We start from the raw sequence: 121,896 nt of genomic DNA on the forward strand, positions 1-121,896 counted from the left end.
CAAAAAAGAAGCAGGTCAGAAGAAGAATTCAGCCTTCATGCATTAAATACTGCTGTAGGGAAGGTGGGCACCAGTGGGGTAAAAAATTAGCAAATGCAATATCAACAAAGGGAAATGAACGTTGAACAATGCTGTGTGCGGGTACAGGTGTGACGGCAGTACATCCTCTGCAGTAAGCCCTGTACAACCCTATTTTTATCATTCTTCTCTGACCCAAATACAGCAAACAACACCCTGGAGCTGTCTCCAGACAGCAGGGCTGGTTCTTGAAACAATGCCGCTGTTAAAGCACCTGCACCCCTCACACCTACCAGCTTATGTTAAGCACCTCCGGAGGAAGCAGGCAGTTTTCCATCCTCCTGGGAAGGAGAGACAGGATTTACTTCCCTCAGTGCCCTGGGCACCAGTAGCTGTGTGCAGCCAGGTCGGTGTCCCAGAGGGCTGAGGCAAGGCTCGGGCTCTCCGTGGGGATGCAGTGGAGAGCCGGGACACCTCGGTGTGAATTTTGACTAATGTGCCTCTGTTGGTTGGCGTAACGTGGCCTGAACTCACAGAGACAGACCAGAGATCGTAGTAGGCAAAGCAACCAGGAATGAGCTGATGCACAGATAAAACACTTGCTGAGGAAATGTGAGAGACACTTGGAGAAACAGTGAGAAAGTTGTTTATTGAGGAACAGCCTTGGCACGTCCAGACTGGCAAAATGTGCCCACGTGCCTGAAGACAGAGACTCCAAGGAAACCCTGCGCAAACCATTCTGGGGAGGGCTGCTGTGTAAACACAAACCTAACCGGGGAGAACGTGGTTTTGAAGCTAAAGGACAAAGCTGACACAAGGGCAGATGGTTATAAACCGGTTGCCGGCAATCTTAGGTGGGACACTGCGAGGCCACAGCTAGCTGGGAGGTTTGAGAACGGGGTGGGGGGTAGCAAAAATAATCCATTTCAGGAGGAGGCTTGATGAGTTTAAGGAGGGGATTTCTATGACATGGTGTTTGCAACAGCCAGGGTCAGCAGGCATGACCCACAAAGCACCAGCCGGTGTGGCACTGATGGGTGTTCACTTTGGTCCCTGCAAGGGCACAAGTCGGTGCCTACCTTGTGGCTACCCTGTGTGCCTGGGCACAAGCCCACGGCTCCGCTCTGGATGATTCCGCGCGCAGGAGCTGTGCTCGCGTCTGGCAGCCATGGGGCTGTTTGCCGGTGATAGAGCGGCCAAGGAGCTGGAAGGGTGCCCTGGGTGTGTCCCAGCGCCTATCACAGGGACCGAGGGCCTGAAGTTGCCTTCGTTTGCTTAACCTGCTATAAAAACAAGATGGAAAGCAATTCTTGGAAGTGCTGCCCTCCTCCATATGCTAAGCCAGCAGGAGCGGGAGGGCGAAAGCCCTGGGTCAGCACATTGGACTTCACAAGTGCACATCAAGCAGAAATTCAAGATCAAATTTTTCACTGAGAACTCCTAGGGGCCATTGCTGTTCTGGCTGTGGTTGTATTTTGTTTTGTTTTGTTTTTGAAAGGTAAATCTTCTATTGTTTTGTCATCAGTATGGTATGTTCTCAGCCACTAAGAGCTGGCTTAGGTTGGGTCTTCAGGTCATATCGACCCTGAGGTAAAAGCTCACAGTCCCAGGCAGTGTTTGTTCTTCTAAGCAAGCTGTAATGCAGTTAGCATCTTGCCTTTCATGCTGTCTCCTGTGCATGGGTTTGCACATACAAATGGCTTTGCTGGCTGAAGTCACAGAGTTTGCATTTCTGCAGCCAGAAACAACTGAGAGACGAAAAAAAAAAAAGCTGGCTAAGCATCAGTCTTATATTTTTTGAAAGGAACTCTATTAACCTAAACCTCCTCCTGCTCCCTGAGCTGCTTAGTGCTTCTCCTACCACTTAAGTTTGTGAAGGGCTTTTAAAAAACACCTTACATACCAGCATTTAAGTTGATGAGTTGTATTTAAAAAATCTACTCAGTCTGAATCATAGAATCATAGAATCTTCATGGTTAGAAAGGACCTTTGAGATCATCGAGTCCAACCAAACACCCTACAATCTCTGCCACTAGAGCATGCCCTGAAGTGCCACATCTAGACGTTTCTTAAATACCTCTAGGGATGGTAACTCAACCACCTCCCTGGGCAGGCTGTTCCAGTGCCTGACCACTCTTTCAGTAAAGTAATTCTTCCTAATATCTAATTCTAAACCTCCGCTGCCACAACTTCAGACCATTTCCTCTGGTCCTGTCATTCTTCACCTGGGAGAAGAGGCCAACACCCACCTCTCTACAACCTCCTTTCAGGTAGTTGTAGAGGGCAATGAGGTCTCCCCTCAGCCTCCTCTTCTCCAAGCTAAACATGCCCAGCTCCCTCAGCCTCTCCTCATATGACCTGGTCTCCAGACCCCTCCCCAGCCTGGTAGCTCTCCTCTGGACACGCTCCAGCACTTCAATGTCCCTCTTGTACAGAAGGGCCCAGAACTGAACACAGCACTCGAGGTGAGGCCTCACCAGTGCCGAGTACAGAGGCACGATCACTTCCCTGCTCCTGCTGGCCGCGCTATTCCTGATACAAGCCAGAATGCTGTTGGCCTTCTTGGACACCTGGGAACACTGCTGGCTCATGTTAAGCTGGCCGTCCACCAGCACCCCCAGGTCCTTTTCGGCTGGGCAGCTTTCCAGCCACTCTTCCCCAAGCCTGTAGCATTGCTTGGGGTTGTTGTGACCAAAATGCAGGACCCGGCACTTGGCCTTATTAAACCTCATACAGTTGGCCTTGGCAACTGAAAAATGCAGACACATTCCTCTACTTCCATTTTATGGTTTTATTTTTGCAAAATCACAATCTTTTCTTCACTGGGCACTCAATGAGAGCAGCTGCAGTGTCCTGTCCAGTTTATCAGACAGCTCACAGCCTCACGTCTTCAGGAATTTAACACCAGTGGCTGAAGATGTATCAGCACCCTATAAACATCTGCCAGTGCTTTCTTGGTACTGTGAGCAGACAGGTCGTCCTCTCCCTCCGCACAGGCCAGGCCACTTGAAGTGAGGAGGGGCTGAAGATTTTGCGAGATGCATCCCTAATGGCTCTGGAGAACCGAGTGTTGTGAGATGGAAGTCAGAGCTGAGTTCTCCAGCTAAACGATAGAGCTGAATCCTGCTCCCTACAAATCCACAGGCAGTAATCCCTCTGACTTCCTCATCTGAAAGCAGCACTGCCAAAATGCCATTAAACTATGTTTATTTTATTTGTTCTACTAGCTGTTTTTGTAAAAATATGAATCCAATAAAGATGTAAAAGCCCTGCTTCTTTCAGTTAGAAAAGTTAGGTTAGTCAGGTTAGTGATAAAAGCCCTCATGAAGGCTGAGGAACTGTGTTTCCTATTCTGCACCCCATGACAATACAGCAGCTGCTAAGTACTGCACCTTATTTTGGGAAGTGTGTCATGCACTCCAGTTATATATAGAAAACAGCAGATTAGGTGGTGCCCTGTTTCTTTCAAGACCCTCGTGAGATTTAGGGAACCAGGTAAAATTCTGGTGCCCAAGCACAGGAGCATGCCAGACAAAATGGGTAAGTAGAGAAGAAGAAATGGAATTTCTTACACCCTGCAAGGCCACAGCCGTGCACAGCGGAGAGTGAGGATCTGGAGAGACACGCGGAAACAGAAAGCTGGTACCGTCCCTCCCCCTTCCTTCCCAAATGAAACCTGCCTTCATTAAACTACAATAACACCACAACTAAGGGAGCACGTGGCTTCATCCTTCAAAGCAGAATCATCCAGGTGAGATAAAAAAGCCACAGCAAGTATCAAATCAGAAAGAAAATCAAGGAGCGGCACAAGACACTGCTGGGTGTTGCCAAAGGTGTTTTTTCCACCCACAGGGAGGAGGAGAAATGAGATAATTTGCAGCAGGGAGTGATCTGCTGCCTTGAAGGAAAGAACAATGGTCCAGGAAAACACTGGAAGACACTCCCAACACACCCGGCAGCTCATACAATGGCTGGAAGTATCTGAGTGCCTGGCGCAAAGAAATGAAGTGTTTAACCCTTTGACATGAGGAAAGGGGTAGCTTTCATCCATCCCAGTTGCACAAAAGGCTGGGGTTGCCTTGCACTCATGCATTAGCTGGTTTCTCCAGGTGGGCTGATGGCCTCACATCCCCATGGGAGGTGGGGACCCAGTGGGGAAGGAGCTTCTCCCTATAGGGTGAATTCATCTGAGGGAGAGGCTGAGTTTGAGTTAAGGTTGGCAATCACAAGTAGGGATTGTGGCGCAGGTATTTGTACAGGAGGGTGTGTATCTCACAGAAAGGCCTTGGAGAGAGCAAAGATGACATCTCAATATTTACATTTAAAAATCATATTAAAAACAGAGTTAGTGATCTTTGAACTGCTTTATTCCTGGGGAAGGTTGCTCTGCTGTTGGCTGTAGTGGCTTATCTGTATTTAAACAGAGAGTAATGGAAATTAGCTGTCAGTTGCTGAGGGGAGCTGCTCCTGGAGCCGGCTCCACCTGCAGCCAGGCTGAAGGCAGTAGCTCAAAGGACAGACATGAATGGAGGCAAGTCCATGCTCGGGGCAGCAGGTGAACCCCCTCCTTGCCCATCCCACCTTCCCAGGTGCTTCTGTATAACAGGTACAAGGCTCTGGTTGTCTGTCTTCACCAGAGGTACTGCCAAGGTCAGAAAGGCCTACCCCCCCCATATCATGATCATGTCCGTGTGGAAGAAAAGACAGGTTATAGTTGTAGGTAACTCCCTTCTGAATGGAACAGAGGGTCCAATATGCCGGCCAGACCCTCCTCTTAGGGAAGTCTGCTGCCTCCCTGGGGCCCGACTTAAACACCTCAGCAGGAAACTTCTCTGGTGGTGAAACTCCCCCCAACTTAGGCCACTCGGTGCTTGGTGCGATTTCCCCCCACTTGGACCACATAATAACCCAACATAAAACAGAAAAGAATGCGAAGGACAATGGACCAGAATATTATGGCAACCTCTTAGCACCTGAACCACATGGCAACCTGGGCCACATAACAACCCAACACAAAATAGGAAAGAATGCAAAGGGCAATGGACCAGAACGTTATGGCAATCCCTTAGCACACCCAGTTTCCGCATCCCCTATTGCCTGGAAACAGTCAATAATTGATCATCCCCTGACACTACCTGGATCATGGCCCAAAGAGGGGAGTGATACCAGAATTTCAAGATCGAGCAAGTTCTGGGTTTGCACAACTGGTGGAATGTACCACAATATCCCGTAGTCTGAGTTGGGCCTGAGTGAAGAAGTATCTGGTGAAAGTCAGTTATCTCAGACCCTATAAATAGCAACTCTAGTGAAGCCCTTTGAGCTCTCCTGGATCACAGCAGGCTGTGACCAGTATCTCCCCTGAGTTGGGACACCTCAGGTAAACACCTTGAGGGTTAAAGAGCCAGGGTGATTCAATTACGGCCTGTTGAGGAATACCAATGCATTGTGAGTATTTACTCTAAACCAAACTGGGAAGAGGGAAATTTTAACTCTTTCATTCACCTCTCTATCTATCTATGTGTTTCTGACATGCACATTAGCTTTTATGAGTGTGGATGCTCTTATCTTTTACTGACACATGTTTTACTGGATCCAAATATTTTCTGTCTCCTTGTCAGCGTATTTATACATTTATGTGTTCATACACATATATATTGATTTAGAAAAGGGGCACCCATCCACTAATTCGAGTCACCCGCTGCAAAGGGACCTTAGTCCTAGCAGTTAAAGACTGGGGTGACGTGTGCATGTGCCACTCTTCGAGTGGTGCGTGTTTGTATGTTTGTGCTCATATGCATATGTATTGATTTAGGATACCCTATAGTAAATTACTGTGAATTGTGTCATTTACTAATCTGTAATTAAGTCGCTGTTCAATTATTTTGTTAAATCACTTTGCAAATCCTTAGATCGGTTAATGATTAAGTGTCATCCAGACAAGCTCGAGAAATGGGCCCATGTGAACCTCATGAGGTTCAACAAGGCCACATGCAGGGTCCTGCACCTGAGTTGGGGAAACCCCCAGAATCAATACAGGCTGGGGGATGAAGGGATTGAGAGCAGCCCTGCCGAGAAGGACTTGGGGGTACTGGTGGATGAAAAGCTGGACATGAGCCAGCAATGTGCGTTCGCAGCCCAGAAGGCCAGCTGTATCCTGGGCTGTATCAAAAGAAGTGTGGCCAGCAGGTCGAGGGAGGTGATTCTGCCCCTCTACTCTACTCTGCTCTGGTGAGACCCCACCTGGAGTACTGCGTCCAGCTCTGGAGCTGTCAGCACAGAAAAGCCATGGACCTGTTGGAGGGGGTCCAGAGGAGGGGCCACAAAGATGATGAGAGGGCTGGAGCACCTCTTCTGTGAGGACAGGCTGAGAGAGTTGGGGTTGTTCAGCCTGGAGAAGAGAAGGCTCTGGGGAGACCTTATAGCGGCCTTTCAGTACTTAAAGGGGGTTTATAAAAAAGATGGGGACAAACTTTTTATCAGGGCCTGTTGTGATAGGACAAGGGGTAGTGGCTTTAAACTAAAAGGGGGTAGATTTAGACTAGATATAAGGAAGAAATTGTTTACCATGAGGGTGGTGAAACACTGGAAGAGGTTGCCCAGAGAGGTGGTAGACGTGCCATCCCTGGAACCATTCAAGGTCAGGTTGGAGGGGACTCTGAGCAGCCTGATCTAGTTGAAGATGTCCCTGTTTATTGCAGGGGGGTTGAACTAGAGGACCTTCAAAGGTCCTTTCCAACCCAAATTATTCTATGATTCTCCACCCAGATGCCCCCAGGGTTTGAGCTGAGGTGGGCCACTGAAGTCAGGCTGGAAAATCCTTTTCAGCCCATGGGTTCAGACTGAGACAGGTATTCAAATCACTGACAGCTATCTACCCTGATCCCCAGTGTCACCAGTCAAACTCCTCACTGTGCTGAGTATTAAACCAATACACAGAAAGATCTATCACTAGTCTAAGATCTAATCACTAACCCAGGAAGCAGCAACTCAAGGACCAGATATCAAAACAAGATTTTTCAACCATGTGGTAATGATTGCCACCCACGTCTTTCTTCCTACTTTGAAATATTATTCCCTTCCAACTAGAACACAGATCAGAAATATAGAGTACACAGAGAAAGCTTCACTTTAAAACACAGCCTGGCAATCACTAATACAGGTGATGCAATGCACCGGCTACCTTCATCCACATTATGTGGCAGAGAACGTGTTCGTTGTCAATGAGCTACACAAGCCTATAAAATTCCCAGAGAAAGAGTGCTCCTTTTTGCATGAGATTAGCATGCCATAAAACAGAAGGCAGCTGAACATGTAAAACTAAGGAAGGGTGTGATAATCAGGAAAAGGCTCATCAACATGAAAAGAAACAAGATTTTCATGGGTTTCTAGTGAGTATGGAGATCTTTTTAAGTGCTCTGCTAGAGCTCTCTGAGCAGTACTTTGTCTTCAGAAAATGTTTGGAAACTATCTCTGAATAAAACCTTCTGGAGTTTTCAGATCAAGTACCTGAAGTATTCCTCCTCCTCCAGTTAAAGACTTTCTCTCCAGTTGCCAAGCTTGATAATTTGTCCTGGTCTGAGGTAAAACCTGGTCTGAGGTAAAACAGAACCCATTTTCTGTTTTGTAATTTTACGTTTTAGCTGGGCCTTTTCTAACTGACTAAATTCTGAAATTAACAGCGTATTTTTCAGAAACTGTTCACTCTCAGAGTGATAAAACCCAATTATACCAAGGGATGGTATAATCTGGCCAAAACCATGACATAATTCCAGGAGGAAGTGTTTCCTTCTGAGTCCTTTCTGCCTGTTGAACTTTCAGAAGACCAGAGAATCAGAAGGAGAACAGGAAAGGATCTGGGGGGTTGCAGGCTTTTTAAGCATCCACAGAAGTTAATGACACATCAGGATGGTTGGCTGGACAGGAGCCATCTAGCACCTCCATTCATATGATGGGGCAGTGGGCACAGCTCCAAACAGGAGTGGTCATCTTCTTGGGGGATTGGTTGGCAGTTGGCACAGCCTTGGTCAGTGAATCACAGATGGTGGCAACCAGCCGTGGCTGGCATGTGGAGCCACGGCGCAGGCAGGAGGCTCTGCCCGGCACAGCAAATCCGTGCTCTTGCCCTTGCTGCAGGCAGGCCAGAGGCAGAAGCCAGGGGCATGAGTCCTGCACTTGATGCGTGAGATCAGACAGGTCCAGGCTAATGCAGGATCATATGCTCAACATGAGTCAACTGTGCAATGCTCTTGCAAGGAAGGTGTTCTTGGCTGTATTTATAGGACTGTAATAGCTAAAATATGAAAGGCAATTATGCCATGCTACTAATTGGGAACGACTCCCCAGCTGTAGTCCTGTGTCCATTTTTGGGAATAGTACTTCAAGAAATAGGCGAGTGTCTATGGGAGGGAGCCACATAAACAACAGAGATTGAAATAACATGTGATGTTACTCTGTGACAGAAGACTGAAGCTGTTTGGGTGCTGAATCTATAAAAGTGCTAAAAGCAGAGCTGAGGAAACAGCTATTTTCTGTGAATAATAAGGGTTAGTTAGTTATTACCAATTATTACTTAATTGCTTTCCAGATTCATGGGGATAGAGTAAGATGGAAAAAAAAATCAGTATTATTCAAAGCTTCAGATGAAAAAAAAAAGAGTCAAACTGTTAGTAAAAGTTTGCCATCTATAGAATTAGTAAAGACCTAGAACAGGCTACCTACAGAGGATGTGGTTTCTCTGAGAAGGTTGCACAAATATTGGCCACTCATGATCTGTTGATATTAATCCTCTCTTAATGCAAAGGTTTTCATGAGATGATCTCCTTAGGTCCCTTCCAAGCTGATTCTCTGAGTTAGTGCCTGCCAGACATTTGCTTTCCATACTTCCTATTAAAAAATATTTGCATTTGGTGGCTGTGGGCTCCTGAAAAGTGTGCTCCCACACAGTTTGTGAAGACATGTTAGAGGTGCCCATCTGAATTTTCACATCCTGTGTACTAAATAAAGCGCAGCCTCTCACACCGACTGGTCTCCAAAGCCAGTTAGGAACAAGGAAAAATAACACAATCTGAGCTCTCAGGGGTGCTCTGAAATCAGACTCATCAATGTCAGTGAAATCTGTTGAGGCTGTGATTAAATTAGTAATGTTATAGTTAGAGTAGGATTTGTATTATTTGCAGGAAATAATATAAATGTGAACACAGGTATTGAATAAAGAACGTCAAAAGAAATATTGAATAATTTGTCATGCATTGTTAAAAAAGGGTAATCACAACCTGCATGCATTGGGCAGCTGAATTTAAGTGCATTTCCTAAGTTAAAGTACACTTCGTAATTTTTGAGGGCACTTTGAGGGCTTTACTTAGCCACATTACCATCACAACATGGCTTCTTGTCTGTAAGAATTTAACAGAACCTTATAGCTACTCTAGGGTGTACAGTGCATTAATTTCCAAAGAAGAGTAAGGTAAATAGAAATATGTGACATGTACTAGCACATCCACAGAAGACTTAAGAATGAAGATACTCAAGGATTGAAAGGAATTTTTGGGGTAATCAAGTCAAGGCAACATCTCATATAGCTTGCTTCAGAATTTGTCTCCTCTTCTCACTTCCAGCCTGGCTAATTTACGTCCATTTGTATTTCTGCCCACACCATCCATTAGCTAAAGTAATTGCGTTTTCATCTTTGGTACTTACGCTACTATTTAGAGAGAGCAACCTTATGGTTTTTTTCTCAGCTTTCATTTTGCTGGGCTACAAAACCCAGCTCTCTTCATGCCTTCCACTAAAGTAGATCCTTCATTCTCCTGGTCTGTTTTGCACCTCTCATAGTCATTAAGCTTTCCTGAGTGGGAGTGATGAGAAGTGCGTATGATATTTCAAAGGGGGCTTCCCTATTGCCCTGTGCAATGACAGTAATGCTTCCCTTTCTGTATTGGAAATATCATGTCTGGTGCGTTGTAGGAACATCGTCATATTCTTTGTGGCCACACCATAGGGACAGCTGTGTAGAAATATTCCAGAAAGCTCTCCATGAGGTAGTGACAAAACTGAAAGCGATACTGCAGTAACCACTCAAATTTCCACGGGAAGTTCTGTGCAGCTTCTGTGAGTCAAGATCAATTGACCCAGCATTAAATATAAATATTGCATCTGCTAGTCTTCAGTCATATAGCATCATCCAATATAGCATCATCCCATAGTAAGCAAGTGGGAATGCAATTGCATCATGAACTGGTAGGTGTGCTGGTATGTGGCTGTTGTTGTATCATATGGTCAGAAATTGTGTAGCTACTGAAAGTCCAGACCTTTTCCATGCTCAGGTCCTTGAGATGTTCAACAGCTGACCTTGCTGAACAGCTCTCTGAATTTATAGGAATGCAGACTTTTGAGCTGAGATCATAAATAGATTTCATAGAATCATAGAATGGTTCGGGTTGGAAGGGACCTTAAAGATCATCTAGTTCCAACCCCCTGCCATGGGCAGGGACACCTCCTACTAGACCAGGTTGCTCAAAGCCCCATCCAGCCTGGCCTTGAACACTTCCAGGGAAGGAGCATCCACAGCTTCTCTGGACAACCTGTTCCCGTGTCTCACCATCCTCACAGTAAAGAATTTCTTCCTAATATCTAATCTAAATCTATCTCCCCTCTTTCAGTTTAAAACTGTTACCCTCATCCTATCACTTCACTCCTTCATAAACAGTCCTTCTCTATCTCTCCTGTAGGCCCTCTTTAGGTACTGGAAGGCAGTTATAAGGTCTCACTGGAGCCTTCTATTCTCCAGGCTGATAAACCCAAGGTTTATCCTTGTGCTGACTCAATCCCTTATTGTTTTCTATCACCAACTCTTCAGCGATCCCCTAACTGCTTAGCAAAACCTATCTAAAACATTGTCATCTTTGACTATTATCATCCTTGATTATTTGGACTCACTGATCGGAGCCCTGACCCCAACCCACTGGCTGATTTCCTTTCCTTCTGCTTAACCGCAGACCTGCCTTATCACCAGATTTGTTTGGCAATCTGGGCTCCTGGTAGAGCCTGAATATTGTCACTGGACCTGCCCTGCCCTGCTGTGATGCTGGCTTCTGGCACCTCATCCCGTTCTCCATCCTGTCCCCCAATTCCTTCTATCAGTTGAGTATATCAGCGCTAGCATTTTTTAGCCACTTTGTCGGCTGTTCTCCTACCCTCTCATGTTTACTTATATCTTGTTTCAACCTCCTAATTTCTTCTTTTTTAGTAGTAGGTATGAAGCTCATACAAGCCTTCCCCTCATATCATAATTTAAACAGTTTCTTCACAATCACCAGAGCCTTGGTCCCAGAGATCCATGACACAGGAGCTCATGTGGCATGCATGAATATTTTCAGGGTCTCCAGATCTGACCACATGAGTAAAATTGATCTTTGCCAGAGATATCAACTAACAAATGCATCCTGAACATAGGCTGTAAGGTTTTCACCAGGACAGAGAAAGAATTCAGCCATTGGTGAAACGATGCCCACAGAAGAATTAGTAACTTGGGAAGTAACTTGTGCTTGGGAAGAACAAGACGGACCAGAAACAGAAATTAAGACATTTGCCGCAAAACTGAATTAAACGTTTATAACAAAAGACAGAGGCAAAACACATCAGAAACACAATAGCTCTGTAGAAATAAAAGAGACAATAAATTGACTTCTGCTCTGAAAACAGGTTTGCTGAGAAATGTTCCAAAACACTGAGTTGGAATGAGGCTGTTTTGAGGCTTCCCAAAGCAGCTGCTGGGTTTACTGCATTTCAGTAATATTTTTTTTTTTTTAAAAAAAAAGATTATTTGCCCTCGTTGCTGTAAACTTACTTAATCCTTGCAGGGAGCCACCTTACAACTTGTATTCTGCAGACTTCCGAGGATGCTTGTTGTACTTTTAGAAGTTCCCAAAAGGCAACCGCTGTCAGTAAATTTTAATTTACCATACATGGTTTTTTGAGTTTAGAATTTGAAGAAGGTTGGAAGCCACAGCACATACACCATGTGAATTTTCACTTGTGTATACATGTTCAGCGAGATCTTTTGTAGGTCAGTTGATATTTTTTCTAAAGTGTAGAACTCCTAATAACTCAAATTTGAAAGCACATACGTACATCCTATCAATGTAAATCGCCCTTCTACACGCAAACTGCAGAAAAAATGATGCAAAAAAGCCTAGCAGAGGTTGAAAATGTTTCCACTCCCTTTTCTGCAGGTCACTCAAAATTATTAATTGCTAGAATATCTGAATGGCAAAGCAGCCTGGGCATGAAGACAATACCATGAAGAAAATACTAAAAATACATAGTTCATTTTTTTACAATTGCACTGCTACAGATGTGATATTCATTTTTTTAGACTTCCTTTGAAACAGCACGTCAAACAATGTTTCTGGACTGACTCCTACTTCAGGTTGGAAGTTTTAGCCTTAGAGACATTCAGAACTGGAAAAACTCCTGGAAAAAAAATGAAAAAGACTATTAAGAATTTGCTTTGGATTCAGAGAGCAGAGATTTTCAAAGGAGCTCAGCCTGTTTGGGTGTATTTGCATGTTAGCCAAGCAAAACAGGAGCTGAGCGGCAATTCAGCTCTGGCCTATAAATATATTCTAGACTATACGCTAGCGGAGAAGAAAAGCTTCTCATGAATGTGTTTATGCTGGAAATTAGAAGCTTACTCTCCTCACAGCAATGATGCTTTGGAACAACCTTTCACTGAAGGAATGAGGCAAAGCCATTTTAAGTTGCGGCTTGATTAGCTGCAAGGATGACCCCGGGGTTGTCTGTGACAAGAAATGACAGAGTTCGTGGGTCTATGGATCGGCTCCTGTGCAAAACATGGCCTTGCTTCTCACAGTGGGAACTTTGGGATGCCGAGTACTCCAGAAAACCTGGCTTTTACTAGGTGTCTGAAAGTGAGCAGAGGCCGTTCATTAATATCCATAGTCGGCGGAGCACTTCAAACCTCCTTTTCATGTGGTATTAACATGAGGCAGCCGGAAGGTAAGAAGTAGGCATTTGATCACAGGTTACAGATTGATTTGATTAAAACAATGGTACGAAGAATTCTCTTTAAAAAAACCCTAAGAAATTCAGCATAAACAATTACACAAATGATATCTTACTCAGACTTTCTACCAGTTATTACACTATCCCTTCCAATTACCAGTTTATTACAGGATATATCCTTCATGTTGCACACTGTCTTCTGCAAGCCACGCTGATATTTCAAGTGCACGCTAAGAGTTGCCATGACCAGGTATTTCAGGGATAATGGTGGTAATTATGGCATCGCTAGAGATGGGTGGCACTGTCTTGCCCAAGGGCACGCCAAGGCTAAACCCCATCAGCTGGAGGCTGGATTGTGCCTGGGAGGAGCATTTGGGGTGACTTAGGGTGAAAACCAATGTTGAACGGCAGGGTATAGACAAAGTGTAACTGCAACAAGGCAAAATGGAGCTGAGCTTTGCTTTGCTCTGCTCGCTTTTCTTGTCACAAAACTAAAAGAAGTTGGTTAAACAATAGCCTGGCAACGTCCTTTCCTCCAGCCTTTCTGGTCTCTCTGCTTCTTTGGGTTTTTTTATTTGATTTATAGGCATCTCAGTGGTCATGATCACCAATTTGGTTGTGGGTATCTGTTCAGGAGATGATACAATTGGGGAGCTAAATAAGACGGGACCTTACTAAGGACATTGCACTGCATCATTGTGTTTCTTCCCTCACGAGATGCTTTTGATTAGCTGCCCGAAATACAGGTTTCACAAGGAACTCCTGTGGTGCAGAAGTTTGTCTGGCAAAACATATTGAGGAGAAATGGCCCCATTAAGAAACTCATTGTACTTTTCGATTTCTAATGGCAAACTCTGCTACAATCTATGTCCTGTAGGAAGAGTTTGCAAACTTAGAAAGGGTCCTCATTATTTTTTGAACTGACAAGTACTGCAACTCACGCATTCATCTCTGTTTGGCAGTCTCCAGAACGAAATGCTCCAGAAAGGATAAGCGTTGTGCAAAGCCTTCAACAAAAGCACACCTCATCCTCAGCTTCTTCAGTTAAAGACCAGCTTTCAGCTGACACAGACATGCCTGCTAATATAACTGAAAGCATTATTATTGTTTCACATAGCAAAACAGAACGATATCCAGACCAGTCAACAACTAGTACATGCCCCACTGTGGCTCAGCAAAAGCTTTAAACATAATTTCTCAGTTTGATCTAAAACAAAAAGGCTGACGGTATTCCAGGGAATATTCCCCCGAGAATCCACTTTCTCAATCAAAGCTCAGAAGCAATAGGGGAGCAGGTACAGAGCTCGCTCAAAATGTCAGCTCTGAATATTTGGTCATGTCTCTGCGAGCAGTTTCCTTCAGCAGGAACGTTTTCCAGAATCCTGCCATTTAAATGTCTCCTGCTGGCAGGAGGCACCTTAAACCCCCAGGCCTTTGATCCATGAGATCAATACTGAAGTCCTTCTACTCCTTCAAGTTCTCGGCTGAGAATTCTCCAAAGGAGAGGATATGCCTATGTGGCAATAAAAGATCGAGTTTTTCCAGTTAAACCATTTCAGGTACCAAAATCTGCCTGTCCCAAACACACACACAAAAATTCTCAGCAAGTCAAATTCTCTCCTTTAACAAGTAAACAGGTGATCAAGACAAACAGGTCTGCAGCTAGCTGAGCAACACCCAGGGCCAGTGCCCAGATGATTTACTGGTCTTTGAAGAATATATTTCCTTCAAATAAACCATATTTTTAAAAGGGAGAGAAAGAAGTTCCAGTGAACTTCTTACCTATAGGAACATTCAACCTTCATAAACATTCTTATCCCATGTTTTCTGGGCAAGACTTTTCCAGATTGCATATAGTACTTCAACATGACCACCTGTGCTTTTTATTGCGTGAACACGTACTACGGAATACAAAAGAGCAATTGAAAGCGACTTGTTTATTTTCTGTACACGATTCATTTGTATTGCCTTCATCGTATCCCATTACTAAAGCGGCAGATTCCTACTTGTCTGTAGGAGTCGATAGTGCCACCTTCTCTTCTTCTTTCTCCACCCGAAATTTAACTGTGCAGAAGGTTGATCTAATGACTTACCGCTACTGAAAATCTTAAAATGTGCTCCCTAGCCCGTGATGGCGTGACCCACCCATTCATTTTGCAGCAGCTCTGGCCCCCATGAAGCTTTTCTACAAGCCAGTTTGACTCACTAAACCCACAGAAAAATCCCTCCTCCATTTTAAAGTTTGTTTACTCCCATTTTATTGGATTAAATCAGCTCATAGGAGTTGGGCAAGCAGCAGAAACTGCACAAAGCCAGCAGCTTTCTGGGCAGAAATAGAATTTCTGATTTCCATCAGCAGTGAGCTGATAACTTGTCTCACTGCACCTCGAGAAAACATACTGAGCCATCAGAACAATCATGTGAACCTGCCTCATCTACACAGTTTAAAACCAGATTAGCTTAACTCCTACTGAAGGTTCTTTAATTCACATTGACTTTGCACACGAAGAGACTTCATACCATCAGTTTTGCAAGCTCATCTGTTACGGCAGCGTCCTTCAACAGAAGAGTGGCAAGATCATAAAACAGCCCCAGGAATTTTTGCAGCCATCACCCAGCTGAAAGAATGCAAGCAAGGACCGATGTAACGATTGTAACCCAAGGCTGAATGCAGAGAAACCAAAAGGCACCAGATTCAGCAAGCAGAGGTAGGAATGCTTTCCACGCAAAGAACTTTATTGTCATAAATACAGCAGTGAAAAAGCAAACTTTTAAAGAAGGAGGGAGAAAAAAGAGCTTTATGTCTATCTGTTTAATAAAAACACTTTCTCTAAGACAAAAATCATTTACATTCTGATAACTCACATTCAAAAATAAATAGAGAAAGGCCGCAGGGCATAACATTCAAATGAGTACCTAGTAAAACGCAGTAATGTGTTTTTATTAATAATCAAGAATATAACACTGCAATATTTAATCTTGAATTTGTATATACAAATGCTATATCCCACACAGCAATAAATCAAGACATATACACCATAAGGAGCACGTACACTAATTTCCATTAAACTGAAAAAGTAGGAATCATACTTAATAAAAATCTCCAAACTGGTAACATAGAAAAACTATTTGGAGTGGCAAACAACAAAAATAAACACTGAGATAACTAAAGAAAACTCCATTAAAAAGAAATACAATTAACAAACAGGAATAACAATGCAGAATTACCTCTCCCCCAAATACCCAACCATTTGTTCTGCTCTAAGGTAGATTACACAGCACACAGAAAAGTTATTATATTTCAGTATAGTATTAAAATGCAGGCTTTTGCAATTTGGTCCATTGACATTTTGCTGATTATTTTAGCCTGCCGTATTGGAAAGAAAAGTTGTGTCCCCCTCAATCTTTGGATATAAAACCCAAAGAAATTACATTCTTATTTGTGCATTATTTTTTTTTGGTTAAGCATATTTAGTTTATTACTTTCATTCATGCAAAAACTGTGAATTAATCCCATTCCAATGAGGATTTTACCATAAAATAGTCAATTTCTTAAATTAAAGAACACTGGGAAAAAGCTTAATCCACATAATATCTTGCTACTGAACTCTACTCAGTCAAAATGACACTAACCTTACACGTTTGCCTCCTTAGAGAAGCAGGTATAACGATTTATTCAGAAAAGCTAAAAGACATACAAATTTAAAATAGAACAGATCTGAAAACTACACTTACTCATTTTTACCTAAGAGGTTCAAACATTTATAAAGCTACACATAACCTCCAAAGAACACGGACACAAAATTGATAAACAAAGTACAAGTAACCACTGCAGACCTGACAGTAATACTAAAGAAAAATTAATATTGTTACACTATCAATTCTTGTATTCTTAAAAACGTAAGTGCAAATCAGAAGTTGTAGTTCAAACATGTAGAAAGCTTGAAATGAGTAAAACAATCCAGGTGTATAACATTATCAATATTCTGTGTTAGCCACATAATATATAAATACAAATTGGAATTTTAACTAGGGGACATGATTATTTGTTTTGAGGTAAGGAGAGATAAATTCAGTGGGGTTGTATCTCTGAAGGAGCAGAGAGAATCCTCCAACAAACATTCTGTCATTGCCAAATTGTGCCTTAGGCACTGTACTCAATTAAAAAAATAGATCATAAATTTGCAAAGCAGTCACCTGTACGATCACAAACAAAATCTACTCACACTCTAAAAGTCAGGCAGCCTTTCATCAGCATCTCAAAGCATGTTATGGAGAAAAATATTCTCCCCTTCTTGTAGCAAAAGGCACAGAAGACCTGCCCGAAGTCCCCCATCTCCACATCAATGAATTTGTTTTTAAGCAGAATCTGTATTTCCCAAATTTGATACTCATTCTCAGGAACTCTACAGAACAATTGTCACCTATCATATTATGTTAATTTGACATATATTATAGTAGAATTATATATATGTGAGAAATCCAGTTTGTTAAGATTACAAATGTTACCAAGCTGCCAGTAAACAGTTCCTATATCTACATATGATGGTGCAAGTTTGTGGTGTCATAAAGGCACTTGTCTCTCACAGACAGTATTGTCTTCTCTAATCAGTCAAAAATAGATCTAAAAATATTTATTTTAACATCCGAAATGGTTTTTACTCCTTAAAGTGGTGCAAATCATCATCTACAGAACAATAATTCATTAATTCAACATGAAAGAGCTAAGTGCAAAGTATCCGTAATTAAATATATATTTATAATTAATTAATTTTAATGCCATGCTCTCAAAAAAATGCCAAAAAACATGCTATTGTAGAAATGTGATTGGCACTAGCAGCAGCAAATAAAAAGGTAGGTGCATACAATAGTACAAGCAAGCTTATTTACGAAGTTACTAAAACAATTAAGTGATGAGTTGCAACGAGAGACATTCGCCACAAGTCTCTTCCAAGACATGCTTGAAGCCACACCTGACCAGTATGAAATATATAACACGCATTTACATCATTAGGGCCATCTTTATAGCTCGCTACCCAATTTTGCAAAAAATAATCCCAAAATCCTCTTTCACTTCAAAGTGAATTCTGTTTCTGTTTTCACCGAATGTGAAACGACAGGTCAAAACCAGATATAACAGCAGAGTTGAGAAAAACACCTAAGCAGCCACTAAATAAAGTCCAGTGCAGTTTTCAGGGGTTTATGGATGGCAGTATGAAATCCTCGAAATCCCATTTAACTGGTCAATATAGAGCTGTGCCTCTCCAAGTCTCAGTACCTTAAAGTATTCATTTGAAAGAGTTTCCACCAAAAGAAGACCTGTTTTTGCAAATCAGAGAGCTCAGGTATTACAAAAATAGACATAATTGGCTTGCCTATGTAAATGCTCATTTGCAGTTGTCATTATAGTAAAATCTAAACACCCAGGAAGATGTGATGGTTGGAATAAATCAAGCACAACCCAAAAGCCAACAGGTTTTTTTTGCACTTAATACTTTTCGTTGTAACAGCTCTTAATGAGGATATCCAGACTGCTGTGAAGTTGCTGGATGGAGCCTCATGCTTGAGTACTAATTTTCATGTCCAGTCTTCTTTAAATAGTTTTGCCAGTACTATACCATAAGGAAGTTTCTGCATCTTTGAAAAACCTCCATGCACTGAACATTGCACAAGGTTATTAAAACAAAAACAGGAAAAAAAAAAAAGAAGCCATTTGATCAAGTATTAAGCTATTCCTTCAGAGAATTGCACTTCTTTGCTTATAGCAAAGACCAGAACTGCTGATGGTGTACTGACAGTTGCCATGGCAAGTGGGTGACTGCGTGGGATAGCAGACATATAGCCAAGTCAACTGCTTATGCAATCTCCGTGATTTAAGCAAGCACAGAACACACCACTTTTATTATGTGCTGCCAAAGATCTGCATAAAGTGCCAAAGGAAAAAACGGTCTTCTATGTTAGGCCATGGCTGTTTCAGTATTCCCATTCATCTGTTTTCATGTCCAGATAGTAAAGAATATTCTGTGCAAGCTTTACTGCTTGCTTTCTGGCAGCCTTACACCGCTCGTCACCTTGTGGATCAACAGCATCAAGTGCTAGAAGTTGTTTTGTAAGAAGTTCTTCCAATCTCATGTAATTTTTATCCGTTCTGTTCCCATCAAATGAAATCACCTCCTGCTGAATTTGAGACAAGTTTCCAAGAACAGTCCAAACTGCTTTATAAGACTGATGTTCAGCCGCAGTTTGCTCAGGATACATTTGCCTTTTTTCAAGTGCTTCCTTCAAATCAATATACGTTATAAGAGTTTGAACTTCTATTACTGCTCTTCTCCTGGCTTCTCTAATACAGGGATTTTTTCCTGGGCTCACCTCATCTAAGTGAGCAATTAATCCCTGCAATTCTGCTTTAGATCCCAAATATAAATCAGAAGCATTCTCTGTTTTTAAAAGTAAAGCATTAACTTCCTTCATTTTCTTGCGGATCTCTTCTATTTTTAGAATGGATTGATTTTGTGCCAAATCATAACCATGAGTAGAATTTGCTTCTTCTTCCAAGTCCAGGTATTTCTGCAATTTATTGATCTCTTCCACTACTTCCTTTCTGTAATTTCTTATTTCCGTGTGACCACAGACATCTAAAGCATCCAAATCAGCAATGAGGCCTGTAAGCACACAGGATAGATGCCTGCAGGTATCATTACTGCTCACTCCCATTAGAAGCGCAATGAGAGTTCCTCTTGCTTTGTTCACATCACACATTACAGAGTTAATTTTGGAGACAGAAGGATGCGCATCATTAGAGAGTGGCAGGGACAGCTGCTGCTTTACACAGCTTTCTATGATCTCCTGAACAGCACATACTTTTGTCAGAGTGCGGTATCTTGCTTTGCGCAAAGAAACTTTCCCCCCAGTTTTCACCTGGGTAAGCCTCAAAACAATGTCCTGAATACCTTCTTCAAATTCGTCACTTATACAGTTACCTCCTTTGTAAAAAGGTGTAATCTCGCGTTCCACAAGTGATTGTGCCTCCTTGAATATAGCCTCTATTTCCAGTCTGCGCGGATGGTTGGCATTTTGTTCCAGTTCCTTGAGCAGCCTCTCTGTTTCCTGAGCCGCTCGCTTTCTGGCTTGCTGAATATCCCCCTTTCCTTCGGTGTCTACAGAATCTATTTCAAAAAGCTGTTTGGTAAGACTCCTTTCTAATTTCTTGTAATCTCGATCGGTAGACAGACCACTGAAGACAACCACTTGCTGTTCAATCTCTTTGACTTCTTTCTGTATTTCATGCAACCGTTTTATGGATGGGTGTTGGTTACCCATATCCATTCTCTTCTTCCGTCCAGTTTTAGATGAACTACAAGGAAAGTAGGAACGAGACCTGCGATTAATAAAGTGCTATGCAAGCACTTCACTGTGCCACACGCAACAACTTTCACGACATCCTGAAGCCCTGCAGCATTACAGCTATTTTAAATATCCCTAGCAATAGAAATAAACCACTTGGCTGATATTTCGTAGCCGTTTTGCTATTGCTGCACGCCCCTTTCCCACTCGGGCGATGCTTTAGTTACCCACGCCACCAGCTCTTAGCCTCTACCCACAAGCTTCGGCCCTGCCAGACCGGGCACCGGGGGCGCACCGCGAGCAAACCAGCGGCTAACCCCGGCGGCCCGCGGCCTGCCCTCCCCCGCCCCGCCCCGCCGCCCACGCTCCCCCCTCAGCACCACCGCCCCCGGCCGCCCCCTCCAGGCGCCCCCCCCGGCAGCGACGTCCCTCCCTTCCCCCCGGCGACGGGGCCCGACGAAGCGGGGAGAGGACACGACACCCCGGGGGAGCGCGGGGGCACCTGAGGGGAGGCTCGTCCCCACCCGCCTCCGGCCGCCCCCGCGGCAACCCCCCGCTCCGCGCCGCCGCCCGTCTCACCTGCCGGCCGCCCCGGCCGAGGGACCCGCTGCCCGGCCCGGCGCTGCGCTGCGCCACGGGCCGAGCGCCAGCGAACGGCAGGAGCCCAGCCCGGCCCCGCCCCGCGGCCCGGCGGCGGCGGAGGCGGGAACGGCGCGGCCGGGGGACGCGGCCCCTTCCCCGGCACCGCCCTCCGGGCGGCCTCGCCTTTGCGACACCGCCGTAAAGCGCCAGGCGCCGGCGGGAGGCGAGCCATGGCGGCGGCATGGGTGTTGCGGGCTGGTGGTTGCCGTCACCGCCGTCTCCTCTCCTCCTCCGCTGGTCGCGGCCTCACGGCTGAGCGTGGGGAGCGGCAGGAGAGCCCGGTAAATGCGGCGGGAGGGGGGTGTCGCGGAGCCCGTCCGCCGCGGGGCAGGCCGCGGGGTCTCCCGCCCCTGAGGAGCCTTGAGGGGGGAGCAGGGGAGGCCGCCCCCGCGGTGCCTCTCGGCGTCGCTGGGCGGGTGCGTCCCGGTAAAAGCCTGTCTTTCCCGCCGCTCTGTCGTTGTTGATGTGTTTTCCAACGCCCCCGGTGTTTGTAAATACCGGGCGGGCCCTCCTGAGCGGTGCGGGTAGGGGCTGAGGCGCGGGGGAGGGAACACGCTTCTACAAACGGGGCTGTTAGAGACGGTTCTTCCTAAAGCCGGCCTGAAAAGCTACAGGCTTGTGCGTGTCCGCAAGGACGCACAAACAAAGCAGCGCTTGGGAAGACTTAGGTAGTTGCTAATTCTTGCCGTCGAATATTTTAATAAAGTGGAATAGCAGGGATACAAACATGAGAGGAGGAAAACCCTGTTGCTTTAAAAAAAAAAATATGATTTATGTGTGTTGGAAAAGAGTCAAAGGTGTCTTCTCTGTAGTGCATTTCTAAATAAAAGTAAATTTTAAATGTATCACATTGTCTTCAGTCAGGGTAAACAAATGTGCGTAGCTTCTGAACTTACTGTGCTTGTATCTTTAAAGGTTGTGTGGAGTTTTGGAACTTATTTCAAATCGGGCTGTTCCTCAAAAACTCCGCTAAAGCGGTCATACTGAATTCTGCCTGTATTTTCAAGGGCCTGGGTTTCAGCCCCCCCGCGCACTCCCGTAACGACTGGATCGGCCCCCCCGACAAGCACTCCAACCTGCGCCCCGTCATCTTCTACGTGCCCCCCGAGGAGTCGCCCCTGGAGCGGCGGCTGCGGGAGGCGCGGCAGGAGGCCCAGGCCTGCAACCAGCGCTTCTGGGCACGGCACAACCGCGCCTTCTGCCAGGTGAGCCCGCCGCCATGCCTGGTGCTGCTCAGTGCCTGCCTGGCGCCTGTTCTGCCACCCAAAATTATGGGGTGTTTTGCCTCTGTGAAGTAGGGTTTGGTTCTGCCCACTGTTACTGGCCGGTAATTAATACCATTTCTTTTAATGCACATGGTGTCCTGGTGGAAATTTCTTTTTTGTTATTCATTTCTTTAAAATTATGTATACAGCTAAAGAGCCTGCATGTTTTGTTGCTATTTAGTGGCATATGATATTTGCCTTTTTCCTTTCTTGCACTGAAAATATAAAGTTGTAGCCACCCTACCTGCAAGACCTGTCTGTGACCGTAGCAGCTGTTGAAATTGATTCTGTAGCTCTTCTTACTCTGTTGTAAGTGAGAGAAGTTAGGTGTAATCACCCAGGGTAAATGAGGGACGTACCCTTTTTTATTTGTAGGGTATCCCAATAAGGCTATAAGTGGGGACTTTTCAGTCATGGTCTGTCTTCTCTCCTGATTGCAGCATTGGTTAGGAGACACGGAATCTTTTTGGGCAAACAGTAATGGTTCAGTAATTCGCTATCATTTGTGATGATCTTTGATCATCACATCATCCCAAAACTTGCAAAGATCTCAGAGAAAAAAACAAAGTTTGTTTTTCAGTTCCATAGAATTGCTTTTTAAGTTTGAAAAACTTACGTACAAATAATTATTCTGTTTTCATCTAAGTAATTTCATTTTATTTTAAGGCTGCATGTTTTTCTCTATGCTCAAATTCTCAGTTATACAATACAACGTCTTCATAGTTTGACTTATACACTGAAGGTTTGGATCCTGTCAAACAATACTGAAGTTCAGCTGTAACTTTACTCCACAAATAAGTTTTATATGTTTCGGTAGAACACTTGCGTGTTGATGATTTTTTGTGAATCAACACGTTAATTGATGAACGCAGGTAGCAGGATCGAAGTGACAAAGTTACCAGTTTAACTAACTGTCTGGATTCAGGAAAATGTTTTGCTGACATTTCCAAGTATAATGAGTATTGCTTGTTATTTCAGAGGGTATTAAGCGCTACACTGCTATGCAATTAAAAACAATGGTTAACTTCAAGGAACTGAGTACATCAGATTCTAATGTGGAAAAACGTGTTTTAGGAAAAAGAAGAATTTATTTATTCAAGACTGAAAGCCAAAGGTCTGGAAATGAGAGATGAAACAGGTGGGTGAGATCTTTGTTTATAGTTTAGGATGCATTCTGAATTCTGTTTGACTTTGAATTTTATTTAGTTTATGCTCTTTGTGTTCTGTCACAAGTAAATCTTGAGAGTAGGATTTAGAAGTGTTTTCAGGAGTGTGATTAAAAAAAAAAAAAGGGGGGGAGGAGGTCTCCAGAGATGTGCATGGGGGGGTCAAATCATCTGTTGCACTGTTATTCCCCTAATTCCTTCCCTGCAGCTAGAAGGAATGTGCTGAAATCCTAGCCAAGTAATATAATCGTTCTGTAGTCTGAGGAGGAAGGGGCTTTTTTCCTTTCAGACCTCCTAACCCAGTGAGCAATCAGAGCTAAACATGTAGAGCTAAACATACACATTTGCCTCAAGTGCATGTTATGGTTGGGTGGATTAATTCACACTCCTTGGCTTCAGGTCTATGGTGTATACAATGAATACAATATTTTTCCTTGAGGGAGAATAAGACAGCTTCTGAGGAGACAGCAGCTGCTATCTGCCTGTCTTTGCCTGAGCACAGTTGCTGTAAAATAGTTGCCTCTCTAATTCATTATGTGAAACTGAAAGCAAGATGCCTTCATAATAACAGTGAATTGTCCATTGTAGTGTGAGGTTGGACATTTTGTTCATAGTATAATGCTCTGTTTGAATTTAGTAAAGCATCTGCTCTGATGTTCTGTACATCTCAGACCATTATTTTTCTCTTCTGTTTGTATCCTGGTGATCACTGTGTGGTTGAGAAATAATTAAGTTCTGTCTTTAAAAAATGTTTTTTTTATTGCCATTTTGGTTTTGTTTTGGGTTTCTCTTTTGTTTTTATACCCTAGAAATAAAAGAAAAAATAGTAAGCACGTATATCCCTTAGAAATAAAATCATATTGGCAGCATGTGTTGATTAAATCTGTTCTATAATACAGCTGCATGTGTATATAAAAAGAAGAGTAATAACAATATACATGAACAGTTGGAACCAAACTTACTTTTTTATGTAAGTGAATCTATAATCAGTTCTGTCGATACCAGTATGAAGAGACAAATTAACTATAGGTGTTACGTAGGCCACCTTCAAGTAGTCTTAGAGTAAGTTTATCCTTAGTATGTTAATCCATTGTAATATATTAGAGTTGTAAATAATGACAAATAGAACTGATCAATAATTTACATTTCTGTGATCAGGCTCAGGAACTTTAAAATGTATTTTGGAATGGTAACAAGTTGAATATCACGATTCTGTCTCCCTCATCATATCCATATCCCTTGGGACATTCAAATTTGACCCTCAATTTATAAGGATTTAAAGTGCCAGAAAGGTTGCATAGGAATTATCTGATATAGTTGAGAATATTTGCTGGTTCTTGAGATTCTGCAGCTGTGCTGTAGCCACAGGTTTTGCTTTCATGCTCTGTGGAGAGAATCCGTCTCCTCTTATATTCTGCTTATGAGTGGAATATTCAAAGTCAGCTTTTGTACTTGGTTCTTCACAAAATAATTGTCTACTGTATTGTTAATAAATCTGACATCTCAGAACATACACTGTTTGGTATAAGTTACTTGAAATTTATCAACAGCAACAGAAAAAATGTACATATGAAAATATCATGTCAGTCATGGATAGTGTTCTTTCTATATGAGTTGCTTTACGGGGGAAATTTAAATTACTAAATGCTCTTACTGGTGCTGTTTTGACTTCAGCCCCATGAGAGTTTAATTTTACTCAAAAGGGAGACACTCCTAGATCTATGAACTTTTTCACAGCCGTCTGCTAGTTCCCTAAATAATCTAAGACCTGATAAACATCATAACTTTAACAAATAATAGGCTCTTAAAGGTTATGCCAGCTTCAAGATGATGAGTATTTTTAATCTGCTGTGCTCCCTAGCTAAGTTTTAAAAAGTTGGAAGAAAAACATATTGTCTTGTTCAGGGTTATACAAGAAGCTTGTAGAAGCAAGGAGTCAGACCTAGCTCTCCTTCACCTGAACCCAATGTTTTAATCCAAAGAATTACCTTGACGTTATTATGCCAAAACTTATTTTCAGGTCAAAAAGCAACACTGAATGCAGAAGAAATGGCTGACTTTTACAAGGACTTTCTAAGTAAAAATTTTAGAAAGCATATGCAGTATAACAGGTATGTGGAAGGTATTTTTGTTGGCTATTATACATTACAGTCTAAGTGAAAGGTGTAAGATCAAATTTAGAATTTGAACTTTTTTCTGTAATTGGTAAAATAGCACCTAAAACCATCATTTTAGAAAACAATTAAAAAAAAATATGCTATTATTAGCATTTGACAGATACTTGTGATATCATTTTGAGTTCTTCTGTTGCTTTTTGTTGATTTAGTGGAGAAATGAATCTCATGTCTCAGATTGAGAGGCAAGATTAGGCGCTTAGTTTTTTTCTTTGATGGCATGGGTCTTTTCATGCAGCTAACTGAAAGTGATAAATATGCAAATGGGGCCAGTTCTGTTTAGTATCTTTATCAATGATCTGGACAAGGGGATTTAGTGCACCCTCAGTGAGTTTGCAGATGACACCAAGTTAGGTGGGAGTGTCGACCTGCTTGAGGGTAGAAAGGCCTTGCAGAGGGATCTGGACAGGCTAGACCGAGGGACTGAGGCCAATGGTACGAGGTTCCACAAGGCCAAGTGCTGGCTCCTGCATTTGGGTCACAACAACCCCATGCAGCGATACAAGCTTGGGGAAGAGTGGCTGGAAAGCTGCCTGGCAGAAAAGGACTTGGGGGTGTTGGTCGACGGCTGGCTGAATATGATCCAGCAGAGTGCCCAGGTGGCCAAGAAGGCCAACAGGATCCTGGTTTGTATCAGAAATAGTGTGGCCAGCAGGACTAGGTCAGTGGTCGTCCCCCTGTACTCAGCACTGGTGAGGCCCCACCTCAAATACTGTGTTCAGTTTTGGGCCCCTCACTACAGGAGGGACATTGAGGTGCTGGAGCGTGTCCAGAGAAGAACAGTGAAACTGGTGAAGGGTCTAGAGCACAAGTCTTATGAGGAGCGGCTGAGGGAGCTGGGGTTGTTCAGCCTGGAGAAGAGGAGAATGAGGGGAGACTTTATCGTTCTGTACAATTATCTGAAAGGAGGTTGTAGTGAGGTGGAGTCGGCCTCTTCTCCCAAGTAAGAAGTGATAGGATGAGAGGGAATGGCCTTGTGTTGTGCCAGGGGAGGTTTAGATTGGATATTAGGAAAAATTTCTTCACCGAAAGGGTTATCAAGCATTGGAACAGACTGTGCAGGGAAGTGGTTGAGTCACTACCCCTGGAGGTATTTAAAAGGTGTGTAGGTGTGGCACTTAGGGACATGGTGGACTTGGTAGTGCTATGTTAATGGTTGGACTTGATAATTTTAAAGGTCTTTTTTCAACCTAAACGATTCTGTGAATAAAACATTTGAAATTTCTATATAACAGATTCTAGTTGACTGTTAAATAAGGAGTAGTAGATGTGATTAATCTCAAAGGAAAATTGTTTAATGAGAGTAATATTTAGTATTCTTGGTTTTATTATTTTGCAAGCATATTGTAAAAATGAAAGTGATTAGCCTTGAGCATGAGATTTTTTTTGTGTGGTGAAGCATTAGTAAAATGATCGCCTGAACTCATCCTGCGTAGAACCTCAGCTACAACTGAGTGCGCTGGCAGCCACTGTGCCTCTTCACAACATCTACTGCATTGTTTCAGTGTTTATTGTTTGTACAACAACTTGATAAACTGGATTGGGGATCTGAAACAACTGAAAAACAACTTGCAAGCGCTCGTTACCCTGCAAGTAGCTGCGCATGCTTGGTAGAGGGCTAGAAATGAGGAAGGAATAGGAAGCTGGAGGGGGATAGCACTTAATCCAGTTCCAGTAGCACTGCCCCTTGAATATGAAGCTACAACTTCAGCTTCTTCTCTGTATTGGATTGAAAGATTATTGGGCTCAAAGGTGTCAAGTATCACTGGGTTCCTAATGGTGTAATGCTATTGGGAATTCTACCATCGCTACCATCATCAGCTATAGCTGATCTATAACAAACTGTGATTTAGGGTTCTTTGTATGTATTGTGCGTATACCCTAATATACTGTACTGTAAGAACAATTTTACTGTAGCAAATATTTAAAACAAATATGCATGTGTTGTCTTGCCCATGGGGGGAGGAAGCGGGCGGGGGGGGGGGAACCTCACCAAAAACCTAGGCAATAGCATGAAAAGATGAAAAGTAAAATATTATTTTTAATAAGATGATTGTTGTTCAAATTGCCTGTAACTGATGAGTGAGAAAGCGAATAGTTTATCTTAGAACTGGTCACCAGATGCCACTGTTGTAGCAAGCTCTGGATAGTCTCTCGTCTTCATGGTGAGAACATGACCTTCCTTGTTGCTGCCTTGTAAAATCAGGTAGTGTCAGCTGCATTGTAGTTTCAAAGTGGAACCACACAGCCCTCAAAGCAGTGGAGCTTTTTACAGGCACGCTGATTTTGAGGGGTCATATTTATAAAAATCTGTTTATGCATTCAGCTGTATGTTCTTTTGCAGGGTTGCCAGCTGGCCTGAAAACTGTGGCTGCTGGAGTGTTGCAACTTCTAAAATTTACTTAAAACTGAAGCAATGAGTGCGTGTAGACGCCATGAATATTTAGTTCAGGGTACTTAGGCTAGAAATACAGTCTAGTTTAAGAAAAAAAAATCAAGGAGGATATAGGAAATGAGACATGAAAAGGGAAAAGAAACTGTTGCAATGTTAGCGTGATATTTTGATTTAACATGACATTTGAGGGTGTAGCTCAGTGCTGCTTGTCAGCATGATTTCGGCTACTATCCCTACTGAGAGGTTAGTATCTCAGGTTTATGTTAGATCTGTACATGCAAGGTTTCCCAGAGAGATCTCAAGAGAAGACCTAAATCCTAGTGTTTAATATTCCCTGCTCGTTCTACTATAAGCGTATTCTATTGCTTCTTGTGCAGCATTTTACAAAATGGGGGAGGGATACTTGTTAGAAACTAGAAAGAAATTATGACATTACTTTAGTTTGTGACAGGGGCAAGAATTTGAAGCAAATTCTCGGAGGTTAAAAAGGGCTGATGTAGGTAGGATAGTCCGTATCTTGAATTGGTTCCAGAAGTCATGCATGCTTCATGAAAACTATTTAAAGACATAGACTAACTTTGGCAATATTGAAGGCATCATCTTTAAAAGATACTGTATTAGAAACATAATGTTTCCTGTATTGGGTTATACAGTTAGTCTTTGAAGCATGATTTTATTTCGTTTTTTTCCCCCACCCTTATAGGTGACCAACTGTGCCTAACAAATCTTGCACAGCACTAGAAATTTTTCTAGATAGATTGATGACCAGCTTTAATTCTGAAACATAAGAAATCGTTACAATTATTTTATCTTACCTGATTTCACATACGATTAGTCATAAAACTACCCATCCCTTAACTTTTTTACAGTTAAGTTTTCAATGGTTGTAGCCCTAAAGTTCACACGTAATCTGTTCATGGATGTGGATATTCACATAGACCGTTTCATAGGTTATTTAACTGTAATTAGGCAGGAAAAGTGTTGCTGCAAAGAACAGAAAATGCAGGTGATCATTGAATTGTCATTTGTCAATGCCAAAGGCTATTTTAATATAATTGTTTACCTTTTTCCTGTTTTTGTTTTGTGTGCTAATGATTTTCCTGGCTTTGGAATCCTAGAGACTGGTATAAACGTAACTTTACTATCACGTTCCTCATGGGACAAGTAGCACTGGCAAGAGCTCTGAGGCGGCTTCGTTGGAAAAAGAAAAATGTTGGAAATTAATCACAGCTCCATGAAGAATGGAACTAGCTAGGGCTGCTATAAACCTGTTTGTAGTGATGTTCAGAATCTGAATGACTACTGTAATAAATGCTTGAATCAGTTTGTTAATCTATGTAAATAAAAGTTGCCATTGATCTTAATTTATAATTACTATGTAGATTTCCTTTACCTTTTATTCCAAGAATATCTAAACTATTTCCCAACCAAAACACAACTGATAAAATTATCAAAAGCCGTTGCCTGTTTACATTAAGTGGAATGGATCACAACTGTCACATTTTTACTACAGAGTCATAGTTCCTTAAGAACATGTGATTCAGTGTGCTGTACTTGAGCTCAGATCAGAGAATGATGTCTCCACCAACCATATTAGTATATGAAGACAAAAACGTCTCATTTTGCAGCAGTTGTCAGTCTGGGGCAGTAGCTATCTGTACGTCATACAACATGGCTGAAGGATCAAGTACGATTTGTGAGTATATATACAAGCAATTTTAGAGTGATGTTCCTCTCAGTGTGATTATCTCTTTTTAATAAAGATTTAAGATATGATTTCATATAAATGACTAATGCAATAGGATCTTCTTAGATAATTTTCTTTTAATTAGAAGGAATATGCTCCCCTTGGACAAGAGTTCCTCTAACCTATGATTGGTGAAGATTTTAGTTGTTGAGCAATAAACAGTTGCATTGCCAGTCACTTAATCTTAGTAGAAAAGGAAACTGATGCTTGGCTTTATAGAGGAGAACATTATTAGTACTAATACGCACTGCTTTCTACTGGTTCATTTTTTTCCAAAAATTGCTGTTCTCACCAGTTTCTGTGAGGCACTCAACTCGCTTGAGGGGGATTTTTCTGGCCTGAAGGTATGTAACATCAATTGGAAGGAGGTTGCTTTAAGTGAACTCTTAAAATGTTATGCTGTGTATCTGTAGGTTAGAAGAAGTTCCATTCCTCGTAACGTTCTCCGTATCCATTCATAAAGTTAAATTATTTTTTTGATGCAATACCTACTAAAAGGATTCTATTAAAAAGAATATATGTTGTTAAATGAAGCATGTTTTCCTAAAGCTATGCTGTAGGGAAGGTTCTGCTTTTGCAAATGTCAGCTCAGTAGCCATTGACCTGTTTTTCATATCTAAATATGACATGATTTATTCACAGGCTTTTTCAGCTAGAGCAAAAAGAGATTTGTCAGTATCATCTGTAGTAATTCCTTTGCAAGATGAAATAAATATTAATGATATAGTAGTGGATCACACTGTTTCATACACTGATGCTCTCACTGGGGCTGAAACGGTCGCGGAATTGTGGTTTTAACTGTTGTCTTAATGGTATATGAAAACAGTTGTTATTATTAGCGTTTGCTGAGGTGATAACCAACACTTCTAGGAAAATATTATTTGTGAAAGTTATTTACTGCATCAGTACTGTAAAAGATATATATTTATTAAAAAGTTACAAAATGCCATGTTTCTTCAGGAAAACAAATTTTTGAAATAGACTACTGGAGGTAGGTAATGTAATTCTTCAGGGCTTTACAGTAAGTCATATCTTACAGTAGATAAGCTTTGACAACAATGCGAATGCACACTTTAATAAACAGTTCTTGTGTAAAGGAATGATTGGGTAATATAAGAAAATATCCCTGAAAGGCAAAGACCAGAACCCCAATGGATGGGGTAGTTGATAGCTGCATGTTCTATCAGCCTACGCATAAGATCCCTGAGGTCGTTTCACATATGCTTTAAGTGGATAGAGGTCAACCAAAAGAAGCATTTTCATCTCCTGAGCTGCTCACTTTTATTAACACAGACATTTTTGTATCTGCCTGCTGAACCAGATCAGGAAATTGGTTCACTGGTAGAACTAATCCAAGGAAAAAAGTGTTAGATGTCAGTTGAATTAATATGCTTCATCATGCAGATATAAGTGTTCTACTGTTGGCATAGGGGACATGTGGGAATTCAGATGGAAGGTTTGCATTGCTCTTCAGTCAATTAACAGTTAAAACTGTTTTCTGAATGCGTATTTTAGTGATGGTCACCCTAAATACAGTCAGCATATGATGGATCACACCAGGATTCTGCTCTGAACTGCTTGTACGTTAAGTTCATGCCTTTATGGCATTACCTTCATTAAGATTCCATGTGGTGTGCTGCATCCCTTCATCTAAAGCCTGTCGAAGGAGTGAGGTATTTATCTATTAGGTAAGCGTTGAGCTCTGATTTAGAATATCTAATAAAACCACTGTGCAAAGATGTTATTAAAAATAATCCATCTGAAATTTTGAGTCTCATTACCAAAACCACATGCATTTGCTGAGATAATTACATTTTCTGAACAGCCAAAAGCCGTATCATTTTTGCCAGTGTTGCATTAGTTTTCATATTTTTTCTTGATTCAGAGGAGTTGTAATAATGCCAGCTGCTTTCAGATATTATTGATCATAAATCCTTTATACATCAAAGGAAGAATAAGGAGCTCTCACAGACTACTAAAAATAATTTTTTTTATGTGTACAAAGGCCCGCTACAGTAACTGAAGCTAGTGAAATAGATCAAAGAGTGACTTTTCTGTGCACATTTTCTGAGTATAGGAAAAACACAGGGGAGTGTTCTTATCATTTAGGTATTTAGCTAATCCTGTCAGAACAAACTAGCAGTATTGGATATTTAATAGTGTCAGCATGTGGCTTTTTAATCCGTCTCCTCAGTAAGTGCATAATAAAGCAACAGTATTTTGGTAATACTAAAATAATTTTAGATAATTTGTATTGACTTGGGGTGGTTATGTTCTGATAATCTGTGTGGATTTTTGCTATTCACTGAATTTCTCTACTGGAGCATTAATTTCAGTAGAACATGAGAGGAGTCAGAGGAAGAGTCAGATGAGGATTGGGAGGTAGACCAACTAAAGGTTGGTTTGCAGTGACTGTAGCACCTTTATATATGCATCATAAAAAAAATAAATTGCATTTCTCAATTTCAGTTGGAGTTTTAATGTAGCAACTACTGAGAAGATAGTTTCTATAGTTAACTGAAAATTCTTGGTGATAAAACCAAAATTTAGTTCAAAATGCAGATTTATTTAGAAACTGACCCTTTCTGGTCACATTTTAAGGGGACTGTTTTCTGCTTGCAATTTTTAACTTTCACTATCATTAAGTAAGATTGGTATCCTACGGGACAATCAGATTTAGCCAAACAAAAACTTAATTTACATCCCGTACAGAGCCCATGGGCCAGTCTTTTGCATAAAGACTGGGAGATTGAATTGCTTTCAGGAAAGGATAATATATGCTTGGAACTGTAATATGCATGAATAACATTTTCTTATTAAAAGAATTACATCCACTGACTGCTGTAAACTGATTCACAGAATAATAACCCCATAATTACTTTATTTTTTATGAGTTTATTTCTTAAAAAGAGTTTATAAGTGTATGGATTGTAATCATCTTGAAATGCATAGTCATTAATACTCATTATTCTATAAATCACTTCTTTATGCCTTGCCTTTGCATTCATTAATGGATTAAGATTTACCCAAGTATTGTGAGATTTAGTTGATTGATATATTCAAATAGCAGATGCTGTGAATGTGCAAAAGAAGTCCTTTTGGCTAGAAATAGTAAAGGCAAAAAATTACATGATCCCTTTTTAAGTGTGATCTTACTCAGGGGAAATATTATTTTATAGTACTACCCACAGTCAAAATCAGTTTTAGAAGCCATGTAAATGCTCAGAAGACACTGTCCCTGTTCCAGCCAGCTGCTTGTGTTTTACTGGTTCAAACCAAATACCCCTTTAATTGAGTTTCTTACACTTTTCAGGCAAAGGCACAGTGATTTTTGCTTTCTGATTATGCAGGTTCTCATCCTTAGGGGTGGCCCCAGGTGTGTTGTGACTGGGTCTGAGGTGCCAGGAGGCAATTAGCATCTGGAGAACTGTGTCCAGTTCTGGTCTCCCTGGTTCAAGGAGGACATGGAACTGGTGGAGAGGTTACAGCAAAGGGGTACAAAGATGATTAGGGGACTAGATCATCTCTCTTATGAAGAAAGGCTGAGGCACCTTGGGTCTCCAGTCTGGAAAAAAGACTGATGGGGGGATCTTGTCAATGCTTATAAATATTTAAAGGATGGGTGTCAAGAGGATGGGGCCAGGCTCTTTTCAGTGGTGCTCAGTGACAGGACAAGAGGTAATGGGCACACACTTGAACATGGGAAGCTCCATCTAAACATAAGGAGGAACTTCTTTACTTTGAGGGTGGCAGAGCCCTGGAACAGGCTGCCCAGAGAGGAGTCTCCATCTCTGGAGACATTCAAAACCCGCCGGGACGCGTTCTGTGCAACCTGCTCTAGCTGAACCTGCTCTGGCAGGGGGGTTGGATGGTCTCCAGGGGTCCCTTCCAACCCCTACCATTCTGTGATTCTGTAATTAGCACCCAGCCTAAGCTGGGGTAGCCCTGAAGCTACTTCAATGGCCCACAACTGGCATGAGTTTTCAGCAGCCCCCACACCAGTCAAGCACTGCAGGCATTCAGCAGTACTCTGTTCGCACTGCTGCCTCTGAAGAACCCACTGATATGATTCAGCTGCAGACTTGGCTGTGATAACTTTCATCTGCTGAGCCAAAACACATTAACAGGCAAAATGCAACTTTCAGAATTATAAGAAATTCAGGTCACTATTTGTATCTCATTGTTAAAGAACTTCTTGTTGACAAGGTTTAGCTCTGTCTTTGTAATAAATCCCTGCCATGGAAAATTTTTCATATGATGTATCAGTGTGTAGCATACACTGGCTGTTTTTAAAGGGTTCCAGAAAACTTAACAGATTTTAATTTCTATAACGATTTGAATAATTAGAAGTCTAGATTGGGGGGGGGAGTGTCATTTTGCAAAACAGATTTTGTAGTCAAACCTACATTAGAAGGCAAAATCCATGAATTGCACATTTCAAAAGAGATTAACTGACTGCCTTGATTGCTTTCCAAGTGATTTTATTATTCTGGAGTGTCATATAGAAAATAGATGGTGTGACATAGCATAAGTGTTCTGTAATAAGCCAAGTCAAGACAGTACTGACCTTAGTAGCTGTGGAAATTATAAATACCTCGGTAGAAAACTCTTAATTGTCCAAAATTGTATGAGACTGAAAGACAAAATGGAAACTAAATTCCACTTAAAATGTAGGAAAACATCTTCTGGATTTACACCCATCTTCTCACTTTTACCAAAATAATATTTCACTTTTAATGTCATGTCGGGAAAACCTCCAGTTTCCTCAGGTCTCATAAAAAATTCCAGGATGAAAACCAGAACAAAATACTAAGCTGACATGTGAGTAAATAGCCACAGGTGCTAATATGTGTCAAAAGGAGAATTCAAGCTCACTTCAAAGAAAAAAAATCAACTCTGCCATAGGATATTATAGAGCGATTTTAATTGATGAGAGATGCTTAAAATTAATTAATTTGATATGCTCCTCTGCTCCTTCTTCCCTGGTGCTGCTTTTACTGCTGGGAAAAGAGGGGTCTATTCAGTGTGACACCTGGAGACTTGCTGCTGTGCTTAGCAGTTTCCACGGCATCACAGCCATAAATCTGATTGCCGTAGCATGGGGTAAAATAGGCTGATGCTGGGAGAATGTGGCCGAAGAGTTGCCACTGGACAGGGCATGTTTCCATTTTAGGAAGATTTTTTTTTCTCAGACTTTTGAATCATGAGGTTCATACTTTCTCTAAAAGCAGCTTATTACTTACTGTCTTGAGTCCATAATTTATAGATATTATCTAACAGACACTCAGCATTCAATTTCATATGTAACTAACAATGTCATTTCAACTTCTATTATATTTCAACTTCTAGTTCTATTATATGTTTACATGTAAATTAGAAAAGCAATCTCACTTATTTACAGTATAATCTTTGGTTTTGGGCGCTACCGAAGAGTTCACAGCCAAAAACTCAAAAGGGCATGAAGGTAAGTTGAATTAATGAGAATGCCGGTAACAGCATTCCAGCCTCCTTTGGCTGCAAAATGAGTGGGATGGGAAATGACAAATGTGTGAACCTTCTTTTAAAGATATTTAGAGTGCTTTCTGCATTGGTGCATGGTAAACCTGGCGGTAACATTTTTACAGTTTTGTAGTTAATTATAGGGATATGGGGCACGTTAAATTGCTGCCCACAACGGAACCGTTTGCTGGGGCGATTTCTGGTCAGTGTTCTACATTGATGAAGGAAGATACTGTTATTCATCACTCTGTTCCATGTGAGTCATGACAGTTTTCAAACATATGGTGATGGTGTACTTTGTGGCCCTTCAGCATGTAATAACAAGTGTAACACTGTGTAGGCAGTACATTTCACTTTCATGGCTAATTTATATATATCAGTTGTTCCCAGCTTTCTCCTAGTATTCATTGCGGCATATTTCAGTTCCTGTTTACAGTTATATTATTTTCAATACCTAGGGTTTGATAAACTACATATAACTGCACTATATATATCTTTGAAACAATTTCAATGTATTTCAGCTTTCATTAAAACATAATTATTATTTTAAATATTAAGGAATAATTTTATGTTAGAATACGCAGATTCAAAATCTAATGTACTGCGTATGGCATGTTTCAGCAATTCCCCAGAACTGCCCCAGGAGACTGTTGTTAGCTGATGGAGTGAACTGCTCAGTGTAACCAAAACACCTCAAACAGTCCAGGTGTTTTAGTGATGCTGATGTTGCAGAGAATGGTGGTGGCACAGATTTTTTTCCTTGCAAGAAGTTACTACAAGCTCTATTTTCTGTGAACTGTACTATGCCCAACTGGCCACCAAAGTCAAAGGTCAAGGAGTCCTGCTTTTACGTCCTGTCTTCAATGATTTGTCCTCTGAAGCAAAATGGTATCCTCAGAATATCTGTGATGATCTACATACTGATGAGGTAACTGCCTCTTCCTTAGCTAGCTTCTGCATAAATTATAACTAAATTCATTCTAGCCTTTTTGGCACAAGGAAAACCTTCAGAACATGATGTGATGCAGCAGTATCTGCCAAACTTGACAAATGAACAGCATCCCCTCACTGTTTTGGTTTTTTGTTGTTGTTGGTTGTTTGGTTTTTTTTATATACTGGTCTCTAAAACACCTATACACAGATGTAGGAGGAGTTCCTTTCTTCAGAAATAGAAACTAGCCCTGTAGGTGTCAAAGGTCTCCTTTCGCATTCCCTAGTATAGGGGGTATGTTAAGTGTGTATGGGCTAGGTTACAGATGGACCCCATGGATGTCCTGGGCAGAAGTATCACATGCAAGCCAGATCCTTGTGGTTGTCTAAATCACACAGGGAGCAGGGAATAGGATAGGATTGGGAAGGCACAAAGATGATTTAAAACCGTTCTCTCAACCCCTTGTCATCTGGGCTATCAGACTCTGTTATAGACCTTTTGGAGACTGTCCACAGATAGAGTTCTTCAAGAATATTTGCCCTCTTGTAACTGACAGACAAGCCTGTAGAGATAAAACACACCATCCATCCTGTAGGAGTGAGCTATGCAATCATCTCACTAATGTTTTAAGTCTAAGACTTGCTAGCAGCGATGTACATACCCTGTTTTCTTCTCTATCATTTTGAAGATACAGAAATGAAGAGTTTGTCCATGGTATGTCTTTGAACTTAATACCTTTCAATGGGTTTCTCTGTGAACTGACAAGAAAATGTTTTAATTAAAGCAGATTTTAAAAGGCAGTTACAACAGAAAAGACAGGAATTACAACATCTGAAGCTGAAGCATAAACTTCACAGTACATACTTGCAGTGGGAGGAGGGAGGCACCAAGGAGAGAGAATTCACATCCAAACCCCTGGGAATAAGATCATCTCTCCTTATCCTGCATCTGCTCTATTTCCCAGGAGACAGGATGAGGAGCAAAATACCTAGCACAGGCAGTTCTGTTGCCTATTGATTTCTAGAGTGACTCTGCCCTTCTCAGCCCCACGTACTGTATGCCATCCATCTAGCCACAGGCTTACTCACAGAAGCCACTTTCTGTAGAGACATAATTGGTCATTGGCACAGAAACTACAGAAACAGTTGTCGCACAGCAGAAATGTTTCCATTCCCCTTTCCCTTGGGGCAAACTGTATTACCGTTAATTCCCCAGTCCAGTGCAGCTGAGCACTGCCTCGGGTTGAATGCCCTCTTAACCAAGGCAAACTCCCAACAATGAAAAGCGGATGTAAAATGGCCTCCCATTAAAAATGAGAAATTCCAATCAAGCTTGGATGCCAAGTGAATTTGGTGTAATTCCATATGGAGTTTTAGTTGACAAGCAGAGAAAAGCATTTAACAGAAGAACTGAAAGGGGAATAAGGGATTGGCAATTACTGCGGCATGTGCAAAAAAGGAATACATCGTGTTAAAGGAAGGTTACTGATAAATCAATCATTTTCAATAGCGACCATGGCACAAACAATTGCAGCGCATTAGGCTTAAGAAAGATGAGGCAAATGGGAGCAGCGAAGGGCGAGCTGAATAATCATGGAGACATAGAATCTCTCTTAAAGAGATTAAGAGTTCAGTTTGTTTAGCCAAGCAAATTGATGGGAGGGGAAGAAGGGAGCGCAGCATCTCCTAGACAGGTGAGTGGAGGAAGAAAAATGTTACATTTGAGGACCTCCTTAGAAATGCAAACACATAGAGAAACGGGGCTAATCACTAGCAAGAGAAAAGAGCTGGAAAGAAATGGCACAATTTGGCACAATATCTATATGTATATATTACCCTTGAGACTGAACGCTGGAGGAGTGAGGTTCTTGGGCAGGAAGGGCAAGATGCCTGCTTGGTTTTCAAGAGTTTGATAATTATTGTTTGGTAATTACTTTTAGAAAAAGACCAGAGGAGGTGGCTATCTGTAATGCCTTTTAGACTTTTGAGACTTAGTTCTCTTTCATCTGTAGGTGCAAATTTCTACTTGGGAAAGGTCACATGCAGGCATACACTGGCATTGTAATTTCTTGTGGTTAGCATATGCATGAGCTTTAATAAAAGGCAGCACCTGAAAAGTCACAACTTCCTTCTTTTATAAATGTATGTAGGAATCTTAGTTAGAATAAAGAGAATGCATCTTTTATATCTCCCTGAGGAAGTACTAGTTTCCCTGGTGCCAAAACAAGTTTATGTTCCAGTCTGTGCCTCTGACGAATGTTGGTTGGAAAAAGGAATGCGTTTCTTATACTTTCAAAGACTCACTTCTCAAAAAAAAAAAAAAAGAAAAATCTCATACTGATTAATGCAGTTATCCCAGATTTACACTGACGTGTGACTGAAATTAAAATCACAGCCCTCACAAGTGTTTTTTGTAGGTAAAAAGCATTTTTCATAGTGAAACTCTGGAGAATTTCATGAGAAAAAGGTACCTAAAAGTCTCCTTCACCATGGAAAAACCCTGCACTCACTACCAAGATTATCAAGGTAAGAGTCTCACCTAATCTAATTGCAAGTAATCTGGCAGCAAAGCCTCATGAGTTAGCAAATCTCCATAAAGGAATGCTGACACACCATATAGGTAACAAACAGCTGGTGTTCGAAGAAAGGGAAGGGGATAATATAAGCAGTAATAAAGCAGGCACTTAGAAATCAGTAGAGATGATCCTTTTGTTCTCGGCTTTTAGCTAAGTGTTCCTGGGTTTGAACACAGACTGTCAAAGATTTTGTGTTTGGAAGAGTTTGTTCGGTTTGTGGAATAAACTTTTTTTCCTATCAATACTAGGCCTTATCCCAATAGAAAGGGAGCACAGTCATAGTTGTCAAGTAAAGATACGGGAGGATGAAGAGAAGTACTATATCACACACTGAATGTTCTTATACTAGTAGTGGCCAAGATTGTGATATTCCACTGGAGGATTTAATACACTGCTGCAATGGTTCAGTGACTGAGGTAGGTGAATACAGAAATAAATGTAACTTCCTGTGACTCATGTGCAGTGATTAATAATCCTCTTAACCTTGAATGAGCAACTGAAACCCCAGGAGAGAATAAACTCACTGAAAAGGGAGAGTACAGAGGAAGAAAAGAGGAGCGTAAATGAAACACTAGCTTTCTTCATGTATAAGCACTAAAAGTCATGCAGAGTGAATATGGAGAAGAGACTCCTTCCAAGCTAGAAAGGTGCTGGTAGCCAACCATCAGCTGACTACAGAACATGGAACCAAGTAAGGAAGAAATCTGCTTCTCTTTCAATGAAATGTGAGGTGCAGCAGAAGCAAAGAAGGAACAGAAAGTGCTGGCTGAGCAGAGTAAGTATGTACTGGCGTCAGCATTCCCTCGTAGAGGTGGGGACGTACTCTTTGAATGCAGGGAGTAAAGATACAAGTCTAATTACCGTCATAAGCTCTCCTCTGCAAACTCTTAATCTGTTGGCGATTCTGATGCTTAAAAGTAGGATCTTGGAAAATACTGAAAGTGTCTGTAAATTCATACAGCATAGAGTATTATCATTCGTCAATGGGTGCAATTCTTAGCTCCTTGATGACTTACTACTTCAAAGATTACAGTGGAAATTGGGATAGATTGTTGTTTTGCTGAAATTGTCGAGTATTTTTCTTTGTGTTCACATTAATATTGACACGCAAATTCTCTAATAGTTTCTAGCTTTCAAGTGGTTACTTTAACTGTATTACCTGAGGTTTTTAACTCTGTTTTTCATAATAGAACTGTTTTAAAGCTAATTTAATGGGCATCTTAAAACCTTTCAATATCTTTTGGGCTTTAACAATAGCACTGCTCTGCAATAGCTGGGAGATGAAAAGAATTCTGTTTAATAAAATGTTAATGTCCAGCGCAAGCATCCCGCTCTGTTTAAAAAAAGCAACAGAAATTAACTAATGAAATGGCCTGTTAAGAGTTGAATTAACACTGCATGCTTTATTTCCTTGTTATTTCTCTGTGGATAGAAAACAGCAGGGAAAATGACCCTGCCTTTCATTTATTATGGCTTTCTAGAAATCCTAGAAATCTAGAAATCCTAGACTCTGAAAAAGGAGAATTCACTTGCATGTAAATAAGGCGTATTGACTTGGGGAGCAGGATCATGCTCAGTATTTATTTTACTTAGTACTTTAATGCCATACCCAACAGTGGGTTCCCGATGGTATGTTCAGGCATCTTGACTATGACAATGAGTCATGTCAAACAAAATACAGACCTTTTACTCCAAAGTGCCTGAACTCCCTGATAACAATGTAGCTCTGCATACAGTAATTGCACATACGCACAAAGGAGTTAGGCTAAAACTGTGTCTGGGACTGTGTACTTGACACTTCTGACTCTTGAGCACTGATTTTTATGCTTCCTCTTTTCCGTAAAGATGTTCTTGTAGGAAATAGAAACTAAAAGCATATGCAACTGTCAAGTGATTGTGATGAAAAGCCAGACAGGTTGCTGAATCTGGCCTTTCAATATTTATTATTGCCAGGATGCTTTTAAACAGCACTTTAGCAGCAGCTGAAATTATTCCAATGTACCGCTTTATTGTAGCCCATATTTATAAAATGAAGTCATAGATTTTATAGACTGTAGGATTAGATTTAAAAAACTTTTGTCTCTTTTGGAGGAAAATACTTTAAGCCAGGAGGATAAATTTTTTAAGTAACAATGGTAAAATAAAATGACCCACGTTTCTTACATGAAGTGAACCTGAATTTCTTTATAGAGCCTTGCTCTATATGTGCATGTCAGTCAAATTGGATCCTAGTTTGCTGCGTGTATTTCTCACACTCTTGCACCTCAAAACTAAGAGCTTTGTGCTGCATTAATAGAACTGTTTGCTTTTTTCTCTCCCACTGTGAATTACAAACCTCCCTCTCTCTTCTGGGAGAGGAGGGAAACGGGTATATTGAGAATAAAGAATCCAGCATTGTAAATAATGTGTTTTGGGGTTTTGTTTTAAATATCCACTCAGATGTCTGCAGAAAACCACGGTCACCTTGTTGGTGGCAGACAAAGAATATTCTAGAGACAGCATGTCTAGATGACTTCAGCCTAAAAGCAGGGCATACAGCATAACTAGTTCCCTAAGAGAAGATGGAAATCTGGGCAGTAAACAGTTTTTACTGCTAGATGAACTTGGGTAATTCTTATGTAGATGGGACAGGAAAAACAAGATCCAAACGGAGAGCAACTCTTATGATATTTCAAGTCGGGCGGAAGCTGGAAGAAGCAGCACGCTCACCAAGTCTCTTCTGTGTCTATCTTCTGCTGTGTGCCATAAACAGAGGGGAGTAATACTGCACTTCAGTTCCATTGAGCTCATCAACCTTCCTGCAGGAGGGAGCTTATAGTGTGTGCTGCTTATGTGGGAAATTGCCAGCATGCATATACTTGATTAGCCAGCGTATTATGAATCAGGGTCATAGCTAGAGTAGTTGCTTTGTTCAGAGATGCTCAGATCCCTCGGGTAAGCAGCTAATTGCAGGAAATCTTTTAAAGCAAATGTGTGATAGGAAGAAAGCAATGAATATTGTTTAGTCAAAAGACAGGAGTGGTTCCTTTGAATCAGTTCTCTTGCATAATTATGTAATTAGGGCATGTCCTATTTTTAATTAAATCTCTTGCATATTCATGAAAATACTCTGAACCTGTGGACCAATTGGCACAACTCTTATTTTTAAAATGTAGTTTGTATAAAGGAATGCCCTTCAATCTTTTTTTTCCCTTTCATATTACTGTGCAAATACATATTTCACCTTATTATACATAGTTATCCTGTATTGCCTGTCAAAACTAAAATATTATGGTAAACTATTGATACAAAATTCCCAGAGAAATGTTTTAAATGGAGAACACAAGAAGCTGCTGCTCTGAAATACTAGTATCACAATTGTTTTTTGTTGGACAGCTTGACCTGTGTAAGTTATCAATCTGTGAGTGGTATTCAGAAAGTACACTTCAGTTCCTCAGCTTTTCAAATACAACAGCGACTCTGTATTTGCAGTCTGCTGACAATCCATGCTCCCCAAACTTTGTTTTGTTTCTTGTGGGCTCCTGTGACTCTTCCTGTTCTTCTGCCTCTTTAACAGCAGCATTAGCTTTGATTCCTCTTCCGTCTTCCTGCTTCTTTTTGGGAGTCTTGCTTTCTTACCTGACTCTTGTTCTCACATCTGCCATTTTGTAGGCTTGCTCAATGTTGTGTGTGAGGGCAAACAGATGTAAGCTCTGCTTTCCTTGTGTGTTTTAGATACTGGCATTTAGGTGAGGCTGCGCATTTTGATTTACCACTATACCTCCATGTGTTTCCATTAGCTTATGAGTCATACCCTATATGTACTGCAGGAGTTACACAGGCAGTTGGACTAGATGGTTGTTGTAGGTCCCTTCCAACCTACATTGGAACCACTCCATTCCATTTCATTCCTATTTGGAGGTCAGATGGTAATGCACCATAATATTCTGCCCAGACATTAATAATTCTTTCATAAAGTTAGTCTGTAACTGATCCCTGATCATTTCCAATGTGCATTTTACTGCTTTGCTATATTTAACTGTTTTTTCATCTGAGACTTCAGTTCCTTCCATCTTTCAATTCTGGACTTGACTTCTACCTAGCAGAACATAAAGCAACATGAAGAAAATACTCTGACCGTTCCTTCTTCTCTAGCGAGAGTGGGAATGAAATTGGAAGCTGCAAAGAAATAGTTCTTGTGACAAGTGCCACCGAGTTCTCATGGAAGTCTTATTTTTTATGTGTAACCCTGTAGAAGAGCAGGGATCTTTCACTTGGTTCAATATCGAACAAAGATAAGCGTGCTGAAATATATTAAGATCACATAATTAGCCCTAAGGGGGGGTCCAGCCTTCACCACAGAATTTGCACTTCAGCCGCAGATTCCCCAGTGTGAGTTGCACCGTGAGCTGGCTGTGTGCTGCGGAGCTCTTCGTGTGCCATTGTCCCAGAGGCGCTCAGCTGTCACGGCAGCATCAGCTCTACAGAAGCAAAACCCAAAACTTCTTTCCAGGACGCTCGGTACCGCCACCATGAAGAGCACCTGCGGTGGTGCCCCGCTCTGGAGCGAAATCATCTCAGCGTCAGAGGCTGCCCTGAGGAAATGCCGGGTTTTGCTCCCCACTGACTCACGCCTCGGCCAGACGACGCCTCGGCGAGGTGCAGCATAGCCCCCACCCGCCTCCGCCGGGGCTGTCAGCATAGGCCCTCGCCCCCGAACCCTGGGGGCCTTCATCAACATCCTCCTCGCCCTCACGGCGGCGACAGACGGGTGTTGCGCTGAGGGCGCGGCGGGGAGGCCACTGCGCTCGCGCTCCCCTCGCGACCGGCCGCCTGCTCCCGCTCCCCTCCGTGGGGGAGAGATGACGTCATGGATTGGGAGGGGGGCGCGGTGGGAAAGAAGGGCGCGCGGGGGCCTGTGGGAGAAGAAGGGGGAGCCGCCATGTTGGGCGGGGCGGCGGGCAGGAGGGGAGCCGGGGGCGGGCGCAGGGGCGGTGGCGGCAGCAGCAGCCGCAGCAGCCGGGGCGGCGGAGGCGGCGGCTGCCTGCAGCTGTCAGCGCCCGCTCCTCCGGCGCCGGGCCGTGCGCCGATCGCCGCGCCTGTCAGGCTGGGCCTGTCAGCGCCTTGAAGGAAGCACTGTGAGGGTATCGTGGTGCCGACCCGCTTCCTTCCTTCCTTCCTTCCCTCTCTTCGGTCCTCCCCAGCCCCCCCAAAACCCTTTTCCTTCCTCCCTTCCGCCCGCCCACCGCTGACATCCTCCTCCGGTCGCCTCCCCCCCCCCCCCCGCCCCGGGCTGCGCGGCCCCCGCCGCCTCAGCGAGCGCTGCGCACATCGCCCGAGCCTGCAGCACCGAGCGGTGAGCCGGGGGGGCTGCCCGCGCCCGGGGAGCGGCAGCGGGAGGGAGGGAGGGAGGGAGGGAGGGAGAAGGGGCGTGAGGGGTTGTGGGGGGAGAAGGTTGTTTAGTTTTTTGTGCCCTTTTTATCTGCCGTTACGCAAACAACAAAAGGCTGCGCTGGCCGGCTGGTCCCTCCGCAGCGCCGCTGACAGCCAGCCCCTTCGGTGGGGTGGGGTTTTTTTTTGGGGGGGGGGGGGGGGGAGGGGGGCGGCGAGAACACACGCGAGGTTGTTTTTCGGTGTGTTTTGTGTAAATTTCTATCAGTTACGGTCACCGGGAGGGTGGGAGAGGAAGCCTCCACCACCACCACCACCCGCGGCGGCGATGGGGCATCGGCTTGGCTTTGTCCCCTTTTCCTCTCGGTGCTGCGGCGGGGCCGGGCGCCGCCCAGGGAGGGAGCCCGGGCAGAGGCAAGTGAGGGCGGCTGCTGGCCTCCTCCCCCCGCCCCCGCGGCGATCAGCTCGGCTCCGGGGGGCTGCGGCGCCTGGGTTTGACTTCTTAGTACTTAGCTGAGGTGGCTTGTTCTTACTGCTAATTCGTAAATGGGGAAAGATGAAGTGGGGGCAGCGCTTTCTTGGGTTTTGTAAATAGTGACCGGATTTATGTATTGTAGGTCACCCACCATGCTGTAGTCGGAGGTGATTCGTAGACTTAGGTCTTGGCCAGATTTCTGCGCTTCTAAAATAAGGAAAACGTTGATTAGGAACATGCTATTCTAGCAAAATGACGTGAATACATCACTGACTTAATTGATAACTGTATCTTTTAGGGCAGAGATTAATTAGAAAGACACTTTAAAATCTTACTCATTCTGGCTTCGTGTTTCTGAAATTTTTAGGTAACAAGATGCCCAATTTGTAGATTTTGTGATTACTTGTCTGTAATCACAAGATGGAACTTCTTGACTCCTTATTGAATTCTGTGTTCTAAGCATATTGAAGCATATTTTAATGTCCAAAGTGGCATCACCTAATGTAATGTTACCGCCTGGCTTTTTGAAGGCTACTAAATCAATGGTGGTGCTCTTACTCTTTTTTTTTCCCCCCCGTTAATGGTTTCCATTAGTGTATATGATTTAAATGTAGCTGTATATGATTTAAATGTAGCAGCAGTGCTTAAGTACTGCTCGTGCAATCAGAATACAGAATCAGAAAATAAAAACAGCTAGAAAAAAGTGGAAGTTTGTTTTTATAGTTTGCTTGGAACAGCAAAATGGTGAGCAAATATTATTCATGATATAAAATACTTTCACAATTATACATAAAAATACATAAAATGAAGACTACTAAAATGTAATTTTAGTGTTCTTGCAGTGGGCAGAAGGTTTAGTAACAATTACTCTGGGAAGTAATTGTCTCTTTCACTTCCACTTTTGTATTTGCACTTCACTTAAATAGGAAACTTAGGCCCAAAGGGTGCGCAATGGAAGCTAAAAAGGAACCTTCAAGATTTAGACAGTTTAGCATTTTAATTAAAAAAAAAAAAACCAACAACAAAAAACAACCGAACAAAAAACCCAAACAAAACTAAAACCACCACCTTTTTGAATGCACCAAACTGTTTTGGAAAAAAGCTTTATTTTAATTGATGATGAATGCCAAAGCTTCAGCGAAACATGATACAGGATATTACAGCCCTAGGATTATAGATACAATTGAAAGTAACATATTCAGCATTTACTGTCAGCAGAGAGAAAGCTGATCCATCTGGTGATTGTGAGCAGAAGACCTTTTATATTGTAAGTCACTTGAACAATTATTTTTGTGAACACATGGTTTAAGAGGACCTTTTTGTGAAATTACAACAGATGTGGGGAACTCCAGCAGTTCCATTAGATATGTATTTTATATAATATAGAACCATATGAGTAAATGCAGGGAATTTAAATTGTCAGTTCCTGAAACTCGCACAACAATGCAGTATCACTTCTGCATCATGTTGCAGTTAAAGTTTGGCAGCCTTTCTGTTTCTGAAGGATGATGATGGAACTGGACAATTCCAGTAATCAGAAATTCTAACAGCAATTTGAGCTTATATTCCCTTCACTTTTTAACTAAGGAAAGCATGCTATCATATGTAATTAAAAAAGAGAATAAAGTTAACCTCCAAACGTCTCGTGAAATAGCCTCATTTACTGTTTGTCAAATTACTATGATATGCTAACCGTGCCTTGTTAACGGAAACTGATTTTTAAAAAGGCCTGTGTTTGACAAAAGAAGAATTGCATACAAAATTGTTAATTAAGTTTGCAGGAGTCTGGAACATGATCTTTTGAATGTTTTTGACACACAAGTATCAAAATGATAACACACACTTAAGTCATTTAAGAGCAATTGCTACTTCCTGTGTTTATGAAGAATTTACTGTGATAATGTCAGAAAACCCTCACTTGCATGCTACTCTTATGCAGTATACATACCTCTCTGTACATGTATATATGTGTATCTATTTGTGGATGCACACATAACCTGCATATGTCTCTTATTTAATTGGGAGGTTGGGGAAATATTGTAGCCTCATATTCAGGTATGAGTCCATTTAACGCAGCTTCTGTTTCTCGTGAGACATGGGCTTGTGCAGTTTCTTTCATCTCTTCCTCTGTTTAGCTTCTGTGGCAGACGTGCAGTTGGATTTATTCTGTGATTAATAGCATGTCTTCAGATGCGTAGCTTGTGACTATTTTAAACTTAATTCAGTGTACAAATACTTGTTAACATATTTTTGTAAGAGGAGTGGAAATTAAGGAAATCTGGGTAAATTCATAAATAAGCAAAATATACTTCTGTATTTAATGTTGAAGACCATAGTAGCAGATAGTGATGGGGACAAGCATGCTAGATCTAGTTAAATAAAAACCTCTCGTAGTCTGTCTGCCTCCAGGGTGTTGTTCAGTATGACACAACTGTCGTAAAAATGGACCAATTCCATGATCGTTGCAATGAAGTCACTAATCACGGGCTTTTCTCTTAAACCAGCCTGTATAAGACATTGTGGTTCCCACGTATTTTTAAATTGTTTTATACTAACACTGTGTTTACCTTGACCAAAGTTTAGAAAAATGTTTCTTTTCAATGTTAACTCTCAATTTCCTTAAAACAAAATTATGACACAAATAAAGTCTAATAGATACTTTGTGGTAACCAAGTACCAGTCAAAGACAGATTGTTCATTCTAAAAAGAAACGTTTTTAACTTCAAAATTGAACTGATTATAATAGTTATATCCTGAGTCATAGTTGGCTTCAGGTATTTTTGAAATATTAAGGCTTTCCCAGTAATTTCTTTAGTGAAACATTTTCCTTTCTGAAAGCAGGCTATAGAAATAAGTGTGGTTCCTTTGAAAAATTACTTAATCAATAAATGCCTGACCAGAAAAAAGATGCACTTTTGCTGGCTTAGATTTGCTGAGATGCTTTTGTTGCCTTCATTTTATGGGATTTAAATCAGGCACTTTGTTAGAGGGTCAGAGCCAGAATTACAGACGCTCTCAGTGATAAAGGAATTATTTCCATAGGGTTCTGTGTGAGGTGCTTTGCAGGCATCTGGCATAAGATGGCATTACAGTTGGGGTGGTTTTTTTGTATGCTAGTCAGTTAATATATTTTTAATAATGACAGGCCATAGCAAGTAGGCAAGCATAGGACTGAGGATGTATGCTTCCAGTGCCCATAATATATTTGGGAATGTGAAAAAAGGAGTTGTTCTCAGAGAACAAATACTAAAGCACAGTTAACACTAGATATGCTAATTTCTTATAATGTTAATAAAATTAATTTCTGATAGTTGTCAGTTTCTTTGGATTCAGTCAGCTAAGAAAACAGATGCAAGTAATAGTATCTGTGTGTTGATTTAATCACTGTTTGTTTCTTTGAATCCAGCTTATCTCCCATGGACTCTACTATTTAACTCTTTTTAGTGCAATCAGAAACAATCTTTACTCTGGAAGCTGTGTTTTGACATGTGTGTAGAATTAAATTGAATTTATTTTGTCAAATAATTATTGTTGGTCATCTGTCTTGCTCAAAGTTAGGAAGCATGGGATCGTGTAATCTTCTATTCCAAATATGCTTTCCGTCTGTTGTCTGCTTAAATGTACAGATTTCTTACATGGTTTCTCAATATCAAGTCTTGCTTACAGGTAAAAGCAATAAAATATATTTTGTGGGTAGACTTAAAAGTGAGCAGTTACCTATTTTGGTTCTTTTGTAAATATCTGACATAAAACCCATTCATCCTATTAAGATTTGTTTCTGGGGTTATATCAGAACTACAGCTGATTTTATTAAATTTCAAAGTGAATAGAGCGAAGGATGTAACCAGTCTAGTCAATAGTACTGGCTTCCTTACCTATCAGTAGCGTTGGGCTGATGGCTAATTGTACTCTACTTACTATGTGATGTACCCCAGCAAACTATTTAAAAAGTTAATGTTGCATTAATTAACATTCAGAAGGTCAAGAAATGCGTGACATAAAGCTGAACTTTTTGGTACTACTTAAAAATTTGTACCTAAAAATCAGTCTTTTTAAAGGACAGTACTTACATTTTGTGGAATTATCAGGTAACTGTATATCTTAATTCTTACTAATTTGCATTACGTACAAGCACTGATGTTATATTCATAAACTGTTTCTTAAATCCTATGCTGCTATCCCTTTTGGCAACATATTACTACTAATATTTTATAGTGTTCTAATATTGTGCTTTGTCTGGAGAGACCACAAGTAGTTAAATATTAACAAAAAATTAAGATTACTTGCAATGTGCTGCTATTTGTGTGTGTATGCACCATTCCACAGTGTAGAAGGTGGTGGGTTTAAACTTCTAAAGGGATTGCAGTAACTGCATTCCTGCAATGTATCTTGAGTTTACTCCTTCCAGCTGACAGTAGATGAATGATTGGCAAAGCATTACGGACTGGCAGGGGAGAAGGGGGGTTCTGTGTTGGGGGTGGGTTTGCCTCCCCGCCTTCCGCCCCCCGGCCCCTGAATAGAATGTTGTGTTTAAGATTGAGTGCTTTTATGGTTGCTTCTTTATTAAACAACATCAGGCTGAATAGTGTAGGAAAGCCACAGCTCTGTTTTTCTCTTCCGTTTTGAGCAGCATCCAATTCAGGTAGACTGGTGTTACTCCCTCATCTTCACCACAAGTGGATTTTACTATACCCTCCTCACCTTTAACATTTCATTTGTTCATGTGCTTAAATTGGATGTTCCTCCCTACACCCCCCAGATCATATTTAGTGTGTGTTGAGAGGGAGAAGGGCTGGTTAAAAAAGTGGGATTCCTCCCCCTACCACCTCAGTGTAGGGGGTGGCTGTGTGTAGACAGATTACTACAACCAGTGGGATGGTAATCTGTGAGGATATAGGGGAGGTTACAGGTTTGAGATAGGAGAATAGCAACCTCCTAAAATGTTTCTGCTGGCAGAATAGTAATATATAATCAATGTCGAAGGATGTAGTTGAACTTGTCAGTCTCAGTGCTGGTTTATATAGTTCCACACTCCGGTTGCTTGTTCCATGTCCTTATTCTGTTAACACAGTTTGATGCAAGGCAGCATCATAAAATAGGTGTATTTTGGCTGTGTTCGTGTCCTGGACCTTTTCCTTTTCTCTCCCCACACTTCTGACTGAAAAATAATCCAGTAAAAGGTGCAGATCCATAGTTTGATTTATGATGGACAAGAGTGCTGTGCTGGCATGATGGAGGATGTGAATGGAATGTATGGCTGCACGAGGAGCATTGCTTATTATCTCTGACCATAGCCTTAGTGAGTGAACGCCCATGGTCTTGTGTTTGCAGGAAGCCAGAACAGATGATTTGATGGACATTTCTGTCTCTGAGTTCCTCTGTACATAGAAGGCAATAATGTGTGGAAGGTACAAGAATGCATTATTGTTTCTATTTGCCATTTCCTTGGATGTAGCCCAGTTACATTCAGTATAACGAATATTGCTGTATTCAGTATTACAGAGCTGGCAGATCTTCAAGGATGCTTTCCATAGAACACAAGAGCTCTTGATCCCCAGGTGTGAGAAACCAGACAAGGAAGGCAAGAGACCAGCATGGCTGAGTTGAGACCTGCTGGTCAAACTAAAGGGCAAGAAGGAAGCGCACAGGCAGTGGAAGCAGGGACAGGTATCCTGGGAAGACTATAGGGACACTGCCTGGTTGTGAAAGTGAACTCCCCATGATGAGCAAGACGACAAACTGGTAACAATGGACAAGGAGAAGGCTGAGGTACTCAATAACAATTTTTTTGCCTCAGTCTTCGCTGGCAACCTTCCCACACCTCTTGAGTGGATAGACCACAAGGCGGGGACTGGAGGAGCGAAGTCCCTCCCACCATAAGAGAAGATCAGGTTCATGACCAGTGAGGAACCTGAACATACAGAATTCTATGGGACCTGACAAGATGCGTCCCAGAGTCCTGAGGGAATTGGCTGATGTAGTTGCCAAGCCACTCTCCATGATGTTTGAAAAGTTACGGCAGTCAGGTGGAGTCCGTGGTGACTAGAAAAAGGGGAACATTGCACCCATTTTTAGAAAGGAGGATCCTGGGAACTACTGACCTATCAGCCTCACCTTTGTGCCTAGGAAGATCGTGGAACAGATGCTCCTAGAACCTATGCTAGGGCACATGGAGGGCAGGGAGGTGATTCGAGACAGGCAGCAGAGCTTCACCAAGGGCAGGTATCTTCATCAGTGTCACGGACAGCGTGATCAGCTGCACTCCCAGCAAGTTTGTGAATGACACCAAGCTGAGTGATGTGGTTGACGTGCCTAAGGGATGGAATGCCATCCAGGTGGACCTTGGACAAGCTTGAGAAGTTAGCTCATGTGAACATCATGAGGTTCAACAAGGCCAAGTGCAGCATCCTGCACCTGAGTCGGGGAAAACCCCAGAATCAATACAGGCTGGGGGATGAAGGGATTGAGAGCAGCCCTGCCGAGAAGGACTTGGGGGTACTGGTGGATGAAAAGCTGGACATGAGCCAGCAATGTGCGTTCGCAGCCCAGAAGGCCAGCTGTATCCTGGGCTGTATCAAAAGAAGTGTGGCCAGCAGGTCGAGGGAGGTGATTCTGCCCCTCTACTCTGCTCTGGTGAGACCCCACCTGGAGTACTGCGTCCAGCTCTGGAGCACTGCGTCCAGCTCTGGAGCCGTCAGCACAGAAAAGCCATGGACCTGTTGGAGGGGGTCCAGAGGAGGGGCCACAAAGATGATGAGAGGGCTGGAGCACCTCTTCTGTGAGGACAGGCTGAGAGAGTTGGGGTTGTTCAGCCTGGAGAAGAGAAGGCTCTGGGGAGACCTTATAGCGGCCTTTCAGTACTTAAAGGGGGTTTATAAAAAAGATGGGGACAAACTTTTTATCAGGGCCTGTTGTGATAGGACAAGGGGTAGTGGCTTTAAACTAAAAGGGGGTAGATTTAGACTAGATATAAGGAAGAAATTGTTTACCATGAGGGTGGTGAAACACTGGAAGAGGTTGCCCAGAGAGGTGGTAGACGTGCCATCCCTGGAACCGTTCAAAGTCAGGTTGGAGGGGACTCTGGGCAGCCTGATCTAGTTGAAGATGTCCCTGTTTATTGCAGGGGGGTTGAACTAGAGGACCTTTAAAGGTCCTTTCCAACCCAAATTATTCTGTGATTCTCTGATCTTCGCAGCATCTCCACCCAGATGCCCCCAGGGTTTGAGCTGAGGTGAGCCGCTGAAGTGGTGATGACCTTTAAAGGTCCTTTCCAACCCAATCTATTCTATGATGTGATAAAACTTTTCTGAGGGGTTCTGGTCTGGGATGATTCTGAAACACAGGATGCTGGTGCTTGGGTGGGTATTCCTGGGGGGTGAAGAGATCATGCAGAGATGACAGGTAAGATTTTGTTGCGGTCCTGATAGATGTCTTAGCCAGATGTCCTAATTTTTGAAGGATTTCTTATCTATCCTGTATCTTTTGAAAAGGCAAGAGGAACCACAGGATGACTTTGACTCGTCGTCCCAGTAATTTGCCATTACTTAATTACATCTCCTTTCCGTTGTTCAGAAAAGAGGTAAAGGCAGATTAATGATTCAGTTACTCTCCTTTTAAGTCTTTCTTATTCAGTTGGTATCAATTTCTCTCACAGTACTTTTAAGTTAAAATTATATGCTGCATTTTGATTTTAGAGCACACTTAAAATACTGATCTTAGAGTACTCATTTAACTTCAGAAAAAATTTCTTAATTTGGAGTTTGTGCAGAATGCAGGTAGAAAGCGAAGATGCACAGCGTATTTTTGAAAGCAACAGCCGGTGGGGTTTGAATTACAGAGCCTGCTTGTAGTTTGTGTGGCCATTGAATCTAGATCCCCACCCAATTGTTATGTTAGCAAATGGCCTGTCTGATTTTATTAATTTTTTTCTCCACCCCACTCCCCTCCCCCAGTCTGGCTGCGCATGGAGAAATACTTGAAAGTGCATGATACGTTGCTTTTAGTGGCACAGTTGTTTTAGGAAGTGACTGTTCTGCCGTCCTCAGGACTGGGGTGCTTTCAAAACAGACTTATCCAAACGACATGGTTTAAAAAATAATATTAAAAATGTTTCTTTCTATTTCTTTTGTGTCTATTTTCCAGTTAATGTGTGTTCTTGTTCTGTGTCACTCCACCAGAAGAGTAGTGTAGTGCAGCAGGATGGTGGGAACTGTCACGCTAGTGTTGTTACCACAGCCAGTATTTCAGGAGTTCCAAAAGAGAACCCAGTGCCCCAGCACTAAGATAAGTTAAGAATGTGAAAGATCACTGAGAGGAGGCTAAAAATATGGTTCGATCCTCAGGTGAGACTGCACAGACTATTAAGGGGACAGTGTCAGATGCTGGTTAGGGTCTGGTGTACTGCTCCGTACTTCCTGGCCCAGTAGAGTTCAAGATAATCTGAGTAAGACCTGCAGATTATGGAGTACTTAAGAAGGAAATTATTCCCAACCTTACAACAAAATCAGCTCTTTACTGTTGTAAGTAAGAAACAGTGAATGATACAAGGTTGTTTTTCTGGACTGCCTCTGGACCATTGCATCATTTGCTTTCTATGAAATGAAATTTGCAACGTGTAAAAAAGAATTAGTCTGATAACTGGTGATTGCCATTGAAAGCATAAATTTTTGATGTAATGTTTAATGGAGTAGAATTAATCCCTTCTCAATACTAGGGATAATGCCTGAACTATTTAATTGTGCAACTCTTTTTCTGTAGTCATTTTGGAAGAATTAGATTAGTGGGTTTGTATTTTATGTTTTTTTAATGGAAGAATAAGCAGGGGGAGGCTACTTTCCCTAGAGCTTGAAAGGAGACTACACAGTTTGTGCATCTTAATGTGAACTGTTAGATAGCTTCAAAACCAGATTTAAGGATTTGCTAAACCTAAGGGCTAGTGTGTGCTGAAGCAATGTTTGTGGATGTTCCTTTTATGTCTGCAGAAGAAATTGCTGGTTTTCTCAATTTGGTTCAAATAACCCTTCTCGTCAATGTCCTCAAGCATGTAAGAGCAACGTAATCTGTACTTACAGTAAATTGTCAGCAAAGCTTCCCACATAGATCCAATAATGTGAGGCAAGATGCAGCCTTCTCTGCCCTTCCTGCATGCATTTTTAAATGGTTATAGGTATGCCATAAAAAGTAGATTTGGTTAAGATTATAGGTCTGATGTTACCAAGTGGAAGCTGATGGGGTTTTTTAGTGTATTATGGAAGTCTGATTTGATGGGTACATTACTGTGCTTTTATCTTGACTCTAAATAGCACTTAGGTAAATAGATAATATAAATGGATGCCTACTTTGATTAGTCAATTAAACAGTTCTTTCCAAAAATAACAATGCAAAATGAAAGAACTATAGTCAAGCTGAAAAAAACGTTTTGTCTACACTATTGACAGCTTAAAATTGTGAGACAAGTAGCTCTGAAAACACTTTGATGTTACTGTACCCCTCTATTCCAGTCCCAAAGAGACACTCTCAGCAGCTAGAATCAGTCTATTAGAAATGTCTTACCAAGACTCAGGATTCACTGAAGACATGGTTTCACAAGTTAGCAAGTCCATGAAGAGCCAAGTACCATTTCCACACAGAAATAAATGTAGATTCTTGGAATATTGAGGGTAAAAACTGCAAAATTTGATAACGATGGATTTGTAACTCAAACTGTCTTGACAGTATTTCTTTAAAAATACAGCCAAAATTTCCTTTAAATCCATTTAAAGTAGGTAATTTACGAAGCGTGTCTTGGTAACTACGAAATACTAAACTACAATACAATTTTTTTTAATAATTAGCCTTGATTTTTTTCTGATGTATCTTTGATTCTTGTGACAAACATATTTAATAACTAAGGGTTAATACAATGACTTTTTCAGTGATTCTGCTTCTGCTGCATTTACGCGTGTTTATTCTGGCTTTATGTAACTGCCGTTAATACAGTCATGATCAGTTTGTTAAAATGATCCAGTGAGGTGGGCTTTGAAGCACAAGGCAAATCCTGTGTGGCCTAGACTGGTCTATTGTGTCAGCGCTTTAGCGAACAGGCAGAATGCTCTGCTTTCTTGAGGTCTGGTGGTGGCTGCTTGGAAGTGTTTATTAGCGCTCACAAGAAACTAAGTGCCAGCTTTGAAGAAGGTCAACAGATGCTATTTGCTGTTGACACAGCAGTAGTACAAAAAAAGACAACTCCCTTGCTCCAAGGGGTAGGAGGCTTTGCGATTTGCAGTCTGTCTGTCTTCAGAAATTGCGTGGACGTAACTAATAAATTGGCATTAGAGCTCTTTGCCCAAGACTACCAAATAGTGGAAGAGGTTTGTGTTCGGTTTTATTATTCTGGAAAAGAATGGGGTTTTGATCTTGCCATAGGTCTGAGGATATTTAATAAGTATGTTGGAAGAGTAAGGAAGGTATGTGCCACCAACCTGTAGCAGATGATAGCCTCAATTTACAGTTAATAAGCATGTACCTTCTTGAAAGTGATGTGGTTCCTCTAGACTCCTGACTGGGTCTACTAAACTGCCTTAGGCACATGCCTGTCAGATTTCTCTTGCACTTGCTTCAGCTTTGACAGAGAGTAATCTCTGATGTGATAACAAATGCATAGAAGGATCTCATTTCCATCCAGCTTCATTTGAAACCTGAGATGTTAGAAGGGTATTGGATGTACACAGAGAGTAAATTTTTCTGTTACATGCTTATGATACATGTGGACTGACTGTAGGATCCAAACAGATGCCACTTTTCAGAGGAAGGATTTTAGCATATCCTGTCATTTTAGGATATGTTACTATTCTGTGTTTTAATCGCTATCTATTTTTAGTCCTTCAGAAAGGTAGAATGTAGTGGGTGAGATATGCCAGAAAATGGATACTTTCCCTTGATTCCTTTTACCCAAAGAATGGGGGTAGGCATAGTAATTTGTAGGGGGGTATCATCTGAGAGCTTTGTGTGCTGCATTATCTGAGCAGGAGGAGCAAGGTAAGATTTGGCCACAGTCTCTGCAGCATTACAGAATTCCAGATACGGTTGAATCTAAAAGAGATTTTTGGAAGTAGATTGGCAGGTCATCTGGATTGTCTGTGGTTAAAAGGATACAGGTTTGACTGTATCATGATAATTGAAATGCTGGCTAGTAGCTAGTGTTTATTCAGTGGAATACTGTCAAGGGATTGACACCATAATAACCTTTTCTTTAAGAGGAAGAATAATCTTTCTAGTTACAGGACACTTCTATGCCACTGAATAATTTTATACTGGATAAGGGGTTTTTACTGAATTAACTGTTTCAGCAGGAAGTCATAATTTTAATGTAAGTACTGTACTTGCTACAAAAGAAGGAAGGCTGAAGGCTGAAATTACTCTGAAGGTTTTTTTGGCAGTTATCCTTGAAATGTTCAGAAGTATTTATTTCAAAATAGTGTTAAGATTGCTACTTATAACAATGCAGATATGATTGCTAAGAAATAGTATGTGCTTCATTAGTGTTTATGTAGCGTGATATAGAAATCTAAATAAAAGGACTCCACAGCAATGCAAATCTTCATAGCTTGTGCTTTCTTAAAGGTAGTTGTCGGCATCACCCTTGCTACAGGTTTTATAGGAACTATTTTTGCTATAATCTCTTTTATTAGCAAATGTAAGTTGTTAACCTGCTTTTCTCCTTAATAATTTTTAATCTTCCAAAAAATCCAAAGATTTCCCCTGAAAGGTACATTTTTATTTTTTTTTTAATAGCAAGTTGTGGCATTAAAAGATTCCAAGATTTATCAAGGCAATTGTGCAGTGGCTGTGTTCTTCAGCTAAAAAAGTACATAATCCTCTTCACTTAAACATCGTTTAATGCAGTAGATGGGCTTATTGATAGCCATTGAGATTTCTAGAGTCTGACACAGTGTTTTTCAGAGGTGGATGCTGTTGTGTAGAGGTAGAACACGAGGCCATGCAGCCTTTTCCCATGGATGGCGTGTGGAGAGTAGGCTGCATGTGGCAGTCTTAATAGAAAAGGAACAGCCAAGTTAGTCCCATGGAAGTCTCTGCCAGTATTCTTTTTCTTTTTGGTGTTTTACGCTTTCTGATCAAGGTGTGCTATGCTTTTGGGGAATTTCTTGAGAAATTCATGGGTTTACCTTTATAAATGGTAAAGACCTTCACAAAGTCCGAGCGTTTGTCTAGCTTGCTTACCAACACCGATGTCTTGTGATGTTAAGGTTCTAGGTCAAATTGAAAACATGATTCAGAGCTTTTCTTAGGATATGCGCCCTTAACGTTAAATGATTACAAATGTCTTTTTTATAGTATTTACTTTGCATACCATAATTTTGAACCAAGTGGGACAGACTTCTACATTCAGGGTTAGCTCTGAGTTGAAGGCTGGCAGGAGGAGGACAATAAGGTTTTTTAAATGCAGTTGCTTGCTTGCTGGAACTTGATAGAAAACGTGCGTCCAAGGGATTAATTCTTTTTTCACACTGTGTGCTGTAAAGGACTTCTGATAGCTTAATGTTGTCTGCTAGTCACGTGAAACTCCATCTTCTTGTCTGCTTCTGGTCAGTGATTTACAGTCTCCAATATGTGCCACTAATTGTTCTCACTGAGTTATTTTTAAGGTAACTTGTGTACATGTGTGCTAAATTGTGAAGATGCTTTCTGAGATCATATATTTGGAAACCCAAGGCAGTACAGAAGTGTGGCAGTATTCTTTTTATAGAACTGGGTCAGCAAGTGTACCTTGAGTCTGACCTCCAATAGGACGCTGTTTGCAGGTGCAGTTCAAGATCTTCTATTCTGTAAAGGCTTATACGTGGATTCAAATATAGTACGATGAAATGAGTGATAGATAGCATTGGCAGTTCATCTGCAGTCCTGAATATGTCAAAGAAAGAGAAAAAGCTATTCTCTTTTCTTTTGTGGTGTCAGTGATGAATGTATTGGAATAAAATTCCTGAGCAGAAAGGATCATTTTAATTAAAAGGAGGGCGAGTGAAACAAAAAGAGAAAGATTATAAATTTCCTTATGTATAGCAATATGATTTATGATAGCAGACGTGGCCTCAGAAAGAAAGAGAAATAAACATCTTAGATTAAGAAAAGCTATAAGTAAATGTTCTTTCAGACCTAGAGATTTCTGACTGTAAACTGTAACAGCAATATATTCAAACTAGAGTGTTTCTCATCCGAGTGCTTTTACAAATACCTTTCTAAGTGTATAAAAGACATCTGTGGGTGATTCATCCTCGCCATTTCTGACCAGCGTGTGTCACTGAGCTGCCTTGTTAGGAAAGGGTGCAGTTAGTGTAGCGTTTGACGTTCCTCGGCAAGCGTTTGTCTCTTGCCTTTGGTGATTTTCTTTTTGTGCTTGGAAGGCTTGTGATCTTTTGAGGACTGTTTGAGAAGGCAGTTTTCCACATTATGAAGATTAGCAGTTAAAGCAGCTCGTAGTATTTCAAGATGGTGTGTTCCATGATGTAATGAGATGTGTTCTTGGTCTGAGCAGGGAATTAATGACTTGTAATTTGCAGCTAATACAAAATGAAACAAGCACATGCCAGATGTAGGACACTGAGCCTTGCCATTTAATTAAGGAGGAACTAAGAGTGAAATTAGGGTTAAAAGCCCTGAATAGACTGATTATTGTTACAAAACAGCAACCTGATAGAGTTAAGTAGTGCTTGTAGATGACGGGGCCTGCAGGTATGGCTTGGGCCAGTCTTGTAATAGCTTTTGCAGTTAGGAAGTTTATTTACTTTTTCTTTTATGCAGCCACATTATTCTGTAACGTTCAGCTATCCTACCTGCTATCTGTATATTCAGAGAAAAAAGTTAAGGGAGAGTTTGATTTGTCACAGCAGTTTACAGTCTTTTTTTTTTTCAATTGTATTTTAAAACAGTAATGATTGGACAATAGACACATTAAAAAATTATCTTCCAAGCTTCTAATAGTTGAAACCTGACTATGAAATAATTAAAATATCGATATAGAAAAAGGGATTTACAAAAGTAAAAATCAACTAGAAAAATTGGAACTGTTTTATTTATTTATTTATCTTTAGGACCCAGGAAAAAAAAATCATGTGGATTTCTTAGAAAAATGTTCTTCCTTGATAAATTTTCCTAGGCAAAGAAGGATTCATACAATTACGTATTATGGCTCAACAATTCTTTGAGGTGATCTGCAGGGAAATGACACTTGTTTAGAAGTAGCTGAGTAGGAAAAGCTATTTATGCTTGAGAGCTCCTTAAATACAAGTTGAAGAGCTTAAGTAGCTAGTTCTGATGTGTTTATGTCTGTAGGAGAATTTAGGCACAAATTGTGATGTTAGCATTACTAGTGCAGTTGGTTTGAAAGTTTTATGGATAACAAAATACATAAACTGATTAAAGATACAGCCATTTAAGTCGTTTGTATATGATGAGATTATCCCAGCAGTTACATGACTGAAAGACAGTAGGCTTGGCTCTGTGGCTCTGTTTTCTTTATGATTTCTTTGGTTCAGATTCATGCTATTCTCAGTCCGTTTCTTGAACTGGAGTTCGTGTTATAAAATTCTGCAAAAACCGCTTTAGGAGGTGTCATTGTAGGACTTTTTGTGTTTGTCTGTCCAAGCTCATTAATTTTTGTGTGTTTAAAGAAAATTGCTTGGTTTTTTTTTTTTTTTTCAGAGTGTTGGAAAGCGTTAAGTGACTTTTGTACTTCAGCATAGTCTATGTTGTAGTAAATAAACCAGAAAGGTAATACTCAAGATTTACACAGGCACATACTTAATATAATACGTAAATTGCTTAAGCCAGCTGGCTCATCTGTAACTCCGGCTGCATTGCATATTTTATTCCCTCGTCCAAAATTCTGTTTTCCAACTAAACCTTTGTGCGTGTTAATTTTTTGTTTTGTTTTCAGTTGTACACTGAATTAAAAATCAGTGTTTGAATCTAGAATTCCTGTTCTGTATAACAGGTAAAATTTGCAGTGCAGTGGACTGTGTACAGGATAAAACTGACAGGAGCTTAAGAAGCCTTTGACTGTGCCCTTTTTTTTTTCTGTAGGGAAAAAATAGAGGAAGAAAGAACGTTTTTGAAAAGTGACAGTAGAAAGGCATGGTAGGTTTTGTCTCTTTTCCTCTGTATACATGCATGTCTACATCCTGCATACAAACTTAACTTCTTTGCTTCCTGTACGGGGTTTGCTGCCTCAGGGTATGCAAAACTAATTGTATGATTCTGAATTCAAATATGGTCTTGTTCGATGAATAGGTAATGCCCTTATGTAAAATATATTTTTTTAAAAAATCATAGAAATAGCACTATACCTCCATGCTACTCATAAAAGATATTAGATATTTATTTATTAATCTTACTCCTACAAAGAATCAGATCTGATAGCACGATAAATTACATGTTTGTTATCCCCCCTTTTTCTAAATAATTCTCCCAAGCACAATCTATAAAACTCTGAACAACATTGTCCAAATTTTCTGAAATGTTTTACACAGAGATGATTTAAACAGAGACCCTGTGAAACCTATGCAGAAAGATTTGTTCCTTTCCTGTCAGTGGGAGAGATTAGAATTCTAACAATTTTCATTAGAGGAGACTTGAGAATCCCTCTTCCCAGCTGTGTTGACCTTCAGATCAATCTGTGTCTTTCTGTAGCTTTTGACGTGACACCAGCTCCAGTACAGTTGCTTGTAGTGGTAGCTCTGAGGCAGTGAAAGCTTATAGCTACATTTGGTTTAGAATGAGGTGGTTTAACAATCTAGTACACCAGATTAAGACAACAAGGATGTATTTGTAAAGCACGTCTACTGTTGTGATGGGCTTTAAGTATGTTTTTGCCCCATTGGGTTTAAATCTGCTTTTTCTTCAGCAGCTTCTGTGCTGGCTTAGCCTTCACTAGTTGCAGTGTCACTGTGTTCAGACAGAGCTGTATGCCTCTTTCTTCCTTATAGTAACAAGTTAGTGTCCATTTTACACCTTAGATGTAATTGTGCACACAGATTTGTCTTCTGGCTAGATTTATGTCAGATAGTTAGTTCCCAGGCTGCTTCTTTTTTGCATGAAGGCATGACCATTGCAAGGCCTAATGTATTTTTTGGTATTACTTTCTTGGTTTTGTGTATTCTTTTTGTAAATGGCGGTTAATTTACATACATTCATCACTGAGAAATCATTTAACTTCTACTGTGGTGGTTAAAATGTGCAGTTTTTTTTAAAAAAACATTTGTACGTTCATTACGTGCACACACCTGCCTTCCATCTTTGGTGTAGAATGACTACAAAATACCAAAGCACGCAAAAGGAATAGCTACCGCAGTTCACATAAGGCAGACGAATGATCCCATGCTTACTTTGGAATGGTGTATAAAAGCTGTAGGTATTCAAAAGTCATATTTCTCAGAACTTCTAATGAACATGGACCTCCACTTTGTATTTGAGATGTCCTCTGCTGTTTTTATTTCCTTATGATCAAAGGTTTAGTTCTTTGTATTCAGGACGGAAGTTAATTGAAGGTGTGAAAGCATGCTGATGATAATTAGGGTTGAGCTGTACGTTGAAGTTAGCATAATCCATAACAATTTCTTATACGACTGTGCATGTTAGAAGTGTTTAGTTATAAATTTGATTTACATTGAATTGCAGTTCATTTTTATACACAATTTTAGAGAGTATGTGCTTTAAAATGTCATTTAAGCATTCTGAGTAATAGTTCTCAGGTTATAAATGAGAAATGTGTAAATACCATTCTGCTCATCAGGTTTTGGCGAGTTGATTTCTGATGCCATGCTAGATTAGATGTTTTATACAGATTTATGCGCCCTGTATTACATACATATATTTGTGAATATGAAGTTCTTGTATTAAACAGTGGTAAAACCAAATTCACTGCTTCCCTAAATTATCTCTGTTTTCAGACAATATATTATTATAAAATAAACCAGTGTAGTGTACAGCTCTTTTGTGACAAATGGATATGTGTGTTAAGTGTCGTGTTGCAGGAGGTCATAACAGAGAGTTTGAGTGTATATACATGGAAAGAGCAATCTTCTTTTTCTTCCTTTCTTTTTTTTTTAATTTAGTACAAGAACATCATGACAACAGCCAAAGGATGTGCTCTTAAGTGATGCATATATGCATGTTCCTATAGCACTTTCATTCAAGATTTAAGTGGTTATTATTTTTTTTTACTTTCTTCTAAAACTAGACTTGTTACTGTACAAAGTTTCAATACAGTTTAGCTAATTCATTTTAAATGTTAGGTTATCAAAGCCTCCCCTAGTGTCTTCATATAGATATGATAATTTATTGCTTTTAAAAAATGTTTCCTACTTTATAATAAATTTGTACTTTCTGGTACATGCAAAGATATAAATATCTTAAGTATAAAAGAGCAATTGCTCAATTCTTTATTTTCATTAGCGAACATTTTTCTGGTGACACTGAAAAAGAATGAAGCGATTTCTTTGTCTTCTGTTTGTATTTTTACATTGTTATACTTGTTTGTCACTTCAATAACAGCATATATAAAATTACCTGAGTTTCTAAACTTTTTTGGGTCTTCATTTACATTTAGTAGAGGCATTTATAAACATCCAGAAATTGCTATCCTTAATGTAGTGCGTGAGGTACTGACAAAATAGCACAGTGAAATATTTCTTGCAAGGGTTGTGTTATACAAACTGTTTTTTCCACCATGAGATAGCTGTTGCAACTTCATTAAACCAGCTGCATCTAGACCTGTAGACAATTGAATGTCTATATGTAACTGTAGAGCTACAATAATGAGTGTAAAATAGTCTTAGGGGGCAGCTGTTATTTTCAAAATCTGTAGTGATAATAGCTTTTGCAGCCCTTGGAAAAGGATGAAGATTGTGTTTCCTTCTCACTGGAAATGGACTAGTCTTCTCATTGACTGATTCATCAACCCTTTTAGAGGGTTGGATGGTATTTCTTCTCCTCAGGCTCTAGCTTGGGGATATTTGTAGATCAGTAGCATCTGCAAATAACTATTATAGTGAATCTTTTATACACCAGCTACTTTCTTTGCTTTCACACATCCTGGAGATGGAGCCTGATTTTTCACTGCTCATTACAAATTCTTCTGCCATATTGTAATACAGATTTTATTTTCAGTTGTTGTTTGGCTTATGGATTGGTGTTAATATTAACTCTGGAAACAGAAGCTGGAAAACTTGAAACGCTGTTCAAACCCAGGACTTAAACACTATGAAAGTTGTGCAAAAACATTATTACATTCTGAATATACATTTCAAAATTCTATGTTTTAAGGACTTCTTAAAGGAAAGCTTTATTCATTTATAGAGAATTGCTTATTTTATTTTTACTTCTGTGTTAATTAGCTTACCCTTCCATTTCAGAATGTATGAAAACATGTCCACAATGGTGTATTTAAAGGAAGAGAAGTTGGAGAAGCTCACTCAAGATGAAATCATTGCCAAAACTAAGCAAGTGATTAATGGACTAGAGGCACTGAAGAATGAACACAATTCCATTTTACAAAGCTTACTTGAAACACTGAAATGTTTGAAGAAGGATGATGAAACTAATCTGGTTGAAGAAAAATCAAACATGATTCGAAAGTCACTGGAAATGCTGGAGCTTGGCCTTAGTGAAGCACAGGTAAAATTGCAGTAGAAATAAAGCCTTTCAGACTTTGAATGAATTTTTGGTGTAAAAGAAGTAAATGAAAGATCGTTATTTGACCTATAATTAGAAATTTTGAAGTAAATAGAGATCAGTTTTGAAGGACTAGCATTTGCCTTACTGAGTATTAGCAATGTGCTGGGATGTTTATGTTGTTATTGTATGTTAAGGGAAAAGACTGCTTTACTTAATAGAGGTGGATACTGCCTGTCTTCCTGTGTTACAGAACAAATTATGCATGCAGTATTAAGGTATTGAAGCTCATAACTGAGCTCCATTTTACTTCAGTGAGAAAGTTGCTATTTTCTGTTTGGACTCTTCCACAGCTTTATGCAGGTAATGTTTGAGCATCTCAAGAACTGAGCATTGGCATCTTAACTCTAAATTATTGCATAGGGAGGTCTCACAGATAAATGGATTTGCTCCAACCTTTGACTCTGCTGTAACCTTAAATTCGTATTTTAATTCCCTTCCCTCGGGAAGGAAATAAACCTCCCGGGTTTAACCCCAGGCAGCATCTAGGACCACACAGCTGGTTGTGCAGTTCTCCCCAGGAAGGGCAGGGAGAAGAGGGAGAAAATGAGGGGAAAATGAAAGGAAGAATGCTCGTGGGTCAACATAAAGACAGTTTATTAGAATAAGAGAAAAAGGAAAATAACAGTAATAATAGTAAAAGACTATACAAGGTAAAGTAATACAACACAAGTCACTCTTGCCACCTGGTAAATTGGTTGCCCAGCCTGACCCGAGCAGTGATTGTGAATCCTTGCCCCCCCCGGCCAGCCCCCATTTATATGCCGAGCATGATGTCTGTGGTACGGAATATTCCATTGGCCATTCCATTATTCTGTCTATGCTCCTTCTCAGCTTCAAGGACTCTTTTCAGCTTCCTGTAGAATAGAATAAACATCACCTGGCAACAACTAAAAGAGTATGTATTATTGATAGTCCTTTCATACTGAATCTGAAATACAGCAACCACTAGAAAGAAAATTAACTCTTTTCCTGATGAAACCAGGACACCTTGATTCGGAGATTCTTTATAGTAGTTCACAATACTCCTGGAGCTTAAGAATCTCTAATGAATGTTCTACTACCTTCTACTAATGAAGGTTAAGAATTGAGTACAGAATCTAAACAGCTTTCACTCGTGTTAAAGAAGGGACTCTGAGCTAATTTCTGTGAAGTATCTTACTTGGTGAAAGTATCTCGTGCAGAAGATGAATGAGAAGATGCATATTTATTCAGGATGTCAGGACTATATTTACAGTCCAGCTTTAGAGTATTTTGTACTAGGTCAAAAACCTGAAATGATGTTATGTGACATAGTCATAAGTATAAAATGGCAGAGTGTTTGCAAATGAGTTGAAAATGCCAATAACTTAATTTTATCTTTATAGGCTTTATGTTGGTCTACAACTGTGCTTGGTCTTCTCATCTGGATCAAGCTATTATTATTTGGTGATAGGGAAGTTGTGTGCATCGGATCATGGTAAATTGAGGCTTGAGAGGATGAACAAATATGGGTTACCAGGCATGGGAATGTTGAACCCCTGGACATTATGGTACAGACTGTCAAGCCTTAGTATATTGTACAAGCTTTGATCCCTTGTATTGGAAGAAAATACTAGAAGATACATGGAATAAAATTGCAATTGTTGAGTTACCTTTAATGGGTGTTTGTAGAAAATCTGTGAGTGAATGAGTAGCTTCTCTTTCCTAACTTTGACACGGTTAGTCATGGGACTCCAGAGAGCTAGTTCTGATTCCTGGCTCTATCGGATTCAGCAGCCTCAGTTGCAGATGTTATTGCCGCCTTTGCCCCACGTGGTATTTTGTGAGCTGTGGTGGCAAGGAGCCAAGAAGTCTGCATTTACTGCCTTTGTTGGGAAAGCAATTACACTGCTTCAGACTACTGCCCTCGGACCTAATAAGCCTACTCTCCCTGCACGCTTTGGGTTGCAAATATGTAGGGGTTGTCTTAATTTAAATTAAGATATGGAAATATTTTGTACATGTTTTTGTGACATGGATGTAGGTCTGATGACACATGTTAATTCCATGAAAATGAAACTGACTTTGTTGAAGAAGTAATCAAACTTTTCTTTCAGTTAATTCTAGAGAGTAAGATTACAAAGGATTTTAGTTTGTCATTGTAGCTTGTAGAATGTTGTTTGAGTATGTTGACCCTATTATCGCAACTTTCCTAAGTATACTTTCTGATGTTACAAATGCCACTGTTTGAATAGGCCAAATAATTTAAATTGTTAACAATTTTGAATATGTAAATAGGTAGGCGCTGAAGTCTGGAGATTTGGACTGGTATTAGGAAATTATACCTGGAGTTTTATCATACCTTTATAGGAAAAAGTAGTTTTCAAAGGCTTGATGGATTTTTTTTGAAACCTGAAATATCAGCTAAGGACACTATCTGTTTCACAGTAAATATTTAGTTTAAAAAACACTTCAAAGTAACTTTGTTTTAAAGAAACATGAAATTGAGGAGATGAAATACTAATAAGTTGTGCATGTCAAACTCATCTAAAAGAAGATTTTTATTATCACCAGTTGCCCATTCTTACAAGGTGTGCTTTCTGGAATTGCTATTAGCTGTTCTAGGTGTATCAGTGGGAGATTACATAAACAGTGAAGGGGGAGTATCTTCAGGATGTAGTGGCTGGCTTTCACTTAACAAGCTCCTTTTTCATTTAACTTTGCTTAGCAAAAAAAAATAAATAATCCAAGTAGACTGCTTTTATGGCGGTTCTAGTTCTTGTCCTTAATGTGCCTGTTCAAAGACATTGAATGTCTGCATACTCAAGGTTATGATATGTATATCTAAAGTGCTTATATAGATTGTATGTTGCGTTGTGCATTTACATCTCAGTAGTATAATTGTCCCTTTGAAGTATTATCGTTATGCTGAGGTGTTCATGCTTATGAACTGTAAGCATCTATATGAATCCTTTTCTGTCTGAAAGCTCTTAACTTAGAACTCTGTTAGTTCTTAGGTTATTTTTGTGATCCTTCAAGTTAAAAGTATTACTGCTCCTTTTAATGTTAGTGGAACAGAGATTTCCATTTCGGTAATCTAAATCCTAACTGAATTTTTTCATATAAAGATTATATGTAAACTTCAGGGAATTCTAAAACAATTTGAATTCTGATAGCATCCTGGAAAACAATCATTAGTAGAGAGTTTCTCTAAGTTAATTCTGGCTAAACAATGTTAAAGAGTTCAGAGGAAAGGTGAGAACCAGATATATAAAGAAGAGAAATCTGAACGTTTACCAGATTTCACAGCTGACATAGGTTTTAAATAATAAAAGGCTTTTATGTTAAATACAGAACTGCATTCTAGAGGAAGTACGTCATGTGACACCTTCTGCTTTTTAGGTAATGATGGCCTTGTCAAATCACTTAAATGCAGTGGAATCAGAGAAGCAGAAATTGCGTGCTCAGGTTCGCCGCCTATGCCAGGAAAATCAGTGGCTGCGGGATGAACTAGCCAACACACAACAGAAACTACAGAAAAGTGAGCAATCTGTGGCTCAACTGGAGGAAGAGAAGAAACATCTAGAATTCATGAATCAATTAAAAAAATATGACGATGATATTTCACCATCAGTAAGTAGCTGTAGAGTAGAAAGCACCTTACATTTACGTATGTGTTGTAATCTGCCTAGCTACCAAGAAATGACAGATATAAGCTTTTTATTTGTCTCTAACATAAACTTGTCATTAAAATGCTTACCTTGTACCAGTGTCACATAGTTTGCAGAAAGATTCTGAGAGTTCCGGTCATTCTTATTTTAAGAGAGTAAATGTTTTACTGTCTGTAGATAATAAAATACATATCAGGGTCAAAAGCCATAAATACTTATTTAGTATCATATTAGCTTAAAAAAAATAGAACTGAACTTCAAGCCATAAATTTCCTGCTGTAAATTCAACAGTTAAAATAAGTGGGAAATGTAAACTATTAGAGATTCTAAGGACATAGGGGATATGGCGTATTTTGACTGCAAGAAGAATATTTTATTTTTGTGTAGTGAAATCAGTGTGTAGCTTTTATATCTGTTGAGAATTTATACTAGGATAGGATGTTATTGAATCCCGTTTCATGACCTTCTGTCAGACATCGTGATCGTCTGTGTTTTCAGTCGCGTTTAGCTATCCCATTGTGTTACATATTCTTAGATTCAGAGAGAAAATGGATAAAATTTTAATTTATGGAAGTAACTTATCACTTAAAATTACATCTGAATTATTTGCCCTTGTTATCCTTTTGTTTTGTTTTCTTAAGTTAGATGGCACTGTAGAGATATACCTCATTTTGTGCATTCAGACCTTCTCAGCTGTGTCTTGGAAAGAACCGTTTTTCATAACCAATTATTTCAGCAACATAATGGTTGAAAATGTATGCATTTTAATCATGCTTAACTGACTGCTTGACTAAATCCTTTTTAACATATTGTCAGTAGTGAGAGTTGTTTTGGTCAGTTGCACATGACACATTTCAGTGCTATTTCATGAGTTTGTATTTGTAGCTGAATACTGCCTGTGAAGCCTGTTTAGAAAAGGGGTAGGAGGAGGGAATACTGGGATTTTGATGTGCTAACTATTGAATTGTAATCTGCAGATGGCCTAAATAGCACCATTATTTGAAGTTTAATTAGCAACCAGGGTCAAAGTAAGCAAAGTTTCTAGTTTCACTAACCATATGGACAGCCTCTGCTGTTAGCCTTTGAAAATAGTAAATTTTATATACTTAGTATGAGGTTGGAATCAGCACACTTGAAATTATGGACTTCCCATCTGAGATCTAGTCCCATCAATCTGCTGGTTTTGTAGAGCACCCACTTTGCCACCATTGAACTTGTATGCCAGCAGCAGCAGCAGTTGCCTTTTTCTCATCTTTGGAAAAAGGTGTTGGATGGAGAGCCAGACAAATAGGAATGTGTTCTGCTTCTGGGTTTTCTCCTTACTGAGATTAACATTTCTGAGAACTTCAACTATTTGTACTGTGTAAACTCCCCATTTAAGAAACAGGATTTGAGAGATGATGTGTTTCTTTATTTTACATGATTGTGGGACTTGGGATAATCTTTGTATGTTTAAAATCAATATACACGGATGGATTGTGCAGAAATTAATATGGTTTCAGATGGAGACTATTGGAGATGAACTTCCTTCCAAGTATTTTTTTTTTTCTTTTGAGCCCTACAGATCACGATTGCAAAATCTGTTATTTGTGCAGAAGTTGAGTACTCAAAAATTGAAATGACAGAATTAAAGTTGCTGGTGCAGCTTTATTCTCCTTCAGGAGATTAATCCCATTATTCCTCTCCCTTGCTCATCTATAACTGCATTTATGTCTAAAAAAAGTGCAGTGGACAATTCTGTATTCTGTAGCACTCACTCTTTACTGGGTGCTTTCATTAGGTATAATGTGTCTGTAAGAATAGCAAATGTGTTCTTGTGTGCTTAAATTGAGACTGAAATCTAGGAGACCTCATTTCTATTCCTGGCTCTTCTGAAGGTGTCCTGTATTGTTTTGGGACAGAGTATGTAAATACATTTGAACATAAGACCTTCATTAAACTCCTGCAAGAAATCTTATTCTTGGCAATTTCTAAGTTCTGGGTGTGGGGTTTTCCTTTAACGTTGCTGATTAAATGGACTGTCCCTTTATGCCTTCGATTTAAGTGTAACTATTTGTTTGGGTTTGGGGTTGTTCTATAGGAGGATAAAGATACGGATTCCACCAAAGAGCCTTTGGATGACTTATTTCCCAATGATGATGAAGACCAAGGACAAGGAAGTAAGTGCACTTCAAGTTACAATGTTAGTGTATTTCTGCAGTGCAGAATATAAAGATGCTCTTTACAAAAATGAATCCATGCTTAGGGTCCTCTGGGACACAGTGGAGTGGTGAATGCTGCTGCTAGAATAAGGAAACCAGTCATTGATATACATTCTGTACATCTATATCTATAGAACTGGGGTGTAGTTTTTTAAGGAGAGTTTACCAGCTGTTGTAAAGTTCTTGGGACTGACTTCAGTACAGAATTGGTTCCACAGTCTTTACTGTGAGCCTCAGAATGGAAAAGGTTTGTTCCAAGTGACTGAGGCAGATTCTGAAACATTGAAGCATTTTGATGGTGTGCCCAGGTGGTTGAATTCTGTTAATGACTTTTTTAATGATCTGATTTAACATTTTGGGGCAGGTTTCAGTATGAAGTCATTCTTGTATAGTGTTTCGTCCTTTGCTAAGATCGTCTTCCTTAGTTTTACTACTTATTCTACAAATATTGTCTTCAGGTCAGAAGGGCTGATGAATATGCAGTGAAGTTTGAGGTAGGGGTATGGTACTGTGGTTGAAAGACACCATTAATAGGGTAAGGCTTGCGTAGTGAAATCTGTTTTTTGTATGGGTGTAAAGCTGATATTATATAATGTATTGATATTGTAGCGTATGTGCAGTGTGCTAGTAGTATAATGGTTCTTAGTAGACAAATGACTTCAGAAAAAATATCTGAAGGGTCCCACCTGTGTAATCAGCAGAGTTTCAGTTTCCTTTATGGGCACATACACAAGATACACTGCATGCTTGATAGCATGGTAAAGCTATCCGTAGCCAGCAGTGGAAGGAAGACTTGAAGAGTTTAAAATAGGTTAGCGTTGACTATGCTGAACTCATCCTTCCTTCCTTTGTAGCAGGAAAATTGAATGGCAAAGCTGTCTATATATCTGTGTAGTCCATCGACCTTATTTTGCTTTACAGGAGACAAAGTTGAGATTTCAGTAATTTCCTTGACCTCCAGGAAAAATACTGAAACGCTTCAGTGCTTTGGTAGGCAGTCATTGTGAATGTAGGCTTGGAATTTTATGATTCTACTGACATAAAAAGGTTCCTGCTTGCAGTGAGAGTGTGTTTCGCTTAATAGAAAGGAGAGAAGAAAGTCGGGCTCACAACAGGAGCGCTTATCTTGTGTGTTGTCTAGAATTTAATGAAAATGAGTAAGAGGTAATTTTCTGTCTTCCCAGAAATCTCTCAGGTGAAGAGAAAAAGAGTAGTAGATTTGGGGGAGGAGTGAGGGTGTGGGGGTTGCAACAACCAAAGGTTAGGAGCTACTGGAAAATAAGTGGCTAACCCTGAAGGTTGACACTGCCTTTGGTGACTCAGTGCCTTTTCTCTTGCACCTGTTATTAGCAGCATCCAAGGTGTTTTAATCCTTTATGTGCCAACCTTAAGTATTCCCTGGTATAGCAATCAAAGGGAAACAAAAAATTTTGTATGTTTAGAGAAGGAAAATAAAGGAAAAAGGACAAATCATTTGAGATTTTCTGCAGGTATTTGGCTTGTCTGTGTTAATGTTCCTTTCCATAGGGAAACATCGATATTTATGAGTGCAAAGTTATGATTTAATCTTGAGAATTGTTAATGATTTGCTGAGCTGAAATAGTTTCATACTTCCTTCATTGGTTTATTACATTTGGCCATTTGAGCTAACAGAACTGTAAAATAATACAATACTGGACAGAGTATGGAGTGTAAAATGGTCATATTTTCACTGTCACTGTTCAAGACAATACAACTGCTGTGAAGTATGTTTTAATAGTAATGCCTTGTATTGAAGAAATAAAATTCAATGAGTCTCATTTTGTGTCATTGAGCAGTAATGTTAGATGGTTTAGTTACAGTCATCTTTGAAACAACCTGAAATCTTTTGAATTTCTTTCAGTTCAACAGCAGCATAGCAGTGCAGCAGCTGCTGCCCAACAAGGTGGCTATGAAATTCCAGCAAGATTAAGGACCCTTCATAATCTTGTTATTCAGTACGCCTCACAAGGTAGATACGAGGTTGCTGTACCTCTCTGTAAACAAGCTCTTGAAGATCTGGAGAAGACTTCGGGTCACGATCATCCTGATGTTGCCACTATGTTGAACATACTTGCTTTGGTGTACAGGTTTGTATACTGACATAACTACATACCAGTTAAATAAATAGTTAGTGTTTGGCTGCAACCTGTTAATGTTCAGACTAAAATTTTTTGACTGTTGTATTGTTTTCCATTCCCTGTTTTTTATTAAAACCCTCAAGAGGGTCCTGCAATATTTATATATGCCATATACTTCAAAGTCAAACAAGTTGCTGTATTTTCGCGTGTGCCTTGGTTTTGGGAGTGAAGCTGGTTTTGATGCTTTTCTTTTTTGTCTGCTGAGGGGGCATGTCTTGATAACCCACTTACAGATAATCTAGAGGTATAAATTGGACAGCAGCGTAGAAGTAGTGTGTGCTAGTCCTCAGCCAGCAAACTGCTTTACAGTTACAGGCTTCAGGTTTTTACTTCCTGATTTCTGAATGCATATTCAGTTACTCTTTTTTGTGCTAGCATCTTTAGGCCAGTACTGAAGTCAGCTTCATTTTTGACTTCCTTTTCTGAATCCTCAGTATTAATTATGACTCTTTAAAATTTAGAGACCAGAACAAATACAAAGATGCAGCAAATCTCCTGAATGATGCCTTGGCTATCCGTGAAAAGACTTTGGGCAAAGATCATCCAGCGGTTTGTATACACACAATATCATATTCTTAGTTGTGTTTTTCACTGAATTTTTTAAACTCATTCTAATATTAAACTCAACAGGAAAGTTTTTAAGACCTGGCTTATCTCTAAACAGTACAGGTAGGAGGCCACAATGTAACATTCTTGTTTTCTCTTAAATATTTAATGTACATTTTGAGCGCTATATTCAGTGCTGTATCACCACAAATGACTCGCACATACTTGATTTTGGATTGCATGGATGTTCTGTGGGAAATTAATTTGGGAAGATTTTAATTTACTTACTCAAATCACTTTATTAAACTCGGATTGAAGGTGTACTTCTGATTTGTTTTACTGCTGCTTTTAAATGAAACATAAATCAAGCTTTTGTACTTACTGTTTAAAATTAATGTGATATCTCACTTCACATAGCCTGAGTGAAGCAGGGCAGCTCTGAATATAGATGTGAGAGGTAGCTTTGTAAGAGAAGAATGTATGAAGAAAATGTATGCGCTAGAGGACATTTCCACAAATGAAGCAAAAGTATTTCATGATTTGGGATTTTTTCCCTTTCTTCATTTGTGTATGTATGCATTCAATAGTAATTATTTCTTCATTTGTACGTTTCAAGAGGTCTACCCTGTGCATGGAAAATTTGAAAACATCAGTGCATTGCAGATATGTTCATTTGTCAGATATTTGTATTGGCAAATTCCAGTGTAATTAATATTTGTCTACTGTGGACAGGTGGCAGCAACTCTAAACAATCTTGCAGTACTTTATGGTAAACGGGGAAAGTACAAAGAAGCTGAACCGTTGTGTAAGCGAGCTCTGGAAATCAGAGAAAAGGTATGAGTAAAAGAATACAGCACCTTTGAATGGACTTTTTGAGGCAGGGGGCAAACTTAAACATTTTTACTTTTTTTTTTATGTTTCAGTTGGATGGATCTGACAGATAAACCACAAGAGTTAGCAATGCATTAATAGTCAGCAGCGTCTGAAATTCAAAACAGTAGTAAATTCCAGCAGTCCTACCGAGCTGTTGGAGCACACTGGGTGTATTCTAAACTCTATATTTTATAATTCACTTTCTTTACCTTTTTTTTTCCCCTTTAATAGTTATGTAATCTTTGATTTGACAAGAGCATTGCAATTAAAAATGAAACATCATTAAATTTTTTAAGTTGACTATTCTGTGAATATCTGGATATTTATTCCAGTATTGAGACTGAATGCCTGCATCTTCGGGCTTCTGTGTTTAATACACTGCATATAATGTTGTTACACTACTTAAATTATTCCTGTTATGAATTGTTCTGCAGCATTCTTAGTTTGCAATATAATTGAGTAATCTTCATATCTTTCAAGTGCAAATTTTGCTTTTGTCATCCTCGTGTTGAATTGATGAGGAATAAAAACCAACGGGTTATTTCTAAATGATGCATTTCTAAACCCTGATATGATAATTGGAGAATGTTTTAACACAAAGTATTTCATTTTCAGGTTCTGGGGAAAGATCACCCTGATGTTGCCAAACAATTAAATAACTTGGCTTTACTATGCCAGAACCAGGGTAAATATGAGGAGGTTGAATACTACTATCAGAGGGCACTGGAGATTTACCAAACCAAGCTGGGACCAGATGATCCAAATGTTGCGAAAACAAAGAATAACCTGGTAAGCCTTTTATAAAGTAAATCGAAGAAAAAGTAAAATTTTCTGTTGAATTGAAATGCACCTTTATTCAGCATGTATTGTGTTTATTATTTACCAAGCTAAATAAAACAGTGTGCTGATATATCTTTGGGGTTTTTTTTGTTTTCAGGCATCCTGCTATCTAAAACAGGGCAAATTTAAGCAAGCAGAAACTTTATACAAAGAGATTCTCACTCGCGCTCATGAACGGGAGTTTGGCTCTGTAGATGGTAAGAAGCTTAGTCCCTAGATTTGAATGTATGTTTCATTTTTGTAGTTATTATGAAATAAAATCTGCAGGAAGTTAATTGTATCACGATTAAAATTGTTTTCTGCTTGAGGTAGACTTAAAACGTGAGATTACAGATGCATGTAGATTCATCATAAGAAAGCATTTAGATACAGCAGTAACATTTGATATAAAAGGAGAGTTTTACTTATATGAGGTAGACTCGGTAGGTTTAAGTTTTAAGAATTTTGTATCTGGCATAATTTATCTTACGCCCAACCAAAACCAATTTTAGTATCTTTATAGAGGCAGAAAAATGTATGTCACTTTACAGTCACAGAAAAAGTCAGTGCAGGATTTCTAATGATATAATAAATATATTGTTAATGTGAGTTCTCTGTTAATACATTTAAAGAATGGGGAAAATACCCTTAAATGGTGAATTACACTATACATTGAAGTCAAATGCATTTTATCAACTATAAATCACAGTGAAGAATTTTCATTGCATTCCATGACAGTAGCATATGCACCACTTATTAGATGTCAAAATGGTTGTTATGATAAAAGAAATAAATGCATGTTTTCTAGCACAGAACTAGGTACATGACAAATCAATGTCAGCATATAATGACTTCAAAGCTTCTCAGAAGTACCTGTTTCTAAGTTCAGATAAGAAAAGAAGACAAAATGGTAAAACTGTAAGAGGTGCATGTTTTATTTATCTGCTGCTTGTAGTAGGGACAGTAAGGGGTTTTTTTTGTGGTGGTAATAGTATAATTCTCTGGCTCACAACTTCATTTCGGAAGAGTGAAAATCAAACAATGAATACTTTGTAGTTTTGTACTTCTATAATCTATTTTCTTCTGTTTCATCAGATGAAAATAAGCCTATTTGGATGCATGCAGAAGAGAGGGAAGAATGCAAAGTAAGGCTGTTGCCATAAATCTTTTTTGTAGCTTTTACGATTTAAGTTACAAATCAGTTATTTTTCTTCAATGTTACTTTTGTTTTAGGGAAAGCAAAAAGATGGCACATCTTTTGGAGAATATGGTGGCTGGTACAAAGCTTGCAAAGTTGACAGGTGGGTATTTTCCTTACAGGACAAAGCAGCAATAGCCCAGTATCTAGAAATGCCGCATTAAAGCATGTTTAAAAATGAAACCAAACCAGCTACTTGTTCAGGATTATAAAAACTGTAGTATTAAAAATTCAGGCCCCAAGTCTGTGTTTCAGGAACACAGTAGCAGTTTTTAAGTCCCAGGGCTGCTTTTACTCTAGGCTGGTTAGATCTAGTGACATAAAGATTCACTACTTGTGTTCTTGGCAGTACTTCACATGGAAGCATAGGTCACCTTTCTTTCTTTTTATACTGCTGGTTGGCATATGTGCTCTCCCAGCCTCAGCAAGACCTCTAGAGAGGGCCAGAAGCAAAAAGGAGACTGTGCAAATAACTGAGCCTTGAGTTTTCTAGCTGGCACAAAAACCAAAGCTAAACTGCCACAATTCAGCATTATTTGAGTTTCTAAACCTTGAAGAATATAGTTTTGTGTGAATTAAAACGTATATCTTAAAATGGAAGAAGAGAAAAAAGGACTTCAGCTTGGATTATATGTGGTGAAATATTTTTTGTTTGCTTTAATTTTGTTCCTTAACTGCCTTTTTTTTTTTTTTTAACATGCAGGTGGTACAATGTAAGAAAAGACTTGCACCTAGTACTGATAATATTCAGTGAGGGGTTTTTGTTTCTTCAGTGTTTGAATTCTTGTATTTAACAAGCAACAGAACCTTTGTACTGTTGAAATCTGCTCCTTTTTCTCCATCCCGAACTCTGGGTGCAATACGTTTTGTTGGTTTGTGTTTCATGTACTTGTTCATTCCAATGCATGAGGAAATCTTTTCTCTGCTGTTACTGGAGCAAAACTTCAAGCAACAGTACTGTGACTGAGCTAAATCTCATTGTGTCATTGAAACAAAAATGTCTTGTAGTGTGAGACTTGATAATGAAATGTGCGATATTTTTTTCCTCTTTATTATTCAAGCGTAGTTTGAATGCACAGACGCTGCAAATAGGTACTAAGTAAAAGCTGATGAAAGGAACTGGTAATTCGTTTTGTGACTAAGACATGCTGCGGTAATGGTCACTCTATGCATGAGTAAGCATATTTTCTGGAAGCTTCACAATTATTCGGTTGGACACACTCAGATTGAGCTAAATTTTCACCTCGAGATGCATCCGAGAAACAAAAGGATATAGCACTCTAGTTTTTTCTCTTGAGTAGATCTAGAGGCTAGTTACTAACTTCCAGTTTCAGGGCTGGTGACTAATCAGTGTGAGCCATTAATGCATATTGAAAGGGCTTAACAGGCTTTTCCATGTACGTGAAGTATGGTATATGTATTTCAAGAGAGACTTACTAAATATGAAAAATGTGATAGTTACTATATTAATTTAAGTTTTCATGGTTTGTGAATTGAAAAGAGTTTAGTGTGTGTGTGTACTTATATATATATACACACACTTTTTTTTTTCTGTAATAGTCCAACAGTAACAACTACCTTAAAGAACCTTGGAGCACTTTACAGACGACAGGGCAAATTTGAAGCTGCTGAAACATTAGAAGAGGCAGCAATGAGATCTCGTAAACAGGCAAGTATGAAAATTTGCCTTAATGATATTTCTGCACTGTGGTCATGCAGATTTTCAACTTCAGTATCTATTGTACATGCAGAATATATAAACTTTTAGCTAGTCAGTGTCTGGTGCATGGTGTTGCCCTCTAATTTCAGTCTGAACTAGTGATAAACTGATACTGTCTTAATGCTTGCAAACTGGTTAATTGCTAGGGCAGTGGCACCGTGTACTAGAGGCATGATTCAAATTTGGAGTGAAATTATGTGGAAAGTGGAAGAGCAGAAAACACTGTGTTGGGCAGCATTCCTCAATTGGCTACATGTCCTGGGAGGGAGACTGTAGCTAGGAGAAAATGGAGAGTTTCAGTTGATAATCTCCTTTCCCAGTAATGCTGTTCTACTTTTAATAAGGAACTGTCAAACTTATAAATGTTCTGTTTCTGCATATGACTGGCTGCAGCTTGTGCAGACCTTCAGAAGACCATTATAAATCTGACCGTTGCTGTTTTGTTTACTTTTGCAAACTGATGGCATGGGTATTACGGTTTAAGGGAGGACTATAATTCTTTTAATGTGGAGGAGTTCTCTGCTGTCTCTGTGGTCTCAAATCTGCTGTTCAAGTAACCCTTTCTCACAGTCATAGAAGGTAGGAGAGTGTTTGTTTTGGTTGGGGTTTTATTTGCTCTTTGTTTTTCCTTTCCCTTTTGGATGATTTGATACAATATCTTTTATAGAAGTACCTAAGACTGGACAAGAAAACAAAGCTTGTCAGTCAGTTTTAAAATGGAAAGCAAAATAAGAAAATGTTAGTGAATAGAAAAAAAAAAAACCAACTTGGAAAGTTCAACTTTAATATTGTTTTTAAGCAATAGTAAATAAGGTTTTTATTTTTTCAGAAGTAGTTTGTTTTTTGTTGTTTTTTTTTTCTTTATGTCCATGTAAAATTCTAAACTCAAATTCTAAATTGAAATAAACTGACTTAGGTGACAGATCGTATCTTTATTGATAACGTACTGGGTTTTATTGGTTATACTGATTTGAAGTTGTATTCTAAAGAATGATACTGCAGTGTTTGATGTATATAGAAACTGATTTCTGGAAAACGGAGAGTGCAAAAAAGTTCCTGGCAAACCTCATGCTTTTCTAGTGAATTCAGCAACAGTTCCCTTTGATAGAAGGTGGCGTAAGTTCTTTCTTTGACAAAAAATGATGGAAAACTTGTGAGCGTTTGCCAAATAAGTGGAATTAAACTGGTAAGAGGAAAATATGAATCTGGGAGAAAAGTTCTTCAGCAAAGAAAATTCAAGGGTGGGTGAGAAATAGCTGATACAGGTATTTTCTTTACTGAGGATGATTTTCCATGTGCTTTTACTGAAGGTTCATTTTTGGTGAGTGTCTCATTCAGATGTGATTTGAAGATAAGAAATGAATGTGCACTGCATCTTAACATATTTGCTTTGGTTGTTAGTTTTACTGTTGCCATTACATGGGATAATTTTTTAGTGTGAACAGATACAGCCAGGATAAATAGGGATAATATAATAGTAATAAGAAGACTGGTGGAAGAAGACTTTAGCTTGTAGTTACCTTTGTTTCCTTTTTTTTTTAATGTATAAAAACAAAACAAACAGAACACCAGCTTTTCAAGTTCAAATTTTTACTGTGAAGCTTGGAATTGATTATTTGGGAATTAAGGATGGGAGGATCTTGCTATTGGAGAAGTCTCTTTTAGAGTCCCTGTTTAATCACCCCTTCGGGCTTGCCAGTACCACTGGAAAAACTGTTCCTTGTCTCCATTTTCCAAAAAGCCTGCTGAAGGCTTGCTGCTGCTACTTCATTTTTATTAAGCATGCTTCAGGTTTTCATTGGTTCATATACTACCTATACTATCATGCCGTAATACATCACATTATACACAGCACTAGATTTGTACATGTAGGAAGCAATGCCATCTTACTAGCAGCGTTTAACACTACCTTTCTATCCTGGGTCATTAAAGTAAAGGAGGACAGACAGGGTTAATGCATGTCCCTTTTTGAGCTAAAAGCAAAGAGGTACTTTTGTTCCCAGGTGAGGAAAGACATCAGTCCTCCACAGCTCTGTTCTCCTTCATGCATTTTTGTTTGCTTTAGCTGCTGGGATGTATGTGCTAGATTTTTGAAGACCAGTAAAGTTCTTTGTCCTTAATCTTTCATGACAGAATCGAACAAACCGGGAAAGTGCAGTTCCTGCCCCTTCACTATTTTTTCTTTTTAACATGTGAGGTAAATGAGAGACAGTAGCTTTGGAACAGAGCCTAGAGGTTGTTTATATGATACATGACCTCCTCAGTGGTGATTTTAAATCATTTTACGCTTCTCATGTTCTGTGCTGCTGAAGGGTTTGGTGCAAAAGCTGTTTTGAGCCTATGCTTCTCTACTGTCTGAGAGCTCTAGCCACTCTTCTGCACCATACAGCCGTGTGGAAGTGAAAATATGCGATCGTTATGTGTTGGTTTCATACTTCCTTGTCTGTAGAATTCCATTACGGAGGGCTGTTCTGCTCTTCAGTTAGTGGAAAGCAGCTATGTTGGAACCTATATAGGTTTATTATAAAGAAAACAAAACTGAAAACAAGTATGACTTGAGCTTTGTTACTTTCTAGTTTCTGTGTTAAAGATTTTGCCTTTATTTTAGTGCAGGGTTTTCACAGAAGGTATCTTAACACTTTTAAGATATTTAAAGGATTATTTGGTGGGCATTCTTTAACACAAAGTAAACGTATTTTATTGAGCATATATCTAGTCTGTTCTATTGTAAGTCTATTTTCTGTGATTTCTTTCTGAAGGATAAATTGTACTACTGTGCCAAGTGTCATATGTCAATGTTTTTAAATAACACAACCTTTGTCTTAGGTATTAGATATTCAGACACCTGCAACGTTCTTTCCAAAAGTGGGTGAATACTGCACCATTTGATAGGTGGAAAACTGAAAATTGCATTGACTGTTCATGATCTGTGCATTGTTTAAATATTAAGCTGGTGGCCAAATGGCTTCATGTGAGTGACATGAACACCATAAGGCTTTGACAAGCGATAGAGGAGGAGGAAAAGAATGGCAAGTCACTGAATTCTCAAACTACCAAACTGTCTGTCCACTTCATGCTGTGTTGATTCCTGTAATGTATAAAGGGCAACTCATCTTGACTGCCCTTTGAAGGCAGAATCAGGGTAATGGGGTTATGGGTTTGATTGACTTCTTTCTTGATATGGTTATTGTGTGTAAATTGTAGATTAATATAACTCATAATAAAATTAAACCTTTCCCTATTTTACCTAATTCTCAGGGTCTTGACAATGTTCATAAACAGAGAGTTGCTGAAGTGCTGAATGACCCTGAGAGCATAGAGAAAAGGCGAAGCCGAGAAAGCCTCAATGTTGATGTGGTAAAGTACGAGAGTGGTCCTGATGGAGGCGAGGAAGTGAGTATGAGCGTAGAATGGAATGGGGTAAGTACAGTACACAGTTTAAGAAAATAGCCTAGATAAATTATCACCATAACAAAAATGGTTGTCCATTCACCAGCCTATCGTATTTTCAGTAGTTTCTTGGTTGATCTACTTTGTATTTTGTAATTTTGCAGAATCAATTAAGAAATGGAGAGTAACATTTTGTTTTTCATAACATGTAAAAAAAACTTTAAAATTTTAAAACATCGTTTCTATTGTTGTCCTGAATGGTGAAATTTCTTCAAGAATCCCAAGCAGTTGTATTTAAGTTGTTTAATGCTGATTGAGTGTCCTGGTGTATGGTCTGGTGTACAATTGCTTGTCAGTGGTTTCTTTTTATTAGTAGAAATATTCTGGCAATTAACTTAAGTTTGCTTTTGTCCTTTTGATGCCATATTTACCTGTATTTTAAATGTTTCTTTAAAAATACTGCATCTGTTGGAATCACAAAGCACATTTGCTATGGAGATGTATTAAGTGTTAGCAGTTTTAGAGTAAATTGAAGTGATCAGTCTAACACTAAAATAATTCCAATCTCCTCCTTATCCAACTTGATAGAAAAAAGAACATAACTTTTCAAGCTGCTATACAGTACATTTTAAGAGGCAGTGCCATCACGTAACAATGTGATAGTAACTTCACATTTCTTAAGTGAATATTAGCATCACTTTCCTGTATTAGAATTGGACTGGAGTCAAGACTTGTTCCTATTTGTTTCCCATATATTTGCTTCATGGTATAACACTGATTTTCATAAACTAAAAAAAGTATAATGTGATTTCGTAGGCATTTTTCTAACCATTGTTTTCCCATATTTGAAAGACAGTGCAAGTTTTCAATTAGTGATCTTGCTTATGTAGTTGTGTGCTTCTGTCACTAGCTTTCCCATGCTTTATCCCATTGCTGGCAATGGGATATATATTGCACTGTTAACTAACTCCCAGCTGCAGTTCTGCTGAAAATATTCTGTTAGATTATAAAAGTGCTATCACCTGCTTTTCCTGTATGGGAGGGGAAGTGGCCTACTTTGCAATATTGAGTGTTCTGAAGTTTCATGTCTCTCACAATAGCTATCTTTTTTTTCTTTTTCTTCTTTTTTTCACCACATGAGACAAAGTTTAGTATTCCAAATAAACCTTCATAAAACATGTACTGCTTTAGTCTTAAAGGAGCATGTTCTTTCCATCTTTGCTTTTGTCCCTTATTATTGTTTTCTTGGCATTGGTGTTCTCAGTGCCAAGACAGTCAATCAGCATCTAATGTGAATAATACTGCATCATTAATAAAGCCAAAGTAAGGTTGGATAACTCTTTTTTTAATTCTCATTTTGCCCATTCAGCGTTAGAACTGTGTACTGTACTGCTCCCTTAATTTTCGCTGTACTTTGCATGACTATATGTTCTAAATGGATTAAACTTTTTTCTGTTATTGACATTAATTAAACAAGCATGCAGGTTTTGGATTGAAAAGGCCTTCTGGAAAAGCAATAGACAGTATTTCTAGGTCAATATTTTAATCAAACTCAGTGATAAAATTTGTTGATCTGAAAAATTAAATTTTGACCTGTCAAGGCAAACAAACTTAGTGTGCTGAAGTGGCATTGCTTTATTCTCATCTTCGTTTTTTTTCTTGGTTTTCCGCCTCTTAAGAAAAGATATTTTGTATTACGTCTTTTACGTGAAGTGGGCAACTCTCCCTCTACCCTGCTAGTGTTTCTATCTCAGTGCTTTCTTCCCTCTACTTTATATCATGTAGTGTTTTTTTTTTTTTACCCCTGTGCGTTCCCTCCAGACAAAATATTCTGATTCATAAAATATAGTAGAATTTTTTTGTCAGGCAGATACTTCTGTGGACAGAGCCTGAAGAGAGGCATGCCTTTTCCCTTTAAATTCATCTGAACTGATCAAGCTGACTCGTGTTCTTGCCTGTCAGAGAATAGGTGGCATGTATAAATTAATAAAAGATTACATTGGAAGATTCATTGTTGTTTAGTGATTTCCATGTGGAACATAATCACTATTAAGCATTGTATGCTTTGATGTAATGTCTTACATTCTTACAAAATGAACTGAAATATCTATTGGAAGTAAATCTGTCATTAACTATTAAAATGAACACGTTAAGTGAGGTTGTGTAGTGCATATTCACATGCTTTGTGTAACATCCATCCCTTAAAGTTAACCAAAATGCAAAGGACTACTTGTCTTAAATATTCAAGGTGGAAATCCCAAGATTTTTAGCCCTTACTATATCTGTATATTAAAAATGACAGTGGGTATCTGTGACTGGCGTTTTTGTAAGTTGATCTTGCAGCCAGTTGGAGGACAGATAAAAATCTTTGTAGTATGATAGTGTTTAGTTTAAGATCGTGTTTTTAGTGTGAGAGAGTATCTTTTATTGTTCTAAACCATGTGCTGAAAAAAGACAGACTTTTGGGTACATCAGTCCGCTTTCAGGTGTGAAACAAAAGCAATAAATTTCACTACCACAGACTAGCTGGAAAGAGTTGCTCTTCTTTAATACGAAGGGCCAGACAGTCAGAGCAGCATCGTAGCAGACAACTACAAAGCACAGGAGGTGTAAGCAAAGTAATAAGGTGACTCTCATTCTGAGTGACATCAAAATTGGCAATTAATCTTTTCCATAGAAATGGATATCTCAGTGATTTTTTTCGTTGTTTGCACTGGATTTAGGATATTTTATTTTTTTTATCCGAAGCTCATGTTTTAAAGGGGTTTTAAAGGTAATCCTGCAGTCAGTGTTTAACTTGGAAGTTCAATGTTTTTATTTTAGATTTGAAGTACCCAAAAGCTTGTCTGCTTATTCCTAATGTGCTAGTTAGCATAATAAAAGTTATACTCTGTATCTACCAAATTGGTTTTGCCTTTGTTCATTTGATCATTAATACTACTATAGCATCACTGGTTTAAGACCACAGGAATAATTAGCCTTTTTACTGATCTAATACTTCTGATTTGGAATTCAGACTTCAATTTATTCTGTCCTGCAAAGTTGAAGTTCACTTCACTTTTAAAAGCGTGAACACTATGCAATTTAGTTTGAAACAAATACTCAGTTAGATTTTGATCTTCTAATCACTTGGTGGCAAGGCATTTTGCTATTTGCAAGAGTAATTTTAATTACTGTTCATTCCATTGCTATAGGTAAAGGTTCTCAAAACAGTTATCTTAATAGTATCAGTAACGGTTTCTGTACTTAACACAGAGAATGAAAAGCATGTGAATTGAACCACAGCTTATATTTAAAGGTGGATTCTTTCAGCTGCCTCACTGCATATGGGAAAGTACAGAAGTTTCCACTTGGATAACGTATATACATGCATATATGTTCTAAGAAATACTCGTGAGGTCAGTTGGATTCTAATTCCTTAAAGGAATGCGCAGAATTTTGTCTGGAGGTAGGGGAAGACCTCTTTCTTCTTGCAGCTTTGTTTTGAGGAAAATTCCTGACAGAAGTTAAAGCTGAAATGAATGCACCTTGCTCTGTTACTTTCTTTCTGGTTGGGTTTTTTTTCTTCTTTATTTTTATTTCTGTGTTCATGTCAGGTGAAAAAAAAAATAATTTCTTTGTTTACAAAATGTAATACTAAAGCTATCCCTCCTTAAGGGTATTTTGTGTTTTATGCAAGTACTAACTTAAAGAATGCACAGCCTCTTTCACGTTCATTTGTACATTGCATATTAGTGATACAGATGAAACTGTATAAAGAAGTACATTGCGGTAATTGCAAGGGCCTGCACTTTGTACTTAAGGGCAGTCCAAATACTTACTCCAGAAAAAATTGTTTTGAATGTGACCTAGAAATACTGTAAACATAACTGTTCAAAATTGAAAACTGTTGAATTTTTCCCAACAGTTTCATTCAGTTTTTCTCTCTCCATTTCTGACAGGCCTAGATGCCTTTTGTGATTCTTATACTGTCTCCTGCATGACGGGCGTGCACCATCTTCAAGCTTTAACTTCTCTCTTCAGTACTGACTGCTGTGTTTTAGCAAACCCCTTAAGATTCTTGTCAGAGCTACACTTCCCTGTAAACTGGCCATTCCTTCAGTGCTGGTGTCTTTTTTTTGGTTTTTCTATTTCTGTACACGTGTAGCTTTGCCAGATATGTATCTAGTCATACAAAATGTTATTACAACCATTTGCTGTGTAATACATTAGTAAAAAAAAAAAGTAACAATGAACTTTATAAGTAGCTGTTCACTATGGAAAAAAGGTAGCTAAAAGTATCACACAAGGTATTATTGAAATGGCATGATGGTGATCTTTACAGGAGAAAAACAAAACCCGTAACAGTAAGGCATGTTCTCCAAGTGCTTTAAAATGTATTTAGAGACCTATTACGTGGTTAACATCAATATGGAACTCTGGATGTCTTCACTTATGATTATTCTAAAGTAGCATTGCTGTTTAGTCTTTGTGTGAGATTTTAGCAATTATGCTTTTCTCTACTAATCTTGGTGTTCAGTGATTTGTGTATTTGTCTTTCTAACTTCTAATAAACTCACTCCAACTCAGGTGTCTGTCTTTGTCTGCTTAGTAGTACTTTACTTTCTTCTTTTACAATTCTTCTTTCTTAATGACATAGGATTTCTATGAAGTAGGAAGTGGTCACTTCTAATCTTACTAAATTGTTGGGGCTTTTGGTTTGTTTTGGTTTTTGTTTTTTTTTTAAAAGAGCAAAATGTTGAAAAACAGAATTGTGGTCAGTTGGAAGCTTCTTTGATCAGCGTAGCAGTGTAAAACATGAATGCAATGTACGAAAAATCCATTTCATCATGTTTTACGTTTTCTTTGGTGAAAGTTAAAATGAAGCATGGGAATTTAACCATACAGGTTTCTGATCAGAAATATGTTTTGTTTAAGGATTTTAGGATTAAACAAACATGTTTGCAAGTATTGTAGATGTTTAGAAAAAATAAAATATTTTTTTTCTGAGACTGATGGAATACTTTTGCTTGGGGCTTGTACTCTGTTAACCACAGTGCGCTCATATGAGATGGTAACATGGTGATGGTGAATTGTTTGGCTTCTGTGGTGGGGTTTTATTAATTATTATGAACTGCGGCTTGAGCACTTTAGAAATCTTTCTTACAGTTTGGAAGGAACCCTTTTGTTTTGGTAAAGTTATAGCTATATGATATTCTGTGTTTAGGTCATTGTATCAAGTATATATTAATAGCAATTTAAAATAATTTTTTCATCAATGAAATGGTTTTGAGCCAGTTTTGGGGGAGGGCAACAAACTCTTGCACTTTCACATTTGTTTAATTTTTTTCAGGATGGCACTGGATCTTTAAAACGCAGTGGTTCCTTTAGCAAACTTCGTGCTTCCATTAGACGCAGCAGTGAGAAGCTGGTTAGAAAGCTGAAGGGAGGAAGTTCACGAGACAGTGAACCAAAGAATCCAGGGTAATTATCTATTCTTAGCTGTACTGGTGTGCCCTCGTTCTGTGCCCTCACTGTAGCCTAGTGCAGTACCTAGGGCAGTGTTTTTTCCCTTTTTACTGCTTTCGCCGCTTGAAGAATAGAAAAGCCTGATGGAATTATTGACAAATGTTAGTTACCTGCAAAATTCTCCTTTTCACACAACGGTGAAGAATAATAAATGTTACTGATTCTTACAATAAAAGCTTAAATACAGTAAACCCACAGCTAACATTCTTGATATAGTTTAATATTCTTGATATAGCTTTATATATTGCTGTGGGTATTAAGAGAATTACCGACTTGAGCCCTTCTCAGTTTCTATTTTTGGAAAACCCAGATTTCAGAGAGCAGAGGAAAATGTTGAAAAACTTGAACCTAGTTGTGCATTTCATTAACATTTTGGCCTCAGTGAAGCCAGTGGTAAAAATTCAAATTTTAATAAGTTTGACTTCTCCCTCTTTCCTCCTTACCATATGATTATGGATTTAGATGTATGTAATATTTCTAATAAATGCATACAAACATTAATCACTGATCGGCAGCTGCAGAGAAGTTGAAATGTTAAAATGTACTGCTCTTTTTCATAATAGCACTCATGGATGTGCTACCCAACATAATTGCTATCAGTTTTGTGGGGTATTTTCCCCTTGCTGTGGAAAACTGAAACACGTTTAGTTGACAGAAAGTTGTACGACAGTGTGAATTTGAACTTATGCTTTAAAACAGTTAAATTGGAGAACTTGGAGTAACTTCTGATGGAGCAATTGGATCTATGAGTAAATACAATAGATGGTGGTGATGATGGTAATAGCCGAGACACTGATCTGGAGGCAGGGTCTCGATGTGTTCTTGTAGGTGCTCCAGTGAAGTTTTGCCTTACTGTTTTTATGCGGCTATAAAAATTGTGTACAGCTGCAATACACATAAAATTCTCTTCCTTGCATGTCTGTTTCAAATTCAGCCTGATCAGATTTTTAGAATTGTTAATTAGAATTTCACTCTCAGCTGCCGGAGTCTTGATGTTCAAGGTACTAAATCAAACTCAAGGTCAAAAATCCCTTTGTGTTTATTGATAAATCGTTAAGAACTGCCTCTGAGATGACAGATTGAGAATAAACTGTGAGAAACATGTAATTAGAAGAAGGAAATATGTAAATGTAAAATGCTATAGGGAAAACAAGCAAGTGCAAGCCAAAATAGAGTAAAAGGGATTTCCGTCTTTGTCTTTAGTGTTAGCATCTTTCTACATTGGTTTTCTGTTTCTGTTCCGCTCTGTCTAGAGTTCATACATCATAGTTCAGGTATATTCTTGTATTAATAGATGCATATATTCATAGCTAATTTTGCATTTTCTCCTTTTTTTTGTGAGACATGGAAAGGTTTTCAGTTTCTTAAAAGCCGAGAGTTTTATTCCTCCTTCTCTGTACTAAATAGAGCTAACTTTTTCTGCAAGTAAAGTAACTCAGTGATTATAGGTATACAAAATTATGCTTATGTATAATTGAACACATTTGGCTTTGCAGTGTCCTGTAAGAACTCCTCTGCCTTTATATTGTCTGCACGTGGTAGTATTTGACTAAGGTAGAAATAATCAGCCCACATTAACATTAATTACATTCTGGGGTCTGTATCACGAGTTAAGATTGCCTCAAATAGAGACATTAATGTGAAACAAATTTGAAAACAAAGCAATATCTTTCTTGCTTCCCTTTTTTGACAAAATATTCTTGGTTTTTAGATGTCTCTGTAGTTCTTAAAGAATAATTTATTCTTAAAACTTGCAGTAAGTGTATTGCATTGACAGGCTTTTATGTAGATACGCACTTTGAATGTGTAAGACGAATATTACAATTTCTGTTCTTGTAAGATATGGACATTTTTTAATCCTAATTTATATTTGCATTTGTTATTAAAACCAGCTAAGATTCCTGGTATTAAACACTAGCTTTGTAGATCATGAAGCATAGCTGTACATACTGATACTCCAAGAAACTGTTTTGATTTCATTTTCTGAAGAAACTTTAGTAAATAGAGTTAATTATTTTTTTTCTGCTTTTGAGTTTAATGAAAGGGATACTTGGTTTTTGTTATGCAAACCTTTGGTTTCCAGTGCGTTTGGTAGCTGAATATTACCGTACTGACATAGCATACATATAAATCGCTTTTGCTATGAAGTCAGCTGCTCTAGGTAGAAGACTTCTGTGCCTCCCTCCTTACCAGTACAGCTCTGTGTTCCCTGCCTAGGTCTCTGTGAAGGCTTTATTTTGAAATTGATTTCCACCTGTTGCTTATACTGTGCTTCTGTAAATAGTAATTGTCGGGGCAGGTAGGATTCTGAATGAGAAATAATCAAATAGAAATACACTAATAGCACTGCATGAGAGACAGACTTAGTTTTCATGTTGTTGCTTGATACAGAGGGTTGAGAAGAATAAAGTGGAAAACTCATCAGGGAAATTGTTTCTTTGAAATAATGCAAAAGCCTTTTTGACAAAGAACAAGTCTCTTAAGAACTGTTCTTTGAAATACGCAATACCTGAAGCATGGTATCAGTTCGTTCTTTCTTTATCATATTTCAGAATTCAGTTCTGTAATAATTTAACTTTGCCTAATTAGTGTTAGGTTTGATTTTTTTCACTTTAAAAGTTTTGATCATACAGCAGAACAGTTAAGATTTGTAATTTAAAAGTAAAAAAGCCCACCTCTTTCATAATTGCTATTACTTATGCATCAGAAAAACAACCGCATGCTATTTGTGCAATCCTGTTTCTAACATGGAGGGAATTAAAAGTGCACTTGCTAGAATAAAGTTCTTAAGTACGCTGATTTCAAACAAAACAACCAAAAAATCAACCCACATACAAACAAGTATCTCATGTGTGATTAAAAATTCCTCTTTTTTTTTTTTTTTTTAATTGGCACTTCAACAAGAACCTAAAAATATGTGTGTAAATTTTTACTGGTGGATATTCTATTTCCCTGGAATGTTTTCCATAAACCTTTATGCTCTTTTGAAGAGTTTTATGTAATGTTTTGTTTGTGTTTTACAGATTAACTTACTTTGGCTTCCGTATATAACCTCTGTTGTACATGTTTCCTTGAATAAAGGAGAGGTGTATACCGTGCATGAGTCCTTGCTTTGTTGTTGCTAACACTCATGTCAAATATTTTAAATTGTATGCGTTCTAGATTTCGAAACGTTCCGATTTAATGCTAAGAAAACCCAGTAAGCCCGTGGCAGCTGTTGCCTGTGTTTGTTAGTGTTTTGGCTCTTTATTCTGCTAAGCCTTTGCTTTATGAAAGCATTTAAAACTCGTGCTTGACTTTGACTGTTAGTAGTCTTGCTTCAGTAGAAAGAAAAACTGGTTTAACATCTAATGTGATCTGTATGGATAAACCTTTCCATGTTCTTGGAAGGCATTGGAAACTTTGGATTGGCCAGTTGTCTGTAAAGCTGTAGGGAGCACTGCAGGATTAAGGCCTCATTGTCTTGTGAATAGTTCATTAAAGATGTATTCAAAGCCCTCATTTAGTAGTATTGAAATAGTTGAAGAGCAGGGAAAAAATCAAAGCAAACATAGTACATTTCGAGTAATGTACAGACACTTTGGGATAAAGGACACCAGACATTCCTGTTGTAGTCGCCATGATGATAGAAATCTTAAGGCTAATCTTGAATTTCATTCCCCACACTGTAAAATATTTTTTGTTAAATTTTGTATATGTTTGAGAAATGTAGGTAAATTATTAATCCTCATCTCAAACAGCAGTAGATATTACATTTAATGCAGTGGTATTTTGGCTGTCAGTAGCTCCTCTGTAGGTGATTGATTTTTTTTTTTTTTTCCTCATTTGTTGCTTTCAATACAATATTCAAAGGTGGTTGTTGTTACCAGTGCTCAGGGCGTTGTAAAGCCAAAAGCACAACCAGAGTTAATAGCAGCAACCATCTTGGTTTCCCTAACTTTGCAATGTTTAAAATAAAAGATTTTAAAATGTTTATTGAAATTTATTCTGAAGAGTTACCTAAATGAGGCAGAAAGTACTAAACTAATGGTTGTTGTAGCTTTTTCAAGTTAAATGCTGCCTACGTGACAAACTTACTCATGTTTCACATTTTTTTCCTAAACTGTCTGAATGTTTGATGTTTTTGTAAGAAGCTGCATAAAATGGAAACTGAGAATTAGTAATTAAAAATCAATGCTAAGTCAGTGTATTAATTTGATATGCTTTAAAAATTGAGATTTTATTTTGCGTTGAAATTAAATCAGTTGCCTGAAATGTTTAAGCTCTGAGGAGCTTGTAATTTTGGGGGGTTTATATGTAATTTGGAACCGAATATAAACATATTCTATGTAGTTATCTTAAAGGGTATCCCTCAGATCAGTTTTGGGGCATTGTTCAAACTCCCTTAACTGTGCATTGCTCGTTGTTATACTTGTGTTTGTAGAGCTGTTAGTTTTCAGCTATTCTGATTGGTTTATCCTTGCATGTTCACTGTCCTGGTTGCAGCATGAAGCGTGCCAGTTCTCTGAATGTTCTTAACATGGGTGGCAAGGCTACTGAAGATCATTTTCAAGTAAGAAGCCCTACAATACTCTTACAAAAATAGATATCATCTAGTAGGGTTTGGGACAAAAAGAGTATCATAAATAATAAAACAACAAACCCCTAGTGTTTGGTAAGATCCTTCTTCAGTAAGGTGTTTAAAGTATATGCTTAAGGCATCGTTCTGTAACACTTCTGTGAATTATGCTTAATTTTAAGCAAGTGCTTAAGTCCAGCCAGTAAAGAGCATTGGCTTTTACGATCTCATGCAGTCTCTGGCATTGGACCTTCTGACTGTTACAGTGGATATGAAACTTGTAGATTCTTACGTTCTTATAAACACTAATTAAAAACAAACAAACAAGAACTTTTAAAGCCCAGTTACTAAGTACTTTTTACTTCAGCCCCTTTATTGCAAAGGGCTCAGTCACCTTAATTGTTGTACATCATTCCCTTAAATGCGACTTCAGTTGTTTCTGAGGTTGTACAGGAGCAGTCTTTAAAAGGTTGTCTCATCCGTGTTATGCTTCTGCTAATATAAAACCTTATTTTGCGTAACTGTATATGGTGTGCCCGATCACTGCTTTCCGTTTCCTGTTTTTACCTAATAAGTCACTGTTTCTTATATTGTCAAGTAAGCTAGCAATGTTCTGCATTCTAAACACTGTTGTGCATTTTACTAACACAGTAACTGCAACTAATTTTAGGAAGGTAAAATTGCTTCTGTACTAACAAAACTCCACGTGAGGATCTTGGTCACTATTTGTCCTGCCATAGTAAGAAAGCCCAAACTGTATGGCTCTCATCTCACTGTTGAGTGGCATAAAGGTGTCTTAACTGTATTATCTCTAATGAACACACTGCAGAGTTTTCTGTGGTGTGAAATGTATGCAAAATTTTGCTTACGGTGAACTTCAGCAAAAAAAAAAAAAAAAACAAACAACACAGGGTAAAGCATAATTCCTTGCAGCAACAGCACCCAGGCAAACGTCATGCCCTGGGCGCCTCTAAACTGGATCCTTAGTATATAATTGATGTGACTTGCAGAAGAGTAATTTGGTGTTTGTGCGTACACTGCCATATTAAAATTAGTTCTCACTTCTTGTGAGCTTTTCTAGTTCTCCCACTACAGACACTCTTGGCAGTTCCCATAGGTGGGCTCTTGCATTTCTGCTGAGATTTGGGTGAGGATTGTAAAGGCTGCATACAGACATCAGTAGATCTTTTCAGTTTTGCGAGTTGAAAGTTGGGGAAAAAGGTGTTTATTTGAATACAGAAGAGTGTCTCCCTGTCCAGCATGAACAAGGCTGGTTCTCCATAGTTCCTTGTATTTGTTTGTTCCTGTTTGTTACAACTAGTAATGTTGTTTATTTGCTTGAACTGTCTGGACATCTGCTTAATTTATTTGTTTGTTTGTTCTCCCCTTCACACAGGAACGAAATAATTGTCTGACAGACTCAAGAGCTCTGAGTGTCAGTCATACTGATTTGGCGCATTGAGATTCTTGGACAGAAGCTAGCTAATATTCCTTGGTGAATAAAGAAGCACTGAGACCTTCAAAGCTTTGGTTCCTCATCATTATGTGTAGGAACACCTAGTTTAGATTTTATTGGGGTTTTTTTCCAATAGACTGCTGGTTTTACTTTTCTAAATAGGAACGATTTTAAACACAGCATTAGTGGGTATTTTCTTCTAAAGGAAAACTATATAGATATATATTGCTCATTGCACTGCTCCCATTCATGCTACTTACGTTGATTTCTTTAATAGATCTGAATATTACAGCAGCCAAAAAAGTGTAAAAATACAAACATATTTAAAGCATACCAAAATGCAAAGATGTTTGAAAATGCTGGCAAAATTAAACGTGTAGCAGTAAATATATACAGTGCTGGAATGAGAAAAGGATAAATTCATGTGCATTACTGTATAAATTCAAATTGAGCATACTGTATCGGTGGGGCTTTCCTTTGCACCACGGATTATTGTCATGTTAGAAACCTTAGCTGGCAAAACAGCACTTGGACACGGCCTACTTAACCACTAGATCGAGCTATTAAATGTTACAGACGAGATGGTTGGGGTTACGTTACATAACGATAGCGTGAGTAGCGGTACCCGTGGCCATAACTTTGATACTTGTTGATAGAAGTCTTAGGGCACAATAATGGATGGAGATAGGATGGTTCACATTGATCAGGAGGAATGGAAAATGTTTTGACCGTTACCTTGTATGGTCGACGAATACTGAAGTTTTGGACTGCAGCTGTCCCAGAGCAGCAGCTGTTGTTGCTCTTAGGGAAACATCAAGCCTCAGGTTGACTTTCTTGCTTGTCCACTGGAGTTCACAATCCCATTCTCTGTTTGCTGAAAGTGCTCCAGCCTTTCCTGACGCTGATCCCAAATCCTGCCTTTCTCCGGCATAGCTGCTGACAGCAGAAGCAGGCAACTGCGCGCTGGGCTGTTCTGCTGCAGAGGAGCTGCTGTGCAAAGGACCACTCGCATCTGAAGGGCCCCAGCGGAAGCACTTGATGGCCATAAGTGGCAAGCAACGTGTTTGCCCACACGTCCCTGTTAAATCTACTTACGGTTAATACGTATGCTGTCTGTATACAGGACTGCTGCTGGAACTAAGTATGTATGTTTTAAGTATTTTATAGACACTAGTATTTTCCTTTTGCTTTTCTGTAAAGCTTGTAATTTTGTTCATGTTTTGTAAAAATTCATGTGAAGTTGGATAAGAAAGTAAAAAAAAACAACGTGTGTATACAAATGTATCTGTGGTCATAGTTGTGAGCTGAAAATGCCGAACGAAATTAACTTTGGGAAAAGCTGGAATATTCATTCAAGGTTAGCACCGACTGAAGGAGGTAAAACATAGGGATGTAAGCAAGTTTTAGTATTGGAACAGGCTGTGAAGAGTCATTAGAATTAGTACTTGGTAGAAGTATTTGACTGGCTTTGCATCTGGTTTTAGGTTGTGCTACAATACCTGATGCGAGAAGCTGTGTGTGTAATGCACTTGACTATGTTTACCAGGAGGTACCGTGTTAGCATCTCTTTAAAGGAAGCTGCGTATGGTGTACCTGCTGTAAGGACGGTTTAGAAACGGTGGGATACAATGCTGCTAATATGTAGGAGTTCTAGCACACAGTAAGTAGTGCAATTCATTAATGAACTCGAGCAAGAACAAGTTGTTGCTCAGTTGTCTTAACAATATGTACTTATATAATGTAGACTCTTGAGTTTTAATCTTTTTATTAAGAGCTTTTTATATAAAAATATACATAATATATATACTTTTTTTTTTTCCCTAAAGCAAAATGTGCTGTGTGCACCCATTGGTGAATTCGGTTCTCTGCACAAAGCCAGCCTGAGCTCGCTTTGCACAAAGAACTGCACATCAGGTTGCTGAGCTGGGTGGGTACTGATGTCCAGACGGGGGGAGGACGGCAGGAGAGCCCTGCCACAGCCGGTGTGTCACCAAACAGCCTGCGATGGTGTCAGCCATCCCTCTGGCCGTGCCCGTGAGAAACTCCTGCTGCAAACACCCCTCACAGTCAACCTGTTTCACGCCAGCACGATGCCACTGCTGCAGGAGTGGCTCAATGGGCCGGGTGACACACGGCTCTGCAGGGCTCAGTGTTTCACTCGGAGGCCGTTATAGAAGTCTGACTTCCAAAAACCACCCACAAAACTATTTAGACACAGAACTGATTTTGGTAATAAGGAATTATTTAACAGAAATTGAAGTATGTGTTTTCTACATTCATCTTTCAACTTTGAAGGAAAATTACTTTTGCTGCCTCTTAAAAAAAAAAAAAACAAACCTTCTGTAAATAGCAATAAAATATTTAACCATGTCAAATCACAGTGTACATTAAGTTTTAAAATGCAAGATCATGGTATGGTGATCGCGAGGGAACTTTCTCGTTTAGGATTGTACTGTTGGTGGCGTTACTAGTACTGTGCTTTTACATGTTTTAAGCCTTTATATAGTATTTTAAAGCATGCTGGAAGACTAAATCGTTGAGCTGCTTATTAAACAATTCTTACATTTAAAAGGTTAATTATTTTTTTTTTCAGAGAAGAAACAAACTTCACGACTCCTCTAATCCATAAATGATAGACAGGTCCTTACGGTTATGAGCCAATGAGCTGTTTGCAGTTTACGGTCAGGCTTCTTATTGCATCATGAATTAATTACTGTCAGGACACGGTTTGTATACATTTAAATTTCAGGTGTCCTTCTCAGTTGGCTCTTATGAAAGGTTTTCTTTCTGAATTTCCTCTGTTTCGGTTGTAGCTAACAGTCTGCATAAAGTATAAAACCAAAATACCCAAGTGTATAATTCTTGGATATCTTCAGCACTGAACTAAATCAACAGCTCTGATGGAACAGAAAACTAGAAGAGACCTTCAGAATTGCCAGACATCTTGTTAGGAAAACCGCAGCCTCGGTAGTGCTATTTGGGTTTTAATTTAGCATGTTTGTCCTTGCCCAGAACTGTAAGGTTGAACTTCTTTAACAACCTAATAAGGGCTCCAGATTAGGCCAGTTCCTCTGGACTCTCCTACAAACAGTGGCTACTTCTGGGGTACAGAGCCAGCACGGGTCGCACATAGGATGAATCGTAGGTTGAATTGTTACTGAAAGATCCCTGTTGCCCTTCTGTCTTCTCTGGTTTTGCACTAGTCTTTAGGAATATTGGCAATATTTGTTCTTGAGTTTAGATCTTCTTATTGTAAAACGCAACTGTTTCATAATTTGCTCCTCTTTTAGAGGAATAACTGATCTATTGCTGTGATGTTTGTGCTTGCAGTACTGCAGCGATGGAAACAATGCAAAAACAATTGGACACATTATCTACAGTTGTACCTTTTCTTAAAACAAACAACACATCCCATGCCCTCCTGAATGGTAGTAAATTAAAATGGTTTTAAACTTGAGAAGTATTTGTGCTTAAATTGTACCATTTGAATCCAGTAATTTTGAAAATGGTGTGGTTCTGTTGTAAATATATAGTAAAAGGGGCGTGCAGTGCTTCGTTCAAAGTGTGTTTACAATACTTGATGAGTTCAAGTTACTTTAGATTTTATTATGCAGGTCATGTATTTTGTCTGAAAGCTGCTAAGAGAATTGCATTTTTTGGTAATGTTAGCCTGTACTGAGAGAATAAATGTTAAAAGACGTGATGCTGTGAAGTTTACAATTTCCTTGTAGCAACTTTACATTGTCACAGACTTATAGAAGTATTGGTATAAACATTGGTTTGTTGGGTTTTTTTCCAGTACTTTAGCATTGAGGGGAATCTTGAACATCTACATTTGATTATTCCCTCCCAAACCATTGGCAGTAGTCTCAGTACGCTGAATAGTCAAGGGCAGTAGTTTAAAAAGAAAAAAAAAAAAAAGCCCAGAAGAACAAAGCAAGCAGCAAAACAGAGTGCCACCTTCTGACAGAGGTCAAAAGATCCGCGCTGTTGTGAAGATGCTTATGTTCATTGTGAAGTTGCAAAACTGTTCTTTAGTTACAGCTGCTTTTAAATAGGAAGTATTTGGAGAACTGTGGTTGGAAGTTCATTTAATGCTCCAGCTCCGTCAGAAGCAGCATCCAGCTGCTCTGACGGTTGTGCTGGCACATGCAGTTGAGAGAGACACTAAAAATTGCATACAGCATGGAACGAGCATAGTGAAGTCATTTTTCAAAGCAGGTCAGTCCTTAGGCTCCCTATATTTATACTCGAGTCCCAGTTCAAGCATGGGAAGTTATTGCGTCTTCAGTTTTAAATTATGTAGTAGAAGCATGAGACAGTAGCAGTGGTAGGTTACAGTATAATGAAGTCAGACGAGTTCCATGCAGTCAGAAATGGTATCTTCTGTTTTCTAGGGCCTGGTTTAAAAAAAAAAACAAAACCAACCAAAACCCAACAACAGCAAAACCAGAAAACTATTTGTAATGTCAATGTATCCTTTTTGAGGAGAACTTCCCCCCCCTTGCCCTGCCCTCATATGTGGATTTCATGTTTGATTTTTAAAAAAAAAAAAATAAATCTTTGAGGATTGGCTTTAAAATGCTGTGTTTTGATCTCCGTGTGTAGTTCCTGCTTGTCACAGCTATGGATGAAATCCTGCTCAGAGGTCACCTGTTTGTCTTACCCCATAAAACTTTGTTGAAAATAAACTTCCACAAATGTTACTTGTAGCAAATAGCAGTAAGTCACTGTGATTTTATCAAGAAACTCGTAATGAGATTGTTTAGAGTGTTTTACTACATGTTTTGTTCACAGATCATTTGTGTAAATTCCTTATCTTTACCAAGCACAAATTAATTTGGTTCTGCTTTTCCAAAGCAATGTTTCCAGAACCCCCTGTGAGCTTTCTGCTGAAAAAGGCCTCTTCAAATACATCACAGATCTGGAGATTAATCTGAAACTGTTTAAAAGTTTCGTAAGTGTCATTTAACCTTTTTTTTGCGAAGCGTAGAAAAATATTTAACTGTGGTCTTACTGGATAAAGATGATATACTTAATACATTCTAGAATGTAAATCTTTGTAAAATTTACTTCAACGTTTTCCTGTATAGAAACAAATCTCAGCTGTCAAATCCAAAGATGAATAAAACTGTATAAAGGGAAGGTTCTTCAATTGCATTTATTGAAACTTAAGCATGTTTCAACACTTCTGACACAAGGCTTCAAAAAGGGCAGGTGCTTTGCTCAGTCTTCGTGAGGGTTTGCACCCCCAAGGCTCTACTACCGTCAGATGAACAACGTTCCAGATTTCTGCCTGTGGCTGTAAGTAACTAAAGAAGGGGTGGAAACGGCAGATAAGGATTCAGCTGCTGCGAGTGGCTGACTGTTGACTGTAGGCTGGGGGGGATCAGTTGCACTGTAGAGGTTGAGCGTTTGTGTGTGAGGATGCACTAGGAAAGGGCCCGTAACATACCCTGCCTCAGGTTTTAGCCTCCGGCTGGGGAGGTAAGTAACAACCAACATGGGCAGTGACACTCAGGTAAGATGTTATTTGAATTTGCTGGTAAAGTGCTTTTCGTCAAGTAAACTAGAACTCTTTAACGTCTGTCTCAGTCCTGCAAGCAGTCAGGTTGCAAAAAAGCTATCAAAATAACTACAAGACACAGCCTTGAGATGTGTACCTGCGTGTTCTGAACGCAGCTCACAGTGAGGCAACCTCCTGGGACCGGAGCCTGGGCTTTAATGAGAATTGTAAATGAATGTCAGGGTAGGGATTGACCGAGTCCCATTAATCGGCTACATCCATCTGTGGCTTTTTTATTTTTAAATCAAATCAGTACAGTAGGATGAGCAATAGATTGGCTAAAGTTCCTGTCCCAGATACACAGGCCAGCAATGGAAGAGAATAACTTGAGTGTTGCCTGTCCTGCAGTTGTTTATCTTAATTAAAATTGTAAAGGAGGAGGCATGGACCTTAAGGATTTGAAGACTGAGGTAGCCGTGCCCCTGAGCTACAGCAAGCTCCCTTTTTCCTTAGAGTACACAAAGACTTCTAAGCTTCATCCTTGCGTTTTATTAAAAAAAAAAAAGGTCATTTTCAAATACAGAGAAATAAAGACATTTTAGAAAAGACTTAGAGGCAATTTGTTACGCTATTTGCACAAGGTCCCCTTAGATGACTGAATGGATCTCGGAAGGCACTGAAACCAACTCATCCTCCTTTCTGCTTGCGTAGAGTTCCCCTCCTTCAGCTCCAAGGCCTGACTGGGCCTGTTCTCAAGAACTTCCCTACGGCAGTCACGCGGTCCCTGTCTTCCTGGGTCTCTTTTCCTTGCATCATGCTCAGTTGTCCTCAGAGAATTCTGCCAGAGAGCTCCAGCTGACCCAGCGCAGAGCTAGACAAAGCTGTGCCTTTCTGCTACCCACCTGCGTGCTTCCACGAGAGAGGGTGGCTGCTGTGTCCTTAGAGAGTGTTAGCAGGGGCGAGGGGAAAGGCAGAGAAGGCTCTTTCACTAATACAGTGAACCCAAAGAACATGGAAGGTGTCTGGACTTGCCTCTTACCACTGATCGTCGTTCCTCTCAACTTGTATTTAGGGAAGAGATTTTATTGTTTAGACTACGGAGAACAAATGCTCTCGTTTGCCAGAAGAAAGAATTGAGCAATGTAACTATGCAGAAAAACATAAGACTTCTTGTTTGGGCAACCTGAGGAAGAGGCGAAAAAGGGGGAAATCTGAAAGCTTAACAAATAGGCAATGCAAGTAAGTACCATGCCCTGCTAAAAGCAGTCACGTAACATAGCCAAATAAGGCCTGGGGCCTTTGGAAAATGTGCCTGAGAAACTTCATCTAGCTTGCTTTCACACCAAATGCAGCAAAAAAAGGACTAGAGAAAGCAGATGTCATAGCAGTAATCTGACAACAAAAAAAAAAAAAAATTTGCTGAATAGTGCAAAGATGGAAAGAAAAACATGTAAAAGCTTTTAACAACAAACACCTGAGAAGAGCAATAGCTCCATGGATGGATGAAAACAGCTAAAGGTGCCCTTCAGAAGCACAATGCAGGTAAGATCCTAGCGGTAAGGACAGCAGGTACCCGACGGAACACTCCAGAAGCTGATGGAACACTGTTCAGAGCCAGCAAAACTCAGAGCTGAGCAGAGTAGCAGGAAGAACATGAACAGAACCCTTGCTCTGAACCAACCTGGTGACGGCTTCAGAGACGGGCAAACACAAGGAGGGGATGGGGGCATGTGGTTTCTTGTTTTGTTTTTTTAAATGGAAGAGGCTAAAGAGGCTTTTGCTATGAGGGGAAAGACTGGAAAGCAGGAAAAGAACCATTTCACAAAAATTTGTAGAAGTTCTTTGAAGCTAGATATGCCCATATAGTACAAAAGCAGTACAATTCTAAGCCTTACAGGAAGATGTTAAAAATCAAGTGTCTCTCTAGTGTCTTGGGGTTTTGGGTTTTTTTGAATCCTAATATTACTAACAAGTGGTTTTAAAACAGGATAGCTGCTTTGTGTTATTTTTGACGTTCTACAGATAGAGGAATGGCTCTACTTAATGGCAGCATGGGGCCCAGAAACATCATCAGGCAATATTAACTGGCTGAATTTGAGTCCCTTTGGGTCTAGAAACAGAGAAGGTACACCATAGCAGTAAATGCTGCTTCTAGATTAGCATGCTATTAAAAAAAATCAGAAATCAGGTCTCCCCTACCATGGAGATTTCCACATCACGCTTCATTTTGCAGCCTCCACCTCTCCACAGCTTTACTCTCCTGCAGAAAACTTATCTCATGAGGAAAAGCTGATGAACATATATCCAAGCATAAAAAGATCTTCTTTCACAACGTAGACAAGGCTTAATGTATTGTCTTACCACCATTTATGTATTTCAGCATCTAGAAGAATTTCATTTTACTAGTAATTCTAGAAAAAAAATTTAAGCAAAGTAGTTTTGATACATTTTTGGAGCAGGACGCTTTACTATGCAGAGGATTTATTTTATTCCTTTTACACCTTCCAATTTTACTGTATAGTAGCAAAAGGATGGAGGGAGATGGGGAGCAAAAATTACTTCTAAAGTCCTCACACTTCCAGTGTGGTGTGATGCAACTCCAGTTGACTGTTCCGGTTGTGATACGCGGCTGACCATCAGTCTCATTAGCAGTTGGTTTGCCCAGGTTATTCCAAGTGCTGGAGAGACTCTGTTACCCACTGCACTATAAAGACAGCATTACAGATTTCTGCATGTATTAATTTAATATGAAATATCTTGATTTCTGTTATAAAAAAAAAAATTACATTGAAGATCTATAGAAACATTTCTTCCAAAGACAGAGATTAGAGGGTATACTTACAGAACTATACACTGGGTTCTCTCTATAGCAAGGTGATAGTAGGAAGAGAAGTGCTTTTATACAATATAAATCTTCCAACTGCAGCCATGGTGAATACCTGCCTCTATCTTGACAGGTCCCCTCTTGTGACAGGAAAATAGCAATGGGAAAATTTTTATATGTTTAAGTATTTGAAGTGTGTAACTGTTGGTCCTGGATGGCATTCAAAGGTATATTTCTAAATGTTGAGTAGATAAACACCCCTATGTATTACTTCTGACCTAAAGTTTAAGGGCTCTTTTTTTTTCCTGGAAAAAGTGCAACCTCTCCAGTAAAAGAATTACAAGATAACTGGGGGGGGTGTGGGAACTGAATCTTGCCCTTGTTTTCTGTCAGTTATTGAATTTGGAGAACGTAATAAATCAAGATTATCTTTAGGATTCAAACATAATGTTAGTATTTTGGTGTCAAAAGATACTATTTTTTTTTCTTAAGCAACTAACAAAACCAACTCATAAGGTTTGGTTGCTATATTTTTTCTAAACGGATGGCAAATGCACTCAGTTATACGCGAGACAAGAGGAGATGCAAAAATACCCTTGTGTAAGCAAGTGCACCAGCCATTAACTCCAGAGAATTTTCCCCCTAACTTGCTGATTAGGGAGTACCACATAAGATAGATGATGGTTTCTTCCACTTTACAGCCCATTAGTTACTGCTGATCTGCAGCAAATCCGGCATTGCTGGGTAAATGCGCTACTGCTCTTCATAGTAGTTTTCTGGTAGTTTATACTGGAGTTATAAAAACATGTAGCGGTTAAACGCTGCTGTGTTTGACACCCTTACACTGCTGTTGTGGATGACTTACCTACAACTGCACTGAGCAGCTTCCGACTCGCTCACTGCATCTGTCACCTAAAGCAGAAAAAAACAACATTGAAGTTGACTTGTAGTTATGAATTTGTCTTCAGGAAGCAGAAGGGCAGGAAGCCAAGAAAATCCAAGGTATTGGATCACATATTAAGGCAAGTTAGAAAACATGTATTATTTCAAGGCAAACAAGAAGGGAGTTGTGAAATACTATCTTAGTTTATAGTGCCACAACTATTTACCTAGCTACAGCTTATATGTATTTAACTACAACTAGATGCTTAATTTGTTAAAAAAGAAAAAAGGCCAACAGAAAACCACACCCACCCACCCACTGTTCCAATGCTGTACCTGTAGATAAAAGGTACTGAAGCCCAAATCTCCAAAAGGTGTCCTGTTCTCACAGTGATTTCACTACCTTTGAAGGCCTGCTTAACGAGCAGTTTGCCTTCGACTACAACTTAGAAAAATCCACACCTCTTGACTCCCTCAGTTGTCTTTTAACGTCAGGATTCTTCCACAGGAGCTCTTCATAAAGTACAACAAATTAAGTTATAGGTACTTCTCTAAATATAATGTACAGAAGGGATTATGTTACAGCTATAATCTTCCTCAGTGTTATTATATTCACAGTTTATTTCTGTAACTACTGACTTGATGTAATGAATCCCCTTCCATTAGAACACAGTCTTGAAGGACCCTTTGTTAGCAAGTGGTCAGACTGTTGTCATTCAGTGTCAGACTGTGACCTCATCATTGTGAGCCAGCACCAACCTAAGGCTCCCGTCATGGGAAGGCCGATCTAAGAACCTCTCTTAATTCACTCTTTTCCTTTTCATGCTGAACTGTTCTAAGGTAGAGACTGGATAAATCTAGACTTGTCTTATCCTTAAATCAGATCATCTTTTGCCTTCTGGATGGGTCCTCAAAACCCCCAGGAAAGAGGCAACTCCCTTGGTTGGCTTCATAGCATATAAATGCTGAAACACACAAACCTTTGCTTAACAAAGAGCAAAATCCAAACCGTGCTTCCTGAGGAGAACAAATTGTCTTTACCAATACCAAAAACCAGCAAGTGATTACAGGAAATCTCAGTTTTCCTTAAAAGCTAGCTGAGCCTAGGAAAGATTATGTAGGAAAAAGTTGGTTAAAAAATTAAGAGTGACTTGAGGCTGAAATTTAAATCCTACTGAATCTTAATGGGAATTTTCCTGAAAATAAAAGCACTGTGCATGGCTGAAAGCTCTTCAAATTACTGCTATGTACAAATTCCAATACACTCCCTTCCAGTTATGGTAGTAAATGTAAGGTTTTTTACACACTGCCCATTCTGCAGTCCCAGAAGTCCTCCTAGAGAACAGAAACAAATCAAACAAACAACAGTTGACTTGACATTTCTAGAACCTCTTATTTCCCAATATAAAATTCTTCTTGTTTGTGACTTCTCAAGTTAACTCTTCTCCCTACCCCTTGTTTTCTGCTGTGAGAAGGAAACCTCAGGGCTGAATACTTCTTCATCTGATGGCAGGGCCTTCCGCAAAGGAAGTTTCCCAACAGTGGCCCGTCTGCACATTTACTTACTCCTTTCTCAGGCCACTTTCCAAGTGTGAATGCTTCATCTCCAGCATTCATACGCTCTTTTGATTTGTGATTAGACTAAAAGCACTGCCATGCCGCTTCTATAGCATACTAGTATTGTCTTGTCTAATTTTCTCAAAAGAATATTCTCTTTGACTAGTATCATCGTGGCCTTTTCTTGATTGAGCCTGAGTCAGCTTGCGTGCATTCTAATGCTTTAGTAACCTCAGCAGTTACACAAAAATGCTGAGCTACACAAAAATGCAGTAAAGTCCCTGGTCTTTCACGTTCTCCTGTATATATAGAATATAACTGCGCATGCAGAGTCCCCAGAGCAATCCTGCTGGCGATGACATTTGAAGATGATAGCATTAAGAACGAACTCTGTTACTTCAGTTTGATGCATTGTGCAGTTGCTATATCTATTTTTCATTAGCTTTAGTGGACAACCTTTGAGAACATTAACAGCCAATAAAAGCTTAAATTATATTCTTGAACTTTGAGAAGTTAAAAGTTTACTAGTTTAAAATATACCAGTTAAAGGAAACTTCAGTTTCCATCAGTCATTAATACTCAGTTGATAGTGTTAAATACAACATCGTGATGTTACAGTAGGGGTCTGCTACAGGCCACCTGACCAGCAGAGCCAAGCAGATGAGGCTCTCCATAGGCAGGTAGAAGTGGCTTCACGTTCACAGGCCCTGGTCCTCGTGGGGGATTTCAACCACCCTGACATCTGCTGGAGGGACAACACAACAAGGCACCAGCAATCCAGGATGCTCCTGGAATGCATTGATGACAACTTCCTCCTCCAAATGGTAGAGGAACCAACAAGAAAAGGTGCTATGCTGGACCTCGTTCTCGAAAACAGGGAAGGGCTGGTGACTAATGTGAGGCTCAGGGATAACCTTGGCTGCAGTGACCATGAAGCAATAGAATTTAAGATCCTCAGGGCAACTAGGGGGATATATTCCAAGCTTACGACCCTGGACTTTAGGCACGCAGACTTTGATCGCTTCAGGGATCTGTTGGCCAAAGTGCCATGGGACAAAGCTCTAGAGGGAAGGGGGGCCCAGGACAGCTGGTCAGTATTCAAGGATCACCTTCTCCGTGTCCAGGAGCAAACTATACCGACAAAGAGAAAGGCAGGAAGAATGCTAGGAGACCTGCCTGGATGAACAGGGAGCTCCTGGACACACTGTCACACAAAAAGAATCTTTACAAGGAGTGGAAGAAAGGACAGCTAGAATGGCGGGCATATAAGGAAGCTGTCCGAGCAGCAAGAGACCTGGTGAGAAAAGCTGAAGTTCAGTTAGAATTAAATCTAGCCAAGGAGATCAAGGGAAACAGCAAAAATTTCTGTAGGTACATTAATGGTAAGAAGACAACTAGGGAGGGTGTGGGCCCCCTCAGAAAGGAAACGGGAGAGCTGGTGACAAGTGATATGGAGAAGGCCGAGGTTCTCAGCGACTTCTTTTCCTCAGTCTTCACTGGCAAGGGCTCCAGCCACACTCGCGGAGTCACAGAAGACAATGGCAAGGGTTGGACAGAACTGCCCATTGTAAGTGAAGATCAGGTTTGTGACCATCTGATGAACCTGAAAGTGAACAAGTCCATGGGACCTGATGGGATACACCCACAGGTACTGAAGGAACTGGCGGATGAGGTTGCTAAACCACTCTCCATTATATTCCAAAAGTCATGGCAGTCTGGTGAAGTCCCCACTGACTGGAAAATGGGAAACATAATCCCCATTTTCAAAAAGGGAAAGAAGGATGAACAAGGGAACTATAGGCCAGTCAGTCTCACCTCCGTGCCTGGTAAGATTATGAAGCAGATCCTCCTGGAGGCACTGATGAGGCAGAAGAATAACAAAGAGGTGATTGGGTACAATCAACACAGCTTCACCACGGGCAAATCGTGCCTGACAAACCTGGTGGCCTTCCATGAGAAGGTCACAACATCAGTAGACAAGGGGAGAGCAACTGACGTCATTTACCTGGACCTGAGCAAAGCCTTTGACACTGTCCCGCATGACATCCTGGTCTCCAAGCTGATAAAATATGGGTTTGATGGACTGACAATTCAGTGGATAAAGAACTGGCTTGACAGCCGCACCCAAAGAGTGGCTGTCAATGGGTCCATGTCCACATGGAGGCCAGTGACAAGTGGAGTCCCTCAAGGATCAGTACTGGGACCAGTCTTGTTTAACATCTTTGTCAGCGACATGGACAGTGGCATAGAGTGCACCCTCAGCAAGTTTGCTGATGACATCAAGCTGTGTGGGGCAGTTGACACACTGGAGGGAAGGGATGCCATCCAGAGGGACCTTGACAGGCTGGTGAGGTGGGCCCATGCCAACCTTATGAGGTTCAACAAGACCAAGTGCAAGGTCCTCCATCTGGGTCGGGGCAATCCCAAGCACCGATATAGGCTGGGCGGTGACTGGCTTGAGCACAGCCCTGAAGAAAAGGCCTTGGGGGTGCTGGTGGACGAGAGGCTCAATATGAGCAATCAGTGTGCACTAGCAGCCCAGAAAGCCAATCGTATCCTGGGCTGCATCAGGAGAAGCGTGGCCAGCAGGTCAAGGGAGGTGATTCTCCCCCTCTGCTCCACTCTCGTGAGACCCCACCTGGAGTACTGCGTCCAGTTCTGGAGCCCCTACTACAAGAGAGATATGGACATGCTGGAACGTGTCCAGAGAAGGGCCACGAGGATGATCAGAGGGCTGGAGCACCTCTCCTATGAGGACAGACTGAGAGAGTTAGGGTTATTCAGTCTGGAGAAAAGAAGGCTCCGAGGAGACCTTATAGTGGCCTACCAGTATCTTAAGGGGGGCCTACAAGAAAGCTGGTGAGGGACTTTTTTGGATGTCGGGTAATGGTAGGACCAGAGGAATGGATTAAAACTAGAGATGGGAGAATTCAGACTGGATGTTAGGAAGAAGTTCTTCACCATGAGGCTGGTGAGACACTGGAACAGGTTGCCCAGAGGTGGTGGAAGACCCATCCCTGGAAGTTTTTAAGGCCAGGCTGGACGGGGCTCTGAGCAACGTGATGTAGCGGGAGATGTCCCTGCCCATGGCAGGGGGGTTGGAACTAGATGATCTTTAAGGTCCCTTCCAACCCTAACAATTCTATGATTCTATGAACATCAAGAAATCTGCATACACAGATTTGCCGCACCGCAGCCATTTATTAAATGGTCCCTATAAAACAAGAAGCAATTTTGATGTCATACCTGATTAATGCACATTATTGGAGTCCTGAATCTGGTGCTTAAACTGTGAAGCTGTGCTCCAAACGTCTGCAAATACCGAGCCTTCAGAACAGAATCTGAAACTCCAAATTCGCATCGAAACAAAGCAGCAATAGAGTCTATGACCACCAACCGCACCATACCTCTGGCGAGCAGTAGGGAAATCCTCTTAGTAATGCAGTTGTGAAAGGTATCCTACCACAAAATACAAACAGCCAGCATTAAAACAGTTCAAATAACTCTATTTGTAAAATCAGGATAGTAACTACAGATATCACCGCTGAAACACAAGCTGATGGAGTTTCTAGAGTGAGTTTGTGGATCTTTAAGTCTCACTAGTAACCATTTTTCACAACTGTCTTGTGGTTTTACCTTAGGAAAAAAACCATAAAGAGACAATGTACAGTTATCTGCAGCTCTGACTTAAATCAATTATGTACTGCCATTTCAAAGTCTCAAGAATGCTTTTAAGGGTATTTTAGAGAGATGCACATACTACTATAGGGTGATTCTCACCTTTTTACAATAACATACTCTGTGGCTTCCAGAAACTACAATTAGAACTTTAATTAATATTTCCAAATGAAAGGGACATAGAAAAAGTAGCTTAGCTGCTGCCTGGACCACGCAGTGAACAAGTGGCAAGCACCCTGATGTAAAAGATCTTCTTACATGTGCAAACTACGATTAAAAACCCCCAACAATTGGAATGATTTAACAAGTGTGACTTTCAAGCCTTGGAGAACTTATGACGTTCTACCAAGAAAAAGCATATTCATGGCTACTTAAGAAAAAGCATAAAAACATGGGTTTACAAGGCAAGAATACTGTACTCAAGTTTGTATCTTTCCCCTCCAATGATGTCTTACAGGCAGAGGGGCAAGACAGCTGCACTGCGGCAGTTATGCTGTGCCATTACCAATTCCAGGCATCATTTTTTGTATCCTTTCCTCCCATCTGCTTAAATGACAGTTTAACAACTCTGGTATTACTCAGGATATGCACAACCTTTTGCATATATATTTATATCCCGTCTCCAAATTCAATGAAGATCTCCCTAGGAGCTGCAGTAAAACAAGTAGCAGTAAGTCTACCACATTTTAATAAACATAATGACTTAGAAAAATCCACTACATGATTCAGTCTAAAAAATATTAATACTTATCTTTTAATATCTTTCATAATAGTAGACTGTAATAGACAGTTCTCTAGCAGCAAATTGCAGAGATTAAGTAGTATTCATTACAGTATTAAGAAGTATTCATAACAGATCCTAGTTCACTTTTAGCCTTTTGAAAGATCTCCTGGACCAAAAAAACCACCGTGGTTACTGGATTATATATAATATAATATAATATATATAATATAATACAAATAATATAATAAAAGACGGTGTAATAATTATGCATTCTTAATTTGTGCTACTACTTACTAGGTCTGCCGCATGCTCAACAAAAATACTGTTTCCAAATTTGATCTTCTGTATGATTTCAGCTGGAACATCTGCACGCAGCTTATGTTGTTGATCTATGAGTTGCTGCAAACGTTTACTTGGGAATGCATCTTCTGTACAAATGTAGACAGCTCCTAGAATCAAGGAAACCACCTATATTATTACAACGGGGCTCTTACACACGCAGTTTTCTTAACAGCACAAAACCAAAATAATGCAGGCTGCACTCAACAGCTAGGCATATGTACCTGGAAATTTGTGTTACTTTTTTTTTTTTGCAGACACACTGAATCAATGACGAAAAACAAAAAACCCACTCCTATGACTTTCCTGTAGTTGCCAGGTCCTTTTTTTTGGTGCCTGCTGAAATAATTGGATTTTTGTACTCTCCACTAGGTGACACTCGTTTTGCACAGCTGTGGAACACCTGACTGCCTAACTTGGGTGATTACTGGCATCCTTAACTTGGCCAACCCACAGAGCGATACTGCATAGTCTGCCTGGTTTTGGTCACAAATCCACAACATAGTTTTTTCATATACTATGAAAAAAATTAATCCCAGCCAAAATCAGTACAACTAGTTATTTTGACTAATTTCACTCACTGTTTTCAAGTTTTTTGTTTTTAAATTTACATATGGGGGGTACTTATTGCCACAGTTTGTAAGCCAGTTTAAACAGGATCACTCATCCAATCTCAGCCCAATTAACTCTTCCCGAAAATGGCACATTAGATAAAAAGCATTATACTTCAATCACATTACTGTGAGCAACGTCTATATATTTTTACTGTGGTTTCTTGTTAACAAGTATGCTCTACTGCAGAGAAAATTAACCATACACATCAAATATGTTGGGGGAAAAAAAAATAAAGAAAATACATGCAATATTTTCTATATTAAAAAAATTGTTACTGTTATTGCAGAACTAGCCAGAATTATCAGCTAATGCTTATAGGGTTATATCTAAGGATTAAGTCCACTCACTAAAGTGGCTGAAGCTGCTAACAGAGCTTGGCAGCTGATGTGCTTGGCAACGAGACATCCTGAGCATTTCCACCCCAATGGTCCACCCCTACGCTGGCTCTCCAGGGAGTGGAAAGTCCCATTTCCAGATGCAACTTCCAAATCCTCTATATATGCCACTGAAAAAAATATGAAACTATATCCAATAGCAGAAACTGAAAGATCTCAAGACTGGATCAAGTAAAAATTAATGGTTACTTTATCAATGAAAATATTTTTCTGATGGACACCTGTATAACACAGGGTATTGAATGCTGAGAATCTTGTACATAAGACAAAGATGAGCCTAAGCCTGATTTTCTTTAGGACTAAACATGCATCTTCAGCTTAACTCCCCAATCCCACCATAAATTCTATTATTTCATACATGAAACATTTTTTAAAATTAAATTATTTTTCCAATACACAATCTTATTTTTAAATATTCAGCTTTCAGGTAAAGCAAAATAAATTAACCCATGCCCACTAATTAAAAAACTTATCTTTGACAGGTGAGAATTAAAGATGTTCTTCAATTATTAACACATGGAAAAATACTTTATCATGATCCACTCCTTCCACAGGAGGTACTGAAACGTTCCCACAATTTCTATTTCCATTCTACCTAATAACTGGTTCATATTATACTTCAGCTCCTTTTTACTTTCCTTGGCCTGGCAGCCAAAAACATTTCTCACTAGACTATTCAGTCTCCTCTCTCAATTCCCCAGTGTCATTATGTATATACTTAGGTCAGAGGGAACTGAGGGTTGTTAGCAGTTTATACCATTTGACAGTGAATAAGGACGACAACAAGGCATTAGTAATCCGAGCAGTCATCATCTGATCATGATTCCTGAACATATAAAAAACTAAGAAGTTGAACCATTAATATTTTCCTGTACTTTTCCCACTATTTTTTCTAGCATTTGGGCAGATGGGATTATAAATTTTAAACTGCAGGCGTAAATGTTGTCTTTGTCAATTACGACTGAAGTCATACACAATACCTGTAGACACAAATGAGCCCATATACAAATTTCCATCAGCAAAGAAGGAAAATAAAAAAAGAGAAAATGAGTCCACAGTTACTTGAATCCATTAAATTTACAGTGACACCAGCAGCTTGGTGAATACTATCCGAATTTGTACAAAGCTCAGGCAAGGAAAACACAGTAGACTATTAATTATATCCCTTAACTGCTTAAGGCTTTTTAAACAGCTGATTATTAAACAGTTAACTAGGTGAACCTTGACTGGGTGAACTTTCTTGACTATTTCCCTAGGTTAATTTCTCCTAATTGGACTAAATTTTCATATCACTCTCCAACTCGACAGTGACAACCGAGTATCAAATAGGCAGGTGAGTATCTTTGCTAAGGGCAGTTCATGCATTCCTGATCAGATTTTCACTTTCACGATTTCTAGAGAGACGGTAAGTCAAGAAAAATTTCCAATCACAAATCTGGCGTTATGTGCATCTAGCACCAATACTCACTCAGATAAGCCAATTATGTCTTGCAACACTTATGCCACAAAACTGAAAATCATTATGGTGCAAATTCAAACCCAAGTAAACAAAGAAATAAGAGAACCCCACCATGATATGCAGCTTTCTTAAGCCCACGTGGTTTCTGAATTTCATGCTAACAAAAGCTATGTTAACTTGTGTTAGCATAGCAACTTAACAGTTCCTTAAATAAAACATTCTGGGCTTCTCAACTACCATTCTTATTCACAGATGATTGCCTTTGGCACAACATTGCCCAATCCTGAAAGACAGGGATTTCTTTACCATGAATACTGGCTTACAGAGAAATTATTTGCTTTCTGAAAAAATGGATCTGCTTTAAGCAGTATGTCCCTTGTGCTCTCCTTGGTTTACTTAAAAAGGATGGAATGTTCATTTCTTGAGACCTCATGGTTGTTGTTTTTTCAAATGCAGATTTGCATTTCTAGATACACCAGTGCTCCATTGATTAGATAACTGTATTTCGATCAAGAGTTATTGCAACACTGAAGACATTTCAAAACAGAAAACCTGAGAAACTTGCTGAAAAAAATACATTTTTCCAAAATTAACTTATCTGGAGAAAAATAAATGTTATTTGCAGATAATTTCAAAACAGTGATAGGAACAAACACAAGGTAAAAGCAGAAGAGTATAAAACAATCAAGCAATCTTACTGTATTACAAACATATACGCAATTGTGGCCCAGTTTCACATTGATACCTGATGAACAAGTAAATCGAGGCAAACAAAATAATCTCACAGCTATTATACCCATAGGCAAAAAAGAGCAGCTGGAGAAGCAAAGATCTGGTCCCCTCTGCTTCGCTGGTCCAGCAACCTAGATTTAAAATTCCTGGTACACACTGTCCTTTTCATAAAAATAATTACAGCAATTTTAAAGTTCAAGTGAATGTATTTATTCATGTTACTTTTTTAAATTATTTTTTGTTAATTATGAGGCAAAAGCACTTAATATTCATATATCTTTAAAGATAAGTGAATCATCAGAACCTAAATAAGAAGAGGAGACTAGCACAACACAAACAGAAAAGCCCACGGTGTCTTGTGATTTACAGTTTATGAGGAAGCTGTCGGCACTAACAGCAAGTGGGGAGTCAGGGTAGTTACCAGTTTTGAGAAAGAAGCTGAGAAACACTCTTAAGCAGTCAGTCATTGCTAGTGATCTTATAAGCATCTTTCCTCACAGGCCCACAAAAACTAAAGAGAAAACAGCTATTTCATCAAATCGCAGTGCTTTAATCCTAGTTAGTTAGGCTGATAAAAGTGGTATACTGGTTGTTGACCAAAAAACATCACAAAACTGAAAAAAAAAAAACCAAAAAACAAAACAAAAACACTAACACATCCCCCCCCCCCCCCAAGAAGAATGAATTTTGAGTCCTACGGACATATCTGTTGTGCACCAAACCAGCACGTTACCAAGAATCAGCAGCAAACTTTTTTCTCTAATTCAGAATTCTAATATGGAAATATATTTGTCACATTATATTAATGTATTAATGTATTACTTATAAATATGGGCATATAAAATAAATTCAGCCAACATGCAATTGACCATAACTGACATTCTTAGAATGGCAGAAGGATAACCTTGAGGCAAAGAATGTCCCAATTTCTTTGTTTGCTGCCAGCCTCCTAGCATCGTAAACAAGATTTGCACTAAGTCAAACGAAGTAAATACACAATAAATCTATGCTGTCTCAAGAAATGTATTTCAGCATCACCAAAGAGAAGTTTCTAGCCCTAGAAAAAACACACACCCCCCAAAAAAACCACCTACAAAATAAACAACCCACCATAATTTTAAATCATTAGCAATGTTTTAGCACTGAGGTTAATCTTCTGTTGGTAGTGCTAGAGTTCTGTGATAGTTACTAAGCATTGCTGTTCTCCTCAAGTTTCCTAAAGAATGAAACTCCTCATAACATAAGCTTTTAATTGCTGTATTTCTTGTAAGAGACTCAACACAACCTGTATTTATAGACTGCAGAGAAATCAAGTTTCATTTTCTAAGTGCTATGCAAACAGTATCTGCTGCTATGACTGTACGCAGTCTAACATATGGCAAGACACCACACAGAGTACAGAACTGCAGGAATTAGGATTGATCCACTCCCTTAGATCTCCAACTCCAGTAGCAGGACATTTCCGCCTTCTATACCTTCAAGATTCTTAAAAGTTCTGTGTTCTCAACCCTTCAGAAACCCTCTGGTTCTCTCACAGGAGCATTGATATGATGGCCATTCTATCCCAACTTCCATGAAACACTTAAGAGTGGGTAGATGGGGACCACAGACACGACAAAGCAATCACAACGGCACCAAGTGCTAGGTGCATAAGAAACTAAAACAATCTTCAAACACAAGTAATGAAAAGACTTGACATTTTGTAGCCCTACAAGGAAGACTGTAGTCTGGTACAAGAGACAGGGCTGCCATACAAAATATATTTGCTTCTGCTGTGATTAATGACGTAACTTAAAGCAAAGTAACGTAAGGCTAATTACAGCCCTTTAAGCAAGATCTTCATTGGGACATTCCACGATTTTTCCACATGGGTGGATATAGTACAAGAAATAAATTAAGTTTCCCCACAACAAACCACTGAGCTGCCAAATTAAACCCAGCGCTACATGGAAGGAAGAGCAAGATCACAGCCAAAACACACCTAAGGCAGACTACCAGGAGACTGAATTCTCAGAAGTGACATGGGTTTCCTCCCTTGCTACGGGAGTATAGAATACTAAAAAGAATAAATTAGGAGTTAGAGTAATGTGACAGACAGTTAAGAAACCATACTCAAATCAAAGAATAAACCTGTGTACTTTGGCAGGTAAAATGCCTGGAAAAATCCCAGGTACAAAACAATGTTAACTTTCTTCAATTATATTTCCACCAATTTTACTCTGAAAATCGCTATAATCACTGTTATCAAACCAAATATTCTTTGAAATTTGAAACCCCTAAATAGGGAATATATACCATATACCCAAGATGTTTGTGGAAAATTATGTCACAAGCTGTTTTGCTGTGGTTGTCACCTGAGGACTCAGTAAGTAATTACAACAGCAGTGCTTTTCATATCTTGTTTGAAAGTGTGTCTGGTTTAACCCACAGCAGCAAGCAGGTAAACAGCAGCCAACAGTAATTTTGTATTAAATTATGTTGTGATGCAGGGCACATGCACAGCATGCTTTTCTCTCTATGAAGATGCATTAGTAACTAACTGCCTTACTGCTAATGCTATTGCAGAAGGGCAAGACATGCACTGAATACATGCACCTACTTCAGTGCACCGATGATGTTTAAAGACAGTATATTCTCTCAAATGACAAATTAATCAATATTTACATTTCAGTACTTACCAGACTCTAATCCACCGTATTTGTAAGGATACTGCACACAAAGGCACAGTTGTAAACTAATCTGAGTCTTCCCAGCAGAACTTTCCCCAGCAAGTTCTGTGATTCCCACTAAAGGAATGCCACCTTTTAACAAGCTATCTAGTACTGAACATCCTAGGCTTAGCTTCTGGCGTTGGGAGGTGAGATGATCTTTATCTTGGTAGAGCTGAAGTGCTGCAGGGTTTTGGATTTTTTTAAATGATTAAAAAGAAAAAGAAGAAAAAAGAAAGGAGCATCATTTAGTATCTTTCTAAAACACAATGATACAAAATACAGACTGTATATCAGGTTTATATCTACATGTATTTATATCTACATTTATATGCTTTCCAATTATGGATTTTTCCAATTCAGCTTGGTCTTCCCCACCTCCCTTTCCCCACAGGGCCTACTAACTGATTGCCTGTTCAAAAATTGAAAGATTACACCGAGCCCTTTCCTCCTTTCCAATGTTTTTTCCTTTCTCTGCCTCTAAGGAGTCTCTACGGAAAGCTACACCCTGGGAAAATATGGCCAGCAAGGCTCAAGCACAGCAATTATTGAAATGGAAAGCTATAGCAGACTATGAAACAGTGTACCAGGCACCTGGCCAAGGCCTGAAGATATATGCAAATCACAAGAAAATAAATTCTGAGTACAGAGCTGACACAAAGCATTTGTACAGGATTAACTATTAGGTTTGGAGCTATTAGTTGATATAAACATCTAATTCCAAACCAAGCCTCAGTTTATATAGTTTAGAATATATAAATTTTTCAAATAGTCTTAGTCCAAAAGGGAGAGGGATTTTTTCCGCCCCCCTCTAATCCGGTTTTCCAAACTGGAGAATCATTTTGTACTGTTTCAAGCAGGCTTGATCCTGAAGAACGACACCCATCCCTGTCCTTCTGCCTTCAAGGTCTCAGGGGAGCTGTCCTTAGGCTAGTTAAATAACTCACTACAGCACCTCACAACTAAACTAAAAAATTCACAACTAAAACACTTGCCTTTTCACGTTCAGAATCACATTACTGTGTCAATGACGAACCGAAACCTTATTTTATCCCAGTGACTGTATTTTAAGATTTAAACAGAACAGTTTTTTGGTATTGACTATATTACCTGTAAGCATACTATTTCTCCTCAGCATGTGAGAGACTGTTTTCAGTAAGCATTGTATATCTGCACTGGATAGTTTCATCAATCTTTGCAGGTCTGCTCCAGAAAGATTTAAAATCTCTTTTATTGATTTTATGTCAGCTGAAATTAGAAGAATTTTTGTAAATACTTTTGGCTAGATTACAGTCTTATGCACAAAAGAAAAGTTTTTCCCACTTTCTACTACTCATTTACTTGAAGTTTACCTGAACTGCATTCTTGTGAGCAGGGCAGGCAACATTTACTTTGAATGTATCAACACATGCTATAAAATTGTTTGGTAAATTATTATTGGAGCATGGGAAAAACCCATCCCTTCTAATTATTCAAAAAACTTGCTTATGAAATAATTACAATTCTAAAATGTTACTGTACATCTACAGGCTTACACCCACAAACGCACAATTATGTAAAGGAAGACACAATGGTGACAGATCTATTGGCTAGACATCATCAAATTAAGTTACCTTTCTTAAGGGCAGCAATTACTTTGGGGTTCAAGTCAAACTGGTCCCAGTCCATTTCCTGATACAGCACTGGAGTGAATTATCTGTTATTAAAGGGACTTTTATCAGATATATATGCAACAAAAAAAATAAGAACCATTCAACATGAAAAGTTTGTAGAAATCTTCTTTTGTACTTTTAACAGTATATTTATCAGTTATTGTAGAAAAACAATGATTCAGCACATTGGCAGAAGTCTTCTCAGATGGCTGTTTACATATAACCTATGAAAGGGTTCAACTAATAATACTGCAGAATTACTAGTAATTTTAATTGCTTGTAATTCCGCATAGTGCTTTTGCTCTGGATTGAAGTTCGCACACACATTGGATAGTTATTTCTATCCTGACACTCTTTACACAAGCTTTTCATTTTTAAATAGAAAAGAAAAAGGTCTCACATATGTGCAATTTGGAATGATCCAATACTATTCATACATTGGATAATCAAATGTATTTTGATTAGCTATAAGCAAATTTAATATTAAAATATGAAAATCACGTTGTTTATCAATATTAAACACTCTTTTTAATACTTTGAAACACAATAGCTTAGCACTATAGCTGCCCAGAAGGAGTACTGTGAGGTTTGTTACTATTATTTGGATGATCTTTATGAAGGATTCCAGTGGACACTAAGAGTTATAGAAGAATATATGACTTAACGAACAATCCCCTTTTTAACGTGTGGGGGTGGGGGGTGTGGGGAAGAGGTTGCCATGGGTCCTGACAACAGAACAAACACAGGAGAAGAAAGAGGCATTTTTAGGCAACGCTTATTTAAAGCAACATTCTGACAAGTGCTATAAGTCGAAACTTACTGAAATCAATCATGATGATGACAACCTTTGACCGGAAGGACTCCAGGCCGCTCCGTACATCCCGCTCACACGCAGCCGCTCCATCGCGGCCCCTGCCCGAGGCACCGGGAAGAGGGGGAGACCACCGGGAGCCAGGTACTGGAAGGCCAGGCGTGTCCCAGGGACGCACTCCTACCGATAGAGCCGGCCCTGCTGAGGGGGGGAGTGGAGCGGCCGAGCCCGCCCCGTCGCAGCACCAGCCTGGCGGCCCCCGGCCCTGACAAGAGCCGCCTCACAAGCCCTTCGGCGCGGCCCGGCGGAGGGACACATTCGCACACCTCCGTCACCTCCGCTACGAACCCCCCGCCAGAGCCGCCGCATAAGGCCGTAGCCAATCGGGGAGCAGCTTGCCAGTCGCGGGCCAATCAAAACTCCTCAAAGCGCCCGCTCCGGCAAGGCAGCCAATGGCAGGGCGCGGCTCAACGAGTGGGCGAGACGATATCCGCTCGGATAAGAATCCCTTCCGCGGGGCAGGGAGTGGTGCAGTGTTCACCGGTGGCGCGAGCGGCTCAGTGGGCCCTTCAGGGCCGTGGCCAGGTGAACCCACCTGCTGACTGGCTACCACGCTCCCTCCAACGCGGAATACGGGGGCGTGACTGATTTCCGGGTTGCGGGGCTGGCCATTGCCGTTGCGCATGCGCCCGAAGTGGCGGGGAAGGACCAACATGCCGGCCTTCAGCCCCTGTCGGCACGGGATTGGCTGGGAAGTCCGGAGCCAGCGTTCTATTGGGCGTCTGGAGCGGGTGGGCGGGGACTGGCGGGTCGCGGCTTCGCTTTGGGGCTGGAAGGGCCTCCGGGACCGTCTTATTCCACCCCCTGCCCGGGACAGGACACCTGCCGCCAGACCAGTCTGCCCAAAGCTCCATCCAGCCTGGGCCTGAACACCTCCAGGGATGGGGCATCCGCAGCCTCTATGGGCAGCTTGTTCCTGTTGCCTCACCACCCTCACAGTAAAGAATTCTTCCTAATTTCTAATCTAAATTTACCCTCTTCCACTTGGAAGCCATTACCCCTCATCCTATCGTTGTAAAAAGTCCCCCCCCCATCTTTCCTGTGAGCCCCTTTCAGATACTGGAAGGGCCTCTAAGGTCTCCCTGGACCCTCCTCCAGGCTGAACAACCCCAACTCTCTCAGCCTGTCCTCAGAGCACAGGTGCTCCAGCCCTCTCATCATCTTTATATATGAACATCATTCCTGCGCTTGGCTCCACTCTGGTTTTGGGGCAGGAGCAATAGAACTAATCTTATACAAGAAGCCTTATGAATCTAATTTTGCTTTTTCCTCTTCAGTATTTGCCATTCTAACAATGTTTTCTCAATACAGCAATCTGATGCAAAGAGCAAGCAGCCTGGTCCCGCCTCAGCTCCAAAGGACCAAATGGGTAATAAACAGCAATATTTACCTCAAGAGCTGTCACCAAAGATGAAGTCTCCTCTCTGCCAGCTTGTGGAATCTCAGGTCCATTTAAGTTCAGTAAAACACTTTCTGCAGGCATTTGGTTGTGGTGAAGACAGCAACTAGTGTTTCTTCCTGCATCATCGTATCATCTCTCTTCATCGGATAACAAATCTGTGCAAGCCCTCTCCAGAGGAAATTTTTACTGCATGCTGTTTTCATGATTGTCTTTTAATTTTACTTTGAGGTAAATAATGTCTCTGAAGTAGTGACTACTAAGCATAGTGTGGGAGCACACAGGTGAAACCCTGTAGTTAACTGGCCTGGTTTGAGCAGCACGGGGCTCATTCTTCTTCTAATGCTTAGGAAAACTACACTTTTAGCAGATTCTAGTGTCTGAATTTGTGAAAATAGTTACTTTCTAGCCAGCTATGGTATTTGAATTTTAAGGTCTCAGTGTTTTCAAGTTAGCCAGGTGCAGGGATGAGGACGAGCAAAACACAGGCACTTGACCCAAGATGGCCAATAGGATTATTTCATACCATGAACATCACATTTGATATAAATTAGAAAGTTTGCTGATGAGTTCTTTCTTCCATGATGGCTCCAATTCTGAGAACTTCTTGCCCTGCTGCCAGACCCCTGAGCCCTTCCCTTCCACCCGAAGCCATAGCACTCGCAGTGTCCAACGTTTGCTGTCCACTGCTGGGAGTGCACACCTTCGTACTGATAGAATTGGCTGAGTATAATGCTTGTATATTTTATATTCATATCATGATCAATATTGGTTCTTTAGTGTTATTAATTTGTCTAGTCTTATTCTATTAGATCTGTTTATATTTCAACCCTCATGTTTCCTTCTTTTTCCCAATTCCCCTTCCCGGGTGGGGAATAATTGTCTAAATGACAATAAATTGTTGTGGGTTTCTCAAACCGTAACATTAACATTCAGAACAGATGTTTCTGCTTCATTCTTTCAAGAGAACTAAGAGAGTTGGCCAGCAAGCTCCCAGATTATTTTCGCGGATGTGGGGTAAATCTCAGAGTTGTGGTTTAACCCCAGCTGCTTCCTCACCCTCCCCATCCCAAGAAGGGTAGGGAGAAAAGGAGGGGAAAGGGAATAAAACCTCATGGGTTAAGATAAAGACAGTTTAATAGAACAATATTAGAAAAGGAAATGAATAACAACAATAATAATAATGACACAAGTCACTCTCAGCACCTGGTGAATCAGCACTGTCCTGAGCAGTGATCGTGCCAGTACCCATCCCCTGACTAACCCCGTTTATATACCGAGCATGATATCTGTGGTATGGAATATTCCATTGGCCATTCCATTGTTCTGTCTAGGCTTCTTCTCAACTTCTATGGGAAGCTGAAAAAAGTCCTTGAAAACTATAAATATCACCTGGCAACAACTAAAATAGTATGTATTATTGACATTCCTTTCATACCAAATCTGAAACACAACAACCACTAGAAAGAAAATTAGCTCTGTCCCAGCTGAAACCAGGACACTCAGTTCTTGCACGTGAGAACATTTTGGTCAAAGCAAATCCCTGGCGTAAATTTTGTTCTGCCATTCACCATTCTCTCTTTCTCACATATCAAAAGTGGAGTTTGGACTACAACAAGAGTACGCTATGTATTTATTCTGAACAGACTGCAGAATTTTACTGCTTGGACAAAACTATAATTTCTGTTATTAACAGGTTTTTTTCACATTCAGTTAGAATAACTAGATTCCCTGTTCTCTGAAATTACTGCATTACATGGAAGAATATCCGTCATGTAAAAGGATGAATGTCAGGTCTTTTTCAGGCAACACTTACACTGCAGTGGGCAGCAGGGCTGCCTTAGCACAAACTACAACTTGTAGCCCTTGAAGCTGGGAATCAGAGGCTACTTTTTCAGTGAATCTCCCATCAGGGCATAGTCTACCCAACTAATTTTTGCCAGGTGGTTTCTATTAATGCCTTGAAGCTTCCACTTTAATGCTTTTTGAGAGGAGTGTTATCTAGTTGCCCATAGACCTGCCTGCATTTAAGCTGTTCACCTAATTGCAATGTTCCTTTTCCAATTGTTAGATTAGAACAAAGACGAACGTGCTGCCCTGAGGCACACTTGCTAGTGCAGGAACCCCAACTGTGGAAGAACTGAAAACTTTCACTGTCCAGCTAGGAGACCTAAGCCAAGAAGCAAATACGGTGCATGCACAGGTAAAAATGGCATGTCCTAGCACTGGAAAAAATACCAGGGATTCTAGACACAAGACACTGTTTGGGCACTGGGAAACATAGACAATAATCATATTGTTGCAAACGGCGTTCACTGGAGCGTAGTTTTTGCATCAGGTATGGACTATAATGTAAAAATCAGCTTAGGATTTTGAGAGGAAACATTTCCAGTTTCAGCTATGATACTTCTGCTACCTGAATCTAAAGATTTGGTAGCGTGGGTAGAACTCCTCAAACTGTACAAAGCAAGGAGCCTGTGAATGATTTCAGTAAATCTGCAGTCTTGGAGCTGACAAGACAAATCGTATTGTTCCCATTCCTGAGATTAGAGACCTGTAAGACCACAGCCACTCCCAATACATAAAAGGTCATTGTCTCAACTTTGGCCTTGACAGCTCTAAATATTACATGCATGTAACTGTCTCATACAAGTCCGTCCCTCAGTATTTCATTAATTCCACTTAATTATTAGCTGACTGAACCTCTAACCTTATACGAGTGAATAAATATTAGCCATGCCTTGGGTGAAAGTACTGAAAACTTCGGAGTTGCCTTTACCCATCTCCTGGTTTCAGCTGGGAAAGAGTTAGCTTTCTTTCTAGTGATTGCTGTGAAAGTAACATCACTAATGCATATTGTTCTAGTTGTTGCTATGCAATGTTTATACTTTTCAAGGACTCTTCTCAGCTTCCCATAGAACCTGAGAAGGAGCATAGACAGAACAACGGAATGGCCAGTGGAATCCGTACCCTAGATTTCATTCTCAGCATATAAATGGGGGTTGTCTGGGGGTGAGAATTCATGATCACTGCTCGGGAGGATTTGAATTCACCAATTTACCAGGTGGTGGGAGTGACTCGTGTCATTATTATTATTGCTATTTTCCTTTTCTGATATCAGAATACTGTTCTATTAAACTGTCTTTATCTCAACCCACAAGTTTTTTTTTTCCTTTCCCTTTCCCTTCCTTTTCTCCCTCTTCTCCCTGATCTCCTAGGGGGGAAAGGGGAGAACTGCGCGAGCAGCTGCATGGTCCTAGTTGCTGGCTGGGGTTAAACCACAACAACCCAGCATAATGTGACAGAGGAATTCTCTTCCAATTTGGGCAGATTGTTTGGGCTGATTCTGGCAATCAGCTGGTGTCTGAATAACGTGGAGGAGATGTTAAACACCTCAGTCCTCTCCACTGAAGAGGCAGCTGTGCAGTAGGCTCTGTATGAGGTAATTGTCCTAAAGCATCCAGGGAAGGAGAAACCCCAGTGGATTTCTGTTACAACAGAATATATATGGCCTGATACTTCCTCTCTCTTTTGCTGGCATTTTTCAGGAATAACCCCGCTAAACTATTTGATGTTGCACAGATTTGGGCCTATGGCTTTTAACAACAATTATCAGCTTGAGTCTTGCTGCCTTTTACAGGCAAGAGTCCTTGGACAGAGACCATTTTCACTCATTATCTTTCTTTTAACCGTTTGGAGTCTTTCTGTCGAGCTGCAAAAAATTCACTCTGAACTGAGTGATAAAAAAGGATGATCCAAAGTCTATTAGCTGTGCTGGTGGGAGCACAGATGAGTTCTGTGAGTACTTTAACAGCTTGCAGGCATGGCTGGAACAAACGTAAGGTACTGCTGCTTCAAGGAGCAACTTGGTGAAAGCTGGGCTGGATCTTAATGGCAATTATCAGGTACGCCACTGCCAAATGCATATCTTGTTTCATAGCATCTGTGAGACTTGTCAGTCTTAATGCATTTGGGTTACAGATGAGCAATCTATAATGGGCTTTCTTTTATTTTTTTGGTACTAAACAAACTTGTCTTGGCCTCTCAAGAAGCAAGTTAATTTTGCTGACCTACCTTGCTCTAAGCTAAGGTAGCTTAGAGGCCTTGATCACAGTAGAAAATTTGCAGGCAGAAAGGATGGAAGTAACCTGGGATCAGCACGTGCAGCTACAGGCTAAAGCAAGTTTCAGTGTGTAGGGATGAGGCCAAGGAGGGTTCTGTATATTCTTTCTGCTGCTGTATTGGCTCTGGAGAGGCAGACTTCTTCCCTTTTGGTGCCATGTCTGGCACTGGGCTACTTTTAGCTACGTATTGGAGTTTGATTTGACCCTTTGTATTTACTGCTCCTCTACATTTTGTGCCACAGTAGCAGAAGCCATAGTTTTGCAAATTTGCATTTTTTGGTTCTTTTTTGGAAAAGCAGATAATGAGAAACTTTTCTATAGATTCTCATGATTGGCTAAATGTACTAGCTATTGCTGGAAAATATTCAGATCCGGTATTTAGGCTGAAGTAAGAAAAGAAAAGCCTGGTCTTTGAAATACAGTTCCCAATGTCCAGCAAAACTCCAGTGTGCTCATCATCTGCAAGTCAGCCTAGCTCTGTACTGCTGAATAATAAAACAGTTCCTTTGAAGAACATTGGGATGCTATCTCCAAACGGTAGCAGGACTAGTCTTGTGGTGTTTACATATGCAGAATCCATAGAGTCTGTCCATCCATCAGTCATCAGTAATGGGCTCATTTTCTGAGAATGACCATGGCTGTCATCTGGCCTTTGTGTTGAGCAAGAATATTTGCCCTGAAACTGAGGATCAAGAATAAAGCTGTCAAGCATGGAAGCTTTACGGCATCTGCCTCTAAGAACACCTATGGGTGTTCTTCCCTTCTCCTCTCTCTCTGGCTGCTGCTTTAGTGTCTAAGGAAAGATCCCTGAGTGACCCAGACCTGTCTTCTCTGCTGTCTGGCATGGCTCTCCATCCACTCATGTCCCAGACATCATGGGAAGGGCCAGTTTCTCTGCGACAGGAGTGGAGACGGCTCCCACCGACTCCACCTCCGCTGCAGGAGTTGGTCAAACACCAGAAACCTTGTCCCAGTGCCTCTAATAGTTTCTCCTGCGTTGTGAATGGTCATGTAAACAACA

At 39.8% G+C, this 121,896-nt stretch overlaps 3 protein-coding genes and 1 long non-coding RNA gene across 11 annotated transcripts; 2 read left to right on the top strand and 2 right to left on the bottom strand.

Moving 5' to 3' along the window:
- Positions 1 to 15,837: 15,837 nt before the first annotated feature.
- Positions 15,838 to 21,079, bottom strand: BAG5 (BAG cochaperone 5). Its single transcript, XM_054200238.1, has 2 exons — positions 20,965 to 21,079; positions 15,838 to 20,395 (listed from the first exon to the last, which is right to left on the bottom strand). The coding sequence occupies exon 2, from the start codon at positions 20,365 to 20,367 to the stop codon at positions 19,015 to 19,017; it is 1,353 nt and encodes a 450-aa protein (XP_054056213.1). The 5' UTR covers positions 20,368 to 20,395; positions 20,965 to 21,079; the 3' UTR covers positions 15,838 to 19,014.
- A 72-nt stretch (positions 21,080 to 21,151) lies between these two features.
- On the top strand, positions 21,152 to 95,833 carry LOC128909555 (kinesin light chain 1). 8 transcript variants are annotated; one of them, XM_054201368.1, is made up of 19 exons: positions 21,152 to 21,308; positions 22,035 to 22,232; positions 23,367 to 23,430; positions 25,479 to 25,569; positions 63,032 to 63,293; positions 66,714 to 66,944; positions 69,063 to 69,141; positions 71,066 to 71,291; positions 71,804 to 71,891; positions 72,621 to 72,722; positions 73,377 to 73,550; positions 73,699 to 73,798; positions 74,676 to 74,725; positions 74,814 to 74,881; positions 76,339 to 76,447; positions 79,757 to 79,918; positions 85,221 to 85,351; positions 89,882 to 89,948; positions 91,351 to 95,833. In XM_054201368.1, exons 1-19 carry the CDS (start codon positions 21,198 to 21,200, stop codon positions 91,414 to 91,416), a joined length of 2,379 nt encoding a protein of 792 aa, XP_054057343.1. In that variant the 5' UTR covers positions 21,152 to 21,197; the 3' UTR covers positions 91,417 to 95,833. The 8 variants fall into 8 exon arrangements, with proteins under 8 accessions (XP_054057343.1, XP_054057344.1, XP_054057345.1 ...); XM_054201369.1 differs by having other exon boundaries at positions 79,757 to 79,891; XM_054201370.1 differs by lacking the exon at positions 89,882 to 89,948.
- Positions 95,834 to 99,353: 3,520 nt separating this feature from the next.
- XRCC3 (X-ray repair cross complementing 3) lies at positions 99,354 to 115,937 on the bottom strand. The gene is made up of 8 exons (XM_054201376.1): positions 115,302 to 115,937; positions 114,443 to 114,525; positions 113,940 to 114,077; positions 112,800 to 113,012; positions 106,876 to 107,030; positions 105,426 to 105,638; positions 100,606 to 100,652; positions 99,354 to 99,620 (listed from the first exon to the last, which is right to left on the bottom strand). The coding sequence occupies exons 2-8, from the start codon at positions 114,495 to 114,497 to the stop codon at positions 99,398 to 99,400; spliced, it is 1,044 nt and encodes a 347-aa protein (XP_054057351.1). The 5' UTR covers positions 114,498 to 114,525; positions 115,302 to 115,937; the 3' UTR covers positions 99,354 to 99,397.
- Positions 115,938 to 116,058: 121 nt separating this feature from the next.
- LOC128909557 (uncharacterized) lies at positions 116,059 to 117,689 on the top strand. The gene is made up of 2 exons (XR_008466416.1): positions 116,059 to 116,290; positions 116,664 to 117,689. It is a non-coding gene; the product is annotated as an uncharacterized LOC128909557 (long non-coding RNA).
- The last annotated feature ends 4,207 nt before the right edge of the window (positions 117,690 to 121,896 follow it).

This window comes from Rissa tridactyla, chromosome 4 (genome assembly GCF_028500815.1).
Source record: "Rissa tridactyla isolate bRisTri1 chromosome 4, bRisTri1.patW.cur.20221130, whole genome shotgun sequence".
Classification (NCBI taxonomy): Eukaryota; Metazoa; Chordata; class Aves; order Charadriiformes; family Laridae; genus Rissa; species Rissa tridactyla.

Bases quoted from the DNA above. Each gene is read 5' to 3' on its own strand.
- BAG5 (XM_054200238.1), bottom strand. From the start codon at position 20,367: ATGGATATGGGTAACCAACACCCATCCATAAAACGGTTGCATGAAATA.
- LOC128909555 (XM_054201368.1), top strand. From the start codon at position 21,198: ATGGCGGCGGCATGGGTGTTGCGGGCTGGTGGTTGCCGTCACCGCCGT. The intron at 71,892-72,620 runs GTTTGTATACAC...TACTGTGGACAG, and splicing joins TGGGCAAAGATCATCCAGCG to GTGGCAGCAACTCTAAACAA. The intron at 89,949-91,350 runs GTAAGAAGCCCT...CCCTTCACACAG, and splicing joins CTACTGAAGATCATTTTCAA to GAACGAAATAATTGTCTGAC.
- XRCC3 (XM_054201376.1), bottom strand. From the start codon at position 114,497: ATGGACTGGGACCAGTTTGACTTGAACCCCAAAGTAATTGCTGCCCTT. The intron at 114,078-114,442 runs GTAACTTAATTT...TTCTAATTTCAG, and splicing joins AATTGCTGCCCTTAAGAAAG to CTGACATAAAATCAATAAAA. The intron at 107,031-112,799 runs GTAAGTACTGAA...CCTTGATTCTAG, and splicing joins ATACGGTGGATTAGAGTCTG to GAGCTGTCTACATTTGTACA.